At 38.3% G+C, this 124,688-nt stretch overlaps 3 protein-coding genes, 1 long non-coding RNA gene and 1 pseudogene across 6 annotated transcripts; 2 read left to right on the forward strand and 3 right to left on the reverse strand.

Annotated features, from left to right (window-relative positions):
* Positions 1–7,682: 7,682 nt before the first annotated feature.
* On the reverse strand, positions 7,683–60,266 carry LOC121978109 (annotated as a pseudogene).
* Positions 60,267–66,759: 6,493 nt separating this feature from the next.
* Positions 66,760–72,168, forward strand: LOC121974707 (protein PIN-LIKES 7-like). The gene is made up of 11 exons (XM_042525884.1): positions 66,760–66,904; positions 67,458–67,663; positions 67,738–67,817; positions 67,904–68,028; positions 68,102–68,223; positions 68,292–68,495; positions 68,581–68,700; positions 68,804–68,904; positions 68,987–69,039; positions 69,116–69,301; positions 69,388–72,168. Exons 2-11 carry the CDS (start codon positions 67,529–67,531, stop codon positions 69,510–69,512), a joined length of 1,251 nt encoding a protein of 416 aa, XP_042381818.1. The 5' UTR covers positions 66,760–66,904; positions 67,458–67,528; the 3' UTR covers positions 69,513–72,168.
* On the reverse strand, positions 71,385–73,456 carry LOC121974708 (trihelix transcription factor ASR3-like). Its single transcript, XM_042525885.1, has 2 exons — positions 72,485–73,456; positions 71,385–71,934 (listed from the first exon to the last, which is right to left on the reverse strand). Exons 1-2 carry the CDS (start codon positions 73,203–73,205, stop codon positions 71,612–71,614), a joined length of 1,044 nt encoding a protein of 347 aa, XP_042381819.1. The 5' UTR covers positions 73,206–73,456; the 3' UTR covers positions 71,385–71,611.
* A 945-nt stretch (positions 73,457–74,401) lies between these two features.
* Positions 74,402–75,918, reverse strand: LOC121974710 (pentatricopeptide repeat-containing protein At1g55890, mitochondrial-like). The gene has a single exon (XM_042525886.1). It carries the CDS (start codon positions 75,832–75,834, stop codon positions 74,614–74,616), a length of 1,221 nt encoding a protein of 406 aa, XP_042381820.1. The 5' UTR covers positions 75,835–75,918; the 3' UTR covers positions 74,402–74,613.
* Positions 75,919–76,466: 548 nt separating this feature from the next.
* On the forward strand, positions 76,467–84,841 carry LOC121974711. Of its 3 annotated transcripts, none has more exons than XR_006110078.1 (2): positions 76,467–76,750; positions 81,852–84,841. It is a non-coding gene; the product is annotated as an uncharacterized LOC121974711 (long non-coding RNA). The 3 variants fall into 3 exon arrangements; XR_006110077.1 differs by having other exon boundaries at positions 84,273–84,841; XR_006110076.1 differs by having other exon boundaries at positions 84,284–84,841.
* The last annotated feature ends 39,847 nt before the right edge of the window (positions 84,842–124,688 follow it).

Genomic DNA, 124,688 nt, shown 5'->3' on the forward strand with positions numbered 1-124,688 from the left:
GATTCGAATTAAAGTGAGGAATATAACATATTAATATTGTCCACAAATTCATCCTCATAGGTAAATTTATCGAAAAATCCATTTATTACTACTGGCTTTCTTTATCTCATTCATAGAGATTCGATTTCATTCTGAATCCATTTATTTTTTTGGTACCCAATCAATCTAATCGTATTATCATAATAATAGGTAGAAGTTGGATGAATTTTTATATTCTATATAAGACTCCATAAGTGTAAGTGGCGGAATTATTCTGGGAATGCTTTATAAATTCATTTCCATTTGTACCTGTCGCAAATTCGAACTTGTCTTGCGTCGAAGTTGTCTAAAATTTCATGTGATTCAGTAAACAGAATATACATTCCATCATTGCGAAACCGAACCATATGGATCGATAAATAGTGAGCTAATAATGGGATTTTTTGATAAAGGGGAAACTGAAACCATTCCAGGAAAATGCTTGAATTATAACTTATAATAAGCAACTTTGTTTCTTTAGCACTTGAGAATCTGCAACTTCCTCAAAGGGACATCAACATAAGCAACTCAATGCAATAGTGCATGATGTATTAAATCATACTTAAGCCATTAAGCTCTTAGAAGGCAAGTGACATAAATATAACAATAGTAGTTGATATAAATTCAACAAACTGAGTAGGCACAAGTCACTGCCCAGAATTAAGATGAGATAATGCAGAACACAAGTTTTAGATACAATAAAAATGAGAGATATTCTCTGCGCATTAAGGGTACACAATAAAAATAATAGTAGAATAACACTAGAGATTGATTAATTTCAAGCTGCACATTATACCTGACGACAAAGAAAGGCTGGAATGTGAATAATATCTGTAACTTGGCCAACAGCTTCACACTGAATTTGAGAAAAAAGGATAGCATGTTATATGCTTCATGCTATTTTTAAGGATTAATACCTACTGCCAAAGTCTATAGCTAAACGTTTAAAAATTCCAGATTAAATCATGAGAAAATACAATCAGGGGAGGGGGAAAATTGATGCAGTATGAATCCGGCAAAATAGCTAGTTCGGAAAATAATCAAAAATAAACAAAATCTTATTCTAGAGGGATGGAAGAAATTTTACCTTTCTTTCTTCCGTTCCTCCTACTCTCGAATATGCTCTGCGAGGAAGGAACTAAGATCGAAGGGTTCAGAGGAGTTGAGGAGCCGTGAGAAGATTAGGAAGGGTAAGCTGACTTTGATTGAGGAGATGGGGAAATGCGAGATTAGGGATCTCGACTTGGAGGAGTTGGGCCGGCGTGAGGAGTTTTGCGTGAGGAGTTTGGGTCGAGATTAGGGTTCAGAGGAGATCACGCGGCAAGGAGAGGAGAAGGCGCTCGTGGAGAGGAGAAGGCGCTCGTGGAGAGGAGAAGGCGCTCGTGGAGAGGAGAAGGAGAGGAGAAGGCACTCGTGGAGAGGAGAAGGAGAGGAGAAGGCACTCGTGGAGAGGAGTGGAGAGGAGAACTCGTGGAGAGGAGTGGTGAGGAGAAGGCGCGCGCGCGTTGAGGGTTTAGAGTTTAGCAAAGCGAGGGCTGCGAATTTATTTTAAGTGAGTTTAGGGGAAACATACACAACACTTTAAAAAACGTTTTTTAAAAAAATGTTGTCTTTGACCATAAACAACAACACTAAAGACAACACTTCATTAAAAACCGTTGTCTTTAGTAAAAAGTAAATACCATAGACAACGCTTTTCACTAAAAGCGTTGTAAAACAAAGAACGACAACGTTTTTATTAAAAAGCGTTGTCTATTGGGTGTTGTTGAATGCAAAAATTCTTGTAGTGCCAGATCGATCTACAGATCGATCAGAATTGGGTTGTGCCACTGGATCGGTCAGCTGACCGATCCAGTCGCGAATAGAGAGTTAGCGTCTGTTATGGATTGGTCAGCCGACCGATCCAGATGCGAACAGGGAGTACAGAAGCTCACTGATCGGTCAGCCGACCGATCAGTGTACTCCTGGATCGGTCGGTAGACTGATCCAGCCGCATACAGAAGTGATATAGTGTATGGATCGGTCAACCGACCGATCCAGAGTTTTTCTCCGTGCCGGTATTAAGCTGGATCGATCACTGGATCGATCCGACAGCCCAATCGATTCATGGATCGATTGAAATACCTGATTACAGCTAGCAGGACATCCGAGAGGCATAGATTATCTTCCCTAGCATGTGTACAACTCCTAGGTACACATAGAATATTAAGTTCAGATTTTACAGTAATCAGTTTAGTAAAATTTTAATCAATCCAGATTTCCGCAATAGTAATTTAGCACAGCATAATCTAGCGATCGGCCTCACAGCCTAGTCAGTAGAAGACGGGTCGGTACAAACAGTGCCAAGGAGCTGTGGGAGAAGCTCATTGAACTTCACGAAGGAACGTCCGACACCAAAGTAAGCAAAAGAGACCTAATCTTCAATAAATTATTTAATATCAAACTGCAGGAAGGTGAGACAGCTGCCCAACTCCACACCCGGATTTAAGATCTGCTCAACGGTCTTCATGCAATTGGACAGAAAGTAGATAACCGGGACATCATAAGGTACTCCTTAAACGCCTTTCCGAGGAACACCTTGTGGGCATCTGATAACTATCATTTTGTTATGACATTTTGATCCATATAAGCATACTTTTTAATCTTCTCATATGTTAAAGTCATGTTTACACCATGTTTCATGAGTTAGAGCCATTTATGGACTTAATTGCAAATTACATCATATTTGTGGTATTTGATGCTAATATTTTGTTATATGTTTTGTAGGATCAAAAGGGTCATGGACTTGAGCAGATCAGACCAAGTTTGGATTCAAATCTAGGGCTAATTAAAGAGATCAAGTTCTGAAGCAATATGGACCGTCCATCCAAGAACGGAGCGGGTCTAAACCATCCATTGAGAATCTGTTCCATCCAAAACAAGGGGAAGTAAATCTCAATCAGTGATCAAGATCTGAAGATTTGGATAGGATTTGGAACAAGTTTCACCGTTGAATCTACCCGGAGAAATCACAGCCGTCCATCACAGATTCAGATCTGATTTAAAAGGGAAATGAGAAGCTACAGGGGGATCGTCAACTTCCACAGTACCTTCGTGCCAAGAAAGGGGAGCGCGATATGCTCCGGCGATCTTCTTCCTCGATTCATTCCACCGTTGGCGGTCAAGAGAGGTCAAGGGCGTCCCTTCCTCTGGTCACCAGCCATCTTCCAACCAGCGACGCCATCTCAACCATCTGAACACCAATTTCTGCCGTGACTTCGTGCGAGGAAGAAGAAGCAAAGAAGGTGGAGGAATTTGGTGGTTTCAGCCGATTCACTTTCCTTCCGGCCGGAGATCTTCCTTTCTTGAAGCTTCAGATTTCTCTGATTTCTGCATCGATTTCTAATTCTAGCTGCATTTCATCTTATTTGATCGGTTATTCATCACTTGTGTGCTGTGGACATCTTCGTCTGATCCAGTGAGTGTTCGGGAATGCCCTAGCTCACTTCGGTTCAACACTTTTCCAGTTGAGAATGTTTGTTCTTGTTTCTGTTCAATTTCATAGATCCGAATTAGCTTTAGTTAGTTTCTATTTCTAGTTGTTGTACTCCTTATTTGTTCATTCTCACTTAACTGAGTATATCTCCTTCCATGTGACGAATGGTTGGCTTGATCCTTTATGCATCTGATCTTCATGATTCAATTTGTTCTTGCCTTGTTCTGGCTTAGTTTTCATTTTGTTAGCACTGTTCAATTTGAGAAGTATTAGTTAGTTTCATTAGTTTAGCTGTGGAAGGATCTTAAGTCTGTTACATGATCTTGATTCATGTTTGCCATTTGTGACTTTGCTTAATTCATGCTTTGATCTTGTTTGCTGTTTGTTTAGAATGCAAGTAGGTCAGATCGGTTTCAACCAAGTGCTCAAGTTTTCTTAATTGCTTTGCTCTTCTTTAATTCATTCCATTAGTAGTTTAGATAGGCTATCTTTTATTACTTGTCTTTTAGCATTTATAGTTTAAAAACCCAAAACCCCATATCCAATAAATCAATCCTAAAATACCATCATCATTATATTTGTTGGGAGACGACCCGAGTCATCTCTATGCTACATTAGTGTAGAATGAATTCGGTCACTTAATTCTTTTGATACCCGTTTCACGACAAAATTAGGGTTTATCAAAATTGGCGCTGTTGCCGGGGAATGTAGCGGTGTTTGATACTTTAGGATTGTTTCTTTTTCGTTTCACATAAAGATTTGAAAAAAAAAATTGTTTCAATTGCTTTCATATTCATATATCCATGTGTTTGATCTTATATGTTCCTGTGTTTTCTGATCTTATCTGCTAGTGTTTCAGTGTAAGAACAGGAATTTCTTTGGCCATGGATCCATATTATCAGTACTATCAGCCTCAGACTTGGTTCTATCAATCTAAACATCAGTACTATCCACCTGTGGATTATGCAAGTTTCAGGTATGAGGTTGCACAAGGACAAGTTGATGAGTCATATCCAGCATATCAAAGACCACAGGGAGTTCAAAATGATTATATAGCTATGCGGAAAAAGATTCGTGGTATTCAACAATTCGAGGAGGAGACATTGCATGAATATTGGAAGAGATTTAAGGAACTTTGCTCCAGTTGTCCTCAACATCAAATTAGTGATCAGTTGCTTGTCCTACATTTTTATGATGGATTGTTGCCGTTTGATTTGTACATGGTGGATAAAGCTAGTGGAGGGCCCTTGATTGATAAGACTCCTGATGAAGCTATGAAACTTTTGGAAACCATGGCTGCCAACCCTCAACAATTTAGAAATGGACAACCAGTTACCTTAAGAGTTGATGAGACCATTCCTACCAATATTGAGGTGCCTGAGCAGAGGGATTGTATTGTTTTTGACAGGCATGATCTTGATTTTATTATTTCACAGGACTCCTCTAATACTTCTTGTTGTGATGTTGTAGTTGTAAAAATTTCTGACTCTGCTGATTCTGTTTTTGTAGATGTTGTTGATGATGCAGGTACTGATGTGGATGATTAGGAAAGTGTAGGAGATTGCATAGTGGAAGCAATACCCCAAGAATCACCTGAACCAGATGTTGATGATGAGAGTGTAGGGACTTATGCTGTGGAAACAGAGCCCCAAGAATCACTTCCCTTAGATACACCACCTGAGCCAAAGCTAAAACCAGAGCCTGAGCTACTACTTGATGAGGAGGAGGTCACAGTCACCATTCTAGAACCTCTAGGTATCTTTCAACATGAAAAGGTTAGTATTTCGTGTGATTCATCAGAAAATTTCATGAAGGTACACATGGATTGACTTCATTGGATGTGATTTGTTCCTTGATACATTTTCTGCAAAAACTAATATTTTTTTGTCTTCTTCTTATCCTACATGCATGTGGGAGGTGTTGTTTTTCTTTGGCTTTGTAGGTCGTCGTAGGCCTCCAAAATGGTTGCTCCATCTAACCGCCTTCGACCTCCGGGAAGAATTTTCAAAGGAAAAATGTTGGATGAAGTGGACTTGACTGCAACTACAAGTATTCCACTTCCAACTTGGATTTTGCACCTTAATCGACTCCAACCACCCGGAATTAAGGGGAGTTCGTTCCTTGCTTTTATTTTTGCTCTATACTTTTCTTTAGTTTCATACTTTATATTTGCATTTTGTTTCTATACTTTGCATGTTGTTTAGTCTACATAGCATTTCATTTTGAATAAAACTCTCCATGAAATTGTTCTAGTAATACTTTTAAGATGGTAAAGCTTCTTAAATTTGACCATCAAGTTTTAGGTCATTTGACATGATTGAATGCTTTACTTGCATGCTATTGGTTGGTGTGGTAATGGATTCCGTTTTGATTAACTAAGCTCGATTGTCAAAAATTACCTAGAGAGGACCACCTAAAGCCTATACTCTATTAATTTCTTTTGTGTGGCGTGTACTCATGACAATTGAACTCTAGAACTTGCTTTGCTTCTTTTTGAAGCCACAATAGCATATGTATGCATGTAGATGAAGGAATTTTTTTTTCTCTATTCTTCATTTCTTTCCTCGCAATTTTCTTTGAGCATTTTCATCTAGCATTCTAACTTTTGATCACCTTTGCTTGTCATCCCTCTATTGAGAGTTTTGGTTGAATTGCTTGATGAGTTAGCTTGACCAAGATCGTGATAAAGTTTTAAGTGTGGGAGAGGAATGGAATATGTATGAGGATGTTGGAGGATTTGGGAGTGTATATCTGTAGGAATTATATGGAAATTGAATTAAGGATTTTGGATTTTTCATTGAACTGAATTCTGAAATAAGGAATTTGAGCTGGAAATTTTTGTGGATTCAAAGTTTTGAAGTTGAGATGCAGCATATTAGTGTTTTTTTTTCCTACCATGACTTTGTGATTGAAAACATATCATGCCTAGGAACCTAATTTCTGAAATCAGAATCCTGAAATATTGAAGTATCAAGTTCCGGAGATCAGCATCAGTTTTGGAATTTCATCAACTGTTAAGGAGTTGATTTCTCAGAAATTCATTTCTATGATCACTTAAGCTCTTCACTATGCTAAGGGTTGCTGCTGTTCAAGTAAAGGAATTGATACAAATGCTAAGTTGAATTTGTATGCTGGAATGCAGAAATTGATGAAATCTGTCGCTGCTGTAACCTGAATTTATGATTTCTGAAATACCCAATTCATGTGCCACATATAGCTGCAGAGAATTATAGATTGCTGAAGTTAACTTTACAAACATAGAGAAACAAATCTGGATTTGCTGAATGAGATCCGGAATTACTGAAATTGCAAGGAATACAGCTGAAGTAAAATTCTGGCAAACCAAAATTCAGATCTATAAGAAGAGAAATAGAGAAAGAATACAAAGTAGCAAGAGGTTGAAGCTGACTATTATTTCCTGGATTTTGAAATAACAGAGAAGCAGTAAACCAGGAAATGTAGATTCTGCAGAAGTAATTTGGCATTTCTGTGCCAATTTGAGGAAGAGGATAGAGATTGAATGTAAGAGCTGCAGCTGATGAAACTATGGATTGGTGAGTGAATTAGAGAAGAAAAAAAAATCTGCAGAAACTGCAATTCATTCACAGCAAAGATCATTTCTGATTTCAAAAGAATAATACCAGTCCAGTAAACCTGAAACATGCAGAAATGGAATTTGCGAGGACTGGAGTTTATATGGAATGAGAAAGATTTAGAATTGAAGAAGAATGTAGCTAACAACACAACAGGAGTCATTCCAGAGATCAATTCAGTACCTTTTGAGTCAGCAGATCAGAATCTGATTCTCTGGTTTTGACAACTTTAATTCTTTTAGTTAGAGACTGAATGTGATGTTGCAGATTGGATTTGAGCTGTTGGATTCCTAGTGTAATTTGTATGAATTTCAACATTAAGAGGATCCTAATCTTGTCAAGATTTGAAACCTGAAATGCTTTGATTGGGAATTCTAGAAATGTATTAACAGAGATGAGAATAAACTTAATTTGCTGGAATCTGCTGCACTGTGCAGAAATCAGATGTTGGATTCTGGAGCAAGATTCTGGAACTTAAGTGCAGAATTCAGAAAAATCTAGCAGAGTATCAATGATGTATCAACTAAGCACTGATTATTTTAAATTTAGTGAAGAATCAATTGAAGATGTAGTAGAGCCATAAACAAATGTGTTCATCATGTCTGGAAATGCTTAAAGAACAAGAATTGAAGAGTGATGAAGTAGAAATGGAAATGGCAGAACCCTGTTTGAAGAAACTGAACATAATGTTGTGCCATTGAAGTCTGAAAAAGTTTGAAGGCTGCATCACAAATCAGTAAGTATCAGTAGTTTTCAAAGCATGCAATTCCAGTATTGATTGCAGGATGAATTGGAGCTGCTACTCTTTAATTTCTTACTGAATTTTGAATCAAATTTGAGCAACTGAATTCTGAAACTGTAAGTTGCAGAATTATCAGCAACAATATAAATTTCAACTTCTATCCATTCTGTAACAGATGCTATTAATTGTTATCAAGGAATTTGGAGTTTCAAGAAGTTGGTGCCAACCTTTCACCAAATTTCTATCTAGTGCTAATTCTGAATTAGTTCTGATTTTGGGTGTTTGAGAAGTTGACTCTACCTGGAAGTGTTTCTAAATATCCTTAACTTGAATATCACAGAGGATGATAAAGATTAGATTCTGCAGAATTAAGAATGAAAAAGAAAGAGGCTTTTAGTGTGTTAAGTAAGTGGATGCATGTTATGTTTTATTGTCCGAGACGGACAATAATTTAAGTGTGGGGGAGGGAGACTTCAAAGCAACATTGAGAGGGAAATGTGGAAAAAAATTGAATATGGATCTATTGGAAAAAATTGGTTCCATAGTGTTAAATAAAGAGTATCAAGTTGAGAAGACATTGTATCAAGATTTTTGGATAAATATCCAATTGAGGAAGAGTTTGGCTTAATCTTTTGTTTACTCATTGACAAATGGTATTTATCTCTTTTTACATCAAATTGAGTAACTCATCAAGTGTATTCCTCCAACACTCTCATTTCCTCATTGATTCCTTTTCTTTTGCCTATTACATTCATTTCATTTAGTTTTTCTTAATTCCATTGCAATTTTCAGTAAATCCTTTTGATTCATGTGTGCTATGTTTTATAGTGATGGAGAGTTAGAACATAAGCAAGCTTATGGTAGTGAAATGTTGTGAGTGACATTGAGTGAGCTCCACTTTTATGCATGCTTGAGTGTGAGAGTTAGATAGGTGAATACCTTGTGAGATTGCATCTTGCTTAATTCTTCAATTGGATTGAAACCACCATACCTACTAATTATTGTTTGGATTGAATTCATGATTGTTTGTGATCTTTAGATGGTCTTAGTTAAATTCCTTTTACTATCTTCTAGGTAGTGCTAGGGAATTATTGTGGAGATGGTTTCTAGTTGTTTCTTTATTTTGTTTGCTTGCTCGGGATGTGCAAGAATAAGTGTGGGGGAATTTGATAACTATCATTTTGTTATGACATTTTGATCCATATAAGCATACTTTTTAATCTTCTCATATGTTAAAGTCATGTTTACACCATGTTTCATGAGTTAGAGCCATTTATGGACTTAATTGCAAATTACATCATATTTGTGGTATTTGATGCTAATATTTTGTTATATGTTTTGTAGGATCAAAAGGGTCATGGACTTGAGCAGATCAGACCAAGTTTGGATTCAAATCTAGGGCTAATTAAAGAGATCAAGTTCTGAAGCAATATGGACCGTCCATCCAAGAACGGAGCGGGTCTAAACCATCCATTGAGAATCTGTTCCATCCAAAACAAGGGGAAGTAAATCTCAATCAGTGATCAAGATCTGAAGATTTGGATCGGATTTGGAACAAGTTTCACCGTTGGATCTACCCGGAGAAATCACAGCCGTCCATCACAGATTCAGATCTGATTTAAAAGGGAAATGAGAAGCTACAGGGGGATCGTCAACTTCCACAGTACCTTCGTGCCAAGACAGGGGAGCGCGATCTGCTCCAGCGATCTTCTTCCTCGATTCATTCCACCGTCGGCGGTCAAGAGAGGTCAAGGGCGTCCCTTCCTCCGGTCACCAGCCATCTTCCAGCCGGCGACGCCATCTCAACCATCTGAACACCAATTTCTGCCGCGACTTCGTGCGAGGAAGAAGAAGCAAAGAAGGTGGAGGAATTTGGTGGTTTCAGCCGATTCACTTTCCTTCCGGCCGGAGATCTTCCTTTCTTGAAGCTTCAGATTTCTCTGATTTCTGCATCGATTTCTAATTCTAGCTGCATTTCATCTTATTTAATCGGTTATTCATCACTTGTGTGCTGTGGACATCTTCGTCTGATCCAGTGAGTGTTTGGGAATGCCCTAGCTCACTTCGGTTCAACACTTTTCCAGTTGAGAATGTTTGTTCTTGTTTCTGTTCAATTTCATAGATCCGAATTAGCTTTAGTTAGTTTCTATTTCTAGTTGTTGTACTCCTTATTTGTTCATTCTCACTTAACTGAGTAGATCTCCTTCCATGTGACGAATGGTTGGCTTGATCCTTTATGCATCTGATCTTCATGATTCAATTTGTTCTTGCCTTGTTCTGGCTTAGTTTTCATTTTGTTAGCACTGTTCAATTTGAGAAGTATTAGTTAGTTTCATTAGTTTAGATGTGGAAGGATCTTGATTCTGTTACATTATCTTGATTCATGTTTGCCATTTGTGACTTTGCTTAATTCATGCTTTGATCTTGTTTGCTGTTTGTTTAGAATGCAAGTAGGTCAGATCGGTTTCAACCAAGTGCTCAAGTTTTCTTAATTGCTTTACTCTTCTTTAATTCATTCCATTAGTAGTTTAGATAGGCTATCTTTTATTACTTGTCTTTTAGCATTTATAGTTTAAAAACCCAAAACCCCATATCCAATAAATCAATCCTAAAATACCATCATCATTACATTTGTTGGGAGACGACCCGAGTCATCTCTATGCTACATTAGTGTAGAATGAATTCGGTCACTTAATTCTTTTGATACCCGTTTCACGACAAAATTAGGGTTTATCAGCATCCATGGTAGATGCCTACAAGGTTTATAAGGACCTATCTACCATTAAGTTAGATGAACTTTTTGCAAAATTCGAACTTCATGAACAGATTAATGCACGTACGGCCGAGAAAGGGTTGACTTTGGTTGCAGGAATAGGGAGAATGCGCGAATCAAAGATAAAGCGCAGAACCGAACCAGAGTCAGAAGAAGAACCAGATTCGGAAGGCGACGATGAGCTTACAACCGAAATAGTCAACCTGGTAAAGAAACTCTGCAAAAAGAAGGGCTTCAACAAAAAGGATGTCAGAAAGGCCATCCAGTCCAAAGAAGCCCAACCAAGCTCAAAGGTCAAATTCGAAGTGACCTACTAGGGTGCAATCAGAAGGGGCACATCAAGGCAAACTGCCCGAACCAAAAGGATCCAAAGAAACCAAAGAGGAAGAAGGCCTTGAAGACAACATGGGACGAGTCTTCTTCCGAGGAATCCGACAACGAAGAACTCGAGCAGACGAATTTTCTCGCGTTGACAGCCCGGGACTACACCAACGAATCCGGAAGCAAGGACGAATCGGAAGACGAGTCCGAGAGAAGCCACGGATCCGCATCCGTTTCCGAAAGGCCAAGCCCCTCTGTAAGTAAAAATCGTCTATATAGCTTAATTAACTATTTAATGCATAAAGTAGCTAAGTCCAAAATTTGAATCAAGTCACTTCTGAAGGAGGTAACACTCCTTAAAGAGATGACCAATATCGAATCCTTGACTGATCCAGTTCAGACTGGAACCTCAACTCAAGTTCAAAAACTTGAGGAAGAGAATTCCAACCTGAAAAGTCAAGTCAAGGATTTGAAGACAACCTTAGAACGATTTTCCTTGGGGTCCAAGAATCTTGACTTGATTCTTGGAACACAAAGGGCAATCTACAATCGAACTAGACTAGGATTCAAATCGAAAAAGAAGTATAAGTCATATTTATCACTCATACAAAGAACAGATAGAAAAATGGTCCAAGCATGGGTTCCCAAGTCCAACCTGATCAATCAAGTTGGACTCGGACAATATTGGATTCCTAAGGATCAAATACATTACCTCGATAGACCATATCGAGGCTATGATCTAAGGGGAGCTAGAAGAAAAATAATAAAAATAAAACTAAATTTAAATTAAATTAAAATTAAAACAAATTAAATTCAAATCAAATTAAACTAAATCAAAATCCAAAAGGAAGGCTCCAGAACAGCTGGCACCTCCGAAACTAATCCACCCAATAAGGGTAAACAAGAGTAGACTACCCAGCCGGGTAATTAAGGTTAGATTAACATGGGCTAGATTTAACTTGACCCACGGTACTGGTGAAATATTGGATGATAGTACGTTGGGGAAACTTAGTCATCGCATGTCTAGGAAGATATGGCTTCGACCTGGTGCATTTGGCTAAGTGGAACTGACCGAAGCTACCCTTTATGAATCCTAACCAGTTAGACTAAGGTTTTGTACTAAGTTCAATGGGTATGACTATTTGGAAAACCTCGAAGGCATGGTTACTTTAATGATGTCCTTATGACTCACCATAGCCCAGAAGTTTATCCAAAGAACGCCTGCTTGTTGAACCCAAAGCTAAACCTAAATCTAACACAAAGTTAAACCAAACCCTTAAAGTGAATCTAATTCATCTCACAAAATTATAGGATCCCGTGATTGAAAACTCAGATCAGGTGAGATGATTAAGGATTAGAAATTAAAATTTATTCCAATTTAAAATTAATTCAATTAATCAATTAAATTCGTAAGTAATTCAAATTCAATTAATTCAAAATTCAAATTGAAATTCGAAATTCTAAAACACATATTTAATTAACTTAAAATATTTTTCAAAATTCAATTAACTTAAAATATTTTTCAAAATTCAATTAACTTAAAATATTTTTTTCTTAAAAATATTTTTCAAAATTCAATTAACTTAAAATATTTTTCAAAATTCAATTAACTTAAAATATTTTCAAAATTCAATTAACTTAAAATATTTTTTTCTTAAAAATATTTTTCAAAATTCAATTAACTTAAAATATTTTTCAAAATTCAATTTTCTTAAAATATTTTTCAAAATTCAATTAACTTAAAATTAACGTATATATTTTTTTTAAAATTAACTTAAAATATTTTTCAAACTTAAACATTTTTCTTCAATTAACGTCAAACCACCCTACAAACACTCATAGAATTAACTAATTGTTAACTTAGATTGGGTGAGATGAAAAATTAAGGACTTACTTCAATCAAACTGTCTTTTGATCCATCAACTACTTTATGTGTAGGAATTGGATCAGTGGATGTTGGACAGTGGATGCTCCAGACATATGACTGGAGATAGGTTGAAGTTCACCAAGCTAAAACTATAGAACCTAGGATCAGTTGCATTCAGCAACGATGGAAAACTGAAAGTAATCGGAAAAGGTAATATCGAACTTAGTTCCGATTTCATCATTCAAAAAGTTTTATTGGTTGAAAATTTCAATTTTAATCTATTAAGTATAAGTCAATTGTGTGATAGCGGATACTTAGTTACCCTTGATAATTCTGGATGCTTGATTAAAACTATTGAAAACCCTGAAATCACGCTTAAGGGACTTAAAAAAAAATAATATCTACACCATTGACCTACCCACACCCTCGATAAAGTGTCTCTTGACACAACAAGAGGAAACCAAATTGTGGCACAGAAGACTAGGTCACACTCATATTAGACTCATCTCGAAAATGAGTCAAAATGGCTTAGTTAAAGGATTGCCTAAATTAAGAAACCTAGAAAACACAATATGTCATCCTTGTCAACAAGGAAAACAAACCAAGTCAACCCACAAGTCAACCAATCTAGATAGAACCAACTCTTTACTTGAGCTCCTTCACCTAGACCTATTTGATTCACATGGAGCCAAGTCACTTGTTAGGATGTATACTAAAAGCCTAGCTTTTGGTATAAACATTTATCTAGAAATAAGAATTACATTGGTCAAATGTCTACATTTATGATAAATGTAGTTGTTCAATTAATTTATATTATAGATAACATGGTGTGTGGTGTCACACACAGAGGATCATGTTATCAGTACCTTATAAATTATAAACAGTAGCTCACGACCAAAATGGAAAGGAACAAACCATTGTAAGATCGTAGTGTAATTAGGAATTAGTTTATCTTAACTATATAATTACACTAGTACACTTAGAGTGTATTGAGTAGGACCATTAGAGGTCGTTTCTTTTATACTGACTTTATAAAGAAACAAAGACCTCGGTTATTATGGAAGTGTGTGCTCTTAATCCTAATATAATAACAAGCACATATATTTGATATTTATTTCTTTAATTTATCAATGGGTGAGATTTAGTTCGATGAATCAATAAGCCCGATAAGTTGGGAAATGATATCACTTACAGTGTGTGTTGTTGATTATAGAAGGAAACTGTGTCCTAGAGATACTAGGTTGATAATGTCCCCAAGAGGAGCTCATAAGGATTGTCATGTTAAACCCTGCAGGTGGACTTAGTCCGACATGATGATAAGGTTGAGTGGTACTACTCTTGGATTAAGATATTAATTAAATGAGTTGTCAGTAACTCACTTAATTAGTGGGCATTCGACATCTTAAACACAGGGAGACTAACACACTCATAATAAGAAGGAGCCCAAAATGTAATTTGGGATTGGTGCGGTAGTTCAATAATAGTTCTTTAGTGGAATGAATTATTATTGATGAAATTAAGTTGTGTGTTCGGGGCGAACACGGGATGCTTAATTTCATCGGGAGACCAAAATCAATTCCTCCTCTCGGTCCCTATCGTAGCCTCTAGTATATAAAGATTTATACCCACCGCATACCCACCTTCTTACCCATCCAATGGGGCCGGCCAAGCTAGCTTGGAACCGAAGCTAGGGCCGGCCAAGACCAAGTGGATGAGCCATGTAGGTGGCCGGCCAAAGCTTGGGTCCCAAGCTTAGGTGGCCGACCAGTAGAATATTAAAAAGGATTTTTATTAAAATTATTTCTTATGTGGATATCATGGTTTAAAAATTAAAAATATCCTTTTATAGCTTTCTACAAAAGATTAAGAGAAGAGATTAATCTCTTTCCTTATTTGTAGATTAAAAGGATGGTTTTAATTTTTGGCTAAAACTTTTCTTATTTGTAAATCATCTAAATGTTTAAAAGAGAGTTTAAAATTTGAAATCTTTCCTTATTTGTTGATTACAAGGTGGATTTTAAATTTTAAGAAAACTTTCCTTTTTAATCATGTTCATGATTTAAAAGAAAGTTTAAAAATTAAATATTCTCTTTTATAAGTTTCTACAAGAGATTAAGAAAAGATTTGATATCTTTCCTTATTTGTAGATTAAAAGATATTTTAATTTTTAGAGATAACTTTCTTTTTATCCACATGTTTAAAAGAAAGATTTTAATTTATTAAATTTCCTTTTTATAAACCAATCATGAAGGGATTAAATTATTGGAGAAATTTTATAAATTTCCGGAAATAAATTAGGAAGTTTTAATTCTTGTTTTAATTAAAACTTTACTTGATTTGGGGCTTGAGGTGGCCGGCCATTGTATTTGAAAAAGAAAATTATTTTTAATTAAATAATTTTTCCTTTTCAATGGAAAAAGAATTAAGGAAATTTTTATTAAATTTTCTTTATTTGCCAAGACCAAGGATTATAAAAGAGGGGGTAGAGAAGGCTTCATGGTTAATAATCTCTATTCTTTTCCTTCCTCTCCTCTTTGGTTTTGGTGGCTGACCCTATTTCTCTTCTCTCCTCTTGTTGGCCGAAACTTATCTCTTGGTGGAGTTTTTGTTAGTGGCCGGATCAAGGAAGGAGAAGAAGGAGAGAAAGCAAGCCTCGTTTCTAGCATCCCTTGGAGCATGGTGGTGGTGGCCGAACCTCTTCATCCTAAAAGAAGTTTGATGGCCGAAACTTGCAAGGAAGAAGAAGGTGATTGGTGGTTTCTCATCTCGAAAGATCGTTGCCCACACAACGTCCGAGGTTAGAAGAGGAATACGGTAGAAGATCAAGAGGTCTTTCTAGAAGGTATAACTAGTAATTTTTCCTTTCCGCATCATGCTAGTTATTTATGGAAATAATACCAAATACAAGAGGCTTACGATTCTAGTATTTCGAATATGTTTTTCGATGATGTGTTCTTTTGTTTTATTTTTCCTTGTGATTTGATTGTTCTTTTCGGTTAACCTAAAGTTATTTTAGGAAATTAAATATTAGGTTTCCATAAAAGGTTTTGTCTAGTCGGTGGTGGTTGCTTCCATATCCAAGAAGGTCATGTGCCTCGCCACGTCAGTACTGGGAACCGATTATGGAAATTAATATTTAATGGAATTAATAACTTAAGGTGACTTGGGTCGAACGTGTTAAGTTCCGCAGGAGATCCAAGTCAAAACCTAAAAGAACAAATAGATTAAGTTTTGGATCAAACGTGTTAAGTTCCGCAGGCGATCCAAAATTTAATTTAAAAGAACACATGGTAGCTAGGAAAAGGTTCAGACCTTTGTACAAAATTTTTATGAGAACCTCTAGGCTTTCCGAGTAGCAACCAACAATTGGTATCAGAGCTAGGGTTTTGCCTCTGTGTATTTGGTATTAGGTTAATTATGCACATGTCATACATAATTTAGGCAGGTTAATAGTAGGATGTGCTAACTTTGTGGATGCAGGATCCAACTATTATGGCTTTTAATTATTATGTGTGTGATTGGACCCTTGGACATCTCAAGGGCATTTATATGTGTGTGCATGATTGTATTAAAATACAGCAGGAGCTGTATTTAGTTTTATTAGGATTTTATTTTTGATCTAGATATATGTACATTCCTTTTATGGAATATAGGATCAAAATATAAAATTCTATTTATGTCGCGGATCGAATCTTGCAAAGCGTGGAACTTTCTAAGGACCAGAGGCGCAGCGGAACTAGGAGCAAGATGGAGGCGACAGCTAGACCCGGTGGCGATGGCCAAATATGGCAGCAGCTTGGGATGACAACACACGGAGGACAACTAGAGATAAAAGCCATAATAGTTGAAAATTAGATTTTCTATTTATTGCTTTTATATTATGCTGTGTGTGCATGTTAGTTTACAAGTTTAGTAGGCTAGCATAGTTAAAAATTCCTCATTTATAAATAACTAAGTGGGAGAGGGATTTTTAAGTAAATCTCATGGTCTCCATTACTGGTTTGTAAGTGATGCAAACAAGCTTGTGCGTTGGCTCTGAGTGCCTTCCTCCATAACGGATGAGCTTGTTTGCAGATCACTGGAACAGACTTCCATTTTTGGATGACTATAGGAAGTTAATTAAGAGCGTGTGATCTTCCCCAACGGAAGGGACATAATCTTATTAATGGACTTAGTGTCAAGTAATGGTATACACTTAGACACATCTAATAGTATCCTCCCCATCGGAGTCACTGCTATTATTTGTGTGACCAAATGAAACCAACTATTAATTTGTCATAAAACTAGGTTGACAAGATAATAAAATTAAAGGGTTAAAACCCCTCTTACAAATGATTGATTTTGTATACGTCCACACTAACGTGACATACAAAATTAACGATGTTTGAGATAATTTTATTTGTCATAAAGTTACGTTGACAAGATAGTTAATGGGTAAAACCCTCCTCTTACAAATGTTGATTTTGTATACGTCCACACTAACGTGGCATGCAAAATTCACGGTGTTTTGAGGTGTTGGTAAATTTAAATAGTATTGTTAGAGGAATCAATATTATTTTAAATTTAGAGTCTTGACCAAATATTTGATTAAAGATAGACCAACTATTAATTTTATTCGTCATAAAGTAAGGTTGACGAGATAATAAAATTAAATGATAAAATTTCCTCTTTGAATTTGTATACATCCACACTAACGTGGCATACAAAATTCATGAGGATTTTTAAGGAGTTGGTCTTAACCAAATATTTTTGTGATTCTTAGGATGATGGTCAATCCCTAGCTGATATACTTTAGGATAGACTTAGTGGTCCCAATTATAATTGATTGGAAATAGGATTTGGACATTAAGGTAGACTGTCCTCTTAGAACTAAGAACAATATAGGTGTATTTTATTCATTAGTTGATACATGTTTAGTGGAGTTATCTACCGGTACCTGGTGTGTAGATATGGGAGCTACTGATCATGTCTGCAATTCATTGCAGGGTTCCAGGAAACACGACAACTAAATGAAAATAAAAAAAAAAACACCGTCCATATGGGCACTACTGCAAAAGTAGCAGCTGTTGCAGTGGGAGAGGTTTATTCTCTAATAGGAATAAAATTTGGATTATTAGGAATTGTCTTTACATACTAAGTTTAGAAAGAACCTGATTTCAGTTTCTAAACTATTATAGAATAGATATTGTGTCTATTTTGATAACAAAGTTGTTATCAAGAAAAATAGGCAAGTTATCTATTCTGGTATGTTGGTTGACAATTTATAATCCAATAACTCCCACGATGCAACAAATGGAAATTAGTAACACATCTTCTAACTTAAGAGAAAGCAACCTTCTAAAATGAACCAATTATATCTTTGACATCTAAGGCTATGTTATATTAACTTAAGTAGGATTCATTGGTAGCTGATGAACTTTTGGGTTCATTAGTAGTGGAAATCTTTCCAACCTGCGAGTCTTACTTGGAAGGAAAATAACCAAGGAGCTTTTAAGTCTAAGGGGTATGGAGCCAAAGATATATAGGAATTGGTTCATTCTGATTTGTGTGATCCTATGACTATCCAGACAAAAAGGTATTTTCAAATATCTCGTCTATTTTATAGACAACTATTTGAGATACGGATATATTTACTTGATGTGCTGCAAGTCTAAGTGCTTTGATTAGTTCAAAGAGTACGAGGCTGATGTGGAGAAACGTCAAAGTAAACGTATCAAGACACTACGGTGAGATCGTAGTGGCAAGTACCTTTTTGGGAGAATTTAGGAGTCACTTATCAGAAGTAGGGATTCAATCCCAACTAACAACACCTGGTATACCCCAACAGAATGGTGTAGAAAAAGGAAAGTATAAGACTCTTATGGAAATAAGTAGATTAATGATGAGTTATTTAGAAAATTACCAAATTCATTTTAAGGATATACTCTGGAAATGGAAGTGAACATAGTACCTTCCAAAGTCAGAACTCTCTACTCATATAGAATTGCTGAATAGCCGTAAGCCTATTTTGAAGCATATTCGGGCTCAGGTAGTCTAGCACATATGCTGAAGAAAGACAATGATAAGTTGGACAGGAATTCACTTGTTTGTGAGTTATCCTAGAGAAATGAAAGTAGGTTTATAGTCTTAAAAATCAGAAGGTCATTGATAGTATCAATGACCGATTTTTAGAAAATGACTATGTAATAAACCAAGTGCCCATAAGTAAATTTGTTCTTACGGAAATAATAAAAGACATGTCTAATCTAGTGCCAACTGTACAAGATGAGATACCACAAGGAAACTGCAACACGTATCACAAATGATACACAATTGCAGAAAGTGCCTCATCGTAGTGGGAGGGTTGTTAGGCAACCTAAAAAGATTCATGTTTTGGGAGAATTTTTGGACTCGATCCCAGGAGGACATGAACCTGATCTCCAGACATATGACGAAGCACTCCAAGATAAAGATGCAACATCTTGGCAAAGAGTAATGAATAATAGAATTAGAATATATGTATTCTAATAAAGTCTGGAAGCTTGTAGAACCACCAAATGGTGTAAAAGCCTTTGGGTGTAAAAAGGTCTATAATAGGAAAAGAGGGATAGACAGGAAGGTAGAAACTTTCAAAGCAAGGCTTGATGAAAAAGGAAACTTTTTCACTGGTAGACATGCTTAAGTCTATCCGGATTCTTTTATCTATTTGGCAAGTGGATGTCAAGACAACATTCTTTAATGAAAGTCTTAAAGAAAGCATCCATATAAAGCAACCAGAAGGATTCATTGCAAAGGGCTAAGAGCATCTTGTGTGCAAGCTCAATCAGTCTATGGACTGAGGCAAAGCTTCAAGGTCTTGGAACATCCGGTTTATCAAAGTAATCCAAACCTATGGATTTATTTAGTAACCGGATAAGTCTTGTGTATATAAAAGGTGTGATGGAAACGTGATGGTATTTCTTGTACTATACGTAGATAACATTTTTGGTAGTTGGAAACAATATCAAAATGTTGTCAGAAGTAAGGGTATGGTTATCCAATCAATTCGATATAAAGGACTTGGGAGAATGCATATATTCTTGAGATCAAAGTAATAAGGGATCGCAAGAAAAGAATATTTTACTTATCTCAAGCTTTATACATCGAAAAAAAAAACCTTGCTCGTTTTAAGCATGCAAAACTCCAAGAAAGGTTTCTTACCTTTTTAGCATGGAGTAACTTTATCTAAAGATATGTCTCCGTAGACATCAAAGGAGATAAAGGAAATAAAGGCAGTTCTTTATGCTTCGGCTGTCGAAAGCCTAATGTATGCTATGCACGAGATCAAAAATCTGTTTTGCCAAGGGCATAGTTAACAGATGTCAAAGTAACCCTGGACAAGGACATTAGACTGCAATAAAGCATATATTAGTACCTTAGAGGTACTAGAGATTATATGCTAGCTTACAAGGCAGTTAATTTGGTCCCTGTGGGTTGCACGGATTTTGACTTCCAATAGGGACAATAATAAGTCAACCTCGGGGTTTTGTGTTTACTTTAGGAGGTAAAGTCATGACTATGGAAGAGTGATAAGCATAGGTATTTTTCTAGACTCCACCATAGAAGCTTAGTATATGGCAAGCCTCTGAGGTGGCCATAAAAGTTGAATGACTCAATAACCTCAAGATAGACTTAGATATGATTTCTGGTTTGTCCAAAGATTATTACAATTTATTGTAATAATATTGGTACAGTAGCAAACTCGAAGAAACCATAAGTCTATAAGGCAAGTAAACACAATAGAGCGCAAGTACCACCCAATACAAGAAATCGTATAAACGAGGAGAAGTTGTTGCCGCCTAGATTGCATCAGGTGATGATCTATAGATCCTTTCACTAAGGTCCTTAAGGCAAGAGCTTTTGATGGACATGTTGAAGGGTTGGGAATCAGATGTATGGTAGCAGATATGGCAGCTTAGTCTTTTAGTATAAGTGGGAGATTGTTAGGATGTATACTAAAAGCCTAGCTTTTGGTATAAACATTTATCTAGAAATAAGAATCACATTGGTCAAATTTCTACATTATGATAAATGTAGTTGTTCAATTAATTTATATTATAGATAACATGGTGTGTGGTGTCACACACAGAGGATCATGTTATCAGTACCTTATAAATTATAAACAGTAGCTCACGACCAAAATGGAAAGGAACAAACCATTGTAAGATCGTAGTGTAATTAGGAATTAGTTTATCTTAACTATATAATTACACTAGTACACTTAGAGTGTATTGAGTAGGACCATTAGAGGTCGTTTCTTTTATACTGACTTTATAAAGAAACAAAGACCTCAATTATTATGGAAGTGTGTGCTCTTAATCCTAATATAATAACAAGCACATATATTTGATATTTATTTCTTTAATTTATCAATGGGTGAGATTTAGTTCGATGAATCAATAAGCCCGATAAGTTGGGAAATTGTAACGACCCGGCCCTATTGGCCCATTTGGCGACTTCTCATGTCGTCGATCGTCGGCCCTTATGTCGTCGGCCCATTTGGCGACCTCTAATGTCATCGACCGATGACTCTTGGCCGTGTCGTTACTCACTAGGTCTTCCCACCCCTGGCCAGTGGATTTTTACCTCCCCCAAGATTCGAACTCTAAACCTCCAGGCTTAAGTATTAGAGTTTATGAATCCTGGTAACCAAGTGAGATCATCTCACTTGGTTACCAGGATTCATAAACTCTAATACTTAAGCCTGGAGGTTTAGAGTTCGAATCCTGGGGGAGGCAAAAATCCACTGCCAGGGGTGGAAAGTCCTAGTGAGTAACGACACGGCCAAGGGTCGTCGGTCGACGACATGAGAGGTCGCCAAATGGGCCGACGACATAAGGGCCGACGGTCGACGACATGAGAGGTCGCCAAATGGGCCGCCAAATGGGCCAAGAGGGTCGGGTCGTTACAGAAATGATATCACTTATAGTGTGTGTTGTTGATTATAGAAGGAAACTGTGTCCTAGAGATACTAGGTTGATAATGTCCCCAAGAGGAGCTCATAAGGATTGTCATGTTAAACCCTGCAGGTGGACTTAGTCTGACATGATGATAAGGTTGAGTGGTACTACTCTTGGATTAAGATATTAATTAAATGAGTTGTCAGTAACTCACTTAATTAGTGGGCATTCGACATCTTAAACACAGGGAGACTAACACACTCATAATAAGAAGGAGCCCAAAATGTAATTTGGGATTGGTGCGGTAGTTCAATAATAGTTCTTTAGTGGAATGAATTATTATTGATGAAATTAAGTTGTGTGTTCGGGGCGAACACGGGATGCTTAATTTCATCGGGAGACCAAAATCAATTCCTCCTCTCGGTCCCTATCGTAGCCTCTAGTATATAGAGATTTATAACCACCGCATACCCACCTTCTTACCCATCCAATGGGGCCGGCCAAGCTAGCTTGGAACCCAAGCTAGGGCCGGCCAAGACCAAGTGGATGAGCCATGTAGGTGGCCGGCCAAAGCTTGGGTCCCAAGCTTAGGTGGCCGACCACTAGAATATTAAAAGGGATTTTTATTAAAATTATTTCTTATGTGGATATCATGGTTTAAAAATTAAAAATATCCTTTTATAGCTTTCTACAAAAGATTAAGAGAAGAGATTAATCTCTTTCCTTATTTGTAGATTAAAAGGATGGTTTTAATTTTTGGCTAAAACTTTTCTTATTTGTAAATCATCTACATGTTTAAAAGAGAGTTTAAAATTTGAAATCTTTCCTTATTTGTTGATTACAAGGTGGATTTTAAATTTTAAGAAAACTTTCCTTTTTAATCATGTTCATGATTTAAAAGAAAGTTTAAAAATTAAATATTCTCTTTTATAAGTTTCTACAAGAGATTAAGAAAAGATTTGATATCTTTCCTTATTTGTAGATTAAAAGATATTTTAATTTTTAGAGATAACTTTCTTTTTATCCACATGTTTAAAAGAAAGATTTTAATTTATTAAATTTCCTTTTTATAAACCAATCATGAAGGGATTAAATTATTGGAGAAATTTTATAAATTTCTGGAAATAAATTAGGAAGTTTTAATTCTTGTTTTAATTAAAACTTTCCTTGATTTGGGGCTTGAGGTGGCCGGCCATTGTATTTGAAAAAGAAAATTATTTTTAATTAAATAATTTTTCCTTTTCAATGGAAAAAGAATTAAGGAAATTTTTATTAAATTTTCCTTATTTGCAAGACCAATGATTATAAAAGAGGGGGTAGAGAAGGCTTCATGGTTAATAATCTCTATTCTTTTCCTTCCTCTCCTCTTTGGTTTTGGTGGCCGGCCCTATTTCTCTTCTCTCCTCTTGTTGGCCGAAACTTATCTCTTGGTGGAGTTTTTGTTAGTGGCCGGATCAAGGAAAGAGAAGAAGGAGAGAAAGCAAGCCTCGTTTCTAGCATCCCTTGGAGCATGGTGGTGGTGGCCGAACCTCTTCATCCTAAAAGAAGTTTGATGGCCGAAACTTGCAAGGAAGAAGAAGGTGATTGGTGGTTTCTCATCTCGGAAGATCGTTGCCCACACAACGTCCGAGGTTAGAAGAGGAATATGGTAGAAGATCAAGAGGTCTTTCTAGAAGGTATAACTAGTAATTTTTCCTTTCCGCATCATGCTAGTTATTTATAGAAATAATACCAAATACAAGAGGCTTACGATTCTAGTATTTCGAATATGTTTTTCGATGATGTGTTCTTTTGTTTTATTTTTCCTTGTGATTTGATTGTTCTTTTCGGTTAACCTAAAGTTAGTTTAGGAAATTAAATATTAACTTTCCATAAAAGGTTTTGTCTAGTCGGTGGTGGTTGCTCCCATATCCAAGAAGGTCATGTGCCTCGCCACGTCAGTACTGGGAACCGATTATGGAAATTAATATTTAATGGAATTAATAACTTAAGGTGACTTGGGTCGAACGTGTTAAGTTTCGCAAGAGATCCAAGTCAAAACCTAAAAGAACAAATAGATTAAGTTTTGGAACAAACGTGTTAAGTTCCTCAGGCGATCCAAAATTTAATTTAAAAGAACACATGGTAGCTAGGAAAAGGTTCAGACCTTTGTACAAAATTTTTGTACAGTGGAACCTCTAGGCTTTCCGAGTAGCAACCAACATCACTAAGCAAGAATCAGTATTGCTTAGTTATAATCGATGACTACTCCAGGTTCACCTGGGTAAAATTTCTAAAGACAAAAGATGAAACCTTTGAAGTCTTTTGTAATTTTTGTAAATTAATAGAAAATGAAAAAGATACTCAAATCAAAAGAATCAGAAGCGACCATGGGGGAGAATTTGAGAATCACAACTTTACTAAATTTTGTGAAATAAATGGGTACAAACATGAATACTCCTGCCCTAGCACCCCTCAACAAAATGGTTTAGTAGAACGTAAAAATAGAACCCTACTGTTGGATTTTTCGGGCCGCGAAAACCGCTTTTCGCGTCGCGAAAATCCCGAATCACCCAAAGCCATAGATCCGTGCAAGGAAAACCGAACAAAATATGAGTACGAGTTTCAAATCTTTAGATCTACTCCTAGATCTATGTGTTGAGAGTTTTACCTTTGAAGCGTGCCCTCGTAAAATCCCGCTCGTCCAAGGTACGTGTCGGATCTCCAAAGTATCAAGGTAGATACTTCTCTAGTGATATCCACACGAACAAGGAGTGCTCTCTAGCACTCAAGGATGGAGGAGAGAGCCCCAAGTGTGCTAGCACTTTCTAGATCTCTCGGATGGGATTGGAAAGGAAGAAAAGAGAGAGTACAAAAGAAACTCATACACTCAAGAAGTAGTATCCCTCCTTTGTGACCTTCACTCTTCCTTTGCTCTTGGAATTCACTCAACCACCTTCTCCTCACTTTGAAGTTCACGGCAACAGCAGTAAGGAGGAGGAAGAAAGCTAGGAAGAAGATGAGACAATTACCACACATCAATTGCCACAAAACAAAACCTCCTTTGCATTAGTGTGGCCGGCCACAACATTGTAACCTCCCCATTAATGTGGCCGGCCACATTAAAGCCAAGGGGAGAGTGTAACCCCCATGAGGTGGCATGTCTCATGTGGTGGAGGTGATGTGGCAAGGATGATTCATCCTTATGATTTGGCAATACATCAAGTCAAACTTGATGTTTCGACTTCTACTTGGTCAAGTCAAAATTGACCAATTTCTTCCTTGTTGAGTTAAATCCAACCTTTGATTCAAGTCAATTTCAATTTAATGAATCTCAATTTATTAATATAAATTGACTCAATGAATCAAATTTAAATTAGACTCATTCAACAATTGAATCTAATTGAGTCTAACTCAATAAGTCTAATTTGAATCCAATCTTTGGTGCATCATATGAACCTAATCCAATTGGTTCATCATATGAACCTAATCTCCATCCACATGTTCTTTGTGTGTGACCCAATAGGTTCTTGTAACATTGGCAATGCCCCTAAACTCATTTAGAAGCATAAGTAATGAGCGGCATCTAGCAATACATCATTACTACCCAAGTTACAAGAATGTTGAGATCCAACATCACCTTGTGACTACTAATTGTGACTCCTCAATATATGTGACATTGTCCTTCTATCCTAGACATCTAGATTGATCAATATGAGGCATAGACCGTGTCATCCTCTAATCAATCTAAATCTTGAACTCCAAGTAGACTCACTCGATCAAATGAGTTCAATATCTAATGTTGACTCATTTGGGCATGGTCATGCACTTAGTGGTCTCACTCTATCAAGAATATTGATGTCGCTCCCGTCATATGGGAGGGATAGATCCCATCTACATCACTCACATCCCTCTGCATAATTCGTTATATACCCAGTAATCGCCTTTATAGTCCACCCAGTTACGGGTGACGTTTGACGAAACTAAAGTACATAACTCCTTATGTAGGGATCCATGGTGACTTCAGGTCAAAGGACTAATAGTCATACTAATAGCCACATGAGAAAGTATATGACACTCATATAATGATCCATGATACTTTCTCATGGCGGGTCATTGAGTATACATTCTCTAATGCATACCCATGTGTCAGCTTGATATCTCTATATCCATGACTTGTGAGATCAAGTCATCGAGCTGACCTACATGCTAGTCTTATTGTATTAACATCATCCCTGAATGTTAATACTCGACTAGGAATGATTTAGAGTAGTGTTCCCTATATCATCTCACTATCGATTCAACCAATCGATTGATATAGGTAAGAACCTTCTACTCAAGGATGTTACTATACTTATTTTATCTAGCACTAATACAAATAAGCATAATAACCAAAAACCAAATGCCTTAATATATATACAAGAATATGATACAATGAGTCCTTACAATCATCAAATGATTGGCTCTAGGGCTCTAACTAACAATCTCCCACTAGCACTAGGGCCAATCAGTATAGGCTCTAAGGCCTAATGACTTAGTGTGACCATCATGCTTTCTCTGTGCCAAAGCCTTGGTCAAGGGATCTGCGATGTTAGCCTCTGTAGGTACTCTGCAAATCTTCACATCTCCTCTCTCGATGATCTCTCGAATGAGATAGAAGCGCCGTAGTATGTGTTTGGTCCGCTGGTGTGAGTGAGGTTCCTTCGCCTGTGCTATAGCTCCATTGTTGTCACAATAGAGCTCAACTGGGTCAGCGAACCCCAAGTTCAGATGAACTTGTGGATCCAAACGCCTCCTTTCTTGCCTCTAATGCAAGAATGTACTCGCTTTTGTTGTAGAATCAGCCATCAGTATCCCGCTCAACTCTTCCACTGACAAGACCACCATTAATGCAAAATACGAACCCCGATTCGTAACCCTTTGCAAGCTAGCTCATCTGTAACCCTTTACACCTAGCTCATCATTGCCTCCATATATCAAGAATTATTCTTTAGTCCTTCTTAAGTACTTAAGAATATTCTTGACCGCTATCCGATGACTTTCACCGGATCTGTATCATCTCGTCATGCTCAAAGCATACGAGACATCGGTCGAGTACATAGCATGGCGTACATGATCGATCCTATGGCCGAGGCATAAGGGATCTGATCCATGCGGTCTCTCTCTCTAGAAGAGGGACCTTGAGTCTCGAAAGACTCACGCCATGTGACATCGGCAAAAATCCCTTCTTAGAGTTCCGCATGGCAAACCGTAGGAGTACCTTGTCAATGTATGTACTCGACTTAGGCCAAGCAATCTCTTAGATCTATCTCTATAGATCTGTATCCTAGAATGCGGATGCCTCACCTAAGTCCTTCATTGAGAAGCAACTCCCAAGCCGTGTCTGACTGAAGCATAGGGATGTCCTTCCCAATGAGTAGTATGTCATCCACATACAATATGAGGAAGACAACTATATCCCTACAACCTTCTTGTAGACACAAGGCTTATCTTCGTTCTTGATGAAACCAAACTGCTTGATTGCATCATCGAATCGAAGATTCCAGCCCGAGAAGCTTGCTTTAGTCCATAAATGGACCTATGCACTTGCATACTCTGCTAGTTGTGAATCTACAAAACCCTCGTGTTGTGTCATGTACACATCCTCGAGGTGGTTTCCTTCCGAAACGCGGTTTTGACATCCATCTGCCATATCTCATATTCATGGTAGGCTGCAATAGCAAGCATGATCCGAATGGACTTAAACATCGCTACTGGAGAAAAGGTTTCATCATAGTCAATACCATGAATCTGCTTGAAACCTTTAGCTACCAAGCGACCCTTATAGATAAGTCCATCCATGTCAGTCTTTCTCTTAAAGACCCACTTACACCCAATGGGTTTTACCCCTTCAGGTGGATCAACCAAAGTCCATACTTGGTTGGTGTACATGGATTCCATTTCAGATCTCATGGCCTCTAGCCATTTCTCGGAATCTGGTCTCATCACAGCTTCCTGATAGGTGGTAGGCTCATCCTCTATGAGCATAACGTCATCATGGTCAGACAAGAGAAATGAGTATCTCTCAGGCTGACGACGTACCCTATCAGACCTACGAAGAGGTATGTCTACTTGAACTGGTTGTTGTTCCTCAACTCCTTGTGGAACATCATCATCCACAACACTTTGTGGTTCCAGTTCAATTTCCATCGAGGCATCAGTGCTATTTTTCGCATCTTGAACTTCTTCAAGATCGAACGTGCTCCCACTAGTCTTTCTAGAAACAAAGTCCCTTTCTAGAAAGACTCCAGTCTTTGCCACAACTACCTTGTGCTGATTGGGAATGTAGAAGTAATATCCCTTAGTTTCCTTGGGATATCCGATGAAATAGCACTTGTCGGATTTTGGTCCTAATTTGTCTGAGACTTGACGTCGTACGTAAGCCTCACAGCCCCAAATCCTCATGAAAGACACCTGGGCATCTCTCCCAGTCCATATCCTATATGGTGTCTTTATCACGGCCTTGGATGGAACTCGGTTGAGAATGAAAGCTGCCGTGTCTAGAGCATATCCCCATAGATATGTCGGAAGATCTGTGTGACTCATCATAGATCGTACCATATCTAATAAGGTACGATTCCTCCTTTCGGATACACCGTTCCACTGTGGTGTTCCAGGAGGAGTGAGTTGAGATAAAATCCCACACTCAGCTAAGTAGTCACGAAACTCATGGCTTAAGTATTCACCACCTCGATCTGATCGAAGTACCTTAATACTCTTGCCAAGCTGGTTCTGTACTTCATTCTTGAATTCTTTGAACTTTTCAAAGGATTCAGATTTATGTGTCATCAAATACACATAACCATATCTACTGAAGTCATCAGTAAATGTGATGAAGTACCTATAACCGCCTCTAGCAGCGACATTGAAAGGGCCACATACATCACTATGTATGAGTCCTAACAAATCAGTCACTCTCTCGTTGTGCCCACTAAAGGGAGTCTTGGTCATCTTGCCTCGTAGGCATGACTCGCATATCTCATATGATTCAAAATCAAATGAGTCCAGCAAACCATCCTTATGGAGCTGGGATAAGCGCTTGTCATTTATATGACCTAAGCGACAGTGCCAGAGATAAGTTTGGTTCAGGTCATTTTACTTGAATTTCTTGGTATTTATGTTATAAATAGGGCTCTCAAGATCTAGAATGTAGAGTCCGTTTATCAGAGGTGCACTACAATAGAACATATCGTTTAAATAGACAGAACAACATTTGTTCTTTATTATAAACGAGAATCCTTTCTTGTCCAAACAAGAAACTGATATAATGTTCTTAGTTAATGCAGGCACATAACAACAATCGTCTAACTCTAGTATAAGCCCAGAGGGCAGAGATAGAAAATAAGTCCCTACAGCAACAGCAGCAACCCGTGCTCCATCTCGCCCTTTGTCAATGCTCTGCTATTTCTCAGTGCTTGTACATTAGTACAAATGTGCGAAGCACATCCGGTATCTAATACCCACGACGAAGAAATAGAGAGGTTGACTTCTATAACATTTATACCTGAAGTAGAAATCTTATTTCTCTTCTTGTTAAGATCTTCCAGGTATCCTGTGAAGTTCCTCTTCCAGTGCCCTGCTTGTCCTTGATATAGTTGACGAAGATGTTCAACCATATCGTAAGCACACATCAACTCATGTTGCTTCTGAAGCTCAGAGTTCATAGTTGCGAGCATTAGACAGGACACATCTAATGCGTCATCTTGATGCTTCTTGTAAGCATCCCGGTCAGCTCGCCTGGCAGTGGTAGGAGGAGCCTCCAGAATGGGTTGCTCCAGAACGTACAGTTTACGTTCCTGAGTGAGAACTATTCTCAAGTTCCTGTACCAGTCCAAGAAATTTGCTCCATTGAGCTTGTCCTTCTTAAGGACAGAACGCAGGGAGAAAGAGTTCGTATTCGACGTCATGGTTATCTACAACAGAATAAAAGCAGAAATAAATATCATATTCTTAATCATTTAATTAGGCCTTTAACTAAATGATGCTCCCACTGAATTCTATAATTCATGTGGGACAAGATCCACATCATACTAACCCTTGAGTTAGCTTTGGCTAATACGCCCAAGACTTAGTATGATCGGTAGGTAACGATTACCAATTACATCTCTATACAACTCTTGTTTATAAAATCAATATTCGCATTTATATTAAAACTCGAGTTAGCTTTGGCTAATACGCTCGAGAGTTAATATAGATGTGATTTTGACCTATCTTTTCCAACCGTTGGAAGAATGCCTATAGTTGACTCGATCTAGCCGAGCAACTAGGAATACTCAATCTAATTGAGTTTGTATTCACCCATGCGTTGATAGGCGGGACCAAGATTGTCCCTCCGTACCCTACCAAGATAATATGTATTGCTCTGCTTTGGCAGATTCAACAATACATGTGATCGAGGTAGTGATAGGTATCACGGCACGGTTAGGCATTTAGAGTTGGTTCGATCGAGATCTAATCTAATCGAAAAGGATGCATCTTGTACACGACTTAGATCTAATCTAATCGCAAGGGTGCATCATGTGCACGACTTAGATCTAATCTAATCGTAAGGCACTAATTAATTAATTACTTATTAAACATGCATCATATACATAAGCAATTAACTAATTAATCTATTATTGATTTAGTCATGGCCCACTATGATCTTCTCAAGCCAATGAGAAGATCGAATGGTCAACCTAGGGTTAACAGCTTCTCCAAGCTCCTCCCTTTAACCACCTTGTGTTGCTCGTGCCCGCCTCGGAACTCCGTCTCGTGTGGACCCTCCACCGCTCCAATTTGTACATTACAATTTGAAACTCGAGTTACATTCGAGTCTAAATCTAATTTACAACCAGAATATATGAGAAAGGCATGACGCGCAGGTCGCGGAAAAATAAAAACATACAACACGCGCAAACACATAACGGCACGCAGGCCGTATTATGAATTACAACACAATCCAATCATATTGGGTTTTTGGGCCATGACAATCACAAAATTAATATATAATTCAAAATTATATATTTTCATAATTTTCTATAATTTTAAAATTATTTTTTACAATTTTTACGAGTAAAATTTCCCGGCGGTCCCATTTAGCGATTTTGGGCGCAATCGCGGAACGGATTCCCTTGCGGGGCCAGGGGCAGCGCCCCTACCCGCGATCTAACCATCGCGAGGGTTCCTTTGGAATCCAACAGCGCCTAAACTCGCTGTCCCAAAACGATTTGGGGTGAAACCTTTGAGAAGAATTTTCCCGGCGGTCCCGATTAGCGATTTCGGGCGCAATCGCGAAGCAAATCCCCTTGCGGGGTTAGGGGGAGTACCCCTACCCACGATCTAACCATCGTGAGTTGCTCCTAAGCGATCCTACAGTGCCTTCGCTTGCTGTCCCAAACGGATTTGGGTCGAAACATCACCGTTTTGGAAAAATCTTCCCGGTAGTCGAAGCCTACAAGCGTCTAAACACTTGTGCTTCGATTACTCGAGAAAAATACTCATAAAAACCCAAAAATCATAATTTTACAGAAAATTACAGAAACTTTAGTTTTCATAAAACCAAAAATTAAACTCGTACAAGCCTTGCACGTGGCTCTGATACCACTGTTGGGTTTTTCAGGCCGCGAAAACCGCTTTTCGCGTCGCGGAAACCCCGAATCACCCAAAGCCGTAGATCCGTGCAAGGAAAACCGAACAAAATACGAGTACGAGTTTCAAATCTTTAGATCTACTCCTAGATCTATGTGTTGAGAGTTTTACCTTTGAAGCGTACCCTCGCAAAATCCCGCTCGTCCAAGGTACGTGTCGGATCTCCAAAGTATCAAGGTAGATACTTCTCTAGTGATATCCACACGAACAAGGAGTGCTCTCTAGCACTCAAGGATGGAGAAGAGAGCCCCAAGTGTGCTAGCACTTTCTAGAGCTCTCGGATGGGATTGGAAAGGAAGAAAAGAGAGAGTACAAAAGAAACTCATACACTCAAGAAGTAGTATCCCTCCTTTGTGACCTTCACTCTTCCTTTGCTCTTAGAATTCACTCAACCACCTTCTCCTCACTTTGAAGTTCACGGCAACAGCAGTAAGGAGGAGGAAGAAAGCTAGGAAGAAGATGAGACAATTACCACACATCAATTGCCACAAAACAAAACCTCCTTTGCATTAGTGTGGCCGGCCACAACATTGTAACCTCCCCATTAATGTGGCCGACCACATTAAAGCCAAGGGGAGAGTGTAACCCCCATGAGGTGGCATGTCTCATGAGGTGGAGGTGATGTGGCAAGGATGATTCATCCTTATGATGTGGCAATACATCAAGTCAAACTTGATGTTTCGACTTCTACTTGGTCAAGTCAAAATTGACCAATTTCTTCCTTGTTGAGTTAAATCCAACCTTTGATTCAAGTCAATTTCAATTTAATGAATCTCAATTCATTAATATAAATTGACTCAATGAATCAAATTTAAATTAGACTCATTCAACAATTGAATCTAATTGAGTCTAACTCAATAAGTCTAATTTGAATCCAATCTTTGGTGCATCATATGAACCTAATCCAATTGGTTCATTATATGAACCTAATCTCCATCCACATGTTCTTTGTGTGTGACCCAATAGGTTCTTGTAACGTTGGCAATGCCCCTAAACTCATTTAGAAGCATAAGTAATGAGCGGTATCTAGCAATACATCATTACTACCCAAGTTACAAGAATGTTGAGATCCAACATCACCTTGTGACTACTAATTGTGACTCCTCACAATATGTGACATTGTCCTTCTATCCTAGACATCTAGATTGATCAATATGAGGCATAGACCGTGTCATCCTCTAATCAATCTAAATCTTGAACTCCAAGTAGACTCACTCGATCAAATGAGTTCAACATCTAATGTTGACTCATTTGGGCATGGTCATGCACTTAGTGGTCTCACTCTATCAAGAATATTGATGTCGCTCCCGTCATATGGGAGGGATAGATCCCATCTACATCACTCACATCCCTCTGCATAATTCGTTATATACCCAGTAATCGCCTTTATAGTCCACCCAGTTACGGGTGACGTTTGACGAAACTAAAGTACATAACTCTTTATGTAGGGATCCATGGTGACTTCAGGTCAAAGGACTAATAGTCATACTAATAGCCACATGAGAAAGTATATGACACTCATATAACGATCCATGATACTTTCTCATGGCGGGTCATTCAGTATACATTCTCTAATGCATACCCATGTGTCAGCTTGATATCTCTATATCCATGACTTGTGAGATCAAGTCATTGAGCTGACCTACATGCTAGTCTTATTGTATTAACATCATCCCTGAATGCTAATACTCGACTAGGAATGATTTAGAGTAGTGTTCCCTATATCATGTAACGACCCGCCTTCTACTAACTAGGCTGTAAGGCCGATCATCACATTAAGCTGTGCTAACTACTCCCTGACCATCATAAAATATAGATGCGGAAGCTGTACTAATTTGAAATTTTCTAAGCTGATAACATTTCTTGATTCTATACATGCTAAAGGGTGTAATCTAAAGCATACCTAGCATATACTACATCCCCTATGGTCAAGGAACTGAAATAAATGTTTTCCAGCTGTTATCAGACCTCCTAATCGATCCATTGATCGATTGGAACGTCGGATCAATCCAGGGATCGATTCAGCCAGCTACTGTATGCGGGACATAGGTTGGATCGATCCAGTGATCGATCCAGCACGCTACTGTGCTCGGGACGATATTCTGGATCGATCGGCTGGTCGATCCAGACTGACCAATCGATCCAGTGATCGATCCCCGAACCTTCTGTTCGCGACAGGTATTGCTGGATCGATCGGCTGATCGATCCAGAAACCTACTGTTCGTGGAGCAATTTGTCCGATCGATCAGCTGATTGATTGGGACCCCCCAATCGATCCACCGATCAATTGGGGTTTCTGATTTTGCAGTTAAGCTCTGATTTCAGCACTTGTTCGTGCCAAAATCTCACATTTCACTTATACAATCCATAGAATATATTCTAATGACATAAAGCTAGCATTCTAAACTGGATATAAAGCATGGTTTACTAGTTCGTAGCATTTAACAATTAAAAGTGCGTGAAAATAGAAATACTAAAAGTTCAATTGTTTAAGCTTGCTAGATCCCCTAAGGATCTTTTATTCCATGTTCCTTCCACACACATCTTGATCTGCATTGCCCTCCAGCCTCCACTAGTCCACTTTTCTTTTACCTGTATCTGCAGTATAAGAAAAGTAGCATCTGTAAGCTAAAAAGCTTAGTAAGAAACCATCTACCTCACAAAAACATGCATACGATGCAGATATGGTTTTTAAAACATGCTATTTGAAATATACTGACTAGGCTAAACATGGCATGGCATGTGATCATACAAGCATAACAATCAAGAGCTGAACATAAGCTATCATAATGTATCAACCAGGAAGAGCTAAACTGAAGCTGAAACTGAAACTAAGCTGATCTCACATAACTTATTGTGAATTTGAACAGCTATACATATAATAAGTGAAAATACTAAACATGCTGCTGAGGGGCCCTGGCAACTGTACTTGCTGTGCGCGCATCCCTATCTAAACCCGAGATTGCAAGTTCCGAATCTAGTAGGGTTTACTAGGTTAGCTAAATCTAGGGACGACTATGGGAGTCCAGCCCAGTGGATATCTAATCCAGTACGGTGCCACTGCTGAAAATAAAATACTGAATGCTATATACTTATTTCGCTGAATCTAGGTTATCTGAACCTAGAACTAGGTTGTCTGAACCTAGAGGCTACTGTGGGAGCCCACCCATTGGACTGTAGTCCTACATAAGTTGAAATAAAACTATTTTTCTGTTTTAAATGCTTCTAGTGCATTTAATAAGTTAATTAACTGTCTATTACTGAGCTAGACCTTTAATCGAGCACCTAGGATGCTCTAACTCTTCTCCCTATTAGGGTGACCACCTCTAGGCACCCGACAACGTCTAACCTCCTATCTGAAGAGGGAAAACGTGCCCGGCCCATCTAGAGGTGCTCATCTAAACCCCTAATCTTCGAAGAGAGTTAAATACACCCTAGATCTCGATAAAAATCTGCATACATTCTAACTAAAGCACAAAAACTCAAACGGAAGCTATTATACTGCAGGTGAGGGGTTTCTTACCTGGTGTGCTAGATTTCTTACAAATCTAATCGCTAGAAATTCCGGTGGAGACGACTTCTCGACGATCCGCTCGCGTCCACGTGCTCTACTCGCGGAGGGGAACGTCCTCGTGCTGAAATCATCGCCGAAAAGTGACCTTGGGGCCCTAGGGAGAGAACCCTAGGTTGTTTGGGTGTTGGCGCCGAGAGAAGGAGAGGGAAGAGGGTTGGCGTCGGCGTGAGGGTTTTGGAGAGGGGGAGTTGCCGAACCAAAACTTAAACCAAACCAACTTAAGTTCTTAATTTATATTAAGTGGGTAACTAGGCCCAACTTAAATATAAATATATTTGATTCTCCTTTCCTTTCAGCACGGCCCTGCTGGGTTCACCGGTTACTAAGGCTAACTAAAGGTTTAGCGGACCCGAGAGGTCCCGGGTTCGATTCCCGCTTAAGCCTTTTTATTCTTCTAATTATTTTTGCTACTTCCGCTACTCGGAAAATTCTGGAAAAATATCTAAAAATTCCAGAAAAATCATAGAATAATTCTAATGCAAGTTTGAGAATTTTCGGGCGTTACAATCCCCCATAACTTATAAAAAGTTCATCCTCGAACTTAGAACAATTCTGGGTACTTCTGTCTCATGCTGGCTTCTGTCTCCCAAGTTGCCTCTTCTGCTGTGCCAAATAACTTTGACTAATGGTACTTCCTTGTTCCGCAATTTCTTAACTGCTCGGTCTATTATCTGAATAGGCCGACTATCATAGTTGAGGTCCTCGCGGATCTGTACCGACTGGTGCTCAATCACCTGGGTGGCATCTGGGGTATGCTTCTTCAGCATAGAGACATGAAATACGTTGTGGACAGCTGACATTTCCTGGGGTAGCTCTAGCTCATATGCTACCTTGCCCACTCTTCTGCTGATAAGGTATGGTCCCACATATCTGGGACTTAGTTTACCCTTTTTCCCAAAACGCATTACTCCCTTCATGGGAGCCACTCTGAGGAACACTGAATCCCAATCGAAAACTCTAAGGGTCTCGTGTCACAGACAAGATAGCTCTTAAGGCCTGAGCTATCTCTATCCTCTCGCGGATCTGGCTATTGTGGTATCTGCTACTAGATCTGTCTGAAGCTCTAGTTCTTTCTGTTCACCACTCTCGTACCAGCAGATTGGAGATCTACACCTCCGCCCGTAGATAGCCTCGTACGGTGCCATGCCGATAGTGGCCTGATAGCTGTTGTTGTATGCAAATTCTGCTAGGCTCAGATATTTGCACCAACTTCCCTTGAAGTCTAGGGCACACGCTCGGAGCATATCTTCGAGTACCTGGTTTACTCGCTCCGTCTGACCATCTGTCTGAGGATGGAATGCTATGCTGAACTTTAACTTGGTGCCCAACGCTGACTGTACACACTCCCAGAAGTGTGATGTGAATCTGCTGTCTCTATCCGAAATGATGGTTCGTGGGACTCCATGTAGTCTGACGATCTCCTGGAGATACAACTGAGCTAGCTTCTCCATGGAGTAGGATATCTTGATAGCTAAGAAGTGAGCTGATTTAGTCAACCTGTCGACTATTACCCAGATGGCGTCAAAACCATTCGTGGTTCTGGGCAGTCCCACTATGAAGTCCATAGAGATATCCTCCCACTTCCATTGTGGAATCTGTATAGGCTGTAGAACTCCTCCTAGTCGCTGGTGTTCTGCCTTGACCCTCTGACAGGTGAGGCAGATGCTAACATATCTGGCGATGTCTCGCTTCATCCCGGGCCACCAAAAATGGTTCTTCAGGTCTTGATACATTTTGGTGGAACCTGGATGCATCGCATAGGGAGTCTTGTGAGCCTCATCTAAAATCTGTCTCCGTAGCTCCTCCTGATCTGGAACACAGAGTCTATCACCAAAGTACAACACCCCGCTATCGGACACTCTGAATTCTCTACTTTCTGATTCTGCTAGCCCTTGCTTGATTTTCTGAATTTCAGGGTCCTGCTCCTGAGCTGACTGAATATCACCAAGCAAGGTAGACTCTAAGGTCATAGTAGAGAGCTGTCCAACGATGAGTTCGAGACCGAAATCTACGATCTCCTTCTGTAGGGGCGGTGACATGGCTGTAAGAGATGATGATTTTCTGCTAAGTGCGTCTGCTACCTTATTGGCTTTCCCTGGATGGTAGAGGATGTCTATATCGTAGTCTTTGACCAGCTCAAGCCATCTGCGCTGTCGCATGTTCAGATCCTTCTGCGTGAAGAAATACTTCAGACTCTGATGATCTGTATACACTCTGCACTGAGCTCCATACAAGTAATGTCTCCAAATTTTGAGAGTGAACACTACTGCTGCAAGCTCAAGGTCATGAGTAGGGTAATTCTTCTCATAATCCTTGAGTTGTCTGGAGGCATAGGCGATCACCTTGCTTTGCTGCAGCATCGCTCCTAGTCCCAACTTGGAGGCATCACTATAGATGTCAAAGTTGCTGGTGTTGTCTGGTAGAGCCAAAATGGGAGCACCGGTCAATCTCCTTTTAGCTCATTGAAGTCGTTCTCACCCTCCGTCCACCGAAATTTCCTATTCTTTCCGTAAGAGCCGCTGGGGAGGCTATCCGGAGAAGTCCTCACAAACTTTCACGTAATAACCTCGCTAATCCCATAAAGCTTCGATTTCACTAGCGCCTCGGTCTTTTCCAGCTATTTATCGCTTCTATTTTGGGGTCTACCATGACACCATCCTTTGAGATGATGTGACCTAGGAAAGACACTGATCGCCGTAATTCACATTTCGTGAACTTGGCATATAGCTGATTCTGTGAAGTGTCTATAGTAATGTCTTGGTGCTCTGCATGTTCTTCCCGAGTTCTCGAGTAGATAAGAATGTCATCGATAAACACAATAACAAACTTATCTAAATACTCCCAGATACTGCTCATGAGATCCATGAATGTAGTGGAGCATTGGTCACGCCAAAGGGCATGACTACGAACTCGTAGTGTCCGTATCTGCTGAAATCCGTCTTGGGTATATCACCCTCCTTGACTCGACTTGGTGATATCCCGATCTGAGGTCAATCTTAGAGAACACTGCTTCCCTTTAATCGGTCGAATGTGTCATCTATTCGGGAAGAGGATACTGTTCTTGATCGTGACCGATTCCTGTAGTCTATGCATAGCCGCATGCTTCCATCCTTCTTCTTCACGAACAAGACAGGCCCCCATGGTGAGTGACTAGGCGATTGACTTGTCCTCACGCCTCAGAGTTGCTCCCGATTCCTTCAGTTCTGCTGGAGCCATGCGATATGGCGCTTTGGAAATGGGATTGGTGTCGGGGAAGAGCTCTATCTCAAATTCAATCTCCCTGACTGGTGCTAAGCCTGGTAACTCCTCAGGGAAAACTGCTGGGTAGTCACATACAACTCGGACCCCTGCCAGCTGTTGGTCCTTGTCCTGGCTGGTATTGACTACATGTGCTAGGTACCCCGTACAACCCGAATCCATCAACTTCTGTGCCTTCATAGCTGAGAAAAATTTTCTAGCTTTTCTCTTTGGTTCTCCGATGTACTCGAACTGTGTTTCTGCTTCGGGTTGGAATACGACTTTCTATTTATGGCACTCTATGGAAGCACCGTATCTGATCAGGAAGTCCATTCCAAGGATGACGTCGTAGTCAGTCATTTCCAGCAGGATCAGATCACAAAAGAGTTCCCTGTCTGCTATAATGACCGGCACTGCTCTGAGCCAGTGCGTGGATGCCATGATCTCTCCTAAAGGTAGTGCCGTCAAAAACTGACCACTGAGTATCTCTGAGGGTATTTCTAATTTTTCGGAGAACACCCTGGCTATATATGAATGGGTTGCCCCAGTATCAAATAGAACAGTAGCACTATACTGAAAAATGCTAATCTGACCTGTAACCACTGTCGAGGCATTGGCTACGTCCTCTCTGGTGAGTGAGTAGATCCTCGCATTCGCCGTAGCTGGAGGGGCTTCTAATCTGCCCTGGCTGATAAGTGGACCTTCTAGAGCGGCCTGCATCTGATATAACTGAGCTGGCTGGCCTGCATACTGAATCTGCTGTGGCTGAGGAAGACCGGTCTTGTTCGGGCACTGCTTGGCCATGTGCCCTTCTTGTCCACATTCAAAGCATCCTCGTGTGCCCTTGCGACCCCGGGTGAAATTTCTCACAAGTAGCACACTTTGGATAACCGGGTCGCTTGCTAGATGGTCCTCCTTTGGGGTCACTCCCGATTTGCGCTTGTTGTTGGAGTTCCCTTTGCCGTGGCCTTGCTGTTTTTGAGTGTGAGAGTTTCCTTGGCCTTTGGACTCGAGGAGACTTGCTCGCCGCTTTATGTTGTTCGTAATGCTCGTGGTCAAGGCACCGCCACTAACTCCTCGTGGTTTGTGGCATATGTATGCCACCAGCCACGTTCATCGCTATCTCGGCCTCGGCATCTTGAGCATCAACCGGATTCGCTCCTTCTCTGGCTGACTAGCTCGGGCATAGACGAGCCAACCTGTTGAATTTCTTCACGGCTTCCTCAATCGAAAGTTGCCTGACGAAACTCGGTGAACTCGTCGTAGTGGCGGTTTGTGACCCGATGTGAAAGAACTCCTCGAAGAACTCCTTCTCAAGTCAGCCCATAACATTTGGTTTACTGGGCGTTCCGATTCTTTCCCACCACATGCGTCCTCTGTCAGGCGTAAGGAGGCACACTTCACCTTCTCGTGTTCGCCATCCAGAAGCTCCATCGTGCTCTCAAGTGTTTTGAACCAGGCTTGTGCATCCCATGGTTCACTAGTGCATGAGAAGTTCTCCGGCTTGACTTGCGCCATTGGATCGGATAGCCTTCCTTTCTTGGCTCAGCTGCTAGGACTGGCACTGCAGGCTGGGTTGGTGGAACCTCTAAGACTTCGGGAGTCCGGTTCCGGGGTGACTGTGGGGGTACTCTGCTGATTAGCCTTTAAGGTGGCTATTTCCTGTTGCTGTTCAGCTAGCTGCTGCTGTAACTGAGCCACTAATGCTGTAAGGTCTGGAGGAGGCACTGAACTGCCTGCCTCTTGCTGGGGCTCAGTAGCTAGTGCCCTTCTAGCTGGGCGTCCTCGTGCCATTTCTAAGGACATAGAGAACATAACATAACTAATGTAATCACAGTTATATAACTACTGATATCATGTTTAAAAACTATCACATACTAACAAGCAGTAGGCATATAAACATGAACTGTAATAACAAAACAAGGAACATAAATTAAGTAGAGGTATTCTTACTTGGAAGCTGCAGGTACAATGCTGATGTGTGTGTAGGAAGTATGGAACACTGCTCTGATACCACTCTGTAACGACCCGCCTTCTACTAACTAGGCTGTAAGGCCGATCATCACATTAAGCTGTGCTAACTACTCCCTGACCATCATAAAATCTAGATGCGGAAGCTGTACTAATTTGAAATTTTCTAAGCTGCTAACATTTCTTGATTCTATACATGCTAAAGGGTGTAATCTAAAGCATACCTAGCATATACTACATCCCCTATGGTCAAGGAACTGAAATAAATGTTTTCCAGCTGTTATCAGACCTCTCAATCGATCCATTGATCGATTGGAACGTCGGATCGATCCAGGGATCGATTCAGCCAGCTACTGTACGCGGGACATAGGTTGGATCGATCCAGTGATCGATCCAGCATACTACTGTGCTCAGGACGATATTCTGGATCGATCGGCTGGTCGATCCAGACTGACCAATCAATCCAGTGATCGATCCCCGAACCTTCTGTTCGCGACAGAAATTGCTGGATCGATCGGCTGATCGATCCAGAAACCTACTGTTCGTGGAGCAATTTGTCCGATCGATCAGCTGATTGATTGGGACCCCCCAATCGATCCACCGATCGATTGGGGTTTCTGATTTTGCAGTTAAGCTCTGATTTCAGCACTTGTTCGTGCCAAAATCTCACATTTCACTTATACAATCCATAGAATATATTCTAATGACATAAAGCTAGCATTCTAAACTGGATATAAAGCATGGTTTACTAGTTCGTAGCATTTAACAATTAAAAGTGCGTGAAAATAGAAATACTAAAAGTTCAATTGTTTAAGCTTGCTAGATCCCCTAAGGATCTTTTATTTCATGTTCCTTCCACACACATCTTGATCTGCATTGCCCTCCAGCCTCCACTAGTCCACTTTTCTCTTACCTGTATCTGCAGTATAAGAAAAGTAGCATCTGTAAGCTAAAAAGCTTAGTAAGAAACCATCTACCTCACAAAAACATGCATACGATGCAGATATGGTTTTTAAAACATGCTATTTGAAATATACTGACTAGGCTAAGCATGGCATGGCATGTGATCATACAAGCATAACAATCAAGAGCTGAACATAAGCTATCATAATGTATCAACCAGGAAGAGCTAAACTGAAGCTGAAACTGAAACTAAGCTGATCTCACATAACTTATTATGAATTTGAACAGCTATACATATAATAAGTGAAAATACTAAACATGCTGCTGAGGGGCCCTGGCAACTGTACTTGCTATCTAAACCCGAGATTGCAAGTTCCGAATCTAGTAGGGTTTACTAGATTAGCTAAACCTAGGGACGACTATGGGAGTCCAGCCCAGTGGATATCTAATCCAGTACGGTGCCACTGCTGAAAATAAAATACTGAATGCTATATACTTATTTCGCTGAATCTAGGTTATCTGAACCTAGAACTAGGTTGTCTGAACCTAGAGGCTACTGTGGGAGCCCACCCATTGGACTGTAGTCCTACATAAGTTGAAATAAAACTATTTTTCTGTTTTAAATGCTTCTAGTGCATTTAATAAGTTAATTAACTGTCTATTACTGAGCTAGACCTTTAATCGAGCACCTAGGATGCTATAACTCTTCTCCCTATTAGGGTGACCACCTCTAGGCACCCGACAACGTCTAACCTCCTATCTGAAGAGGGAAAACGTGCCCGGCCCATCTAGAGGTGCTCATCTAAACCCCTAATCTTCGAAGAGAGTTAAATACACCCTAGATCTCGATAAAAATCTGCATACATTCTAACTAAAGCACAAAAACTCAAACGGAAGCTATTATACTGCAGGTGAGGGGTTTCTTACCTGGTGTGCTAGATTTCTTACAAATCTAATCGCTAGAAATTCCGGTGGAGACGACTTCTCGACGATCCGCTCGCGTCCACGTGCTCTACTCGCGGAGGGGAACGTCCTCGTGCTGAAATCATCGCCGAAAAGTGACCTTGGGGCCCTAGGGAGAGAACCCTAGGTTGTTTGGGTGTTGGCGCCGAGAGAAGGAGAGGGAAGAGGGTTGGCGTCGGCGTGAGGGTTTTGGAGAGGGGGAGTTGCCGAACCAAAACTTAAACCAAACCAACTTAAGTTCTTAATTTATATTAAGTGGGTAACTAGGCCCAACTTAAATATAAATATATTTGATTCTCCTTTCCTTTCAGCACGGCCCTGCTGGGTTCACCGGTTACTAAGGCTAACTAAAGGTTTAGCGGACCCGAGAGGTCCCGGGTTCGATTCCTGCTTAAGCCTTTTTATTCTTCTAATTATTTTTGCTACTTCCGCTACTCGGAAAATTCTGGAAAAATATCTAAAAATTCCAGAAAAATCATAGAATAATTCTAATGCAAGTTTGAGAATTTTCGGGCGTTACATATCATCTCACTATCGATTCAACCAATCGATTGATATAGGTAAGAACCTTCTACTCAAGGACGTTACTATACTTATTTTATCTGGAACTAATACAAATAAGCATAATAACCAAAAACCAAATGTCTTAATATATATACAAGAATATGATACAATGAGTCCTTACAATCATCAAATGATTAGCTCTAGGGCTCTAACTAACATCTACAAGAAGCTGCTAGGACAATGTTAAACGAATATAAACTATCTAATCAATTCTGGGCTAAAGCAGTTAATACAGCCTGTTACATTCAAAATAGGATTTTAATTAACAAATTTCAAAATAAAACACCCTATGAAATTTATTATAATAAAATTCTCAACTTAAACTATTTAAAAGTGTTTGGGTGTAAAGTCTTCATTTTGAACACTAAAGACTACTTAGGGAAATTTACATCAAAAACAACCCCGGGAATATTTTTAGGGTATTCAACAACCAGTAGAGCATATAGAGTATATAACAAAAATACCCTAAAAGTAGAAGAAACAATAAATATAATATTTGATGATGAAAATAAATTACCTAACACAATAAATGAAAATGAAAATACAGAAAATGTTAACCCAATAAACAGAGAAGATGATGAAATTCAACCTGAACCTATTGAATCTGAAGAACAAATCACTAACTCAAACGGTATACGACCAATAAGAACAAGCACAAATCACCCATCTGACCAAATTTTGGGTGACCCAACTTTAGGAGTCAGAACTAGGTCATCTTATAGAAACCAGAGCCAAATAGCCCTGATTTCAAAAATCGAAACCAAGACCATAGAAGAAGCCCTACCAGACCCAGATTGGACTCTAGCAATGCAAGAAGAATTGGCCCAATTTGAAAGAAATCAGGTCTGGGAATTAGTGCCTAAACCCGTTAATAAATCCATAATTGACACTAAATGGGTTTTTAGAAACAAATTAAATGATCAAGGTGAAATAGTTAGAAACAAAGCTAGGTTAGTAGTTAAAAGATTCAGTCAAGTAGAAGGGTTAGGCTATGATAAGACCTATGCCCCTGTAGCAAGACTTGAATCCATTAGGATTTTGCTGGCCTATGCAGCACACAAGGGATTCAAGCTATTTCAAATGGACGTAAAATCCATATTTTTAAACGAATTTATTAAAGAAGAAGTATATGTAGGTCAACCCCTGGGATTTGAGGACATAGAACAACCAAATTATGTCTTCGGACTAAAAAAGGCCCTATACGGACTAAAACAAGCACCTAGGGCTTGGTATGAACGTCTATCCAATCATCTAACATCAAAAGGGTTTAAACAAGGTCAAATAGATCCAACCCTTTTCATAAAAACCTTAGAAAATGACATTTTCATAGCCCAAATTTACGTCGATGATATTATTTTCGGTTTATCAAACTCTAAATTTCTAAAAGAATTCACCAAACTAATGGAAAATGAATTCAAAATGAATCTGGTAGGTGAACTTAATTTCTTCTTAAGTTTACAGATTAAGCAAACTAAAGATGGAATTTATATTTATCAAACTAAATATGCTAAGGAATTAGTTAGAAAATTTGGCATGGAGAACTCAAAAACAATTAATACACCAATGGTCACAAATGCTAAAATTGACTCAGACTTAGAAGGTAAACTAATAGATTTGAAATACTATCGAAGTGCGATAGGAAGTCTACTGTACCTAACTGCGAGTCGACCAAACATTATTTTTGCAGTAGGTATGTGTGCACGATACCAATATTATGCAAAAGAGTCTCACTTAACCCTTGTCAAAAGAATCCTTAGGTATGTTAAGGGAACCCTAAATGTAGGACTATGGTACCCTAGATCTGGCACCCTGGACCTAACCGGCTACTCTGACTCAGACTATGTCGGATGCAAGCTAGATAGAAAAAGCACAAGTGGTAGCTGTCAATTTCTAGGACAATGCCTAGTAAGTTGGTCAAGTAGAAAGCAACGCTGTGTTGCTTTATCTACCACTGAAGCTGAATATATAGCCTTAGGTGAATGCACATCTCAGTTTCTATGGATGGTGCATACCTTTAAAGACTATCAACTGGAGTATCAAAAAACTAAAATCTCAATTGATAATATAAGCTCAATAAATCTAACAAAAAACCCAATTCATCACTCAAGGACTAAACATATAGAAGTGAAGCACCACTTTGTAAGGGATCACGTAGCTAAGGGTGATATTGAACTCAACTATGTTGAGTCAAAATCAAACCTAGCTGACATCTTCACAAAGCCCTTACTTCAACTTGTGAAGCTCACCGAGAAGACAAATAGGAATGTGTTGGGTAGAGTAGGTATTGAGTTTCAAATCAGTTTCCTAGCTTCACTGTTCTACTTGTTTTCAAAATAAGGTTTTAAACATTCTAGGAAAATATTATTTTTAAAATTCTAATTTTACTAGATTTTCAAAATATGGAATTAGCTTAGGCTCTACCTTAGAAAATTTTCTCCCCTAAGTTTCAGCCAGAGCATCTCACAAACACTTAGGCTTACCTTGCTTGTGTTTGAAAAACATAGAACGATGTGAGATGCATAGGGTACAGCCTGGACTCAAGAATTCTTATATCTGTGCATCAATATGAGTCTGGGCGTTAAACACCAAGTCAACAGTAATCAAGTTAAGTCTTCCAGCACTAGTCAAATATAACTGGATCTATTGACTTAACTTGACTAACCAAGTGAAAGTTGTTGCCCTCTAGGTAATCAGCTAGTAGCTAAATGGTTAGACATGTGGCCACAAAACAACGTGCTTGATATTTAAACCTTTTTTTTGAGTTTACTCGGGCATGAACTTTAAAGCATTGATACCTCTCTAAAGTAAATCAGATAATCTGAAATAGATTTCACTTGACTTATGCTTGAACTTAAAGACCAACTGAATTTGAATGAATAACCTTACTTAAATTTTTATAAGTCTAACTACTCCCTCTTTCCAACTTTAGCTACATTAAGACATCTTATCAAATTTATAACATCCTTTTAGAATCCTTCAAAATTCAATATTTTCAACTAAAGTATTTGCAAAATGCTTAGCTACGTGAAAATATTTTTAGTAAATATTTTAGCAAATACCTTTAAACTTAGTCAATTTTTGAGAAAATTTTATTTCAAATATATCAAATTTTTCAAACTTTCAAAGCAAAGATAATCCTTCAAATTTTATTCAAAATTGAGCTAAGTAAACTTTATTCTATTTCTCACTTAGCAAAAATTATCCCCAAATTAAACTCTATTAATTATAAATGCCAAGGGTTATCCAAACATTTTTCTAAATTATCTCTCTGATTATCAAATCCGCTTGAAAAGTTGGTATTTTCTCAAACATGTTTTTGATAAATGGCAAAGGGGGAGAGTAGTAAAATTCAAAGAAAATTTAAAGAAAGTTCGAAGAAAAAGAAACTTTTGTTAAGGGGGAGCAGAAAATTCAAAAGAAATTTTTGTTAAGGGGGAGCTTCTATTAAGGGGGAGCTTTAATGTGCTTACCTTTTGCATTTTCTTCTTCTTTTTCCTTAACTTTGAATTTCGGTTGCCATAATCAAAAAGGGAGAGATTGTTGGTGCGAGAAGCATCCGACGATCGAACTCAAGTTTTGATAATGGCAAAGGAATTCAAAGTTAAGTTTAATTGTTATCTAATGTGTATGATTGAGCGTCTCATGAAAGTCCTAGCTGCGGTTAGGTAAGGGAAAAACCCTAGGGGGTGGTAACCCTAGGTCATAGGGGGTGGTAACCCTATGCAGAAAGTCTTGGCAGGTCGAGTGCTTCAGACGAAAGTCCTAGGGGGTGGTAACCCTAGGTGGAAAATCCTAGTGTCGCGAACTAGGTGAAAGACTGGACGGGTCAGGAAGCGGGCGTCCAGCAGAAAGTCCGGAGGCATCGAACGTCGAGCAAAAGTCCAGTCGATCTGGAGGATCACACTGGCAAAAGGTAAATCTCCTGAGTGGAGTAGGTGAGGACGCGTTCCCCGTAGAGGGACCAGTAGGCGTCGGGTCGACCTAGGGTTTCCTGTCGAAAATCTGAAGTCAGACCCAGACAGTCCGAAGGCTGTCAGTTTATTCGTTTATATATTACATTGTGTTCTAACTCTATTTTGCAGGTAACTAACATTTTTATGCAGAGTTAGAAGTGACCGGGATCGGTCAACCGAACCTTGGATCAGTCGACCGAACCCACAAGCCAGCAGATCAGATCTCCAGAGGTTGGACCAGGCCCGAGCAGGGGATCGGTCGACCGAACCTTGGGATCGGTCGACCGAACCTAGGTTAGGTGTCGACTGGATCAGGCTGACTGGGTTGAGTCAGAACAGCTGATCGATCGACCGAACCTGTTTATCGGTCGACCGAACCTCGGATGAAGTTTGACCAGATCGAAGCGGAGCGAGAAGATCGGGCGGATCAAATAGGAAGGATCGCCTGATCGGTCGACCGAACCTTGGGATCAGTCGACCGATCCGCGTCGGGTCAAACTTGATCCCGAAGCTTGGGGATCTGGATCAGACCTTGCAGAGCTATAAAAGGAGGCCTCGAGGTGCAGCTCATTACAACAACTCTCGAACATAAGATCTCATGCGCTCTAGTGTGCTGCTCCGTACGCTTCAACAACGCCCTGCTCCAACAAGCTGCGACCACTCTTAATATACTGTATTTTGTCGGTATAATCTTTCTTTTTAAGTTCATACTTGTACTCATCTACTTGTAAAGATTTGCGCTATATAGTTGTTGCCTACCGAAAGCGGTCAACGACCGCGGTCCTTCGAGTAGGAGTCAAGATAGGCTCCGAACGAAGTAACTTCTCGTGTCTTCTGTGCTTGTGTTATTTCTTTTCCGCTGCATTTACTTTTACGATTCTGAAATCGAGTGTGAAAGCCACGAGCGCTATTCATCCCCCCCCCCCCCCTCTAGCGCTTTCGATCCAACATACAAGTCACTTTGGTCATGGAGACTTATACTTTGACATTTTAGGCAAGCATCTCCTTGGAGATGTGGACCCAGGATGATTGGGTATAAGTTAAAATATCCAAAAGTGTTTGGATAACCCATAAAGGATTCACCGCTCTTTACGAAGAGACGTATATCCTATGGCCACTTGTTAGAATTATTACTCAAAGTCTTTGGCCAAAGCATCACATGTTAAGAGTACAAGACTCTTAGACACATGCTCGAATAATTTGAATCTGTAGAATGAGGAAGTATTACTTGGGCTATGTGTGACATAATCAACCTAGTGGGAACTGACACATAGACCATGTCCTGAACCAAATGGGTATAAGATAAATGAAAGAAATATGACACGACTTACTGTAGCTGCTAAAGGGTTTGGAAATGGTTCCGAGATCAACTTATGATTTTTCAATTAATTGGGAATCATAACGTACTACTAGGTGTCACTCATGATTGTTCCATAATTAATTGTTAGTTTATCTAAGAGACATAAAACGAGTTTGAGAATTGGATTCTTAGATCGAGAGAGATTGAGTCTGGTTGAACCAGACGAAGGGCAAATATGGAATCAGAATGGCACAATGGAAGCCATGATGAGTCATGTCTTTTGAAAACAATTTGGTTTAATTATATACCAAATTGGTTTGGTTTAATTAAAAGGGATTCTTAGTTTTGAACTAAGATGGTTTAGTTTTGGTCTTGAACTAAACTTAAGGCCATTAGTATGAATTATAGTTAAAGAATATGGTTTTGGATTTAATCCAAATATATATGTGTGTGTGTGTGTGTGTGTGTGTGTGTGTGTTGTGTGTGTGTGTGTGTGTTGCGCGTCGCATAGTGCGCGACTATGCGTGCGCAACATATCAAAATTTTCTAATTACTTTTTTTTATAATTTGAATTAAAAAATCAATATTTCTAAATATAAATCCTTAATATATAAATATATCCCCTAAACACATTATAATATTCCATAAATATTTAAATTTATTTCATTTTTAATTTTTTTTTTATTAAACATTATAACCAAATTGGGATGTCTGAACCCTAGAGATAAAATCTTTAAAAAAAATTAGCTTGAAAATTATAACCCAATTGGGATGCATGAACCTTAAAATAAAATCTTAAAAAATATTTTAATTAATTTTTTTAATTCAAAATTTTTTTAAAAAATAATAATATCAAATAATAACCTTATATCTATTATTTCGATTTTGAATTTTAAAAAATCAATATTTCCTTATATATAAATCCTTAATCCATGAATATATCCCCTAAACATATTATAATACTCCATAAATACTTAAATTTATTTTTTTTTAATTTTTCTTTTTACTAAATACTATAACTCAATTGGAAAATCTGAATCCTAGAGGTAAAATCTTTTTAAAAAATAGCTTACAAATTATAACCTAATTGGGAAGCATGAATCCTAGAAATAAAATTTTTAAAAAATATTTTAATTATTTTTTAAATTCAAAATTATATATATATATATATATATATATATATATATATAAACACGAAGATGGTGAACTGTTTTTGATTAAAAACTTGTCTCTCTCTCTCATTTTTCTCTCCCCTCCTATGAGGATGGAATTGCGGACTAGAGTGGATGGTCCATAGTATGAATTGGTTAAATATGATGGACCCCACCTATTTAACAGGTAGGGTCCATCATAATCACCAATCAAATTTTGCGGACTACCCTCTAGTCCGTAAATTACATACGAGAGGATCCCGCCTGCCCCTCTTCTTTGTCTTCTTCGGTCGAAATGAAAAAAAAATGAAATTTTTGTTTTCACTCCGCCATTTTATTTTCACGCCGCCGTCCATGAAGAGGAGGCCAGCCCTATCAGCCAACATTCAACGGCAGCAAGTGGTTCTCCCGCCAACCAACAGCCACCCCACACCAGCTGAAGCCGCCATTGCCGCCCAAACAGCAAGAGGCGGTGCCTCTTTGTTGTTCGTCGCCGCACGTCGACGAGCAACAAGGGCTTCCATCGCCGTTGGTAAGCAGCTTCAATCAACAGACGTCTGACGCCTACCGGTTAGCCGTCGTCCAGTGTGAACAACAACGAACTGCTACTGTGCATGTGTGCCACCACCGCTGTGTCGCCGGCCAGCATCGACGCTAGCCATCTGCTTCCTCCCGGTGGTCACCTATTGACCCCGAACACTCTTGTCGTCGGATACACCGCCAGCAACAACAAGATTGGCCTCCAAATAGCAGTATAAGCTGTTGTCCATGCTATGCTGCCGGACAACCCTTGATCCAGCGTTGGAAGCACTGTTCCGGACAGCAATAGTTGCTACCGGAATCATGTTGGCGCAGGAGTTGTTGTCCCTTGAGGGCAGCGAGGTTTCGGCCTCCGATGTAACGCCCCACCTTCTTTACTACTCTCTAAGGTGACCGTTACTTAACTATTAATTCTACTTACTAGTGTTACTTATGCTAATACTAGCAATACTCAACTTTGTCACGCCCCCAGAGAAGTTCCTACCGAAAAATTTCGGCAGCATCTCCTCTGTACCGGTGACTATATGGAGCATACATACACAAAAGAAATAACATCACCACGCAGTTTAATAAAATCAGATCGTGCAAGTAATGAACAGCGGAAACATAATGACATACAACTTCTTACTCCAAAATTTTCTTATCAACTTAAATAAAGAATTAATCTAAACAAATTCTTAAACTAAGTCCCAAGGCTTCTATAGTCCAGGCATGACACATCCATCCGCACCTCCTTGTCACTTTCCTTGACTATAGCTTTTTCTTTCCTTTATCTGCAGTAAGAGGAAATGCAATCTATAACCAAAATGCTTAGTAAGCGCTATCTAACTCACAAAAATCTCAATATGCATGTACATATATCTATAACATAAACTAACTGAATGCTTACTGAAAACTACTCATGGTCATCTAATAGTAAAGGAATCAAACAGACTGAAATGCTAAACATGTAAAGCTGCTCATGCTCTTCTAATAGCAAAGGAATCAAACATACTGAAATGCTAAACATGTAAAGCTGCTCATGCTCTTCTAATAGCAAATAACAGTAAGCTAATCTAAATAACATGCTAGCATAAAAGAAAAACTAAACTTGCTGATTTTAAAACAAAGTGAAATTTATTTCATTTATTCTAAACTTATTCTTTTATTTCACTTATTTAAAACTTATTCTTTTATTTCACTTGTTTAAAACTTATACTTTAATACTTCAAAATAATAATCAACTTCTCTTGGGCTCAGGCGTAGTACCATCTTATGTGCGTTCCCTAATAGGTTGGGATAGCGAGCCACCAATCCTAAAAGAGCAGACCTTGGTCTACCAGGGCCAAGACCTTGGAATTGGACACCTTGATTTGTTTAACGACAATCTTGGAAGTCGGGTACTAGCCTCTTCAAAGTAAAATATCTTATTATCTTAATTAGTTCTTCTTTAAATGCCTTGTCATTTTAACAAGCACCTTGTGTGCCAAAATCCCTAAAGTCTTGACTTTGGGATCTACTTAAGGTCTTGGCATTTTTCTTTCTTTTCTTTATCTTGCTTATACTTGTTAATACCTCTATTAAAAAGATGTCTCATACAAAACTACACTAAAATGCTTATTAACTCTGCACTGAAATGCTTAACAGAATTGCATGGAAATACTTAATAAAACTGTACTGAAATACTTATTGAAACTGCACTAAAACTAAATCTGCATACAAGCTTAATCAAATCTGCCTACAAACTTAATCAAAATTCTGCACTATAAGCTTAATCAAAATTCTGCACTATAAGTTTAATCAAATCTGCTCTAAGATTAGAGTTCTGCATATAATACTTATCAAAATCTGCAAGCAATACTTATAAAAATCTGCATACAAGCTTAAACTAAATCTAAAACTTGTTGGAATTAAAACCTACACTGCATGCTTCATATTAAAAGGACTAAACTAGCTGACTCTAAACATATGCCTCGGCAATTAAAAATGAAAACTAAAACACCAACACCGAAGACTAAACTATCCATTTCATATATATAGGAAACTAAAACTAAACCATCTCATGCATGTTGTGGCGGCAAGAAAAACTTAAATCTGTGTGCTTGGAATAATCAACAAGACCTAGACTGAAATTCTAAAGCCTTAAGCACAAACTAAATCTAGGGTTCAGATTATAGCAATTGAAGCAATCAAGCACTCATGCATTAAAACTAAAATAAAAGAAACTACTAGAACTTCAAAAACAAGAACCCACAGCATGCTACTGAAACCAAAACTATACATTAAATTTGTACACTTTCTCATGTTAATTGTCTAATAGCCAAATTTGACTAGATTGCATAGGAAAAATTCCGAACAGAAGCTACTTGTGCCCCTTTCACGGCACGACTTGACTTGCACATTAAGATCACAAACAGAATAGAATCCAACTCACTTTCTGAAAAATGGAAACTAAACTCACTTTCTGTAAACAAAAACCAATTACAAAGTCTGAAAGAAAATCCGAGCATACCACAACAGCAATGCAAAGAGGAAACAAACCTTGGTCTCTCTTTATTATAGCTACTCATAAACACCTAATGAATTTAATAAAACACATATTCATATAGCAACAGATCCTAAGGTTTTCATATGGCAACGAAATCCTTCAAGCATGCCTCAACCGAAAATACAATTTACCTTCCTTTGTTCTCTTTTGAGATTCACGGCAGGAAATTCAAAAGCCACAAACTCTACCGAAACACAGAATGAAATCGACATTCGAAAACCACTCTTACTGCAGGTGAGAAACGCTTACATCGTGTTCTTGAACTCACAGCCAAAGAGAATGGCTCAAACGCTTCTAGGGTTTCTGAGGAATGAAGATCTCGGCTCCTCTTCGTGTCCACGAAATCTCCTCGACGAAGGGATTGTGATAGTGAAGAAAACCCCTTGGAGAACACCTTGACCGACCACCGGAGACGATCCCTAACCTCCTGCTGTGGTTTCGCCCGAGAAGAAAAGCGCCGACGCACAAGAAGGGAAGAAGAAATTAGGTCACGGAAGATTAACCCGATTCCTCTCTTAATACCTCGATATTCTTGTTATCTACTACCATATAAATATTTTCCGCTCTTTCCTTAATTAGCAACGCCTGCTTGGGCACATGGTCAGTCGTATTCGCTTAAGGTTTGGATCGGGCCGGAGCTCGTGGGTTCGAATCCTCAGCCGAACCTTTTTATTCCCAATTATTTTCTGTTTAACTACTACTACTTAACTACTACTTAAATTAATTTCATCCCTTATTTGATCAGCACGGCCCTGCTGGGTTCCTGGTCAGCCGAGACAACTTAAGGCTTTGCTTAACCGGAGGTCTCCGGTTTGAACTTCGGCTTAATTTTTTTATTTTTTTACAACTTGTTTCTTTTGGTAAAAATACCAAACGAACTCCAAAAATTATATAAAAATACTCTAAAAATTTCTAAAAATCTCTAGAATATTTCTAAAGTATTTCTAAATATTTTTAAGCACTATTGGGACTCCAAATGAGGAAATTTGGGTTGTTACATCCGAATAGCGGCTACAAAGGTTGTAGTTGCGAGTTGATTTGTATCGTTTGGTTGCAATTGTTGTCGGGTACAAATCGGACCGTGATCCCTCTCTCAAATCGTCCATCTTCATACAGAAGGCTAGTACCTTTCGCGAAGATGAAACTTGGACTTATCGAAGTCATCTCAAAGATAGCTCGGCGTGGATACAAGTAGAGGTGAGGCTTCAGAGCGTCGCTTGGTCGATCTCCTTCCCACTCCAGATCATTCAATGAAATCTTCTATGCATCATCCGTCAAGTATACCTAGCGTAAATTTACTTTCTGTAAAATTTTAATTATGCGATCATGTCTGGCATGTTGTATCCTTGTATGCATATGTGTGTGTGATGTAATAATTATGAATTATTATTGTTTTTCATTTTCCACTGTGCATCTTTACGAAATGTATTCTAGCACGCACCCGCGTCGGGTTACCTAACAAGCCCAATTTTGGATGACCGAGATCACTTAAGCAACCGGAGAAGGCACCGAATGGTCAGCACAAGATTGATCGATCCGGGCACCTGGACCATTTTGGTGCCGAAAGGGCGCCTCAATGTAGTGGATCAACTTTGGGTCCACGTCAGCACGATCCGGCCGCCCGAAAGTGGATAAAACTTTATCACTTAGCTGTTGTGTGGAGATAAAGTTTTGTCACGCTGGGGACGCCTGGAGAGGGTCCAGGCACTCGGATCGTGCCACGTCAACAAACGGGTCAAATGCAACCATTAGACTATAAATAGAGCCCTGGTTCAGCAATTTGAAACAACATACTTTTGTACTTCGAATTTCATTATGCTTTTCATTTCCAAGCTTTATTTTCATGTACGAGGTTTCTCCGCTTCCGACGTTTTGTTCGAGATGAAGATCTTCATAGTGAGTCTATTTTCCTTGGAATAGCAATTTCTGATTGCAAACCAAGTAAATTTGTTTGTATCATACTCTTTTTATTTTTACTATCTTTTTGTTAAGTATGTAATTGTTTAAGCACAATAGTTTGAAAAAGATATGAGTTTTCTTTATAAAATAATTCACCCCTTTTTTACTGATTGGACGGGACCTACAAGATTAAGTTCCAATCAGCTCCCACTTTAAATCGGATAATCAAATATGTTTTTTTAACCTTAACTGATTTATCTCATTAAAAAATTCTAATAAATTTTATATATTCATATAAATTTATTTCTCTGTGAATTATATTATTACTATTTTAAATAAAATATTAAACTAAGTTATACCCTCAAATAAATATATTTTTATTTTTTTAAATGAAATAAAAATATTCAGTATATCAAAGTTTTACAGGAGAACTACTCAGAAATCTAAACACATGCGTCTGAATTTTTCTAAACAATCTCTCAATATCTGATTCCTCTCCTTAATGCTTTCAGTTCCTAGTTTACCAAATAAGGTATAACAAATAAGTTAGACCAAGTAGTCTAGCTTTGTTTAGCCGAGTATCATTCACGAATTATTGCCCAAAGTTGTCCGTCATCTCCACCATGGTGCTAATTGTGATATTTATGCACAACCATACCAGTACGTTATCCCATAAAGGCCTAACCACCCAGCATTCGAAAAATAAATGTGTTGCATTCTCCTCTTCTCGTTGGCACAATATACAAAGTTTACACTCCACATAAGACAATCTGTCTTTTGTTTGCAAGTTGCTGGGAAAAGAGGTGATGCTTTGGTAGTATATATGATTTCCAGATCACAGGTGCCCAAGTCTTCATTATGCATCTTGGTTTCATATAGTCATAAGCCTCCTTTACACATGGTTCTGCCCATTTTCTGTATCGAACTAGGATTGTAGAAGCCACCTAGCCCGTTGTGTAAACCCTACTGAAATTCGGATCTGATCACGAATCTGGCTCACTCGCTTAAAAAAGTGTCATCTGCTGGCTTCACCATCCATTTCCACATGCTAACACTTTGAAAGTATTGGTTATGAACCCACTTCTCACCCACATTGAGTCTTTCTTTCTATGAATGTTCCACAAAGACTTAGAATTCTAGGATCATCAATCCCTCAATCCGCATCCCCCTTCCTCCTTCACCAAGCACATTGTTGCCCAAGAAATAGGTGGGTACTTAGATGACCAGACAAAATGAGTGGCATATTGCATAGATTTTCTCTATCACTGCACATGGGATTGGTAATATTGATAACCAAAAACATTCAATACCTTAGAGCACTGTCTTTATTAGTTCCATCTTCTCGACATATGATAGTGTCTGTTTTGGCTAAATACCTATCTTTTGTGATAGGTTCCAACAAGGATCCATAATTATTTGTGCGAAGTCTCTTTGACGCTATGGGAATACCAAGGTAGCCGAAAGGAAAATAATCCCTTTGAAATCTATAATAATTCGTTTACCTCTCCTTCTCCAATGTCAGCTATATATAGACTTGATTTGTCAATGCAAGGTTTGGAATCAGACCTAACTGAGCACCAAAATCATTGATATAATATGAAATTAGGGTGATGGTGAGCATGTCTGTAGCCCAAAGCGAAGTAAATAATCAGCGTATGCTAGATGTGTATGTTAGGATCAAAAAAAAATTAGATATCTTCACAATGACATAATATTGTCCACTTTTGACCTAAACTCTCATGATTTTATTTTTGAGCTTTATCCAAAAGGCCTTATACCAATGGAAATATCTTTTCCTTATAAACTCATGATCTTTTCTATGTGTTTTGAACTTTGTTTGCAACCTTGCAACCCAACAATTCTCCCCCCCCCCCCTCTCAAACGAAGGACCACAAGCTTTCCATATCCAATCCTCAACCCACCAACTCTTCCTGCCCCTCGGTCCACTCAACCTACTAGGATTTCTTACCTGGTGTTCCTTTGTTTGAAGTCAATATTCTACTCACATAGATCAATTAGACCATAGCTCTTGTGCACAGACGGCGGTTAGACCTTCTAGCAGTTCAAGCTCTGATACCAATTGTTACAACCAAAAAGAATTTAAATATCTCTACAATGATTTGATATTATCCACTTTGGGGCAAGCCCTCATTGTTTTATTTTTGAGCTCTACCCAAAAGGTCTCATACCAATAAAGATATCTTTTCCTTATAAACCCATGATCATTTCCATATATTTTCAATATGAGATTTTGTTTGCAACCTTCCAATCCAATAGTGTAATCTTTGTCCCGCCACACTTTGGATGAAAGTGATAACTGCTCATTTGCGAGGTTGCCTTGAGGGGCTGTGAGAAAGCCTCTAGACATAAACTAAAGAGAAATGGTGATAGCAGATCCCCCTGTCTTAAACCCCTTTTGCCCTTGAAGTAGCCATACATCACACCGTTGATTGCTACCAAATAGGAAATAGTAGTGATACATTCTTTTATCCACCCAATGAATTTCTATGGAAAACCAAAACTCCAAAGAGACTCCAAGAGAAAAACTCAATTCACTGAATCAAAAGCCTTCTGAAGGTCCACCTTAAGTATACATCTTGGCGAGGTATTTTTCCGCCCATATTTCAACAATAATTTTTGCGCTAAATGAATATTCTCCATAATAGACCTCTCCTCCATGTATGTAGCCTGTGCAGGATGCATTAAACTATTGGTGCAATTATCCCTGGATCAAAGTTGACTAGTTTGGCTCAAGCTTGAGTTTTGATATTTAACAATATATAGAGATTGTAGGTATAATTATCCATTAGGGAGAATGTTGGTGCAAGTCTCCTCTGGTCAAAGGCTGATCAATTTAAAATGAAAGAGTAGTCAAATAGGTCAAAGTTAACTAGATACTTGACTGAAAAAGTCCTAACTGGATGTTAGGTAAGAACAAGACCAACGAGATGGTTGGCAGAAGAAGAAAAATCAAGTGGGTTAATATTGATAAGACATTTGGTGTGAAAAGTTCTAGTAAGTAAAGTCAAGCAGTGAAAAAAATCTTGGTGAGTGAATTCAGGCAGATGAAAATTCCTGGTGAGTGAAGACGGGTAGTCGAAAGTCCCGATGAGTGAAACCGGGCAGTGAGGAAGTCCCAGTGAGTGAATCCAAGGAGTTGGAAAGTCCCGATAAGTAAAGTCGGGTAGTGGGAAAATCCTAGTAAGTGAAGCTAGGTGTTGAAAAGTCCCAGTGAGTGAAGTTGGGTAGTGAAAAAAATCTTAGTGAGTGAAGCTAGGCAGTGAAAAGTCTTAGTGAGTGAAGCCAAACATTGAAAAATCTAAGTGGGTCCATGGTTGACTGGACACATAATGTTTAGAAGTCCAAGTGGATCATAGAGGACCAGACACTTGGCACGAGGAGAAAAGTCCAAGTGAGTTAAAGGATTGACTGAACACTTGGTGGAGAAGTCTCAGCTGATCAAGGGTGACCGAATGCTAGGTAATGAGGAGTCCCAAGGTCACGATTGACCGAATGTTGGACAAGAAATCCTAGGACTCGAGTTGTTTAGGAGGTAGGGTTGTCAAATCGATTAGGACAATCGATTTAACAAAGCTTAATCGATTAAGCACTATGTTTAATCGCTTAAGAACTTAGAGTCGCTATCGAACAGTGAGGTATCGAATCGCTTAGGTGAGCAAGTTTTTGATGTGGTAATCGCTTAGGAGATTCTTAAGCAATAAAGGTGTCTGAGGTAACACTAGAAAAGGATTTTTCATGACCATTCTCAGCCCCGGTCCTTCGACTCAAGAGGCCTTGGGCGAAATAATAAAATGAGATCCCAAATGAATTTCTAATAATATATAATTTATCTACAATGACTTCTTCTAGCATTTCTATTTGCAAAATCTTCTATAATATTATCAGTTTCAAGATTTTCCAAGATGTCTTTCTCAATACATAAAATTGTCAATCCATTTAATCTTTCTTGAGACATTGACGATCTCATATATGTTTTTAATAATTTTAATTTTGAAAAACTCCTTTCAGCCGATGCTACTGTAACAGACATAGTCAACAAAATTCTATAAGCAATTGCAACATTTGGATAACAATCTACACTTTGAACAAATTCAAGAATATCAATTGCAGACATTATCATATTTGGTAAAGTCGTTTGTAATATTTTTAATTCAGTAAATAAATCATCTAACTCAACATCTGATGAATTGTCATGAGTTAGAGTAGATTTTAAATTGACACAATATTTTCTTGATTCATCATCATCCAAAGTTCTTGTTTTTGAATCAAATAAAAAACCAAATATATTTTCAAAGGTTTTCATTTGCTCGAATCTACATTTTAAAGAAGCAATTGTCATATCCACAACAACAATAAAATAATCAATTCTAAAATATTCTTCTAATGATAGTGAAACTTCATTATCTACTCTTTCATTAAACTATTTTTTCTTAAAAATACGGCGCTTTATTGTAAATATTGGCTTTATATTCAATCTAATGCAAGATTCTTAGCAATAGTCAAACTTGCAGCATAACCATCATTCCTATACTTTTCAAAAAATGAGATTACACCTTCTAATTGTTTCATGGCAGAGTCTATGCACATAGATTTTGATTGTAATTTCTTACTCACCATGTTTATAGCAAATAAGATATCATACCAAATGACCATACCAAGTAAAAATTCAAATTTTTCGATTGAATTAGCTAAACTTTCAGCTTCACTTATTGACTTTGCATCATCACAAATATTATTTAATTCAAGTAAAGCTGCTCTCACTTCCACAATTTGAAATCTAATAGCTTGAACACTTTTAATACGACTTTCCCAATGAGTATTCGACAAAGATTTGACGGTTAATCCCTTCACATTATTAAGTAAAAATTTTCATCTCTTAGGAGAACTTGAAAATTATGTGTATATGCGTTGCACTACTCCAAAAAAAGAAACAGCTTTAACACAAGAATGGGTCATATCACTAAGAGTTAGATTAAGACTATGACAAGCACATGACATATACAACGCTCTTGGATTTATTTCAAGTAACCTCTTTTGAACTCCTTGGTGTTTTCCTTTCATATTGGAACCATTATCATAACCTTGACCTCTAATATTTTCAATACTAAGATCAAGTGATTTTAACACATTTTGTAATTCGTTAAAAAGTCCTAAACCTGATGTATCATCTACTTTTAGAAACTCTAAAAAGTACTCCTCTGTTTTCATTTTATTACCTAATATATTAACACATCGTACTATAAAAGTAATTTGTTCTTGATGACTTATATCTGGGGTACAATCAAGAATTATTGAAAAATATTTCGCTTCTTTAATTTTATTAATGATAACACTTTTAACATTATTAGCTAAAATAGAAATCAACTCATTCTGAATTTTATGACCTAGGTAATGATAATGAATTTCATTACTTTGAATACGCCTAATATGATCTTGCATCACATAATCAAATTCAGCAATCATTTCAATCAACCCCAAAAAATTTCCATTATTGTCTTGATAAAGTTTTCATTAGATCCTCGAAAAGTCAAACAACGTTTAGAAAGACATTTTACAGTTGCTATTATTCTTGTTATAACTTGTCTCCAACGTTCTTTTTCTTTAGAAATTTCTCTTTGTAGGTCTTTATCAATTGTTAGATTTTTATCTAATCGCATTTTTAATTCATTCCAAGTGTTCATGTTAGTTATATGTTCAATAGTGTTTTCATATTCTTTAAGTCGTTCACTAAGATGTTTCCAATCTCTAAATTCATCCTTTGCTAGTGAACTTCTATTGTTTTCAGATTTAAACAACTTGCAACAAAAGCAATAAACTTTATCCACATATTTACTGTAAACCAACCACTTTCGGTCTCTTATTTCTCCATTACTTAAATGTCTAGAATAATGAGCACAAGAAAAATGCCTAGAAGTGTCGTCCAAAGGATATACAATATTCATTTCTCTTATAGGCCCTTTTTCAACTAAAATATCACGTGCATTGTTATCAAGATTATCCCAATTTCTGGAATCATATATATCAAATGAAGAAATAAATTGTTCATCAATGTCAATATTCTCATTATCTACCCTATTTAAAACATTTTCATGCTCACTCAAATTTTCTCTTTCTTCATTAACATTGTGAATCTCATTACACTCATCTACATCATTCACAGTCATAGTTGAATTTTGTGCATTTCCATCACCATGAGAAGTTTTAATAAAGAATTTATTAATAGCACCTCTTTGTGATTCAGTCAATTGTTCTAATTTTTTTTCTTTTTTTCATTTTCTCGCATCCAGAAAGATGTTTTTAGGCAACATATTATAATATACAAAACCACAACAATTACAAAAAAAAATAGATAATTCAAATTATTTCACTAGTAAAGGAATAATAGCACTTGGAATATGATAATTTTCAATATTAATGGAAATGTCCTAGGTCGTTAAGTTAAGCACATCATCAAACAACACCTGTTAAAAAAAATTAAATCATTATCAAATTAAAACTAATTAATAAAATTATGATACTTAAAGAAACAACAATACTAATTATAACAACACAAGTTCAAGCGCATAAGTTCAAGCAGAGTAAGTACTTTAGAAGTTTCTTGAACAACCAAGAGTATAAAAAACATTATGAATTTCTATTTCTCATAGAGTAAGTGCTCAAGTGCTATAATTCTCTAAGATCTATAATCTAAGGGTTTCAATCATAAGTCCTTTGGTAATTTTCTCTTCTTATTTTTGTAGGATTATTGATAGTTTATTTGACATTGACTAAAGGGATAGCTCATTCACCTAATTGACTAAAGGGATTTAACGAACAAAACACATAACATATCTTAAGTTGTGAAGTTCAAAATTCTAGAAAAATGCAAAAGTTATTCAGTAGAGTTGAAACTCATGACAGGTTACAGAAAGAAAAGGACACAATAAGAAATGTAGAATTATACAAATTGCATTTCATACTCTTTATCTAAAGGTAGTGTAAAGACGTGACGTTTAGAAGTTATCCCTTATTTGATGATAGACAAACAATATATATATCAAAGGAATTTACTTACCTTTGGGGAATGACAGACAGTTTGTTGGCTATAATTTTTTTTTTTCAGTTGAACTAGAAAAATAACAATCCTGCAAACAAGGCAGAGTGGAGCACAGTAGATTGATCCAGGGCACATGATTCTAAATTCAGTTCAACTGTTCGCTTTCAGATGCCATCAACATAATTCATCAAGTCAGGACAACGAGACCGTGATGCAACTATGCAAGCAGATTTACAAATCAACTTGTGCTTAAGACTTTAAACAATTTAGAGTTATAAATACATACGACAATTTTTATGGAAGTCAGAAACCTAATAAAAACAAATCCATTTCATCTTAAATTTCTGTCACAAATCAACTTGCAGCTACTTTGTGCTACTAACTACTAAGGTCACAAGTTCTAAGGTCAACATGCGTGATGCGGCTTAGCTAATTAGTAAAATTATTAAGAAATAGTAATTCTTCAAGTGAGTAAAGAAAAGAGCAACAGCACCTTAGCTTAGCCTAGCATTAGTCACCAAACACCACTGTTCTCCTCCAAAAAATCAAATTTAACAAAAATTTGAGAGCAATTTTTCACAGCAAATCAAGACAATAGACGATCAAAGCTCAAATTCACAATGAAAATTCTAAATCAATGGGATGTATTTATCATCTCTGTGGATACAAAAACAACGGTAAAAAAATCATGAGAAGTGATAGAGATGCGAAAAGAAAGAAGAGATGTGACAGACTCACAGTCACAGAAATAACCGTTGAAGAGCCGTGAGCGAAAGAAGAAGAGTCAAGAGATGCGACAGAGAGAGAAGACATACCTGATAGCTGATACCTTGAGTCCTCTTTCTCGTAGCCGTAGGCACAGGTGCAAGCGGGAGGCGGCGTCGCGGCGGCACCGGCGCCACAGCGACCAGCGAGTTTTCCTTTCCATCGCGTTGCGCAGGTGCAGGTGGCAGTTCGCAGAAGCAAATTTTTTTGCCCTAAATCTGTTTTCATTCCTACTATAACTATAAATTATTAAACATAATATTTTTTAAAAAAAAAAATTTGGACCCCCTCCAAATCTAGGTCCAGGGCCATCGCCCAAGATGGCCCTCTTCCAGGGTCAGGCTTGACCATTCTCCACAAAGCTTTTGATGTCGGTTCTCGAGATTTTGGGAAGACAAGTGTCATTGTATTTCCCCCCCTTCAAGAGGCATTCCAAAGTAAGAAAAGCTCAAGAAAAACAATGTTCAAAGTGCTAAATCATGTTTCGATTTGTATTTGCATTAGTTTCCTTGTTTTGAGTTATATTCTCGTTCTTGAACTTGTATAAAGCTTCTCCGCCTTTAGATTATTTTCGAGAATGAGCTCTTTCATAGTGTATGAATGAGAGAAGGTCAGATCCTTGGATTAGTTACCTCAATGACGAGGATATCAAGTAAATCAAGGCATTAGTATTGCTTCCGAGTTTTCGCTGCGCAATCAAGAAGATCAAGAAATCGAAACGAACTATTTACCCTCCCCTTCCTAGATCCCCTTGGTCCTAATACAAATAATCCATAATCATCCAGAGTCTATTTGTTAGTATCTTAGCAATGATCTTCTATATTATCGAACAGTATGATATTGGGTCATAGTCTGACACCGTCTGAGCGTGATCGAATTTTGGAATAAGCACCATCAATGTGTCGTTCAATTGTTTTAAAAGGGTCCCCTCGAAAAAGAATTAATGGACAACTTTATAAATATCAGTGTTCACTGTTGTCCATATCGTTTTGAAAAGCTTTGCTTCATAACCATCTGGACCTAGCGCACGATCATTCCCAATATTAAAAAGTGTTTCTCGTATCACTTCAGAGGTGATAGGAGCTTCCAAAATTTGAATCTGATTGTCATCAAGTACTACCCCATTAAGAATGTGGCAAAAGATAAAATCGTTCGTCCTCAGCGTCCCCGTCGCACTCGACCCCAGGTCATCACGAGGGAGGTAAATCACAGTAGCCGAGCAGGCAAGTGGTGATGGGGTGAGGTGCACAGGGTCCAAGGATTTATGCCCCGATAGTCCTACGGTTCGATCTCACGATCTCATATGATAAGCATACCATCACTTACCAACTCGGATGATCCTTAAAGTCACTACCCCATTAAGAATGGAGCTATCAAAGGAGGTGCAATCTACATTGGTTCCCATTAGTTTCACGAAATGTTGAGCAAACTCTCCCGCAACCTCTTGTATGCTAGTGGTTTGCTCACCCATGGATTTGGTGATAGTAACAATTGTATTTCTCTTAATTAAATTGTGAAAAAAATAATATTAGATTATATTTTATTTTCGTAACTAAATTATGTGTGATAAAAATGAACCAAACAATATTAAAATTATACATGATAACAATGGGGTTCATTAATGAGCAGATGGATTCACAATTATGTTAATATATAATTCGATTTATAGATTTACTTAAAATTATATGGAACTATATATTTTGCCTATTTAAATCAGGTGTTTACCCATTCGAGTACCTATTTTTTGCATAGTTAATGGGTAGCTATTTCAAACTTTAGCCCTTTCATCTAATCGTAGGATAAGTTTTGGGAGAGAAGATTTCCTAATAAAAAAATAAAAAAATAAAAAAATAAAAAAATAAAAAATAAATAAATCAAGAGATGATTCACTTTTAATTACGATCAGATTGTAATTACGATCGTCACAATTAGTTGTGATCTCTTTATGGAACAGATAGTTGGAGATCATCCGGAGGCCATCGGAAGTGGACAAGTGTCCAAGTTGTCGGGCACAGAGCAGGGAGCGGCTTCCGATCGTCCGCTCCGACTTAAACTATAATTTGATGGAGACGATGAACCCATGAAAAGATCACAACTAATTACGATCGAATCATAATTATGATATAATCATAATTGAGAGTATATCATCATCTTTTGTTCTATTTTTTTTAACCAAGAGATCGGGTCTCGTTCCTTCTTTTTATCTTTTTTTTTTTTTTTTTTTTTTTTAACTAGCAATAAAAGGATTAACGATATATAATATATATTTGCAACAAAATATTATTTATTACAAATATATATATGCCTTCTGTTATTTTACAAAATGCCAGTCCATAAATCAAATTTGTTGTTGACAGTCCAAGTTGGGGAAAGCCAATGTGGCATCGAAGAGAGAATGGCGGCGCACACCAAAGCCATCATCGTCAACCCGGTTAATTCGATCCTACCTGTACAGGCAGTGTCCCAACCTCTCACATTGGGATGGTGAGATCCACACTTAAGTAGTGGGTCCCACCACCTCATTGTGAGAGGTTGAGACACTGTCTGTATAGGCAGGGTGAAATTTACCGTCTGGTCGCGATTGCTCACACTCTCGTGACGCAGCGCTGATTACAGAACAATGTGGAATCGAGAGCTTGTGGATCTAAAGAGAAAAGGGTGAAAGCGGAAGAGGACGAAACGAAGAAATGAGGTGGCAAAAAGAATCGATAGGATGTCTAGAAACCCTAATTTTATCGGAAATAAGTAAATAAATAAATATGGCATAAAACAAAAATTATATCCATTTCAGGGTAAAAATTAAAATGATGCCCATCATCTACATTTTCATCATATGAGTATCTCTTTTTCTAAAAAAAAATTAAATGAATACCCTTCCGGAAAAAAAATAAGTACCCTTCTTTTAAAAAATATCCTTAGATAGCTATCGGCTAGCTTCTACAACATGTAGGGTAGAAGTTAACCAATAACTATTACACGTTAAAATTACATGCTAATTCATACACACTTGATCATGAGTAATTATGTTTATTTAAAATATAATAAGTGTTATGAAATCCTCATTGTTTGGTTTACTCATTAAATATTATTTTAATCAGTTATTATTTAAAAATTAAAATAAAAATAATATAAAATCATTATTGTAAAAGTTAGATGCTAGCTTTTATTAAGTAGCAGAAATTAGATGTTAACTTTTACAATATGTATAATTGTAGAAGTTAGCATATAATTTTTATAGAATCAAATGATTAGATAATATATTTGTAAAAATTAGTTGATAGTTTCTATATTATAGAAGCTAGATTATAGCTTCTATAATTATCAAAACTAGTTGTTAGCTTTTATATGATTCAATGATCAGAAGAAGTACAGAGTACTCATTTTACATTTTTTTTTTTAGAAAAAGGGGCACCCATTAGTTAAAAACATAAATGATGAATGTCTTTTTAATTTTTACCCTTTATTTTAAAATAAGGGTGCCTTAATGGAATATAGCAAACCACTTTTCTTATGAATTAATTAATTTAAATTTATGCTGGTGGTGTTTAAGGCAAATTGGCCTAAATTATCTGTATGTAAATTCAATTTTTTCCTCAGTCCTTATGTCAGAAAAAAAATTATTCTCGTTCCCTAATATACATAGATTTATCTAATTTCTCTCACAACTTTTAGGTACAAAAAATCTAAAATGAAATAAAATTCCTTCTAAATTCAGTACATTCAAACTATATTTTAATGTATTGTCTATCAAATTGAGCACGATTCTTTTTTTGTCAAACCAATCGATTGGGAGCTCATATTAATTGTGCTCAATTGGATAGAAAATATACTCAATTTTAGTTAAATAATGTTAAATTTAGGAAGAATTATATCTCATTTTAGACTTTTAATGAGGGCTTATGTTCCTCATAATAAATCAATCGATTACTGATTGATTTCTAATTGATTGGAGTTACTCAATTAATAGAAAATATATTTTATTTTAGTTAAATGAGGTTTAATTTAGGAGGAATTATATTTTATTTTAGATTTTTTATCTAATAAATGAAGATAATTATATAAATCGGTGTGTATTAAAGAGTTGAGAGGGAATTAAGAATTTTTCTTTGACACATAGATTGACGATTGACGATTGACGAGGAAATTGAGTTTGCAAGCTAGAATTTTAAGATAAAGGAAAGAATAATTTATTTTATGGTAGTGTGACTTCACCGATGACATCAACGTGTTCATAATTATTATTATAACATATTAATGCTCACAGTTAATTTTTTTGATGATACAGTAAGATGAGCTCACTGATGACATCAAAGTGTTCAATTATTATTTTTGTATTACTTGGTGCAGGTCTCTTCTGCATAATCAATTCAAGTCAGATGCGTCGTAGGGAAAAAAAAGTGGATTTGTAACAATTATTGAGTTCCTTATTGGTCAAAATATTATTAATTCAGAAGGACATGGCAAACCATTGATTGAAGAAAAGTAAGAAATATATATTATGAAGCGCATACTTGTTTCTGTCATCTACCATACAATAAAAATACTAATCAATCAACTGGGATTTAATCCAATGACACTCAAATGAGAATAAACTCGTTTATGATCTTTGTATTCTTTGTAAAGATGTTTTTTTTCTTCTCAATTTTTCAATTTTAATACAGATCAATTCTTCTATATTTTAAGCTCTATTTCCATTCTTTCCAAATAACACCAAATAAATTATTTGCAGAAAACCAAAAGCCAGCCATGAGCAGTAAAAGCTATCCTCCTGAGTCATGGCTGCCATGGCAACTCAATTCAAATTCAAATTCCAATTCAAATTCAATTCAACCACAACCATTATAGTAATGCTAGCTTGAGTTTCTTCCAAGCCAGGACAATGTGGCTTTCTGACTCAGATCAGATGCATGGATATCAGGATATGCACGAGACAGTCGCTGTCCATGCAGTCATATTATTATTTTCTGATAAAAATGATTTGCAAATCTATCAGCCAATCACTTCTAAAATCCTTCTTACAGAAATGAGGTTCCCCATTAATTAATCTCATTCTCACAACCAAAGCCACTCGTTCTCTTCTCTCTATATTTTCCCTCCTACTTTTCTGGACACAACCACCACAGCCTCTTCCTCGAGCTTTTCCAGGTAGGGCTCTCCTCTCTCTCTCTCTAATCTCTCTCACACTCACGTATGTATATATATTTATATTTTTGCTGAAACTGGTTCTTTTTTCTGTCTTTTTGAATCCTAGGATGCTCTGTTTGCAATCCACTTTTCGCACGTTTATAGCTTCTTCATGATTTGAAAACTTCAAGTGTCATGAACCTTTTAAGCCTCGATGATTTTTGGTTCACCTTCGAATTTTGTTCTTGTCTTTGAGTTAGCATAAGGTTTCTTGTCCCGTCCATGATGATGTTCGATACTCGATCATGAATGAGATAATGATAAATCCCAACTTGATGGTTTCTAGGCCATGCATCTCACATGGAGTATTAAATGTTCCAGCCAAACCTGCCTAATTTTAGTACCATGCCCTCCACCCAATCTCAGCAGTTCTAGTTCCAAGCAACAAGGCAATGTAATAAAAAAATAATAATAAAGTTTAGACTGGGAAAAGAGGCCATGGATTCTTGAATTCGTCTTAATTTCACACTTAAAGGAAATAACTTGATGGACTGAAGTATCTGTAATGTAACAGGGGAAGAAGGTGTTTATTTACAGTCGTGGCCGTCCAAGGTGTGTGTAGATTTCAGAGGGTGGAGGAACAAGATGGGGCTTTGGTCATTGTTCCTCGTGGCTTCTGCACCGATCATGCAGGTCCTTCTCATAGGGTTGCTGGGGGCCTATCTTGCATCAGGTTACAGTAATACACTCCATGCCACTGCTCGGAAAGACATGAACAAGGTAATTTAATCGATCGTTAGCACTAGATTTTTCATGACTTTTTTTTATTCACCATGTTATTATGTTTTCACTAGATCGTGTTTACGGCCTTCACACCATCTCTGATGTTTGCTAGTCTATCGAAAACTGTGACTCTCCAAGAAATCATATCTTGGTATGTATGCCACAATTATGTTTCTGAACAGCTAAAGTTTGGTCCTTCAGAAATCAATTATAGTGATATAGTTCTGTCTCGTGAAGGTGGTTCATGCCTGTCAATCTTGGGATTATATTCCTAATCGGAGGAATCCTTGGTTGGATTGTTGCCAAAATCTTGAAGCCGCTGCGGCATCTCGAAGGCCTTGTAATGGCTACATGTTCTTCAGGTAATCCTTCATGCCTCAATTTGCACACAGTGCATGCATATTGGTACTGATCCTTACCACTGTCTCAATGAAGGTAATTTGGGCAATCTGATGCTGATCATCATCCCAGCAGTTTGCTCGGAGAAAGGCAATCCGTTCGGCGATCAGGCGATGTGCAGTGCTCGCGGCCTCTCCTATGTTTCCTTCTCCATGGCGGTAAAACGCTCACTTAAAACTATAATCACGGTGGCGGATGAAGTTCTATGAACAATATCATAATGCAGCTTGGAGGCTTCTACATCTGGACATACACTTACGGTCTCATCAAGAAAGATGGTAAAGTGTTCCATGGGAACCAATCAGAACCCCATAGATTTACCAGTAACGAAGCTAATGCCATGAAGGAAGGTGGTCAAGGAGTCTCTACAACTCAAAACATCCTTCCAGTGACAGCAAAATCAGAGGAGGAAGTGGCAGAAACCCAACTTGTAAGTGGCATTCATAGGAAAAATGAAACTGAAAATTAAGCAGATGGGCATTTGAATTCTTTCTTTGAGTTGTGATGCATTGCAGGGAACTCCATTATTAAACAGTGGCAGCGTTCCTGATAAAGGAATGAACATATGGAACAAAATGAAAGAATCTCTGCACAATCTCGTTGAAGAATTGTTGGCACCACCAACTCTTGCTGCGGTGAATAGCTTTTTCTCGGACTAGTATGGATAGTTGTGTGAAGGGGCTTGAATGTTAGTTAATTTTGCAAGGCAGCACTAAATAGTTGATTCATTCATAACAGATTATAGGATTCATTGTTGGAGCAGTCCCATGGTTGAAGTCTCTTTTCGTTGGTTCTAGTGCACCACTCAAAGTAGTTCAGGACTCCATCAAATTACTAGGGTAACAACTCATTTCTTTATTATTTTATCTATAATTTTTCAAGTAACAACTCATTTCTGACACGTTCATATGATTGATCCAGAGATGGCACAATACCCTGCATCACTCTCATTCTTGGTGGAAACTTGACTAGGGGTAAAGCCTAACTTAAACACCCTTTTGTAATCCTTTATGGTTTAAATATCCACTTAAAACCTGGAAACCTATGCAGGAATACGCAAGTCTAGCATTAAACCTATGGTGATCTTTGCGATTGTTTGTGTTCGATATGTGATCCTTCCGTCGATCGGGATCGCTATTGTACAAGCAGCATATGAACTAGGATTCGTGACATACGACCCGTTGTATCGTTATGTGCTAATGATACAGTTTACTCTGCCACCAGCCATGAACATTGGTACATTTCTATTGAAAAATATTTGAACATTTTCTACAATGAATATCTGAAACAGATTAAATGTTGATGTTTGAATTTTTATGCAGCTACAATGAATCAGTTATTTGACGTTGGCCAAGAGGAGTCATCTGTCATCTTCCTATGGACTTATCTGATTGCAGCAATTGCATTGACATTCTGGTCTGCAGTATTCATGTGGATCTTATCTTAGATTTGATATGCCTGTGTCTTTCCTCATAATAAAAGGAGGAAAATTATATTTAATTCAATTCATAAAGCTGAGATCAGAGTTGAGGTGCCAATTTATATTATATGATTGAAGTGACACAGATTGTCAGTTCAATTTCATACAAGGAACTCTCTTACTTGCTCAGGAAATACTGCATTGCTTGTATTGCTAATCCACAAACTCTTCTCAGGCATGGTACTTCATGGAAAGTAATTTGATAAATAATTTTCTCAATTTGAACTTGCACTTAGGACTAGCAGAAAGAAGTACTTCCGTGACCAGAGCCAAAAAGAGGAAGCATTTCCACAAAATTATACTACATCCAGTCAACAATTGCAGCTGCTGCATTAGCTGTGCAACTGATCAATTTTTAGCAGCAACTGAGACAACTTGACTATTCTATTTTTCACAAAGATATCTACTGAACCAATATCATCAGACATGTTCAGTGTAACCCACTCCTAAAGAGGAGTCTCCCCTGAAGCTAATGGAGACCCTATTTATCATTTCTGCAAGCCATGGAACTGTCAAAAGAGGTAATACGTTGTTGATCAGGTAAGATGAGATCTTCGTGGTTTAAATTGTTTGGAGTGGAGTTTGACTGACACTTTGACTGAGGAGACCGGGCATCATTTTGTTGTGGTGTGTCAGGCGGCATCTGTTGCTTCTGACTTCTGTCCTGCTCACCCCCACCAATCTCTCTTCTCCTCCATCACCCTCATTATTTCACCTAGTTGATGCATTCAATCCATCGCCAATGAACAGAGAGCAACCACTCGCTGTCTCCACTTCATTGCCCATGCAACGTATGCATACACACATCATCATATTACTGCACTACCAATCCAACCCTCTTTTATAATAGTTTAAACGTTAGAATTCTTGAGGGAATGAAAATTAAGCTACTGTAGCTAAAGTGCCTGTGTAAAGCAGGAGCCTTAGATGCAACTTTCTGCAGTCTTTGATTCCATTCACGCGAGGAGACTCTGAGTGCAGCATCAACTTCCACTCCGAGGAATTATTCTCCACCTCTAAAGTGAGTACATATGAAAAAATAAGGGAAAAGAGAAGGATTTCAGATGGCATTTCAAATCCACTGTTGGAGAGGAAGAAAAGGCCGTAATGATTCGGCAACAGTTGTCGTACAATGGCTAATTCACGAGCCTGTTTTCTACATCATTGTGGAGCATGGAAAGGAGAAAGAAGAAAAGAAATGAGCAGCCGCCGTTACCGTTTTCATCGCAGTCGGTTTGCCGTTACAAGGACAACACGGGCGTAACGCGGAATACGTGTCGGTGAGACACACGAGGACGAGACGCTGCAGCAGCGGCAGAGGGGCGAAATGGGGATTTCGGGCCTGACAGGGGTATTTTCGGAAACATATTATTTTGTGATCTTAGGGAACCGGTCAAATCTGGCCTTTGACCGGAACTACAACCAATTGGAGCTCAGCCTGCCAGCTACTTTTCCATCAGCAGACGCTCCGCTCTTTACCCGACCCGCGAAACTGGACCCCATGAGCTCTAGCAGATTAAATTAGTGGGTTCTAATGTTGTGAGTGGAAGTAACGGAGGAAGATGAGCCGGGTCCAGCGAATGACCGCCAGCTCCGTTAGAGTGTGACGAAATTGACCGTGTAAGTGAAGAAGACGACAAATCGAGCCGTCCCTTTCGCTGGAAGAGATCTCCTGGTGCCTCTGTAAATGAGCATTTGGATCAGGGGCACTTTTGTCCAACCGAAGCAACACGCTGACAGCCACGGATCCCACTTTGACCGCAACAGTCGCCGTCTCGCCTTTTTCGCAGCAAAGAAACAATATATTTATTATTGAAAAATACATTTGCGCCATGTTAATTAATGTTTTTCATTTTTAGAAAATGGAATTAATATTTTCCTTGGGAATTAAATGGTACGGCAGTGGTGGCCCATCAAAGGTACGAATCAAGTTGCGGGTATCGAGTCACGTCATTCGAAACGTGACAGATATTAAAAAAATCGATACCCTCTTTGTGGCCATTTATTTACATCCGAACCCCTCATGATTCCAAGTCGGCGGCGTTCAAGAGCCGGTACGGTCCGGTTCACCGGTGATCTCCGTTGCGCTGATTGGCGACGAGGGAGTGGATGGCGCTGGACAGGTCGTTGACGGCGGAGATAAGGCCGGCGAATTCCTGGCGCCTGATCTCCGTCCGCTCTTCTTCCAGCCGGAGCCGCCGCTCCTCGATCTCGACCATCTCGCGGTGGCGCTGCTCCCGCTTCTCCTCGCAGGATAGCAGCGTGCGGGCCAGCACCGTTGCGCTCCGTACCACGCTGGAACCCAGTCGCCGCCGCTTCGCCTCTGGCTCGGCTGTCCCCGCTCCGTCGTCGTTCTCCTCCGACTCCGACGAATCCGACGACATCTCCACTGCATCAGGAGCAGCAACTATTAAACGATGTTGAGAAAAATCGCTTCTAAAAGTTGGAACTTGAAAAAGACCGCAACTTTACGAAGAACAATGAGAATCATTGAGCAAGATCGAGCTGAAATGAAGATCGGATTCGCAATAGCAACACAATGTAGCTTCAAACGCGCACCGAAACATATAATCAAAGTGTAGCTTTAGACTATCGTTCATTTCATTTTTAATTCGAAAATATTAAACCGAAAGCCTATCAGCACTTTTTCTTGCACTTTTCTATTAATTAAATGGAATCAGATTTGCAACGCTTGCTCGATCAGCTTTACAGCAGGACAGTTTATATAATTCAATGGTAAAAAATATAAATCATGCTTTATTGTTCCTACATTAAATGGAAATATAGTGCGGCAGGCGAGGAGAGGAGAAAGATTGCATCTTTTTGATCTTGGAATCATCATAAATCGCTAGTGAGACGCAGCAAAATCTTTTTTTTTTATTTGGTTGGATTGAGAATAGTGTTTTGGAGTTATGTATCAGTGGGAGAAGAACGCGTACCAGAAGCGGATGGGTGCGCTGGCGGCGCTGGGGGCGGCGCCGGCGCCTGAACAGATGGTGGTGCCGTAGGGTTTAAAGGCGCCTGCGGCAGTCGCGGCGGAGAGGGCAGTGGAGGAGGGGGCGGAGGGAGGGAGGAGACGGGAGTAGCGGCGGCGTTCGCTCGGCGGGCTGTGCGCCGGCCGAGGACGTCGGTCAATGCCTCGAACACCTCGGCAGCGAGGTTGGTGGGGAGGTTGCGCTCCTTGCGCTCGTGTCGCTCCATGGCCCAGTAGGAGGGTAGCTCCCCGGCGGAGGCATCGGCGCGAGCCTCGTAGCCGCGCACCTTCTTGTAGTCGCGAAGGAGGTTGTCCCATTTGTCATTGCACTGGTTCTGGCTCCGCAGGCACCCGTTGCGCCAGCAGTAGTTCTCTACCCACTTCCACCGCTGCTCCGCCGATCTTGGCACGACAGCAGCGGTGGCGGAGACGGAGGCTGAAGGGGAGCAGTGGGCGGAGGAGGACGACGACGACCCGCCTGTGCGGCGATCATCGTCGAGGCGCTTGGCGGTGATGAGTATCAGGGTCTCGTGGAGGGTCCAGTTGCCCTTGCGATAGCCGCGGACGATGGCGCCGGCGACAGAGGGGGATGCGGGCGGCGGCTGCTGATGCTGTTGCTGCTGCGGGAGGTGATGGCGGTGGTGGAGGAGAGCTAAGGAAGATGAGTGTTCTGTGCCTTCAGACATGGCATTTGCTTCTGCTGAAGGCGTCTCCCCTCCTCGCCGTGCGCTCTCTCTCTCTCTCCTCTTCTTACTTTTCGATGACAGAGAAAGAAAGAAAGAAAGAAAAAGAAAGAGGGAGAAGCGAAACGGATAACGAGGCGGAGAGATGAAGCAAAAGGCTCGTAGACTGGTTCCGTTTTTTCAATTATAACTCCTTTCGAAATTGTTTATTTCTAGAAAAATAAATAACTTTTAAGCAAAAATCAGAGCCGTTCTACTCTGGCGGAATTCATCGGAGAGTCTCAAAGGCTGTTCACTCCGATGGAGTTCATAAGAATGAAGAAACTTAGAGGTGATTGATTAGTACGGAGGGCAACGACGGCGTCAGAGACTATGGCTCCGGTCCAGTGCAACGGTGATTAATAAAAAGTTCTAACATTAGTCAACAAAGGCAGGAGTCGAATTGTGATTTTAATAAAAAGTGAGGTGTAGCATCGGTCAACAAAGATAGATAACGAATGAACTATATATATTTTTATTCTCTTTTTTAACCTCCTGCAAAATTCTAATATTCTGATAACAGTCGTTAAGTTGTGGTTTAATGCAGGGTACAATCATAAAACATATACGCCCCGAATCAATGGCGTTACGGAAATGCTCGTGGGAAGGTTTTGTTGCCGATGGCGTGTGATTTCATACGTTTATTGCTGTGACTGGGTCGGGGAAGGGGCGTTATAAAAGCCATCTCTCGCGAGCCGTGGCTCCACTACCCTCGAATCTAATCTGCTGGATTGCATGCCAATTATACAATTATACTAAATTTCTAGCGAGATCAAAGCTTGCCTTCATACTGATACTAGAAAACATATCATGAGCATGTAAACATATCATGCAAACGCATGGCAAGACGTAGTTTACTCATCTCGAGCATTATTGAAATAATTAGAAGCGTAGAATTCCCAAGCAATGATGAATCTTGATCTGCCCTAATGGATTGTGGCAGCCGGAGCAGGCAGTGTGGGACGTTTTTGTGAGGGGAAAAACAAAATCAGAATTAGAAACATATTGCACTGCTATATCCACACACAGTAGCATCCTTTCCAACCTCACAATAGCTAAAGCAATCTTGTCCAAATTTTGGACCACTGTATCTGTATGGACTGACCTGAATGCATAGAACTCAAAGAAGTTAGAGCACAAGATAGGCAGTACTGGACTACTGAAAGCAAAAGGCATTGGGTCAAACTTAAAAGGAAAAAATTCTACAGAAAAGAAGATATCTAAAGATTCTTGCTTGCATTGCAGCAGACAAGTGCAGCAGCTTAAATCAAAGAACTCATGTAGCAAATTATTTCAGATGGCTCACGAGTTTACTATGATTAACTATATGAAACTCCTTTTACTTGGCCAGCTTCAAGTCACTCCACAAGTATCAGAAGGCAAATCCTTCTTTCATTTTCTCCCAGGCAACTTTAGCATCACCTTTGACTAATCCCTTCTTCATCCTTGCAACAATGCCCTTTGCTTCATCTACTTGCGAATTCTTAATCAAACCATCAATCAGTTCTTTCATGGTCTTAAAGGACGGTGCCCATTTATTGTCCAAGCACTCTTTGCAGATCTCCACAGCCTTCCCAAATTCTCCTTTCTCAACCAAACCCTGTGTTAACTTGATGTACGTGTATGAATCAGGTAAGACAACTCTACCGCCAGGCGCCTTGACATCCTTCATTCTCTTAAATAACTCAATGGCAGAGTCTGTATTCCCTTGTTCGCAAAACCTATTAATCAAGGTATTGAAGCTGATTTTGTCCGGAAAGATTCCATTTAATTTCATCACATCCAACAATTCTTCAGCCTGAAAGCTCTTACCTTTCGCACAAAGAGCTGCAATTCTGCAGTTATAAGTGCCAACATTTTGGCTCAAACCCTTTTTGCAAATCTCCTTGAGAACCTTGTCAAATCCAGCGTAGTCTCCTTTCTTTGAATAGCCGTCCAAGAGCGTGTTATAGCAGGAGATGTCGGGCTCAATTCCTTTATCATGCATTTGATCAAACAATGCGAGTGCCTCGTCAACCTTGTTGGCAGAGCTAGAGCAGAGAGCTTTGAGGTAGATATTATAAGATGCAATGCCTGGGGCAACGCCGTACTCTTCAACAGAACGGCTGAAAGCGTCTTGAAGGCGTTCGATGCAGCCGTTGTCGAGAAAAGCTGACAAGAGTGCGCAGAGGGAGCGTTCAGAGCGCTGGCCGGCGAGGCTGGGAATGTTCTCGAAGACCCGCACGGCTTGGTCGACCATTCCGGCTTCAGAGTAGAGGCCGATCAGGCGGATCAGGAAGCCCTCAGACTTGGGGGTGCGTTCGCTGTGCATGGCCTTCTCGAGAACGCGCTCGATGAGGTCAGTCCGGCGGCGGCGAGCGAGCTTATCGATCGTGAGTTTATAGATCGAGCGGTCTCCGTAGAAGGAGGGACAGTCGGTTACGGACTCGAAGAGGGAGACGAGGCGTTCGGCATCGGACTCGGATCGGATGGCGGACTTTGCAGCGGAGACGGAACTGGGATTGGGAACCGAAGTTGCGGCGGCTGAGTATGAAGCGAGGAAGTGGCGCCGGAAAAAGGGGATTGTGAAGGTACGCCGCAGCGGCGCCGCCATCGGTGAGCAGGAGAAGTGCAAGGTTTGGGACGATAGGGTTTTTGCCTTCGCCTTGACCTTGTAATTGTATAATACAGTGGACTGTGGACCGGTGTGGACCGGCCGGTTTAAGAAGACTAAAGAGTTGTGCAAAGCACGTGCATCCATTTCAACATCTCGTAAGAGGATGTTAGAGGAGGATGTTTGGCTGAACTTATAAGTTATAACTTATAAAAATTATGAAAAATTTTATTTTTTAAAAAAAATATTTTATTTTAATATTTTATTTCTCTAAAATATTCTTATATAATTTCATAAATCTTCATCTTATTTTCTATAAAATTTATAAGCTTAATATCTTTTTATCTCCGTCGATTTTTCTTATTTTTCTTCCAACATGTCATCTTCTTCGTCAACATCTCTTTCTAATTTTCTCTCTCCGGTGCAAAAATTCATCCAAAATTCATTATTAATAATATTATATCTTTTTTGATAATTTTATTAATAAAAAGATTTTATAATATCAAACACATCAATATCTTTAACAACTTATCCAAACTTTAACAACTTATTTTAAAAATAAGACCTAACAATTTATAAATTATTTTTAATAATCAAAAACGGATTTTTGAATGAAAGAATGAAACTTTTTTTTCTCATTCGCTCCTCGTGCTCCACGAAACAACTGGAGATCTCATGGCGACGACGAGTTTCTCACCGTGCGCCGCCGTCCCACCGCCCTCTTCTCTCTTTCCTTGCAATCTTCCCTTGGCGCCTCGAACTCCTGCTCGGTCGATTCGGAGCGATCGCTCATATAGAGAAAGAGAGTTTGCAGCCGTGGTTCTTCAGCCGGATCCGCCCGTCGTGATGGATTTTGTCGCGAATTAGTGCGGAACCTGCCCCTTGTTTACCCTCCATCATGGAAGGGGCTTATCAGGTATCATATTTCTCTAATCCAGCAAAATTTCATCTTATTTCTCAATTGGAGAATTGCTTTATTTTTTATGGAATCTGCTCAAAAATTGGGAGGGGATTGGAGAGCAAATAAAGAGAAGCATTCTTTCTCTCTCTTTGGAAGCTCAAGATAGAGAGTTCGAGTTAAAGCTATATCACTTCGTTCCATTTTGATCAGAAACTTCCTGCTCCTGCATTCTGCTTTTCTCTTCCTTAGATTCCAAATCATCTTTTTGGATTAAGCTGGTATTCAGCGGCTTTAAAAAAATGGGGAAAAAAAACTTCGGGGGGATTAATTTCATCAATAATCAATGTCTAAAGTGCTAAAGTTGTCTTTTCTCTTTGAAAGGACCTCAATGTGAGGGGACTGGAGTCGGCTAATTGCTTTCTTTTTTGTAGAAGTTGTTCGAAAATTGTGAGGGGATTGGAGAACAAATAAGGGGAAGGATTCTTTCTCTTTGTTTGGAAGCTCAAGATAAAGTTGGAGTTGAAACTATATCACTTCATTCCACTGTAATCAGAAATTTCCGTTGCTCCTCCATTCTGCTTTTCTCTTCCTTAGATTCCAAATCATCTTTTTCGATTGAGTTGGTATTCGGCAGCTTTTAAAAAAATGAACAAAACTTCTGGGAGATTAATTTCATTAATCGTCAATGTCTAAAGTGCTACAATTGCCTTTTCTCTCTGAAAGGACCTCAAATTAAGGGGAAAACAAGCCATGATTTCCCTTGTTTAGGAAGCATGTTTTAAGGAAGTGACTAAAACTTTACTGTTTCATTTCTCTTTCATTTCGTTGATCAGTGTGTATATTTTGCCAAGAACAAACCATATATTTAAAATATTTGGGATTAACCGTCTGCGATCAAATCCCAAGTATGACAGTTACTTGATGATACCAAGGTCATTAAATTTCTATTATGCTAAGTAGAGTTTTGAGTTTTCTTTTGTCTTCCTTTACGCCTGATATATTCTACTATAATCTATGCAATGTCTTGTTATGGGTCAATGCTTCAAGAACTAAAGTAGTGGCGTAGCCAAAATTTTCAACCATAGGGGGTCAATTTAATAAATTAAAAAAATTAATACAACATAAAATACTTGACCCTTGGTTCTAGTTGAAATACGATCTGTTGATCCCCAGAGCTTATTTATGACTCAAAGTCGAAGAATCATCTCGCTTCCTCATAATATTTAACATTTTCCATTCTGATCTAACCGTCCTAACTAGCAACCTAATAAAATAAAGTTTATACTTTACAACTCTCCTTCTATTAATGAAACATAAAAGAAGAAAGGAACAACTTACTTCTTTTGTTGTTGATGTGGTTGGACAAAGGAGAAAATGAGCCCCTTGTAAAGGGTTGCTCACAGGAAAAGATAAATGAAAGACCGTTGCTTTTAAGAAAGATAGAGAAGAGAAGATAGAGAGGAAGAAGCAAAAGATGAGAGTTTTACCTTCTTCATTAGCAACCTCGACTAACTTCGGTGAGCTCGGCAATGACACTAAGAGAGCAAGGTAAAATAGGACTATTCTTACGGTGCCAACAAAATCATAAAAAACACGAGAAGAGGAAGAAGATGCGAGGGTCTGCTCTTGTTGCTTGAAGAGGTTTGTAGTTGATGCTATGTTTCTTGCTTGTTGGAGAAGAGAAAGGAGAAGAAAAGAGAACTCATGTACTTGAGAAGAGGAGAGGAAAACATTGTAGGTTTACTACCATTGGAGAAGAGAAGAAGGAAATGGGGAAGCAGACGAAGGGAAAAATAAAAGAGAGGGATGAGTGAAGGCACGGCGATGGCGTACGGCACGGTGTGGGCTGCAGCATGCATAGGGTGAAAAGGGAGGAAAAAAATGAATGAGAAGGTTTCCTCAAAAATATCAAAATTTGTTTTAAACCGATTGAACTCATTTAAACCTTAAACTTGGTTCGGTCATAACTTGACCAAATCAACTTCAAATCAATCTTGATTTGAACCAATATAATCCTTATTTCCGCGCCCAGAGACGTACCATAAGTAGGGGCTTGACTGGGCTTAAGCCCAACAAGCCCTCTAACTAAAAAATTTAATATAGGTATATTTAAGCGCAATAATTAATTATCAACAAAACTTAAACCTGCGCTTCAATCGTTTAGTTCTTCACTTCTGTATTCTCATCTTCTCCGACCTTCACCAAATTGTGTTATCTCAAGTTCGTCTTACTCTTAACTTCATATGCATATTTAATTACTATTTTTTTTCCTTTTACCTTTCCTTTTATTTTCCTTTTGCTTTTGCTTTTGCTTTTGCTATTCTTTTTCCTTTTGATATATATTTTTGTATTTTTTTTACTTTTTCTTTCTTTCAATAACATCTTTCAGTCTTCTACACTTGAAAATTAATCTTCAGCCTTCGGGTATGTAATTGTGAATTTATATTTTGTCATTTTGGGATCAAAATGTTTGATATTTGTTTTTATGTGTGTGTGTTTTGTTTTGTTTTGTTTTTTGTTGAGGTTGATAAATTGTTTTTCTCTGATTTATGTTCAATTTGGGAAGATGAAATAGTTGATTTGATATTATTAGGAGAACTTGGGATTTGATTTAGGCAGTAAGTAATTTTTATTTAACATTTTTTAAATCGTTATTTTTTATGTTTATAATGATTGGCAAAATTAAAGGATATGCCAAAAAGGAATATCAACGATTATTTCTCTTGAAAAGACAATCAATCAACAAATAATCCAAGTGTTCCAAATGATCCTTCTCCTTCAAGCCCAAAGTCTACATTGAAACAAAAAAAAAGAATATGAAACTTGATCATTAAGTGGTAGATACAATAGAAAGCAATCATCTGTATTACGAGCGAGATCCTGGAAAACAAATTACAATTTGGCAATATCCATGTGATAAATAAGATGAGATTCGGAGAGAAATGTTGGTATTGGACTGTATCAACCTATTTATAAGTATCCTCTTGTTGATTTTAAGCAACAAAGATGCAGTTTTTAGTCTTCCTGGTTTATAAAGTTTTTGTGGCTTCTGAATCAAAGGAAAGCGTATTTTGTTTCCCATGCTATTTATTTGACACTTATCTTCACAACAAAAGAAATTTACTATTGAAGGATTAAAAAATTAGAAAAGAGTGAATTGCAAAAAATGTCCATTGAAAAGGCATAAAGGAGAAATTAGTCCACGTCATAGTGATGCTATGCAAAAATGGGAGAGTTTGAAAAACGTTTCTCATCATATTGATATAAAAATAATTAAAGAGTCCAAAAATGTGGTAAAGCAAAATCAATTGCTTTTAAAGACTTCCATAAGAGTTGTGTGGTGGCTAGCATTGCAAGGTTGTGCATTTAGAGGATATGATGAGTCATCCATTTCTCACAACCGAGGTAATTTTCTTGAATTGGTCAATTTTCAAGCAGATTTATGGAAAGAAATTGGTGATATTGTTTTGTCTAAAGCGGCTAAAAATGTCAAGTATATAGCACCATCAATTCAACAAGAGATATTAAAAATTATTGTTGATCTTGTATGAAGTAAAATTCATGACAAAATTGGAGATGCTAAGTTTTGTATTCTTATTGATGAGGCAATTGATGAATCCCATAAAACACAAATGACAATTGTTTTACGATATGTAGATGGTGATAGGGTTGTTAGGGAGCGCTTTATGGAAGTTGTTGTTGATGACACAAATTCTATGTCTTTGAAAACACAATTTGTAACATACTATCACACCATAAGCTTTTGGTGGAAAACATGTGAGGTCAAGGGTATGATGATGCTAGTAACATGAGGGGAGAATGGAATGGGCTACAAGCTTTGTTTCTCAAAGATTGTCCATATGCCTATTATGTTCATTGTTTTGCTCATCGACTCCAACTTGCCTTAGTTGCAGCAGCTAAAGAGGTATTAGATGTATGGCTATTTTTTCTAAATTAACTTCCATTGTCAATTTTGTGACTATTTCTTCGAAACGGACCGGTCAGTTACAATTAATTAATTAGGGAAGATGAAAAGTTAATTTGATATTATTAGGAGAACTTGGGACTGATAGTAGGTTTAATCAAGTTTGTGCTTTACAATGTCCTGGGTCTACTCGTTGGAGTTTACATTACACCTCTGTTGGCAAGAGTTATTGAATTGTTTCATTTAATTTGTACACTTCTTGAAAAAAAAGGTAGATACGCTACCTTAGCGGCCCCTCTAATGTCAGTCCCACGGATATGGAGAAAGGTAAATGTAGGTACATATGTCATAGTCACATGGTGGGTAAATCTCAGGTCGTCAATTCCTTAGAATCGACCCCTGGTCATTACGCTAGAGATGTCATGTGTCCATCGTTTGCACTACACTTCTTGAAGATCTTATGGAGAATGGATCAAACTTTAGTATACATGCAGAGTCTAAAGGTTTATATATTGGAATGATGACATTTGAATTTGTTTTCATGTTGTCGTTCATTCATAGAATTTTGGAAATATCATATGTGTTATGTCAGGAATTGCAACGAAAAGATCAAGATATTTTGAATGCGATGAAGCTAGTCACGACTACAAAATTACTCTTCTAAAAGATGTGAAATGATGAGTGGGAGGATTTTATATGGAGTGTAAATGATTTTTGTGGTGTTCATGATATTAAAGTGCCTGATTTATCTGATCCATACCTCCAAGATACGAAACGTTCTTGTCAGCAGAAAAATCATTTCACATTGGAGGAGTATTATCATTTTCATGTATTCAATGTTGTGGTTGACAAATAGTTGATGGAGTTGAACAAAAGATTTATTGAGAAATCAATGGAGCTTCTCACTTTATGTGATGCCTTTATTCCTAGCGATGGATTCAAATCATCTGAGAGTGCTATTTGTGCTTTGACTAAGAAGTTTTATCCTTGTGATTTTTTTTAGAGATGACATGGAACATCTCAGAAGTCGGTTGAATCATTACAAGCTTGATGTTTTTGAGGATCCGTGATTTAAAAATATTGATTCTCTTCCTAAATTATGTCGATTACTAACCGAAACAAAGAAGTCAAAGATTTACTTCACGATTGATAGGTTGGTTCGTTTAGTCTTAACTGTTCTGGTTTCTACAGCAATAACAGAGAGGGCATTTTCAGGAATGAAGCCTTTCAAGACCCAACTTAGCAACAAAATTGAGCAAGAATATCTTAACAATGTCATGATTTGTATATTGAGAGAGATTGCTCGTGATATTGATTTGGAATATATAATTGATAGGTTTTATCTTTTGAAGAACCGCAGATTGCACCTGAAGCATGTATAATTTTGTTGATGTAACTTGCGAATACTACTTTGTTTATGTTTGTTTTGCTCATATTATTTTGAAATGAAGGTTTTAGATTTTCCATATTTTTGGTTCTTTATAATGTATACATGAAGTCCCCCAAGAAAAAAAAACCCTAGATATGCCCCTATCCGTGCCACCCAGTTGAATTTAGTTTGAACCTAATCCAATTTTAATTTAGTGTCCTCACATCATGTTCTAAGATTTAATTTATCCATTTATTATTATATATTTTATTTTTAATATTTAATATTGCAAGTAGCGATATTTCCTCGTAAAAGTAGTACCAATGGATAGCTTAGGTCTAGGGCTTTCCAAATATGTGATCAATATCAATTTTCCAACGACAAATAGTAGTGAATCAGTCAATTAAAGTAGTCATGAGGGCTTTTCAAATATATAGTATTATTTTTTTAAAAAGAAAATCCAGGAGGTGGTCGCACCCTCTCGTCCCCACGTGGCTACGCCACTGTACGTGCGTAGGGAGAAAAGGGAGAAAAAAAGAAAGAAAAGGTATATTTAAAAATACCCTAATTCATTTTAAACTAATTGAATCTGTTTAAACCTTAAACTTGGTTCAACCATAGCTTGACCAAATCAACTTCAAATCAATCCAGGTTTAAACCAACATAAGTAATTCTTATCTCCACACATACCCGTTGGTTTAGTTCAAACCCGATCCAATTTTAATTTAATGTTCTCATTTCATGTTTTACAATTCAGTCCATTCATTTATTATTATATATTTTATTTTTAAAATTCAATACTTAACATTCCAAGTCACGATATTTCCTCGTAAAAGTGGTACCAATGGATAGCTTAGGCCGAGGGCTTTTCAAATATGTGATTAATTTTAGTTTTTCGACGACGAACGGTGGTGAATCAGCCGATGGTGGTGAGGTATAGTAACATTTTTAAAAAAGAACTTAGAGGGGTGGTCGCACCACTCGTCCCCACTTAGCTATGCCCTAATACAGAGGGAGTATATTGTTTGACCCATTGTATAAAAAAAGGACAGCCCGGTGTACGAAGCTCCCGTCATGCGAGGTCCCGGGGAAGGATCCATTGTACGCAGTTTACCCTGTTTTTTGCAAGAGGATGTTTGACCCATTGTATGCTGTCATTAAATATTAATAAATGTTTGTATTGTTTTTAATAACTAACATACTTATGATATATATTTATCAGCATATCTAATTTATACTTCATACTTCAATGTATAAAATAAAATATGTCAATCATATAACTCAAAGTACATGAAATATACTAATAACTGTCAATCAATAATATAAAATTGATGACAAAAATGTATGCATATAAGTAATATCTGGAGTGATCATCACTTTCAAAATAATTATTACATCAACACTTATATGGTAGTTTAGGATTTGAAATCAAATTAGTTTATATTAGATTATTTGAAATGAACCAAATAGTGTTTTTTATAACCGCACATGCAAACTATATGCTCCGTATGTAATCTATGTGGTTGCTATATAGTTCACTTTAAAATGTCCTTAAATGTCTGCATAAGGTGGTTTAAGCGTTTGTTTTTTCTAACCATGCGATGAATAACCAAGTCCTTCTGATACATTACTACTATTTTTACTTATTTTTCTCTTATTTTGTTATCTATCAATGCTAAATCTAATCAATTGTGGATAATAATATTTTTACCTAAAAACACAAGTCGTGTCAACTTCTCATTTTGCTACATTTGGTTGCCTCTTATTGCCTATAATTGGATTGGCACGGTCGCGGCAGATATATATGTTCATGAGCTCCAATGTATTATTTCTTTTTACAAGACAACCTCATATAGGTGGGACATACATGGCTTGAGGATTGCGCAGACCTACAACCTATTAAATATCTGATTACCAACTGACTTATGCTTCCAGGAAAAAAATAAGCCAGCATCATTCAGGATAGGATCTCCCTTTTCTTTTAGTTTCCTAGCCACCAATATCATCTTATTTGGTGGTTCTTTACAGAAATGGAGATAAGTTCCATTATGACATGTTTTCCTATGAATCTGCTAGTAAAAGATTTGGATGGCTAAGTGTAGATTAATCTGCTAAACTGGATTACAGTAAGCTTTTGTTTATATTGTACATGCAAAACTTGTCTTTCAAGTATTGCTTGTTGTTTGCTTTTGTTAGCTTCTCACTATATATCCATTTTAAAAAAAAATGCATGTTATTCATAGCCATTTTGCAGCCTTTGCTCAGTATTCAGGATGGGACTGTAGTAGCTGTAACGTATCAAATTTTACATCACCTGACTGGGATTTTGATACTTGGAATATAAGGGCAGGTTAAAGCTTGTCAAGATTGATCATGATGCGAATCCAAATTTGATTTATAACTACAGAATGTATGGTCTGTCTGCCACTTGACAATATTCAAGGATGGTGAAGATGGTCCAGAAAGAATAGCAACATAGAAAGGCATGATCCTCTGAAAGAATATTTGAACAATATTTTTGGAGTCCATATCTATAGCCTGATATCTTCTAAGCTTGAGGGTGATCCAAATTCTGGTTGAGTGTCAGTTTAATTTCCAAACAAGCCCAGGGAAATGGTTCATTCATGTTGTAGATGCATGTTTTCCGGAGATATTTATTCTGTCTTGTACCTTCTTTTTTTGTATTATACTCCACTATCTTTCAGTCACAAACCATACACGGAATAATTGTTCTAAGCATAAGCTTTCACAGCGTGGAGCTTAAAGATGAAATTTTTCCAGTTGAAAAATAAAACTCCTATTGCATAGAAAATGTTAGTGGCTCAGTGCAGAGGAAACTACCAGAGCAGCTTTAGTTCAGATTCAGACAAATATAGCAATATGCAATTAACTGGTGGTTAATTTTTGAATTACTTTGCACTATTATGTTTTAACTATTCATCCAACAAATTGATTTAAGTACTTATTTAGGTGGTTTATATCCTTGTCCAAGTAGAGATTAAATTAACAATGAAGTAAGATGATGCCGTATTGTTTCTTATACTGTTTTTGAAATAGGTTAATCAATATAATGCTTAAACATTGTGACAAAAGGTGAATACGTTCGCCCCCAGTGTCTCCGTCAATTCGTCCTAGGGCCAACACGGAAGAGGTAAATCACGGACGGCTACTAGCCTTTGGAATAGTGACTAGCACATAAAGGAGGCATTTATCTCGACTTTACCGAGATTCGAACCCTAGACTTCGTTATGACAATACTTCATGCGCTAGCCACTAGACTCGTCCGAGAGGACATCTCATGCTTAAAAATGCACCAAGTCTACTTGTTTCATTCGTATCATTATTCTTCATTATCGATGATAGGGAGGATGTAAAATGGGATTCATCAAGCTCTTGGATGTCTTTATTCCTGAAGAGATTCTTGTTAGTTAACTACCTCGTAATGATAAGGTTGGTGCATTCTTGCCATAAAGGGATTTAATAGATTGCTGTGCCTAACCATCTTTCTTGATGCTTATTATTTATTATTCAATGGAATAACTTTATTCTTCCCCAACCATCTTTGTTCTCAGACACATATAACATTTATGGATTAACTAGACAACCTGTTGGAAATGTAAATGGAAACAATAACAGGTGGATGAAGGAGATTTCATTGGGTATGAATTTTTAGTTTCACATTGAGAGTCATGGTTTTATTGTTGGTTTTTATTATATCGCATGCATTGATGGTATGAACATATGTATGGAGAGAAACTCTCTCTCATGCATGGGTGTATAGGAGATGCAAATCCAAAATCCGAATTATACTGAACCAAGTTGACTTGTGTACGAATACGGCTCGTATGTATCGAATATCGGACTAGTCAAGGTAAAATTCCTCCAATTGAATAAATCAATGTTTTGCCACATGTTTTGTCTATTTTTTGCTACTGCTCAAAAGTATAACAGATGGATTAATTGAGATTAATGTAATCTATAATCGCCGATTGAAACAGCCAACGAACAACTAGCGTTTCAAGGTTGGCGAGTAAAGGCATTAAATGATCTTTATTCAGTTATTTACTACCGTCAAAGAGCTCCTTTATAAAGAGAAGGCCATGAGCAAGATCGAATAGAAGTAGAGAGAGCAATAGAAGTCATTTCACCTTCATTCCCCAACCTTTCTTCTCTGTCTTTCCCAACTCGGTGATCTACTTGAGAGATTTGCATCCAAACTCAACAACACTCGACATCCACTCGGGAGAATTCAGCGTCCACTTGAAAGCATTTTGCTTGCCCTCGGGCTGATTCGGCACTCAGAACACTTGGCCGACTTAAGTCTTTTACTCGGCCGTCTCAGCAGTCGAGCGACTTTGGTACTCAGCTGACTTGGTAGTTGGTTGACTTGACCAATTAACAACCTGCTCCGGTACATGGTGACCCAATCAGCACTCAGCCAATTGCCACTGTCTACGTTGCCAATCAACAGTCCGGTGACTTTCCAACTCAAACTCGACACTTCGCTCGGACCATCGGAAGTTCAGTAAAATTAGCTCCGCTCGCCATTTGAGTTTACTAACCCATGCCGTTTATCAACCCATGCCGTCTAACAGATAAGACTGATTTTGATTTTATAATTTCAAATTCAGATTATTCCCTGTAATCTCCGAACATGATTGTTCAACACAACCAAAAACAAAAACCTCTTTAAGTTGATTGAGAAAGCTCAGAGTGTAGCAAGTATTGTCCATAATCAGTTAATCACCAAAAAAACAAAGAGATGATTTAAGGCAACCTTGTCGCTGAGAAATCTGTGTGTCTTTTAGCAGTTTCCACAGTTTTGTTTCAGCATATACTAGCTGTTTTATGTCATTCAACAAGTAGTAATTAGTGTGATATCATGAACTGGAACTAATTCGTTTTTCTGAACCAACAATGCCTTTTCTTTGTGAAAGGAGGAAGACAGATGGAGAACAAAAGATACTTTGACCGCTATAAAAGTCACGTTACCGTCTTATGGGATGGTGATTATTTTATGGGATATTAAATCTATTGATTCGTCTACAAATATTAGAAATAATCTTCTACGACGTGTTGATTCAAAGAGGAATACTATAAAATAGGAAATTAAATGACATTATCAAAAATATTATTAAATCAAAAAACTTCTTCTAACATCAACTGACAACACGCTTATATAGACCTAAAATTTTAACTTGTAAAGAGAAGAAAGAAATCTTAAATTAAAAAATTTTAATAGACTTACCATCCTAAAATCACTAAATGGACTCAATATTCAAAAATACAAAAGGCGAAAATTATCTTAAATATCCTAAATACTAAAAATACCTTACATGCCAAAAAAATCTTTAAAATTATTTTAAAAAATAATGTGAAAGATATTCTGATCCTACTGTATCAATTACCTTGGGTTAAAAAAAACTTATCCTCGAATTTAGAATAATGATTCTACTAAGAGCTCCTCCGAGATCAACAAATTTTCTTCCATGATCGCAAGTTTTTCAAAAACAATTGTTGGTGGATAACTATAAAACTTTTGTTATATTTGAAAGGTGTCCTAAGACAATCGCTTTATGATTTGTACTTATTTATTGGATAAATAAAGTTTCATTAATTGAGTGAACGTTCTCTATGTGTATGATTTAATTTTAAACTCATTTATTGAATGCCCACAATACGAGTCATAGATTGTGGGCATCTCTACCTGTACAATTTTGAATATATTGAAATAATCTCTAGTTGATGAATTGATGAGTTCGAACATTATCGATTATGTGAGACTAGTACGGATTATACTCCTTGGTTTAACCAAACAATTATTTTTCATTGGATGGAGACATTAGGATGTTGAGAGTTAAAGTGGATGTTAGTTATGGTAACTAATTCATTAAAGTAACCTATTATGAGACTTCTTATGATTCTCTACATATATAGATATTGTGGGTGCAATCGACCTAAGTTTGATTGGTAACTATCATGATTTTAATGTGTGTCAAAGATTTTAAGTTAAGTTTCATATTGGTTTGATATGCGTTTGAGTCATGCAGGACATGATGGTTAACTTGGTGCGGCCAAGTTTGGGGGAAAGTTCATCCCATGGCTCGGGTCCTTGTGATCGGGGTGAAGGATGGTGCATCCGAGGGACTGCTAGACGAGAAGCAATAGAGTGGAACCAAGGGAAGCGAATTTCAAGGCAACGAGAAGAATGCATGGAGAGGAGTCGTGGGCTCGAGTGCATATAAGGGACAAAGGCCAAGGAAGAGGACTTCAAAGGGCGACTCTAAAGAGGATGAGAGTTAAGTGTGTAACCGGGACCAGTCGACTGGGGCGAATAGAGGCGTTATGTTCGTTCAACCAGCAACGACCAATCGACTGGTATCTTTACCAATCAACTAGTAAGTGGTCCTTGGCAGAATTCCTAATTCTGTGAAGTAGTCGTTGGTAGCACCAGTTGGCTGATTAGTTTGCTAGTCGACTGGTGCATAGGAAATGAGTTGATGTATGATTCTACGAAGATCTCATTGTAGCTCGAGTGTAAATTTCCTTCGACTCAATGTATTCAAGTCACCTTGGTCATGAAAATATATACTTTGACATCTTAAGTAAACATCTCCGTATAGGTGTGGACCCGGGATGATTGGGTATAAGTCGAAGTGCCCGAAAGTGTTTAGATAGCCCACAGAGGATTCATCGCTCCTTGTGAGCAGATGTATACCCTATGACCACTTGTCAGGATTATTACTCAAAGTCTTTGGCCAAAGCATCATATGTTAAGAATATTGTACTCTTGGGCATATGTATGAGTAATTTGAATCCGCAAGATAAGAAAGTATTACTTGTGCTAAGTATGACATAGTCAGCCTAGTGAGAACTAATACATAGACCATGTTATGAATCAAGTGGCTATAAGATGAGTGAAAAAAATGAGACACGACTCACTGTAGTTGCTAAAGGGTTCAGAAGTGGTCAATTGGGGATCATGATGTACTACTAGATGTCACTCATGATCGTACCATAATTAATGGTTAATTATGGATGACCAACATAACCAGAAACCTATAAGGTCACATGCACTACAAATTTATCTTAGAGACTTAAAACGAATTTGAGAATTGGATTCTCGAATCAAGAGAGAGATAGAGTTTGGTTGGACCAAACGGAAAGGACAAATATGAAAAGATAGTTGTCGAAACGGAAGCACGGATGGACCATGACATTGTAGGAGATATAGATTCATTATGGTTTGATAATAAACTAAAAGGGGTTTGGTTTAGTTATGAAACAACTTGGTTTAATGATAAACTAAAAGGGTTTGGTTTAATTATGAACTAAGATGGTTGATTTTAAACCAAACTTAATTTTAATGATAATGAATCGGGTTGACTTTGTTTATTGGGTTTGGGAGATGGCATGCTCCCAAAGTCGTATAGAACTATATAAATACTCTATGAGGAGAAGAGAGTAGTGATTTTATTTTTTAAGAGAAAAAAATAAATACTTCTTCTCATCCTCTTCTCCCTCTCCCTCTCTCTAGCTGCCACCCAAGAGTTATCGCAGGCCATCTCCAGCCACTGAATTTGGTGCCGACAAATTTGATGCCAATGAATTCGGTGTTGACGGATTCAGTGCTGACAATTTTGGTACCGACGAATTCAATGTCAACTATTTCAGTGTCGCGTCGCTCGCCAAATCATGCATAGGGAGTTCTCTGGGATTGCTTCGTCTTCACGCTTGGCTAGTACCGATCGGAGATAAACGACTTGTGGCTTTGTGAAGCTGTCTAAATGACAACTCGGCGTGGATACAAATAGAGGCAAACATCATTGGGCTTGCTAGTTGATGCCCTTTCCACTGCGCGTTATTCGTCATGTATACATAGTGTAAATTTACTTTCCGTAAAATTTTATATTGCGATCATGTCTGCATGAGATGTATCTTTGTATGCGTGTGGTGCGCGTGCTATAATAATTAGGAATTATTATTTTATCTTTCGCTGTACATGTTTATGAAATGTGTTTTAGCACGCAACTACTTCGGGTATGTTGGTTGCTACTCGGAATATCATACTGGTTCCCTTGTACAAAAATTTTGTACAAGTGTCGAACCTTTCATAACAACCTATTGTGTTCTTTAGAAATTAAATCTGGAAACACAAATAGAACTTAATATTATTGATTCCAAATTCAACTTATCTGTTCTTAAAAGTTTAGACTTGGATCGCAAACGATGCTTAACATTATTAATCCAAATCCACCCATGTTACAAATTTGATTAAATATTTATTTCAGAGATCGGCTTCCAGGTTAAACATGGCGAGGCACTAGGCCTTCTTGGGTATAGGATCATCCACCACTTCCTAGACAAAGTCTTCCAACAAAATTCAATATTTAATCTCCTTATAGTAACCCTAGGTTTAACCAATAATAACAATCGAATCACAAGATCAAAAAAAATAAAAGAAACACAAGATCGAATCATAAATCTGAAATCTAGAATCATTAGCCTCTTGTGTTTGATATTTCAAAATTCATACAAAGAAACCTAGTATGATGTGGAATAAGACACTAGTTATACCTTTCTTTGTAGTTTATAGACCTCATGATTATCTATTGTATTCCTCTTTTTATCTTGGACGTCGTGTGAGCGACGATCTACCAAGACGAGAATCCACCCAAGCCTTCTTCTTCCTTCCAAGTTTCAGCCACCAACAATCTCCTAGAGATGAAGAACTTCGGACACTAACCAAGCTCCAAGGGATACTAAGAAACAACGCCTCCTTCTTCTATCCTTCTTCCTCTAACAAGATCTGGCCATCAAAAGCTCCAAGAGATGTGATGCCGCCAGCCTCTAAGGAAGAAAAGAAGAGGATGAGCAAGTGAAGAGGGTCGGCCACCATCAAGGAAAAGAGAGGAGAGAAATAATAGATACATTGTTCTAAGGTGAGGCACATCTACCCTCTCTTTTATATTCCTTGGTCTTGGCAAATAAGGAAAGTTTTAATTAAAACTTTCTTATTTTCCTTGCCAATAAAAGAAAATTTAATTAAAATTTTCTTTTAATTTTGCTATGGTCGGCCACCTCATTAAGCTCCAAATAAGGAAATTAGTTTTAAACACAAAATTAAAACTTCCTTATTTGTTTCCGAATTTTTTTTTAAAATAAAAATTTCTCTTTTAAATTCCCTTCATGGTTGGTTATAAAAGGAAACTTTTATAAATTAAAATCTCTCTTTTAAAACATGTGGATGGTTACAAGGAAAGTTTTCTCCAAAATTAAAATCTCCTTTTTTCAACTATAAATAAAGAAAGATATCAAATCTTTCTTTTAATCTTTTGTAGAAAGTTATAAAAGGAAAGATTTATAATTTTAAAACTCTCTTTTAAAACCATGAGGATGGTTACAAAAAAAAAAAGTTTTATCAAAAATTAAAATCTTCCTTTTAACTACAAATAAGGAAAGATATCAAATCTTTCTCTTAATCTTTTGTAGAAAACTATAAAAGGAAAGACTTGAATTTTAAACTTTCTTTTAAAACCATGGCTTCCACATAAGAAAAGATTTTAAAAAATAAAACTCCTTTTAATCTAATATGGTCGGCCACCCTACTTGGACTCCAAGCTAGGGTCGGCCACCACTTGAACCCATCTAGCCTTGGTTTGGTCGGCCCTAACTTGGGCTCCAAGCTAGGTTTGGTCGGCCACCTTAAGGTGGGTAAGAAGTTGGGTTTAGGTGGGTATAAGACTTTATAATTAAGAGGTTATAATAGGGACCGAGAGGAGGAATTGATTTTGGTCTCCCGATGAACTTGAGCTTCCCGTGTTCGCCCCGAACACTCAACTCGAGTTCATCAATAATAACTCATACCACTAAAGAGTTATTATTGAACTACCGCACAAATCCCATATTACTATATGGGCTCCTTCTTATCATGAGTATGTTAGTCTCCCTGTGTTTAAGATATCGAATGTACATTAATTAAATGAGTTACTGACAACTCATTTAATTAATATCTAGCTCCAAGAGTAGTAGCACTCAACTTCATTGTCATGCCGGATTAGGTCCACCTGCAGGGTTTACATGATAATCCTTATGAGCTCCTCAAGAGAACATCATCAACCTAGATTACTAGGACACAGTTTTATTCTATAATCAATAACACACCATATAAATAATATCATTTCCCAACTTATCGAACCTATTGATTTAACGAGTTAAATCGCACCCTTTGATAAATTAAAGAAATAACTATTAAGTATATGTACTTGTTATTATATCATGATTAAGAGCACGTACTTCCATAATAACAGAGGTATTGTTCTTTTATATAGTTAGTATAAAAAGATATTACCTCAAATGGTCCTGCTCAATACACTCATAGTGTACTAGTGTAATTTATTAGTCAAGATAAACTAATACCTAATTACACTACAACTACTCCAATGGTTTGTCCCATTTCATCTTGGTTGTGAACAACTGTTTATAATTTATAAGGAACTGATAACATAAACTTCTGTGTGTCTCCTCACACCATGTTATCTTCAATATAAATTAAATGGACAACTACACTTAGCATAAATGTAGGCATTTGACTAATGTAATTCTTATATGTTTATACAAAAAGCTAGACTTTTAGTATACACTATAATAATCTCCCACTTATACTAAAAGACTATGCTGTCATATAAATATCATACATCTGATTCCCAACCCTTCAACATGCCCATTAAAAGCTCTTGCCTTAAGGGCCTTAGTGAAGGATCTCCCAGGTTATCATCTGATGCAATCTAGGCGGCAACAACTTCTCCTCGTCATACGATGTCTCGTATTGGGTGGTACTTGCGCTCTATGTGTTTACTTGCCTTATGGGCTCGTGATTCCTTCGAATTTGCTACTGCACCACTTATTATCACAATACACTGTAATAATTTTTGGGTAAACCAGGAATCACATCTAAGTCCGACACGAAGTTTCTGAGTCATACAGCTTCTATGACTGCCTCAGAGGCTGTCACATACTCAGCTTCTATGGTGGAGTCCAGAAAGCATCTATGCTTAACACTCCTCCATTATTATGGCTTCACCTCCTAAAGTAAACACAAAACCCCGAGGTCGACTTACTATTGTCCCTATCTGATTGGAAGTCAAAATCCGTATATCCCATAGGGAGCAAATCATCTACCTTGTAAACTAGCATATAATCTCTAGTCCCTCTAAGGCACTTTAATATATGCTTTACAGCAGCCCAGTGTCCCGGTCCTGGGTTACTTTGATATCTGCTAACCATGGCCACAGATATCCGGTCTCATGCATAACATAGCATACATTAGGCTTCCTGTAGTTGAATTATAAGGAACTGTCTTCATTTCTTCTATCTCTTTTGATGTCTTCGAATACATCTCTTTAGATAAAGATACTTCATGCCTAAAAGGTAGAAAACCTTTCTTGGAGTCTTGCATGCTAAAATGAGCTAGGATCGTATCGATATATGAAGCTTGGGATAAGCACAACATTCTTTTCTTGCAATCCTTTATTACTTTGATCCCGAGAATATGTGCACATTCTCCCAAGTCCTTCATATCGAATTGTTTGGACAACCATACCCTTACTTCCGACAACACTTTAATATTGTTTCCAACTAATAAAATGTCATCTACGTATAGTACAAGAAATACCACTATGTTTCCATCACACTTCTTGTATACACAAGACTCATCCGGACACTGAATAAATCCATACGACTGGATTACTTCATTAAACCAGATGTTCCAAGACCTTGAAGCTTGCTTCAGTCTATAAATAGATCGATTGAGCTTACATACAAGATGTTCTTTGTACTTTGCAATGAACCCCTCTGGTTGCTTCATATGGATGATTTCTTCAAGACTTCCATTAAGGAAAACTATCTTGACATCCATTTACCAAATCTCATAATCCATATGAGCAGCAATAGATAAAAGTCTCTGGATAGACTTAAGCATGGTTACCAATGAAAAGGTTTCCTCATAATGGATACCCTTTTTCAACTAGCCTTACTTTGAAAGTTTCCATCTTCATGCCTGTCCCTCTTTTCCTATTGTAGACCTTCCCAATGACTTTTACACCATTTGGTGGTTCTACAAGCTCCCAGACTTTATTAGAATACATAGATTCTATTCATTGCTCTTTGCCAAGATGCTGCATCTTTATCTTGGAGTGCTTCATCATTTGTTCGGGGATCCAGTTCATGTTTACTTGGGATCAAGTCCCAAGATTCTCTCAAAACATGAATCTTTCAAGTTGCCTAACAACCCTCCCACTACGATGAGACACTGTCTACAATTGTGCATCATTTGTGATACATGTTGCAGTTTCTTGTGGTATCTTATCTTGTACAGTTGGTACTAGTTTAAACGTGTCTTCTCTAATTTCCTTAAGAATAATTTTACTCATGGGCTTGTGGTTCATAACATAGTTATCTTCTAAAAATCGGGCATTGGTGCCAACAATGACCTTCTGATTTTTAGGACTATAAACCTCCTTTCGTTTCTCTAGGATAACCTACAAACAAGTGAACCCCTGTCCAACTTATCAGTGTCTCCCTTCAGCACATGTGTTGGACTACCCCAAATCCGAATATGCTTCAGACTAGGCTTACGTCTATTCTATAATTTTATGGGAGTAGAGGGTTCTGACTTAGAAGGTACTATGTTCACTTCCGTTTCCAAAGTATATCCTCAACACGAATTTGGTAATTCTGAATAACTCATCATTGATCTAACTATTTTCATAAGAGTCATATTCCTTCGTTCTACCACGTCATTCTGTTGAGGTGTACCAGGTGCAGTCAGTTGGGATTAAATTCCGGCTTCTGATAAGTAACTTCTGAACTCTCCTAAGAGGTACTCGCCACTACGATCTCACCGTAATATCTTGATACTTTTACCATGACGTTTCTCCACATCAGCCTTGTACTCTTTGAACTTATCAAAGCACTCAGACTTGCAGCACATCAAGTAAATATACCCGTATCTCGAATAGTCGTCTATAAAAGAGACGAAATATTCGAAACCACCTCTTGCCTGGATAGTCATGGGTCCATACAAATCAGAATAATCCCAACACATCTTTGGCTCTATACCCCTTAGTCTTAAAAAGGCTCTTGGTCATTTTTCCTTCCAAATAAGACTCACAGGTTGAAAAGTTTTCCACCACCAATGAATCCAAAAGTTCATCGGCTATTATCCTTTGAATCCTACTCAAGTTAATATGACCTAGCCTTAGATACCAAAGATATGATTGGTTCATTTCCGAAGGTTGCTTTATCTTATTAGAGTTAGAAGATGTGTTATTAATTTTCATTTGTTGCATCGTGGAAGTTCTTAGATTTAGAAAATATAAATTGTCAACCAACGTACCAGAACAGATAACTTCCCTATTTTTCTTGATAACAAATTTGTTATCAAAATAGATAGAATATCAAGTTCTTTGAATAGTTTTAGAAACTGAAATCAAGTTCTTTCTAAAACTTGGTACGTAAAGACAATTTCTCAAAATTCATGTTTTATTCCTGTCAGAGGATAAACATCTCCCACTGTAACGGTTGCTACTTTTGCAGCAGTGCCCATATAGACGGTGATTTCTCCTTCATATAGTTGTCGGATTTCCTGGAACCCTGCAATGAATTGCAGACATGATCAGTAGCTCCTGTATTTACACACCAAGTACCGGTAGATAACACCACTAAACATGTTTCAACAACTAATGAATAAAATATGTCTTTATTGTTCTCAGTTCTGAGAGAACAGTCCACCTTAGTGTCCAAGTTTTCCAATCATTATAATTGGGACTACTAAGTCTATTCTATAGTATAACAGCTAGAGGATTGAAAAAACATTTGAAATCCTAAGAATCATAAAAATATTTGGTCAAGACCAACATCTCAAAATCCTCGTGAATTTTGTATGTTACGTTAGTGTGGGCGTATACAAATTCAAAGAGGAGATTTCATTCATTAATTTTATTATCTTGTCAACCTATCTTTATGACAAATAAAATTAATAGTTGATCTGTGTTCGATCAAATATTTAGTCAAAACTTTAGAATTTAAAATAATATTGATTCCTCAAAACAATATCATTTAAATTCACTAACACCTCAAACACCGTGAATTTTGCATGTCACGTTAGTGTTGGTGCAATATTCCCTAGGTCAAGGTTAACCTGGTTGACTGAGCTTTAATTGGGTCAAGCTCGAGTCTTGATGTTTGGGTTTCGATGTTTGACAATACATGGAAACAAGACATGGAGATTGCAGGTGCAATTGTTCATGTGGTGAGATTGTGAAGGAGAGTCAAGTAGGTCAAGGTTGACTGGATACTTGACTGGAAAATCCTAGTGAGTGAAGCTAGGTGAAAGTCCCGGTGAGTGAAGCCGGGTAGATGGAAAATCCTGGTGAGTGAAGCCAGGTGAAAGACCTGGTGAGTGAAGCCAGGTAGCAAGAAAGTCCTGGTGAGTGAAGTCAGACAGAAGAAAAATCCTAGTGAGTGAAGGTAGGCAGAAGGAAAGTTCTGGTGGGTGAAGCCAGGCACAGAAAATCCAGATAGATTAAGTTTGATCAGACATTTGGTGTTGGGAAGCCCAAGTAGGTCAAAGGGATTGACCGGATACTTGGCACGGGAAATTCAGGTGGATCAAGATTGATCGGACACCTGGTGGAGATAAGTCCAAGTGGGTCAAGGATGACCGGACACTTGGCACGAGGAGAAAAGTCCAAGTGGGTCAAAGGGATTGACCGGACACTTGGTGAGGGAGACCTAGCAGGTCAAGAATGACCGGATGCTAGGCATGATGTACCAACAGGTCATGGTTGACCAGATGTTGGTTTAGGGGACTTTGGACTTGTTTTTGGACAAAAACAAGGGTTCGATCGATCAGCCGATCGATCGGCTCATGCCCAATCGATCGGTCGATCGATTGGGAGAGTCCCCGCGACAAGCCTCCTCCCAAAGTGGATCGATTGGGGAGAAGTGTCGCGCGAATAGAAAGCCTCCCAATCGATCAGCCGATCGATTGGGAGGTGCGATTTCGCACGATAAGCCCTGGATCGATCAGCCGATCGATCTAGGCGATTCCCAAGAGCACAGAGGCGCTCTGGATCGATCGGTCGATCGATCCAAAGCCTCCCCGATCGATTGAGAGCAATCCGATCGATTGGGATTTGACCGTTGGCGCAGGATATAGCTGTTGGCGTGCGTTTGTCTTCAGGAGAACTTCCAGAACTCATGGCTTCCATTCCAGATCTTCACAGCAACTCCACAAAGCTCTCACGCCAGATCTTGAAGGTTCTTGGAGGCTTGTGCTGGTGCACGTCCAAGTCAAGAAGCGAGGAAGAAGCTAGGGTTAGGGTTTTTGTGCATCTCTTGTAAGCTTTTGTGTGTATTGTATTTCCCTTCCCTTTCTTCTTGTACTGTGAGCTTGTAGGGCTTCTCTGCCTTCGGTAGTTACCGAAAAGGAGTGTTTACATAGTGAAGGGTGTGTGTGTGGATCCTTGGATTAGTCACCTCTTCTTGAGGTGGATATCAAGTAAATCCCTAGTGTTAGCGTTGAGTGTTGTTTCTTTGTATTTTCCGCTGCACATCATGTCAAGAAACAAGCAACGACGAGCACGAGATCGCGCCGAGCTATTCACCCCCCTTTAGCTACATAATTGGTCCCAACAAGTGGTATCAGAGCGAGGTCGCTCTTCACCGGAATCATTACCGGAAGGGGCAACAAAGCTAGAGGGTGTAGAAGTTGGAGCAAATTCTATCAAGTCAAACATTTCATCATCAAGCTCAACTTAAAATGGAATTCCAAGATGGTCTTAGATTCGATACAAGGGTGTCTCCACCATTCACAATGATGAGCTTCGATCTTTGAAGATCAAGGATCGAGAATTTCTTAATGGTGGAGATAGAGCAATGGTTTGCTCTAATGGAAGGCTTCGAAGCTCCAAAGAATTCAAAAGGCAAAATTCTCAAGAGGAGCAAGTGGAGCCAAGACCAAATCCAAAGATGTGAGGCCAATGACAAAGTGACCAAGCTTTTGTTCAATTTATTGCCAAGCAACATCTTGGAGAAAATTGGAGATTTTGAAGATGTCAAAGAGCTATGGAGCAAATTGACCAAGATTCATGAGATCCCCTCCACTGTACCAAGCCAAGAAAAATCCAAAGAGGGTGACTCATTGGAGCAAGACCAAGAGGAGGAGGATTCCGAAGTTGAGAGATGCTCAACTTCCGAAAAAGAGGTCCAAGAAGCTTCATCTTCAAAGGAATACAATGAAGAGGGCAAAGAGGGAGCATACTCTTTGTTCCATGTACAAGAGGAAGATGAAGAGGCTGTTAGAGTGTATACTAAAAGACTAGCTTTTGGTATAAACATTTATCTAGAAATAAGAATCACATTGGTCAAATATCTACATTTATGATAAATGTAGTTGTTCAATTAATTTATATTGTAGATAACATGGTGTGTGGTGTCACACACAGAGGATCATGTTATCAGTACCTTATAAATTATAAACAGTAGCTCACGACCATAATGGAAAGGAACAAACCATTGGAAGGTCGTAGTGTAATTAGGTATTAGTTTATCTTAACTATATAATTACACTAGTACACTTAGAGTGTATTGAGTAGGACCATTAGAGGTCGTTTCTTTTATACTGACTTTATAAAGAAACAAAGACCTCAGTTATTATGGAAGTGTGTGCTCTTAATCCTAATATAATAACAAGCACATATATTTGATATTTATTTCTTTAATTTATCAATGGGTGAGATTTAGTTCGATGAATCAATAAGCCCGATAAGTTGGGAAATGATATCACTTATAGTGTGTGTTGTTGACTATAGAAGGAAGCGTGTCCTAGTGATCTAGGTTGAGAATGTCCCCAAGAGGAGCTCATAAGGATTGTCATGTTAAACCTGCGGTGGACTTAGTCCGACATGACGATGAAGTTGAGTGGTACTACTCTTGGAGCTAGATATTAATTAAGCGAGTTGTTAGTAACTTACTTAATTAGTGGACATTTGTTATCTTAAACACAGGGAGACTAACACACTCATAATAAGAAAGAGCCCAAAATGTAATTTGGGATTGGTGCGGTAGTTTAATAATAGTTCTTTAGTGGAATGAATTATTATTGATGAAATTTAGTTGTGTGTTCGGGGCGAACACGGGATGCTTAATTTCATCGGGAGACCAAAACCAATTCCTCCTCTCGGTCTCTATCGTAGCCTCTAGTATATAGAGATTTATACTCACCGCATACCCACCTTCTTACCCATCCAATGGGGCTGGCCAAGCTAGCTTGGAACCCAAGTTAGGGCCGGCCAAGACCAAGTGGATGAGCCATGTAGGTGGCCGGCCAAAGCTTGGGTCCCAAGCTTAGGTGGCCGACCACTAGAATATTTAAAAGGTTTTTTATTAAAATTATTTCTTATGTGGATATCATGATTTTAAAAGAGAGTTTAAAAATTAAAAATTTTCTTTTATACCTTTCTACAAAAGATTAAGAGAAGAGATTAATCTCTTTCCTTATTTGTAGATTAAAAGGATGGTTTTAATTTTTGGTAAAAACTTTCCCTATTTGTAAATCATCTACATGTTTAAAAGAGAGTTTAAAATTTGAAATCTTTCCTTATTTGTTGATTAAAGGAGGATTTTAAATTTTAAGAAAACTTTCCTTTTTAACCATGTTCATGATTTAAAAGAAAGTTTAAAAATTAATAATTCTCTTTTATTAGTTTCTACAAAAGATTGAGAAAAGATTTGATATCTTTCCTTATTTGTAGATTAAAAGAGATTTTAATTTTTAGAGATAACTTTCTTTTTATCCACATGTTTAAAAGAAAGATTTTAATTTATTAAATTTCCTTTTTATAAACCAATCATGAAGGGATTAAATTATTGGAGAAATTTTATAAATTTCTGGAGACAAATTAGGAAGTTTTAATTAATTAAAACTCTCCTTGTTTGTAACTTTGGTGTGGCCATGTAAATTGAGAAAAGGAAAATTGTTTTTAATTAAATAAATTTTTCCTTTTCATGGCAAAAGAATTAAGGAAGTTTTTAATTAAATTTCCTTATTTGCCAAGACCAAGGATTATAAAAGAGGGGGTAGAGAAGGCTTCATGGTGAACAACCTCTATTATTTCTCTCCCTCTTTTCCTTGGTGTTGTGGCCGGCCAACCTCTCTTCCTCTTGGTGGTGGCCGAACCTTCTCTATTTGCTTGGAGCTCTTGTGGTGGCCGGATACTACTTGGAGAAGAAGAAGAAGAAGGAGAGAAAGCTTGTATCCCTTGGAGCTTGGTTGGTGGAAAAAGATCTTCATCTTTTGGAAGCTTTGTGCTTGGCCGAAACTTGAAGAAAGGAGAAGAAGGTGCTTTGGTGGATTCTCATCTCGGAAGATCGTTGCCCACACAACGTCCGAGGTTAGAAGAGGAATACGGTAGAAGATCAAGAGGTCTTTCTAAAAGGTATAACTAGTATTTTTTTTTCCGCATCATACTAGTTATTTTTGGAAATAATACCAAATACAAGAGGCTTACGATTCTAGTATTTCGAATATGTTTTTCGAAGTTGTGTTCTTTTGTTTATTTTTCCTTGTGATTTGATTGTTCTTTTCGGTTAACCTAAAGTTATTTTAGGAAATTAAATATTAGATTTCTATAAAAGGTTTTGTCTAGTCGGTGGTGGTTGCTCCCATATCCAAGAAGGCCATGTGCCTCGCCACGTCAGTACTGGGAACCAATTATGGAAATTAATATTTAATGGAATTAATAACTTAAGGTGATTTGGGTCGAACGTGTTAAGTTCCGTAGGAGATCCAAGTCAAAACCTAAAAGAACAAATAGATTAAGTTTTGGATCAAACGTGTTAAGTTCCGCAGGCGATCCAAAATTTAATTTAAAAGAACACATGGTAGCTAGGAAAAGGTTCAGACCTTTGTACAAAATTTTTGTACAGTGGAACCTCTAGGCTTTCCGAGTAGCAACCAACAGAGGCCACCACCTCTAGGATTGAGGGGGAGCGACTTTTGTTGACCTCGGATCAAGAAGAAGAAGAAGCTTCTACATTCGAGTCAAATGGATAAGAAGACATTGTATCCTTCAAAAATCAAGAGACATCAAATGGAGGATCAAGTGTCATCCCTACACATGAAGGTATAAATGTTTCAATTAAAAATAAAAATCATATTATATGTTTTGAGTGTAGGGAACATGGGCACTACAAGAGCAAGTGCCCCAAATTGGCCAAGAAGAAGGGCCAAGTGGCACTAAAGGGCAAGATGAAGCCCAAGGAGACCGTCCCCACAACAAAGAAGAGCAAGGAGCACATTGTGTGCTTCTCTTGCAATCAAAAGGGACATTATCGGAGTCAATGTCCTAAGGGGAAGAGAGTGGTCAAGGCTCAAGGAGAAAGCACTACTCAAGGGGGAGCCTCCAAGGTAAAACGAAAGGTATCATTTGTTGAGCCTGCTAATGGTAAGAAGCATGACAATTCTAATTTTTATCATTTTAATGTTATTTACCATAGAAATAGGAAGCATCATAGCATTAGGGAAAAACATGTAGCTTTTCATGCTAAAACTACCACACCTAGGGTTAGGAAGGTAGATGAAAGTCTAGGCAAGAAAACAAAGAATTTTAGTTATGTGTCTAGAAACAAAAATGCTCATGGATTTAATGAAAAACCAAAAACTAAGGACTTAATGGTGGAAAATCAAGTCTTGAGGTCAAGACTTGATAAATTAGAAAAGACCTAAAAAGGATGAAAAAAATCCTAAATGAGCAAAACCTAAGTCTAAGACAACAAAAGTCATCCAATGGCCATAGAGGTTTGGGATACAAACCTAAGGCTAAGAAGGATGAAATTTCTTACCATAGGGTTCCATATAGTTATGGAATCGAGTCTAGGTCAAATGGTCAAGTCAAAAATGTTGGTGCAATTTCCAGTAGGTCAAGGTTGACCTAGTTGACCAAGCGTAAACCTTGGTCATGGTTTCGATGTTTGACAATACAGAAAGACATGTAGACATGGACAATGCAGGTGCAGTTGTCCATGCGGAGAGATACTGATCAGGGTCTGATCAGGTTGGATGAAGAAGAGTCAAGTAGGTCAAGGTTGACCGGATACTTGACTGGGAAGTCCTAACTGGGATGTTAGGCAGTTCGGAAAGTCCTGGTGAGTGAAACCAGGCAGTTCGAAAAGTCCTGGTGAGTGAAGCCAGGCAGTTCGGAAAGTCCTGGTGAGTGAAGCCAGGTGAAAATCCTAGTGAGTGAAGCTAGGTGAAAGTGAAAGTCCTGGTGAGTGAAGCCAGGCAGTTGGAGAAAGTCCTGGTGAGTGAAGCTAGGCAGTTGGGAAAGACCTGGTGAGTGAAGCCAGGCAGGGGAAAGACCTAGTGAGTGAAGCTAGGCAGTTTGGAAGTCCTGGTGAGTGAAGCCAGGCAAGGGAAATCCAGATGGGTCAAGGTTGACCAGACATCTGGTGAAAAGTCCAAGCAGGGAGCTTGGCACGGGAAAAGTCCAAGTATGGAGACTTGGCACGGAGAAGACCAAGTTGGAGACTTGGCACGGAAAGTCGGAGAGGGCTCGGTAGCTCGTTCTCCGGACTGTGGTCAGAGAGGGCTCGGTAGCTCGTTCTCTGGACCGGACGAAGTCGGAGAGGGCTCGGTAGTAGCTCGTTCTCCAGACTAGGTCAAGAGAGGGCTCGGTAGCTCGTTCTCAGGACCATTTAGGGTTTAGGGCTGGAGCTCTAAACCTGGATCGGTCTGGTGACCGATCCAGCGATACGCCTGAGTATCTGATCGGTCTGGTGACCGATCAGATAACAAACAGAAGGGTTCTGTAAGTCATCTGATCGGTCTGGAGACCGATCAGCAGGGAGTCTGATCGGTCTCCACGATCGATCAGAGACGCAGCCACCTCTCTTATAGAGAGGTGGGATCGGTCCGGGGACCGATCAGACTGGGGCCTGATCGGTCACCAGGACCGATCAGAGGTGCCCTGGACCGATCAGGCTTCAGCCTGATCGGTCCAGAACTATCCGTTGGCTCACAACGGCTAGTCTTATGTCTTCTGTTCTTCGCAGGTGTAGTGCAGGTTGAGTGCAGGTTATAAAAGGAGTTCAAGGGCTGCTACTGCTACTCTTCTTCTTCCTACTCCTGACTGTGATTGAGCTTTGCTGAGCTCCGAAGCTTCGTGTGAGCTTCTTTGACTGAGTTGCTTGTTGGCATTCGTCCGTGAAGTTGGTGCTTCATCCGGGACTTCAGTCGACGAGAAGGCAAGCGAGTATTTGTACATTCATTGCGTATTTTGTTCTTGCTCTTCTTTGTATCTCCATATTGTTGTTGCAAGCTATTGTGGCGAGGTTTCTCCACCCACAAGGAGTATTTATTAGCCGGTTCTCCGGGGACTCATCCACCGACGGATTGATAGGCTTCGTCCACCTTACGGACACGCCGAGGAGTAGGAGTTTCATCTCCGAACCTCGTTACATCGTCGAGTTTGAGGTTTGATCTTTCCATTTTGCGTTTCTATTTAGTTATTTCCGCTGCGCTAACCCTAATCGTAGGAAGAAACGAAGAATTTGGGGCGGCTATTCACACCCCCCCCCTCTCTAGCCGCGACCATCGATCCTAACAAGTAGTATCAGAGCGAGGTCGTTCTTCGCCGGATTAACACCCGAGGGACCACAAGCTAGAGATGGATCAACTCGGAGAAGACATCACCATTCCACCTTTCTATGACCGCGACGACTTCGCGTATTGGAAGGTAAGAATGAGGTATTTTCTTATGCTTAACCTTGAAAATTGGAGTTGTGTTCAATTAGGTTTCAAGTCTCCAATGGATAAGGAAGGAAAACCACTCGAGAAGAAGAAGTGGACAAGGGAACAAATCCACCATTCCACAATCAACGATGAGGTAATGAAAGTATTTGAATTCTCATTACCTAATGACATTCTATGTAAGATAGGTGGATACAACAATGCCAAGGAGTTGTGGAACAACTTAGCTAAGTTCCATGAGGGGAACTCCACTTCAAGCCATGAAGAGGAGTCAAGTGAGCCAAGTAGCTCACATCATGGAGGAGAGGAATTAGAAGTTGAGGGCTACTCAACATCTAAGGAAGAAGAGGAGGAGAGTTCTTCTCCAAGAATGGAGCAAGAGGAAGAAGCTTCTACCTCCGGAAGGGATGAAAGAGAGAGCTTACATCCCACCTCAACCCTAGGTAACTCAAGCATTTCAATTTCAAATAAATTACACATAATGTGCTTTGAGTGTAGAGAGTATGGACATTACAAGAGTAAGTGTCCAAAGAGGGTTAGAAAGACTCCACCGGCGCCAAAGGTCAAGGAAGCCGGAGTCCCAACACGCAAGGGCAAGGAGCACGTGGTGTGCTTCCAATGCAAGCGAAAGGGACACTATCGGAGCCAATGTCCGAGGGGGAGGCAATCTCACAAGGACAAGAGACCGAGCACATCGATAGGGGGAGCGAAGGCAAACCCTAAGGTAACATTTAAGTCTCACTCTTGCAATAAGACACATGCTAGTAGTTTTGTTGCAATTGCTAATAATGATAAGCGTTAATTATAGGAATCAATATATGTGCTTAGGTGCTAAACATGTTAACTTGAATAAGGACAACTCTAAAAATGTCAACCCTAGGATTAACTCATCTAAGGTTAAGGGAAACCTAGATAGGAATCCCAAATCAACTAGACACATGGCTAGGAATACCTCAAAGAAAAATGATAAATTAAAAATTGAGGTATTAGAGAAGGAGAATCAAGTCTTGAGGTCAAGACTTGATACTTTGGAAAAGGCTCTTAAGAACTTGGAGAAGTTATCTCTAGGGTTTAAGGGTCAAAAACCAATGTCCAAGGACAAGAAAGGTTTGGGTCACAAACCTAAGTCCCAAGTGGTCAAGCCCACTTATCATAATGTTTCATTCGATTATGGAACAAAATCTAGGGCTAGGAAGACCATCACCAAGGTCACAAGGGGAGTCACCCCTAGAGTGGATCTTGATGAGTCCCAAATGACCAAGGCTTCAAAGCCTAGGAGGGTCATTAGAAGGGTTGCTAGGGAAGTCATCCCTAGTGAATACTTAGTGAACTCAATGAGCTCCAATAGGTATTGGGTTCCTAGGAGCGTGATTCCATCACGCTAGATGGTTTAGGGTGTGCCAACCTTACTTGAATAGGTAGTTAACCTAATCATGGCAAAAGGTGGCACCTTAGGAATTTTCAAGGTCTAATCAAGCCTTGAAAATGAAAGTGAAAATTATTCCTAAGATAATTAGGATGTGCCAACCACATTTGAGGAATTTTCTAGAGTCAATCTAGTTGGCACATAGTGATCTAAAAGTCTTGAGGATATGATTTTAGGCCTATTACACTTAGGAATATAGAATTTATGGCAAAATGATCAAAATTATCAAAAATGGCAACTAAGGCTAGAATTAGGTATTTTCTATACCTTGACATGTTATTTGTCATATATTGTTTGTCATATGTCATGTCATGACATCATATTTATTTTATGATCATTTAAAATGTCATGATAATGCTTAGGTTAGTTAAATGTCATGCTTTATTTAAGTTTCATACTTTATGCCATGACATCATGACATTGGCACATGTTTCCATTTATGATACAATTATATGCCATGTCATCATCTTGTTCATTAATGATCAATGAAATTGATTTAAGGACTAAAACACAATTTGATATGGAGATCAAATTGTTATTTAGAAAAATACATGAGAACTTAGATTAAGCTAACCTAAACCCATATCTCACATCAAAATTGACTTGGATGTGTTTGATACACCTTAGATGTGTGTGAGATATTAGGATGATGAGTTAGGATCAAGGTGCATAGTTCTTGTGCATAGATGAGCCTAATTCGAAATTGGGGATCATAGGGAAAGCTTATGTACAAGTCATGTACATTTAGCCCAAAGATTGTGGTCCTAAATTAAATGGTTTAAAATCATTTCAAAATTGATTTGAAAAACCTTGATGAAGCTTTTCTAGTGATAGCATTCATCATTGAACAAGGTGATACAAAGATGAGTTAACTTTAAGCTATTTCAAAGACTTGTGAACTTTGTATCAAGATTGAAAAATGGAAGCTATTTTCATATAAAACTATTTTTCCATGATAGTATATGTTATGAGGAATGTATCCTCAAAATTTTACAATTTTTGAAATTTTTTGTGATTTTCTAGAGGTTTCTGAATTTCGGGAGAAGAAATCAGAAATCAGAGTTGTGGACCGATCAGAGGGGATTCTGATCGGTCCAGGGGTGCCTGGATCAGTCACCGTGACCGATCCAGGGAATCCCTGATCGGTCTGGTGACCGATCAGGGCGTTTCAAGTTGCTGAATTTCGACTGTTTGTCTGAAATTGCAGCTATGGAAGTGGTGTTTTAGAGTTCTAAAGGTTTGAAACTCTCCAAGACATTGTTGGTGCAATGGTCAAGGGGGAGTTGATCTTTAGGGGGAGTTTTACCTATTAGTCAAGGGGGAGTTGACTTTTAGGGGGAGTTTTTACTCCTAAAAGACTTAAGTGATATGGGATTATCACTAAGTTAATTGTTGACTCTAGTGTCAAGGGGGAAATTAAGGATTTCAATGAAAGGTATGGGACTTTCATTAGGAAGAAACTCTTGACCTTGATTTACTCCTTTTGATGTGTATCAAAAAGGGGGAGAGAATGTCTAGAGAATGTTCAAGGAAGAACATTGGAGTTAGTGGGAGAGTTTGTTGATCACAACAAATGAAGTTGTGAACAACGATAACTTACTCTTCAAGAGGAGAGTTTGTTGATGTGTGCCAATAGGGGGAGAATGAAGGGTTTAAGTTAGGCCTTCATTATCTAAGAAGGAGGTTGCCTTCTTAGAAGGAGAATGTAAGGTTGTAACTTATGTTTCATTACCTAGTGGCATGAAGAAAGTTGAGGCTATTGGTTTAGCCTAACTTAAAGGTATTGTCAAACATCAAAAAGGGGGAGATTGTTGGTGCAATTTTCAGTAGGTCAAGGTTGACCTAGTTGACCAAGCGTAAACCTTGCTCATGGTTTCGATGTTTGACAATACAAAAAGACATGTAGACATGGACAATGCAGGTGCAGTTGTTCATGCGGAGAGATACTGATCAGGGTCTGATCAGGTTGGATGAAGAAGAGTCAAGTAGGTCAAGGTTGACCGGATACTTGACTGGGAAGTCCTAACTGGGATGTTAGGCAGTTCGGAAAGTCCTGGTGAGTGAAACCAGGCAGTTCGAAAAGTCCTGGTAAGTGAAGCCAGGCAGTTCGGAAAGTCTTGGTGAGTGAAGCCAGGCAGTCAGGAAATCCTGGTGAGTGAAGCCAGGTGAAAATCCCAGTGAGTGAAGCTAGGTGAAAGTGAAAGTCCTGGTGAGTGAAGCCAGGCAGTTGGAGAAAGTCCTGGTGAGTGAAGCTAGGCAGTTGGGAAAGACCTGGTGAGTGAAGCCAGGCAGGGGAAAGACCTAGTGAGTGAAGCTAGGCAGTTTGGAAGTCCTGGTGAGTGAAGTCATGCAAGGGAAATCCAGATGGGTCAAGGTTGACCAGACATCTGGTGAAAAGTCCAAGAAGGGAGCTTGGCACGGGAAAAGTCCAAGTATGGAGACTTGGCACGGAGAAGACCAAGTTGGAGACTTGGCACGGAAAGTCGGAGAGGGCTCAGTAGCTCGTTCTCTGGACCGGACGAAGTCGGAGAGGGCTCGGTAGCTCGTCCTCCGGACTAGGTCAAGAGAGGGTTCGGTAGCTCGTTCTCATGACCATTTAGGGTTTAGGGTTGGAGCTCTAAACCTGGATCGGTCTGGTGACCGATCCAGCGATACGCTGTATCCGAGTGATCGGTCCGGTGACCGATCGGCATACGAATGTGTTTCAGATCATCTGATCGGTCTGGAGACCGATCAGCAGGGAGTCTGATCGGTCTCCACGATCGATCAGAGACGCAGCCACCTCTCTTATAGAGAGGTGGGATCGGTCCGGGGACCGATCAGACTGGGGCCTGATCGGTCACCAGGACCGATCAGAGGTGCCCTGGACCGATCAGGCTTCAGCCTGATAGGTCCAGAACTATCCGTTGGCTCACAACGGCTAGTCTTCTGTCTTCTGTTCTTCGCAGGTGTAGTGCAGGTTGAGTGCAGGTTATAAAAGGAGTTCAAGGGCTGCTACTGCTACTCTTCTTCTTCCTACTCCTGACTGTGATTGAGCTTTGCTGAGCTCCGAAGCTTCGTGTGAGCTTCTTTGACTGAGTTTCTTGTTGGCATTCGTCCGTGAAGTTGGTGCTTCATCCGAGACTTCAGTCGACGAGAAGGCAAGCGAGTATTTGTACATTCATTGCGTATTTTGTTCTTGCTCTTCTTTGTATCTCCATATTGCTGTTGCAAGCTATTGTGGCGAGGTTTCTCCACCCACAAGGAGTATTTATTAGCCGGTTCTCCGGGGACTCATCCACCGACGGATTGATAGGCTTCGTCCACCTTACGGACACGCCGAGGAGTAGGAGTTTCATCTCCGAACCTCGTTACATCGTCGAGTTCGAGTTTGAGGTTTGATCTTTCCTTTTTGCGTTTCTATTTAGTTATTTCCGCTGCGCTAACCCTAATCGTAGGAAAAAACGAAGAATTTGGGGCGGCTATTTACACCCCCCCCTCTCTAGCCGCGACCATCGATCCTAACAAAAAATACTAGGAAGGTTATTCCTAAGAGTATTTTTTGCAACAAAAGTGACTAAGACTTCTAAGAAGTCCAAGAAAGTCATAAAGAAGGTCACAAGGGAAGAAATCCCTAGAGTTGACCTAGAAAATGTGACCAAGGCTTCTAAGAAGCCTAACAAGGTCACTAGGAAGGTATCTAGGGAAGTTATCCCTAGTGAATACCTAGACCATCCAAGGAGCACCAATAGGTTTTGGGTTTCTAGGAGCATTTTCTCCACCCCTTAGATGGATTAGAGAGTGTTAACTCTAATTGAAAGAGTAGTTAACTCAATCATGATGAAGTTGGCACTCTAAGAGCATTTTCAAGGTTATTGTTAACCTTTGAAAATGATAAGGATTAAAGGCTTACTCGTGGAAAGAGTAAGATGTGCCAAAATATGAGTATTTGGATATAATTTTAATTGGCAAAAGAAATCAAGTCTAAAGAAATGCCAAGTTGGGATGTTGACATTTTATTGGGAAGTTAAAGGCAAATCTAAGTCTTATTTCAATTTGTTACTCTTTAAAAGAGTAATTTGTGCCAAAACTTGAGGAATTTGCTTAAATTTAAATTGGCACAAATTAGGAAAAGCAAAAGAAATGCCAAAATTGAGTTTTGGCATTTCTTGGGACATTTTGGGCAATCTAGGGTTCAATTTTAATTTAGCTAAGGGTTAAGGATACTTAGAGAGATAATCTAGGTATTTCGTTTATGCTAATTTGTCATGCTTTGTTTACCCATCATATGCCATGACATCATATTTTGCGTTCATGTTTTATTATGAAAAACACAAAAATACCATGTCATGTCATACATACATCATATAGTTATAGGAAATTTTCTTTTGAAAATTATTTCTTTTTGATGTATGTCATATCACATCATGCATTTTTTTTAAAATTAAGGACTAATGGCATTCATTAGCAAATAACATCCTTGATGGATGTTCATAACCTCAAGATGCCTAGGTAGATATGCATGATCCCTAGATTAGGGCAAAAACCAAGTTTACATCTCACTAAAGACCTATAAGGTGCCTTGTATGTGTTTTCGTACACATTAAATACAAGTGAGATGTAAGGATGATGAACAAAACTCAAGATGTTGATTTAGTGCATTCTTTTGAGTTTTAGGTTCATCAAAACACATAGTTATGTGTTTTCCAATCATTGGGAAAGCTAATGTACAAGTCATGTGCATTGAGCCCAAATAACATGGTTGGATATTGGTTTTGAAAATCATTTTAAAATGCTTTTGGAAAACCTTGATGATGACTATCTTTTGATAGTGACCATCATTGAAAAGTTAGGCACAAACTAGAAGAAAACACTAAAGTTTTTACGAGTTTTCAAGTTTGTGTCGATATTGGAAAATAGAAAGTATTTTCATAGAAAACTATTTTTCCTTGATAGTATATGCCCTAAGGATTGTCTACATGAATTTTCATAATTTTTCAAATTTTGTAGAATTTTTGGGGAGTTTTTGAAATTGACTGAAAGTGAATTTCAGCATTTTCAGAGCTTCCATCGATCACCCGATCGATTGGAGTGCCTCAATCGATCGGGTGATCGATTGAGAGGAGTTTTCCCACGAGCAGAAGCTCACTGGATCGATCAGCCGATCGATCCACGCAGTCTGAATCGATCAGTGGATCGATTCAGCAGGGTTCAATCGATTGGGACCCAACTCCAATCGATTGGAGATGTTGATTTTGGCTGGGAAAGCCTGATTTCAGCATGTTGAACCATTTTTAGTCTATAAAACCTTTCCAAATCCCTCAAAACACATTTATATACATTTAGGGGGAGTTTTTATGATGAAAACAAGGACGGATTGGTTAAGGGAGACTAAGTAGAGGTTTAGGTTGAGGTTTGGTTTCAATATTACCTTTTTGAAACTCAAAACTTCTAAATTTGGGTTTCCTAAAGGTTTAGGGATTCCAAGTCATTGTTGGTGCAATGACAGAAGTTACGTGCATGTCTTTAAGGGGAGTTACTCTTTAAGGACATGAAAATTTATTTTTAATACACCTTGGAAGGTGGTCAACCTTCTTTAGCGAAAATGCTCAAGGTTGGGCATTTGACTATAATGGAGAGTGGATATCTTCATTATTCATGTGGTATTTGCTCACGGATGAGCAATTGATGACAATGAAGGGTATGAGACATTCATTTGAATCGTGTGTGAATATACCAAGAGATATGCTCAAGGATGAGCGTTTAGAATTATGAAGGGTATGGGACCTTCGTTATTGTGTTGTGAACAACGAGTGAAGTTGTCAACAACGTTGGGTAACTCTTCAGGGGGAGAGTTTTTGATGTGTGCCAATAGGAGGAGAATGTGTGGTTAAGTTAGGTCTTCATTACCTAAAGAGGGAGTTTGCCCTCTAGAAAAGGAGGAGAATGAAGGAAACCATCATTCTCATATTGGCATGAAAGGAGTTGAGGCTATGGGATTAGCCTAACTTACAAGTGGTATTGTCAAACATCAAAAAAGGGGAGATTGTTGGTGCAATATTCCCTAGGTCAAGGTTGACATGGTTGACTGAGCTTGAATTGGGTCAAGCTCGAGTCTTGATGTTTGGGTTTCGATGTTTGACATGTTGGTTGCTACTCGGAAAGCCTAGAGGTTCCACTGTACAAAAATTTTGTACAAAGGTCTGAACCTTTTCCTAGCTACCATGTGTTCTTTTAAATTAAATTTTGGATCGCCTGCGGAACTTAACACGTTTGATCCAAAACTTAATCTATTTGTTCTTTTAGGTTTTGACTTGGATCTCCTGCGGAACTTAACACGTTCGACCCAAATCACCTTAAGTTATTAATTTCATTAAATATTAATTTCCATAATTAGTTCCCAGTACTGACGTGGCGAGGCACATGACCTTCTTGGATATGAGAGCAACCACCACCGACTAGACAAAACCTTTTATAGAAATCTAATATTTAATTTCCTAAAATAACTTTAGGTTAACCGAAAAGAACAATCAAATCACAAGGAAAAATAAAACAAAAGAACACAACTTCGAAAAACATATTCGAAATACTAGAATCGTAAGCCTCTTGTATTTGGTATTATTTCCAAAAATAACTAGTATGATGCGGAAAGAAAAAATACTAGTTATACCTTTTAGAAAGACCTCTTGATCTTCTACCGTATTCCTCTTCTAACCTCGGACGTTGTGTGGGCAACGATCTTCCGAGATGAGAATCCACCAAAGCACCTTCTTCTCCTTTCTTCAAGTTTCGGCCAAGCACAAAGCTTCCAAAAGATGAAGATCTTTTTCCACCAACCAAGCTCCAAGGGATACAAGCTTTGTCTCCTTCTTCTTCTTCTTTTCCAAGTAGTATCCGGCCACCACAAGAGCTCCAAGCCAATAGAGAAGGTTCGGCCACCACCAAGAGGAAGAGAGGAAGAGAGGTTGGCCGGCCACAACACCAAGGAAAAGAGAAAGAAAAATAGAATAGAGTCGTTAGCTTTGAAGCCTCCTCTACCCCCTCTTTTATAATCCTTGATCCTGGCGAATAAGGAAAATTTAATAAAAATTTCCTTAATTTTTTTTCCATTGAAAAGGAAAAATTATTTAATTAAAAACAATCTTTCTCAATTCTATTTGGCCGGCCACACCAAAGCTACAAACAAGGAGAGTTTTAATTAATTAAAACTTCCTAATTTGTCTCCAGAAATTTATAAAATTTCTCCAATAATTTAATCCCTTCATGATTGGTTTAAAAAGGAAATTTAATAAATTAAAATCTTTCTTTTAAACATGTGGATAAAAAGAAAGTTATCTCTAAAAATTAAAATCTCTTTTAATCTACAAATAAGAAAAGATATCAAATCTTTTCTCAATCTCTTTTAAACATGTAGATGATTTACAAATAAGGAAAGTTTTTACCAAAAATTAAAACCATCCTTTTAAACTACAAATAAGGAAAGAGATTAATCTCTTCTCTTAATCTTTTGTAGAAAGCTATAAAAGGAAATTTTTAATTTTTAAACTCTCTTTTAAAATCATGATATCCACATAAGAAATAATTTTAATAAAAATCCTTTTAAATATTCTAGTGGTCGGCCACCTAAGCTTGGGACCCAAGCTTTGGCCGGCCACCTACATGGCTCATCCACTTGGTCTTGGCCGGCCCTAGCTTGGGTTCCAAGCTAGCTTGGCCGGCCCCATTGGATGGGTAAGAAGGTGGGTATGCGGTGGGTATAAATCTCTATATACTAGAGGCTACGATAGGGACCGAGAGGAAGAATTGGTTTTGGTCTCCCGATGAAATTAAGCATCCCGTGTTCGCCCCGAACACACAACTAAATTTCATCAATAATAATTCATTCCACTAAAGAACTATTATTGAACTACCGCACCAATCCCAAATTACATTTTGGGCTCCTTCTTATTATGAGTGTGTTAGTCTCTCTGTGTTTAAGATAACAAATGTCCACTAATTAAGTAAGTTACTGACAACTCACTTAATTAATATCTAGATCCAAGAGTAGTACCACTCAACTTCATCGTCATGTCGGACTAAGTCCACCTGCAGGGTTTAACATGACAATCCTTATGAGCTCCTCTTGGGGACATTCTCAACCTAGATCACTAGGACACAGTTTCCTTCTATAGTCAACAACACACACTATAAGTGATATCATTTCCCAACTTATCGGGCTTATTGATTCATCGAACTAAATCTCACCCATTGATAAATTAAAGAAATAAATATCAAATATATGTGCTTGTTATTATATTAGGATTAAGAGCACACACTTCCATAATAACTGAGGTCTTTGTTTCTTTATAAAGTCAGTATAAAAGAAACGACCTCTAATGGTCCTACTCAATACACTCTAAGTGTACTAGTGTAATTATATAGTTAAGATAAACTAATACCTAATTACACTACGACCTTCCAATGGTTTGTTCCTTTCCATTATGGTCGTGAGCTACTATTTATAATTTATAAGGTACTGATAACATGATCCTCTGTGTGTGACACCACACACCATGTTATCTACAATATAAATTAATTGAACAATTACATTTATCATAAATGTAGATATTTGACCAATGTGATTCTTATTTCTAGATAAATGTTTATACCAAAAGCTAGGCTTTTAGTATACACTCTAACAATCTCTCACTTATACTAAAAGACTAAGCTGCCATATCTGCTGCCATACATCTGATTCCCAACCCTTCAACATGTCCATCAAAAGCTCTCGCTTTAAGGACCTTAGTGAAAAGATCTATAGGTCATCATCTGATGCATTCTAGGCGGCAACAACTTCTCCTTGTTTATACGATCTCTCGTATTGGGTAGTACTTGCGCTCTATTGTGTTTACTTGCCTTATAGACTCATGGTTTCTTCGAGTTTGTTACTGCACCATTATTATTACAATAAATTGTAATAATCTTTGGACAAACTAGAAATCATATCTAAGTCTATCTTGAGGTAATTAAGTCATTCAACTTTTATGGTTTCCTCAGAGGCTTGCCATATACTAAGCTTCTATGGTGGAGTCCAGAAAAACACCTATGCTTATCACTCTTCCATAGTTATGACTTTACCTCCTAAAGTAAACACAAAACCCTGAGGTTGACTTATTATTGTCCCTATCCGATTGGAAGTCAAAATCCATGCAACCCACAGGGACCAAATTAACTGCCTTGTAAGCTAGCATATAATCTCTAGTTCCTCTAAGGTACTTTAATATATGCTTTACTACAGTCCAATGTCCTTGTCTAGGGTTACTTTGATATCTGCTAACTATGCCCTTGGCAAAACAAATTTCTGATCTCGTGCATAGCATACATTAGGTTGTCTAACTGCCGAAGCATAAAGAACTGCCTACATGTCCTCAATCTCCTTTGATGTTATCGGAGACATCTCTTTAGATAAAGACACTCCATGCTTAAAAGGTAAGAAACCTTTCTAGGAGTTTTGCATGCTTAAAATGAGCAAGAATTTTTCCGATGTATCAAGCTTGGGATAAGTAAATTTTTTTTTTTCTTGCGATCCCTTATTACTTTGATCTTAAGAATATATACATTCTCCCAAGTCCTTTATATCGAATTGTTTGGACAACCATACCCTTACTTCTGACAACATTTTGATATTGTTTCCAACTACCAAAAATGTTATCTACGTATAGTACAAGAAATACCACCACGCTTCCTTCACACCTTTTGTATACACAAGACTTATCCGGTTACTAAATCCATAGATCTGGATTACTTTGATAAACCGGATGTTCCAAGACCTTGAAGCTTTACCTCAGTCCATAGACTGATTGAGCTTGCACACAAGATGCTCTTAGCCCTTTGCAATGAACCCTTCTGGTTGCTTTATATGGATGCTTTTTTCAAGACTTCCATTAAGGAATGCTGTCTTGACATCCACTTGCCAAATAGATAAAAGAATCCGAATAGAATTAAGCATGGCTACCAGTGAAAAAGTTTCCTTTTTCATTAAGCCTTGCTTTGAAAGTTACCACCTTCCTGTCTATCCCTCTTTTCCTATTATATACCTTTTTACACCCAACGGCTTTTACACCATTTGGTGATTCTATAAGCTTCCAGATTTTATTAGAATACATATATTCTAATTCTGTTATTCATTACTCTTTGCCAAGATGCTGCATCTTTATCTTGGAGTACTTCATCATATGACCGGAGATCAGGTTCATGTCCTCCAGGGATCGAATCCAAAAACTCTCCCAAAACATGAACCTATTTAGGTTGCCTAACAACCCTCCCACTACGACAAGGCATTTTCTGCAATTGTGTATCATATGTGATACGTGTTGCAGTTTTCTTGTGGTATCTCATCTTGTACAGTTGGTACTAGGTTAGACATGTCCTTTATTATTTCTTTAAGAACAAATTTACTTATGAGCACGTGGTTTATTATATAGTCCTTTTCTAAAAATCAGTCATTGATGCTAACAATGACCTTCTGATTTTTAAGACTATAAACCTACTTTTTTTTATCTAGGATAACTTACAAACAAGTGAACTCCTATCCAACTTATCATTATCTCTCTTTAACATATGTGCTAGATTACCCGAATCCGAATATGCTTCAAAATAGGCTTACGCCTATTCAGCAATTCTATATGAGTAGAGAGTTATGACTTGGAAGGCACTATGTTCACTTTCATTTTCAGAGTTTATCCTTAAAATAAATTTGGTAATTTTCTGAATAACTCATCATCTATCTAATTATTCCATAAGAGTTCTTTACCTTCTTTCTACTACACCATTCTGTTAGGGTGTACCAGATGCAGTTAGTTGGGATTGAAATCCAACTTCTGATAAGTGACTCCTAAAATCTCTCAAGAGGTACTTGCCACTACGATCTTCCATAGTGACTTTTTACTTTATTTCTCCGCATCAACCTTGTACTCTTTGAACTAATCAAAGTACTTAGTCTTTGCGGTACATTAAGTAAATTTATTTGTATCTTGAATAGTTGTCTATAAATTAGACAAAATATTCAATACTACCTCTTGTCTGGATAGTCATAGGATCACACAAATCAGAATGAACCGATTTCAACATATCTTTGACTCCATACCCCTTGGACTTAAAAGCTTCTTGGTTATTTTTCTTCCAAGTAAGACTCGCAGGTTGGAAAGATTTCCACTACCAATGAACCCAAAAGTTCATCAGCTACCAATGAATCCTACTCAAGTATAACCTAGCTTTAGATGCCAAAGATATAATTGGTTCATTTCCGAAGGTTGCTTTCTCTTAAAATTAGAAGATGTGTTACTAATTTCCATTTGTTGCATCGTGGGAGTTATTGGATTATAAATTGTCAACCATCATACCGGAATAGATAACTTTCTTATTTTTCTTGATAACAACTTTGTTATCAAAATAGACATAATATCTATAATAGTTTAGAAACTGAAATCAGGTTCTTTCTAAACTTGGTACGTAAAGACAATTACTTAAAATCCATATTTTATTCTTATCAAAGGATAAACATCTCCCACTGCAACAGTTACCACTTTTACAGTAGTGCCCATGTGGATGGTGATTTACCTTTCATTTAGTTGTCGGGTTTCCTGGAACCCTGCAATGAATTGCAGACATGATTAATGACATCTTGTATCTACACTCCAGGTTCTGGTAGATAACACCACTAGACATGTTTCAACTAATGAATTAAATACACCTAAATTGTTCTTAGTTCTAAGAAGACAGTCTACCTTAATGTCCAAGTCCTATTTCCAATCATTACAATTGGGACTACTAAGTCTTTTTCTATAGTATGACTACTAGGGATTGACAAACATCCTAAGAATCACAAAAACATTTGGTCAAGATCAACTCCTTAAAATCTCCATGAATTTTGTGTATACAAAATCGAAGAGGAGATTTTATTCATTAATTTTATTATCTCGTCAACTTTACTTTATGACGAATAAAATTAATAGTTGATCTGTCTTTGATCAAATATTTGGTCAAAACTTTGAATTTAAAATAACATTGATTCCTCAAACAATATTATTTAAATTTACCAACACCTCAAACACCGTAAATTTTGCATGCCACGTTAGTGTCGTATACAAATTAAACCTTTGTAAACGGAGGGTTTTACCCATTAACTATCTTCTCAACGTATCTTTATGACAAATAAAATCACCCCAAACACCGTTAATTTTGTATGCCACGTTAGTGTGGACGTATACAAAATCAATCATTTGTAAGAGGGTTTTAACCCTTTAATTTTATTATCTTGTCAACCTAGTTTTATGACAAATTAATAGTTGGTGTCTTTTGGTCACACAAATAATAGCAGTGACTCCGATGGGGAGGATACTATTAGATGTGTCTAAGTGTATACCATTACTTGACACTAAGTCCATTAATAAGATTATGCCCCTTCTGTTGGGGAAGATCACCGCTCTTAATTAACTTCCTATAGTCATCCAAAAATAGAAGTCTGTTCTAGTGATCCACAAACAAGCTCATTCGTTATGGAGGAAGGCACTCAGAGCCAACGCGCAAGTTTGTTTACATCACTTACAAACCAATAATGGAGACCATGGGATTTATTTAAAATCCCTCTCCCACTTAGTTATTTATAAACAAGGAATTTTAACTATGCTAGCCTACTAGTCATGTATACTAACATGCACACACAGCACAATATAAAAGCAATAAATAGAAAATCTAATTTTCAACTATTATGGCTTTTATCTCTAGTTGTCCTCCGTGTGTTGTCATCCCAAGCTGCTGCCATATTTGGCCACGGCCACAGGGTCTAGCTGTCACATCCATCTTGCTCCTAGTTCCGCTGCGCCTTTGGTCCTTAGAAGGTTCCACGCTTTGCAAGATTCGATCCGCGACATAAATAGAATTTTACATTTTGATCCTATATTCCATAAAGGAATGTACATGTATCTAGATCAAAAATAAAATCCTAATAAAACTAAATACAGCTTCTGCTGTATTTTAATACAATCATGCACACACAGATAAATGCCCTTGACATGTCCAATGGTCCAATCACACACATAATAACTAAAAGCCATAATAGTTGGATCCTGCATCCACAAAGTTAGCACATCCTACTATTAACCTGCCTAAATTATGTATGACATGTGCATAATAAAACTAATACCAAATACACAGAGGCAAAACCCTAGCTCTGATACCAATTGTTGGTTGCTACTCAGAAAACCTAGAGGTTCCACTGTACAAAAATTTTGTACAAAGGTCTGAACCTTTTCCTAGCTACCATGTGTTCTTTTAAATTAAATTTTGGATCGCCTGCGGAACTTAACACGTTTGATCCAAAACTTAATCTATTTGTTCTTTTAGGTTTTGACTTGGATCTCCTGTGGAACTTAACACGTTCGACCCAAATCACCTTAAGTTATTAATTCCATTAAATATTAATTTCCATAATTGGTTCTGGCGAGGCACACGACCTTCTTGGATATGGGAGCAACCACCACCGACTAGACAAAACCTTTTATAGAAATCTAATATTTAATTTCCTAAAATAACTTTAGGTTAACCAAAAAGAACAATCAAATCACAAGGAAAATAAAACAAAAGAACACAACTTCGAAAAACATATTCGAAATACTAGAATCGTAAGCCTCTTGTATTTGGTATTATTTCCAAAAATAACTAGTATGATGCGGAAAGAAAAAATACTAGTTATACCTTTTAGAAAGACCTCTTGATTTTCTACCGTATTCCTCTTCTAACCTCGGACGTTGTGTGGGCAACGATCTTCCGAGATGAGAATCCACCAAAGCACCTTCTTCTCCTTTCTTCAAGTTTCGGCCAAGCACAAAGCTTCCAAAAGATGAAGATCTTTTTCCACCAACCAAGCTCCAAGGGATACAAGCTTTGTCTCCTTCTTCTTCTTCTTCTCCAAGTAGTATCCGACCACCACAAGAGCTCCAAGCCAATAGAGAAGGTTCGGCCACCACCAAGAGGAAGAGAGGAAGAGAGGTTGGCCGGCCACAACACCAAGGAAAAGAGAAAGAAAAATAGAATAGAGTCGTTAGCTTTGAAGCCTCCTCTACCCCCTCTTTTATAATCCTTGATCCTGGCGAATAAGGAAAATTTAATAAAAATTTTCTTAATTCTTTTTCCATTGAAAAGGAAAAATTATTTAATTAAAAACAATCTTTCTCAATTCTATTTGGCCGGCCACACCAAAGCTACAAACAAGGAGAGTTTTAATTAATTAAAACTTCCTAATTTGTCTCCAGAAATTTATAAAATTTCTCCAATAATTTAATCCCTTCATGATTGGTTTATAAAAAGGAAATTTAATAAATTAAAATCTTTCTTTTAAACATGTGGATAAAAAGAAAGTTATCTCTAAAAATTAAAATCTCTTTTAATCTACAAATAAGGAAAGATATCAAATCTTTTCTCAATCTTTTGTAGAAACTAATAAAAGAGAATTATTAATTTTTAAACTTTCTTTTAAATCATGAACATGGTTAAAACGGCAGTTTTCTTAACATTTAAAATCCTCCTTTAATCAACAAATAAGGCAAGATTTCAAATTTTAAACTCTCTTTTAAACATGTAGATGATTTACAAATAAGGAAAGTTTTTACCAAAAATTAAAACCATCCTTTTAAACTACAAATAAGGAAAGAGACTAATCTCTTCTCTTAATCTTTTGTAGAAAGCTATAAAAGGAAATTTTTAATTTTTAAACTCTCTTTTAAAATCATGATATCCACATAAGAAATAATTTTAATAAAAATCCTTTTAAATATTCTAGTGGCCGGCCACCTAAGCTTGGGACCCAAGCTTTGGCCGACCACCTACATGGCTCATCCACTTGGTCTTGGCCGGCCCTAGCTTGGGTTCCAAGCTAGCTTGGCCGGCCCCATTGGATGGGTAAGAAGGTGGGTATGCGGTGGGTATAAATCTCTATATACTAGAGGCTACGATAGGGACCGAGAGGAGGAATTGGTTTTGGTCTCCCGATGAAATTAAGCATCCCGTGTTCGCCCCGAACACACAACTAAATTTCATCAATAATAATTCATTCCACTAAAGAACTATTATTGAACTACCGCACCAATCCCAAATTACATTTTGGGCTCCTTCTTATTATGAGTGTGTTAGTCTCTCTGTGTTTAAGATAACAAATGTCCACTAATTAAGTAAGTTACTGACAACTCACTTAATTAATATCTAGATCCAAGAGTAGTACCACTCAACTTCATCATCATATCGGACTAAGTCCACCTGCAGGGTTTAACATGACAATCCTTATGAGCTCCTCTTGGGGACATTCTCAACCTAGATCACTAGGACACAGTTTCCTTCTATAGTCAACAACACACACTATAAGTGATATCATTTCCCAACTTATCGGGCTTATTGATTCATCGAACTAAATCTCACCCATTGATAAATTAAAGAAATAAATATCAAATATATGTGCTTGTTATTATATTAGGATTAAGAGCACACACTTCCATAATAACTGAGGTCTTTGTTTCTTTATAAAGTCAGTATAAAAGAAACGACCTCTAATGGTCCTACTCAATACACTCTAAGTGTACTAGTGTAATTATATAGTTAAGATAAACTAATACCTAATTACACTACGACCTTCCAATGGTTTGTTCCTTTCCATTATGGTCGTGAGCTACTGTTTATAATTTATAAGGTACTGATAACATGATCCTCTGTGTGTGACACCACACACCATGTTATCTACAATATAAATTAATTGAACAACTACATTTATCATAAATGTAGATATTTGACCAATGTGATTCTTATTTCTAGATAAATGTTTATACCAAAAGCTAGGCTTTTAGTATACACTCTAACATGACAATACATAAAAATAAAACATGGAGATTGCAGGTGCAATTGTTCATGTGGTGAGATTGTGAAGGAGAGTCAAGTAGGTCAAGGTTGACTGGATACTTGACTGGAAAATCCTAGTGAGCGAAGCTAGGTGAAAGTCCCGGTGAGTGAAGCCGGGCAGCTGGAAAATCCTGGTGAGTGAAGTCAGGTGAAAGACCTGGTGAGTGAAGCAAGGCAGCAGGAAAGTCCTGGTGAGTGAAGCCAGGCAGAAGGAAAATCCTAGTGAGTAAAGCTAGGAAGAAGGAAAGTCCTGGTGGGTGAAGCCAGGCACAGAAAATCCAGATGGATCAAGTTTGATCAGACATTTGGTGTTGGGAAGCCCAAGTAGGTCAAAGAGATTGACCGGATACTTGGCACGGGAAATTCAGGTGGATCAAGGTTGATCGGACACCTGGTGGAGATAAGTCCAAGTGGGTCAAGGATGATCGGGCACTTGGCACGAGGAGAAAAGTCCAAGTGGGTCAAAGGGATTGACCGGACACTTGGTGAGGGAGACCTAGTAGGTTAAGGATGACCGGATGCTAGGCATGATGTACCAACAGGTCATGGTTGACCAGATGTTGATTTAGGGGACTTTGGACTTGTTTTTGGACAAAAACAAGGGCTGGATCGATCAGCCGATCGATTGGCTCATGCCCAATCGATCGGCCGATCGATTAGGAGAGTCCCCACGACAAGCCTCCTCCTAATCGATCAGTGGATCGATTAGGGAGAAGTGTCACGCGAACAGAAAGCCTCCCAATCGATCAGCCGATCGATTGGGAGCCTCCGATCGATCGGGCGATCGATTGGGAGGTGCGATTTCACACGATAAGCCCTGGATCAATCAGCCGATCGATCCAGGCAATTCCCAAGAGCACAGAGGCGCTCTGGATCGATCGGTCGATCGATCCAAAGCCTCCCCGATCGATTGGGAGCAATCCGATCGATTGGGATTTGACCGTTGGCGCAGGATATAGCTGTTGGCGTGCGTTCGTCTTCAGGAGAACTTCCAGAACTCACGTCTTCCATTCCAGATCTTCACAGCAACTCCACAAAGCTCTCACGCCAGATCTTGAAGGTTCTTGGAGGCTTATGCTGGTGCACGTCCAAGTCAAGAGGCGAGGAAGAAGCTAGGGTTAGGGTTTTTGTGCATCTCTTGTAAGCTTTTGCGTGTATTGTATTTCCCTTCCCTTTCTTCTTGTACTGTGAGCTTGTAGGGCTTCTCCGCCTTCAGTAGTTACCGAAAAGGAGTATTTACATAGTGGAGGGTGCGTGAGTGTGTGTGGATCCTTGGATTAGTCACCTCTTCTTAAGGTGGATACCAAATAAATCCCTAGTGTTAGCGTTGAGTGTTGTTTCTTTGTATTTTCCGTTGCATATCATCTAAAAGAAATAAGCAACGATGAGCACGAGATCACGCCGAGCTATTCCCCCCCCCCCCCCCCCCTCTAGCTACATAATTGGTCCCAGCAGTTAGTGTGGACGTATACAAATTCAAACATTTTAAGAGGAGGGTCTTACCCATTAATTATCTTGTCAACCTTAAATTACCTCAAACGCCATGAATTTTATATGTCACGTTAGTGTGGACGTATACAAATTCAAATGTTTGTAAGAGGAGGTTTTACTCATTTTATTTTGTCAACCTAACTTTATGACAAATAAAATTACCTCAAACACAATGAATTTTGTATGCCACGTTAGTGTGGACGTATACTAATTCAGACATTTGTAAGAGGGGGTTTTACCTAGCTTTATGATAAATTAATAGTTGGTATTCCTTTGGTCACACAAATAATAGCAGTGACTCCGTTGGGGAAGATAGTATTAAATGTGCTTAAGTGTATACAATTACTTAATACTTAGTCCATTAAATAGGATTGTGCCTCTTCAGTTGGAGAAGATCACACGCTCCTAAATAATTTCCTATAACCATCCATAAAGGAAGTTTGATCTAGTGATCCGCAAACAAACTCATCCGTTGTGGAGGGAGGCACTCAGAGCCAACACACAAGTTTGTTGCATCACTTACAAACCAGTAATGGAGACCGTGGAATTTATTTACTAATCTCTCTCCCACTTAGTTATTTAAGGTGAGGAATTTTAACCATGCAAGCACACATCACACACATCACAGTAAATAAAAGCAATAAATATGGAAATTAATTTTCTAACTATTATGTCTTCTTTCATCACTATCCTCCGTATGCTGTCAACCCTACTTGCTGCCATCTTTAGCCACCGCAATCGGGTCTAGTCGTCGCATCTATCTTGCTTCTTATTATGCTGCGCCTCTGGTCCTCAAATAGTACCACGCCTCGCAAAGATACGATCCGCGACAAAAATAGAATTTTACATTTATCGATTCTATATTCCATAAGGGAATGTACATGTAATTTAGATTGAAATAAAAATATAAAATCCTAAAACTAATACAGCTCCTGCTGTATTTAATACATACAATTATGCACACACATAAAATACTCTCGACATGTCCGAGGGGTCAATCATACACAATCACAATAAGCCATAATAGTTGGAGCCTGCAACCATAGAGTTAGCATATTCTACTATAATTCTGCCTAAATTATGTATGACATGTGCATAATTAAACTGAAAACCAAACACATAGAGGCAAACCCTAGCTCTGATACCAATTGTTAGTTGCTACTCGGAATATCGTATTGGTTCCCCTGTACAAAAATTTTGTACAAGTCCCGAACCTTTCCTAACAACTTATTGTGTTCTTTAGAAATTAAATTTGAAATTGCAAACAGAACTTAACATTATTGATTCCAAATTCAACTTATCTGTTCCTAGAGGTTTAGACTTGGATCGCAAACGATGCTTAACATTATTAATCCAAATCCACCCATGTTACAAATTTGATTAAATATTTATTTCAGAGATCGGCTTACAGGTTAAACATGGTGAGGCACTAGGCCTTCTTGGGTATAGGATCATCCACAACTTCCTAGACAAAGTCTTCCAACGAAATTCAATATTTAATCTCCTTATAGTAACCCTAGGTTTAACCAATAATAACAATCGAATCACAAGATCAAAAAAATAAAAGAAACATAAGATCGAATCATAAATCTGAAACCTAGAATCGTTAGCCTCTTGTGTTTGATATTTCAAAATCCATACAAAGAAAACTAGTATGATGCGGAATAAGAAAACTAGTTATACCTTTCTTTGTAGCTTTAGACCTCACGATCTTCTATTGTATTCCTCTTCTTATCTTGGACGTCCTGTGGGCGACGATCTACCAAGAAGAGAATCCACCCAAGCCTTCTTCTTCCTTCCAAGTTTCAGCCACCAACAATCTCCTAGAGATGAAGAACTTCGGACACTAACCAAGCTCCAAGGGATACTAAGAAACAACGCCTCCTTCTTCTATCCTTCTTCCTCTAACAAGATCTGGCCATCAAAAGCTCCAAGAGATGTGATGCCGCCAGCCTCTAAGGAAGAAAAGAAGAGGATGAGCAAGTGAAGAGGGTCGGCCACCATCAAGGAAAAGAGAGGAGAGAAATA

Source organism: Zingiber officinale, chromosome 4B, assembly GCF_018446385.1.
Source record: "Zingiber officinale cultivar Zhangliang chromosome 4B, Zo_v1.1, whole genome shotgun sequence".
Lineage (NCBI taxonomy): Eukaryota > Viridiplantae > Streptophyta > Magnoliopsida > Zingiberales > Zingiberaceae > Zingiber > Zingiber officinale.

What these genes read in the sequence shown, in the direction of transcription:
- LOC121974710 (XM_042525886.1), bottom strand. Translation starts at nt 75,834, where the DNA reads ATGGCGGCGCCGCTGCGGCGTACCTTCACAATCCCCTTTTTCCGGCGC.
- LOC121974708 (XM_042525885.1), bottom strand. Translation starts at nt 73,205, where the DNA reads ATGTCTGAAGGCACAGAACACTCATCTTCCTTAGCTCTCCTCCACCAC. An exon ending in AGCGCACCCATCCGCTTCTG is followed by an intron (nt 71,935 to 72,484) that starts GTACGCGTTCTT and finishes CTCCTGATGCAG; the next exon opens with TGGAGATGTCGTCGGATTCG.
- LOC121974707 (XM_042525884.1), top strand. Translation starts at nt 67,529, where the DNA reads ATGGGGCTTTGGTCATTGTTCCTCGTGGCTTCTGCACCGATCATGCAG. An exon ending in AATGGCTACATGTTCTTCAG is followed by an intron (nt 68,029 to 68,101) that starts GTAATCCTTCAT and finishes GTCTCAATGAAG; the next exon opens with GTAATTTGGGCAATCTGATG. An exon ending in GCCACCAGCCATGAACATTG is followed by an intron (nt 69,302 to 69,387) that starts GTACATTTCTAT and finishes ATTTTTATGCAG; the next exon opens with CTACAATGAATCAGTTATTT.